This window comes from Akebia trifoliata, chromosome 3 (genome assembly GCF_017979445.1).
Source record: "Akebia trifoliata isolate Shusen 1 chromosome 3, ASM1797944v1, whole genome shotgun sequence".
In the NCBI taxonomy this organism is placed as follows: Eukaryota; Viridiplantae; Streptophyta; class Magnoliopsida; order Ranunculales; family Lardizabalaceae; genus Akebia; species Akebia trifoliata.
The window spans coordinates 4,777,671-4,921,235 of NC_141377.1; the positions used below are offsets into that span (position 1 = coordinate 4,777,671).

Below are 143,565 nucleotides of genomic sequence, written 5' to 3' on the forward strand. Positions count from 1 at the left end.
ATGCACTAACTAATTATCTTCTCCCCCACCATAACCACAACCCCCCTTCCCCATCATACACAATCCACATATATACATGTTCCATTGATCAAGTTAGTTCTCCTATGGTCATCGTGGCCCAACTAGGAGTGGATGGCAACTCCTTCGTCCCCTTCGTTTGACTGAACAAAGGGGCATAAGTGGGCTCATGTGGAGTGGCACTAAGAGGCGGTATAGAGAATGGTTTATGAAGTCTACTAAAAGAGAGACATGATCCGAAAATCTAGAACGCATGATGTTCCTTGATGATTCAAGTAGGATCGATAAACCAATAATAGAATCTCCAAGGGGTACCTTTTCTATATGCATATAGATATGTGTATATAACTATACACATACATCCATGTTCTAATTAATTAAATATATATGTAATTTATTTATATACTTGAGTTTGCCTGAGCCTACAGGCTTCCGCTTTAAGACTAATGGGGTAAAAGAGTAAAAATAATACAATTGGGGGCGAATTATTGGAAAAGTGGGGAGAAGAGGAAAGACACTTAATTTGGAGGATATTATTGAAAAAGAATGAAGGGGGAGAGGAAATATAGAATTGGAGGGGTGTTCTTGAAAAAGGGTAGTAGAGAAAAATGTAATTAATAAAGTTGGAAGGGTATTATTAGAAAGTAATAAAAGAGTAAAAATAAAGTAAAAGTTATCATCGATGTTAGTAGTGAAATTAAATCTCATTCCCTCTTCATGTCGGGGATAAAAGGAGGGGGGTGCATCGTTATGTTTTACTATATAGATATTTAAAAAATAAGAAATATATATATGGTAATATATGAGAATGTATTTCTTTTAGATTATTATAATGTGAGAATGTAGAACTCTTAGCTATAAGGATGGAATGCAATTTCAAGATCAAATATAAAACTTCTCCAAACATGATTCCACATACCAGTTAACTGCTTGAAATTCAAATTTCATCTTGTAACAATTACGTTGCATGAGCGACAACAAAATTGCACATACTACTCATCATTTATAAATAAACCGTCTCTTTCACCAAAAAGTGGTGAAGAGAAAGATAGATATTATTCTCAAAGCATTTTTCAATTGTATGGTATTAGAGCAACTTCCTAAACCCCAATCAATCTCATAATGTCATCCTCCTCTTCCCCCTCTAACACCATCACCATCTCCACTAATGTCTTTTTCATGACCCTTCCATCAAACTTCGACAATTTCCTCCCAACCAAACTCGCATCAACAAATTATTTGAAAATCATAGTTCATGACTCTATTGTGAACCTATAATCTTTTCAATTATGTTGAAGGTACAACCATGTGCCGTCCTTATAGGGGTGGAGCCAGGATTTTTTTTGTCAATGGGGGATAAATTTCAACTTGATGACTTATAATTGCATGGATCTTGTACGTAAAGATCTATTTTCAAAATGCAATGATTCATACTTCTTAGATGAGTTCGATTATTATTGGAGCTTCTTCTCATATTCAACAGACCTTTTGCTAAACTTGTAGGGCCAGAGTTGAAAATAACATTCATGATTGGGGCACTTCACATTTTGGATTTAACATATTTAATGCACATTTAAATGAGTTTGCAGACATTGTTGTATGAGATCCTAATGCTGAATTTGAATTCGACGAGGGCTATATGACAAACTATAAGCATTTTGTATACTTTTCCCTTTTTGTTGATCCTCTTTTAAGTTAGATTGCCTTTTGTATCTAAATGATTAAAAGACATCTAGTTGAGGGTGTGAATTTTATCACCAAGACAATGTAGAGGAATATCATTGGTCAAAGTACTTATCAATTCGCCGTCCTTGTAGTTCTCAAATTTGATGGGAATCGCCTTCCTAAAATTATGATATGCTAGTTTCGTTCTAAATGCTTTAGTTTTGTTCTAAATTTTAAATCAAGATTATCGACTTCTTAAATAAAGAGCAGCTTTTACTAATGTAAACGCGCCTTGAACACATTAAATTCATAACCTTTCATACATATGTAGGCATCGTACTATTTGCCTTTATAAAAATATATTTGATGCCTCCAATCGAATATGTGATTCCTCCTCAATCCTCTCTTCGGATTACTTTGGGATAGTTTGAGTTAATGAGCTTTCTCTACCAATCAAAACAATAAAAATTGACTTTGTTTGAATCATGTTTAAATTGATATTAGATTTCTTATCTTAATTCTTTCTACAACTTGAATTGGTGAGAGGCTTCAACTATCGTTAAGAAAAAATTTCACATGTATCTAAGATGGAGATATTTATAATATTAATTATTATTTTTATTTAAAAATGATGAATTGAATTTTTCACAATTTTTTCCTATTAATGTTGAAACATACTTCCTATTTCTCAAATCTATTTTAAGAATACACCATATATAAGGCTATACAATGTCTATTTTATTTACTTTTGTTGATTGTTTTAAATTGGTTGTAATTAGTTCACATCTCAACAATTTGTTGGATATTTGGTGGCCACTGACATTAAGCACTCATCAATGCATGTTATATATAACTAGAGTTTGCCTGTGCCTACGGCACATGCATCCTCTCTAAGGTTAAGGTTGTAAAAGAGGAAAAATGATAAAATTAGAGAGGTATTATTAAAAAAAAAAAAAAAATTGTAGATGACAAGGTAAAAGATGAAAGATAGTAGAGTTAGAAGGGCATTATTAAAAAAAGAAAGTGGATTGGGAAAGAAGAGAGTAAAGACAATAAAATTAAAGTGGTAAGAGAAAAGCAATAAAGTGGGTCAATACAGCTAGATGTGGTCTCCCACAAGTGGGTCCTACCATTGTGTTTTATTATATATATTGACTATTAAATTATAATAAAATACTAAAATTTATAGGATAAATTACACTTTCACCCCTTATCATATAAAGTTAGAGAGGTATTATTATAAATAAAAAATTGAGATTAAAGGGGTAAAAGATGAAAAATAATAAAATATATTAAATAGGTAAACAAGAAAATATAGTAAAATTAGGGGAGGTGAAGAATAAATGAAATAAAGTGCATCCTAAGAAAATATAGCTTGATGAAAGGGATGTTATTAAAAAAAAATTGAGATTAAAGGGGGTAATAGATGAAAAACGATAAAGTGGATTAAAGGAAGTAGATGAGAAAATATATTAACCCTCCTCTAACTTTACTATATTTTCTCTTTTACCCATTTAATCAATTTTATTATTTTTCATCTCTTTCCCCTTTAATTTCAATTTTTTAATTAAATACCCATTCCATCAAGTTATAGTTTCTTCGGGTCATGGTTTTAAAACTTATTTTGACATCTCATCCATGAACGAGATCAACTCGTCTCAGACGAGTTTTTCAATACAATTGAGATATTTCGATCAACAATGAGAAAAATGAACTTAGGTTTTAAAATCTTGCTTGATACATTGACTAGTCTATCCGTCTTGTTTGTGGACGATACCAAGACATATCAAACAAGTCGTCTCGATCTCGGACGAAATTTAAAATCATATTTGGGACTCACTTTATTTCATTTATTCTTCACCTCCCTTATTTCTTATTTTACCTTTTTAATCTACTTTATTTTTTTTTCATCTTTTACTCCTTTAATCTCAATTTCTTTATAATAATACCCCTCCAACTTTATTTTTTTCATTTTTACCCAGAGGAGGTGAAGAATAAAGGAAATAAATTAGGTCTCCGTGACACTATAGCTTAAATGTAGATCATGGGATGTTTGTCCGAGTTGGATTTGTTTCCCACAATACTATAGTTGATTGGACATTTGTGACTTTGTGCCACACACAATTGTTCACACTCAGTTGCGTTTTTAATATACAGATTGACTATTAAATTATAAGAAAGTACCCAAATTTATAGGGTAAATTACATTTTCACCCTTATGATTTGGCATAATTCTATGCCAACCCCCTAACATTTTGACAATTGCACGTACCTCCCTTTTAATCATCTAAGGGGTGTCAATGGATCGATTCATATTCTTTTCCTAAGAAAATTTGAATCATAACCACTATATTTTTTTTTTTAGTTTTGGTTCTTGTCGATTTCAATTCCAATTCTAAAATAAGTGGAATCGGAACCGCCAAGAATCACAGATACCTGTCGATTCCAGTTATAAAAAATCGAATGAAAAAAATTATTTTAAAATCATCATAAGAAAAAATTCCTTCTAAACAATAACATATTATCTAAAAAGTATCAACTTAATTATAATTTGTTCCATTAAAAATATGATAGAATGACTTTTTTTTTCAAAAAATAAAATTCATCTTCATGAGAAGTAATAAACTTTAAGAAGAGATAACCTATTTTAAGCTCCAATATTTAGTTTATAAGAAAAATTGAGAAATTTTAAATAATATATGTTAATTTTAGAATATAGGAAAATCATAAATTATGTATGTAGACACCCCAATTTGATCGGCCTTACTCGAAAAGGACCCTAAAAATCATTTTTTTTATTATTAAAAAAATCCATCAATGGGCCTAAGGGCTCACATCTTCAAAACTTGACATTTTTGTTCGAATAAAGGATCCTAAGACCTCTAAAGGTTTCATGACCCACAACAAGGTTTCTAAACCCCATCATCTTCTCTACCTTTAACCCTTCTAACCTCGAATTTTCTATCAAGTCTTGTGTCCATGCATTTTTAAGCCCACCAATACTCAATCACCCTAAGCCATGTTTAAGTCCAATCTTAAAACAAATCCAACCCTAAACCTAACCCCAACCTTAGGCTTAAGACAATTCTAAAAACACTCTACTTAAGCCTCCCCAAGTATTAAGTCCAACATGCAAAAGTCTATTCTAATCAAATCCTTACTCGGGCCCAAACCCAAATCTATGTCCCTATTCATATCCATACCCATGATATTAACCAATCAAGATCTACACAACCTATGATCATCAAAGCAAACACTTATCATCATCACAACCCACCAACCTCATCATCACACTTAAAAGCTATACAACCCACACCACGTGTCATCATTAAATTACCATTACAAGTCATCCCTACACCCATTTTCCTTAATAAACTTACCTAACCCACTCACCCCATACCATTGGACACATGCACCACCAAACTCCTTCTCCCAAAACCTAATCACATAATCCTTTACACAAGTCATTCTTTTAACCAAACACTCACACCTCTTAACCCCAACACCCAACTTAAGAATGGGTTGCCTAACCAATTAACCTAATTGCATTTTATCCATGGGTTTGGGTCAAAAGCGATCTATCCACCTTCTTTTATCAAATTACCCCTACCCAACTTCAAAATGACAAACACCCCATGCCTAAACCTCGTGTCATTCCCTCTTAGCTTTCTACTTTGACATTTCTAACCTCAAAAATTATCCTTAGAACCTATAAAAATCGGCTTTCTCCCTCTCAAAAGCTCATATTCTTACCATCAACCCTCATCTCTATCAATTTCTCATCTCAATCACACTCTACTCAACTCAAAAACTAAAACTCTACTCAAATCTCTCTCTCTCTCTCTCTCTCTCTCTCTCTCTCTCTCACTAACTTCATCTTCTTTAAAAAAGGGAATGAAACAAGGTCTCAATGTGAGTTAGAGTTAGAAATATTATACTCCCTTCTCTCCTCTCTCCATCTCCCTCTTTTATCTCTCCCTCCCTCACTTCTTTATTTTGGTTTTAGAAAACCCCTAAGATGTAATGTTCACCCTCCCCTACTTTTGAAAGATCAAATTTTAGTTTGATTGAAAGTGTAAGGATTATAGCCATTTTCAAAAGAAAATTATTTTAAACCTCCAACACTTTGTATATCCACTACAAAAAAAACTCATTTTGAAGCTAAGGTATTTGGGCCCTCTTTTCATAAGAATGTGCCCATAACTATGAAAACTTAAAGTCTTAAAAATTGTTTGACCTTAAGCTAAAGTTGCGGTTGAGATTCTCTCCCTCAATGGGGTGATTCTCGTGACTTAGACCGAAATTAATATCCCCATTCACTTAGGGGGTACAAATCATATTTTTCAATTTGTTTTTCCTTTTTTTCCCTAAAATTGTCATGTATTCTAAGGTTATCATTTTTTTATGGAAAGAGAGGGGTGTTTAACACATTCTTCTCTCTTTAATTGAACCCTTACCTAGATCTTAGATAGACCAACATGTCAAATTCGTACGAAAGTCGCTATAAAAAATACATTTCCAAAAAATATCTTCTGGTGCCCATTCACATCATTTTCTTTAAATAAATAATTAAAAAAATGATAATGACTCCAAATCCACGTGGCGGTGATCTTTGCACTCAAAAATCACATAGCTACAATATACAATGTAAAAAAAAAAAAAAAAAAAGACAATGATTGATTTTGGGTACCCACGGGTACCCATAAGATAGAACCTAATGGTTTTGGTTCCATATTAGACCTGGCTCTAATATGTTCTAATAAAAAATGAATTGAAATTGAGGTTTTGATTTCGATTCCGACTAAATGGTTACCCATCGACACCCTTACCCCTTGTAGCTTAAATAAACAGTTGGAATGGTCATGGGTTGACCCAAATCCAACTGCAAATCTCCATAATTTTTTACTTGTCCCCACATTTTGTCATAAGAATAAGAAAAATTACATAAAGGACCCTGATCGAGGGATTTCTTTCTAATTAGTCCCTAACTTTTTTGGGCGGTTGCTTGATAGCCCATTTAGTAAAACTTTCTTTTCTTAATGGTCCTCTACCACATCTCAGGTTATAATATTTTTGAAATACCTAAACTAAATTTTTTTTTTATCTTCTTCACATACTTAAGTTTTTCGACCGTAATTTCAATCATTTGTGATAATTTTTTACCATGAATGAAAAATGGAAATGATATACTTCTAATTTTGAATATTTAATTGCATTTTTTTAATTTTTTTTTGATGATTTAAAACAAAACAAAAAATTGAAGACAAAACTGGATTCAAATTTTTTTTTTTTTTTTTATAATATCGAACTCACCACTTTTTTTTTTGAAGGTAATTGTGAGGTTGGGTTCTAAGACAGTCGAACCTAAGATGTGAGAACATTTTTCACACGTCTTACCAACTTGCTAAGTTGGCATCTTCAACTCACCACTTTTTATTGTCAACCTTACCAGTTTTATTTATTGTTAGGTTTACCAATTTTTTTAAAATGTTGACCTTGACAATAAAAATGTTGAACCCAAAATTAAAAAGTGGTAAGTTTGACGGTGTTAAAACCTACCAATTTCCGTTTTTCAAGTTTTTTCAACTAAAATACATGGAAAGATCGATTAAAAACTTAAATAACAATTTGGGTAGATGATTTCAAACAAAAAGAACCATCATTGATTGATTTTCATCCAAAAAGTAAAAAAATTAAGAAAAAACCTAGCTCTTTACATACATCTTCAAAATGCTTAAAAATGCCTTCTTATTCATTTTCAAATATTTTCCATCTTAATGGAGTCTTTGAAACTCGACTAGGATGTTGGAAATCCAATTTTTTTAACGAAAATAGTGCGTTCAAATGGTAAAGGCAATTTTGACATTTCAATCGTAAGAAATGTGTGAAATAAGGTTCATAGACTGGTTAATATAGACATTAGATATTCATCATTGAACCTCAATACTATATTGTTTGGAGTCACCACCATTTTTTTTAAGAAATGAGTGTGAATAGGTACCTAAATTAATTTTTTTAAGAAAATCATTTTTTATAGCATTGTGATGACTTTCATTCATGAGAAAGGGTATGGTTTACCTAAGATCTAGGTATGGGGACTTGATTAAAAAATGGGGAAAGTGTTAGGTACCACATTATCTCCACTTAGTATGGTTACTTTGGGAATGTACCTCTTTAAAAGAGGATTTAATGTTGGTGTTAACATGTGAGAATACCCTATGAAAAATGATATCCCATGAAATCATCATCTTTTACATGAATTAGAATGTTGGTTTAAGATTTTAGAAAAATTCCATGGATGGAGTTCCCTTGGATCTATAACCTTAATGCATGAATGCTTGACTGGAAACTTAATATTTCAACCCTACTAAAAAAGTTACACATTTCTTTATCATGACTAAACATGTGTAATGTGTGCATAGTGTACATTATGATGTATGAAAGATAAGTAGGTTAAAAAAAGACTTCAATCTCCATCTTTTTTGCCAAATCGTCTCAAGCATTTTATGCCCAAGGTTGATGTATAACCTACTCGGGATGAAGGAGGATTCTCCATTACATTCTAAAGATTTTCTAAAAAATTAAAATAAAGAGGGATAAAAGAAGAAGATGCAAGTGCTTAAAAGAAAACTAAATCCTAAACCACATTGTCCTTTGATTGTCTTAAGTAAAAGAACTTGAAGTTGAGAGTTTTGGTTAAGAGTTGAAGGTAAGAGATGAGTGATGGTTTTATTTAGAAATTTGAAGATTGAGAGATGATTAAAGGAGTTGAATATGAATTTTGGTAGAGTTTAAGATTGAGAGAAAGAGGCTTCAGAATATGAATTGCCAATAAAAATGAGACTATTTATAGAGTTTTTTGAGAACTTTTGAGGATAAAATGGTCCAATCCTAAAAACAAAGAGAATGTACATGAAGTTATGATTGTTTATTTTGAAATTTTCTATCTTTATGAAGGTTAAGGTAGAATTTGTGAGATGAAATCTTAAAAGCATTTTTGATATTTGATAAATAGGGGAGGGACATGTGTAAATATGAAGTGGTAGGTGAAAAATAGATTTGAGTTCTTTTATAAATAACCCAAGTAGACTTGAGTTCTCTTGTAAATACCTCAAAACTATATATATATATATATATATAGGGTCGTGTTCCTAAGACTCATATTGCGACTCACATTGCGACACACCGTTTTGTCTTATATGGGCAAAAATGTTTGGAATGAGCTGATTTTTTTGTGAGGATGATCTCTGTGATGAGGGGATCATCCTGGCAAAAAATCATCACATTCCAAAACTTCTAACCCCATCAAAATTGATTTACAAAAATTGGACGGTCTATAATTTTTCAACAAAAATTGGACGGTCTAGAAGTTTCATAATGAGCTGATTTTGGCAAGGATGATATCCTCACCATAGAGATCATCCTCACAAAAAATCAGCCCATTCCAAATATTTTTGCCCATATAAGACAAAACGGTGTGTCGCAATGTGAGTCGCAATATGAGTCTTCGGAACGCTGTTCATATATATATATATATATATATATATATATATTTGAAATGCCATAATAGGAGACTTCTATGCATGTACTTGAAGATTCCTACATTTTAGGGGTAGGATTAGAAGTTCTCTCAACTTTTGAGATTTTTACCAAAGACCAAAACATATTTTTTATTTGACATCACTTTTTTAGGAGGGTATTCTTGGATTTTCTCAAGAGAGTTGACTCTCCAATTAGGTTAGAGTATTATGTATTGAGACTTATGAAAGACCACTATGCGTCCTCTTTTGGAGGGAGGTATAAGACCATGAACTTAAAATGGGCTTGACATTGGATTTTGATTTTGGACTTAGTGTAGACACCCAAATTTGACCGGGCCCTCGATACAAAATGCCCCAAAAATCGAAAAAAATTGGAATAGGCTCCGAAGCCCAAACCTACAAAAATCCAATTAATTATGTCATTATTTTTCAATAAACGGCCCAAGGCTACTCACGTGGCCCATGGATCCAAACATCTCATCACCCTCTTACATTCTTAAACTCAACCCAATGCAAACCCAAACCCATCCTTATTCTACCCATTACCCAAGCCCATTCAATTCAACCCATTCAACCTAAACTCATTCTTATTCTACCCATTACCCAAGCCCATTCAACTCAACCCAACACATTACCCAAGCCCAACATCACAACCAATTACCCAATATCATCAAGGTATGGCACATGTCATCACCTCATCCCACCTCCTTCATCCAACCACCAATTCCCATCACCTTTATCTAAAAAATTAACTATCCCATCACTTTTTCTTTAAATATCATCTACCCACACCTCCAACTACACCTCTCCCCTAACCTATCATATCCATTCTCTCAAATCAAACACTTACAACCTACACCTCCCCCTAACCTACTACCATCACCCTCCTCTAATCTACCATTATCATTCCTTATAAAATCTACATTTACAATCTAAACCTACACCCCTTCTCTCAAATCAAACACTCATCATTTCCCATCAACTCATCTCAATCCTTCATTTCCACCCACTTTGACACATGGCATTATCTCCCTCACCCTCCTAAAATATCATCAACCACCCCCTTAAATTCTCCATTCTCTTAAAACAAACACCACTTAATCACAACCACCATCTTAAACACTCATCATCTCACCTCACCAAACTCTCCTCCCAAATGGGTTGGGTAGGATCCAAACCATTTGAGTCAAAACTCACATATTTAACCTCCTTACATAAATACCCTTCAATCCCCATCAATTTACACATACTCCTCTCTTAAACCTCACACCATTCTACCACTTCTCATCATTTCACCCAACTTTACCCCTCAAAATAACTTTCAAAATTCTATAAATACCCACTCATTCTCAACTCTCAATTCCTAATGAAAATTTGATAAAAAATCATCTAAAAAAGATAACTCTCTTCTCACTACTCTCAACCCTCAACTCACCTTACTACTCTCAACCATCAATTCTCAACTCTCAACTTTTTCTCAAGCAAACCAAGAAAAGAAAAAGAAACGCAACTTTGAATATCAAAGAATATCAAAATTAGATCAAGGTGGGTTGAACAAAAGAATACCCCTAAACTTTCCTCTTCTACTCACCCCCTTCTCTACACATTTGCACACACCACAATGTTCTAAATTACCAAAAGGCCCATTTTTCAATAATGGTTCCCTCAATGGTTGAACTAACATTAAAGCCCTTCATACTTGAGGGCACACATTGGCTCTTTTCGATTTTACTTTTATTTTTTTTATTTTAAAAGATCGAATCCGAAGTTATCACCTATGATGGATGGAGGAGGGTGCCTAACACCTTCCCTAAATGGACCCCCTTACCTTGAATCAAGGTTGGACCATGTACCATATTCATACGAGAGTCATCAAAATGTCAAAATGACATATTTTTTCAAAGAATACAACTTCGGGTGACCATTCACACCCATTTCCGAAAAATGAATGGTGGTGACTCCAAAACACCCCAAAGTGGAGGGATGTTCCAAAAAGTTGAAAATCCCATGTCCACACTTAGGTTATAGACTCGTAGTGATTTGGATTTAGATATTTGAACTAAGCTTGCAAATGAACTTGGTATTGGGTTAGGGTATGGATTCTAAATTGATTAATAAAAAGTGGATTCGGAATTAGGAAGTGAGTATGGAATTGGATTACAAATGGGTTATGGAATTGGATGGGATTGGATTAGGAATAAGATTTAGGCATGCAAATTAATATAAAATAATACATGTGTTTACGTATACATGAAAAAATGTGTCAAGTGACAATTATTATGCAATGTAGGTCCATTGAAAGGCTTTGTACCTTTAATTGAAACCAACTTAAGATTTTGAAATTTTAGATTTTTTAATGAATTCGTGCAAATTGGAGTGTCTACAATTAGAAAAATAGAATTTTACAAAAGCAACTATTAAGAAAAGTCTTAAAACCTAGGATTAATTTAAAAAAAAAATCTCTCACCTATCTTTTAAGTAAATATCCACGTCAAAAGCCCATCCTAAACTTTGCGAGTTTGTAACGCAAAACTTTGCCGACTTACGTCTTTTTGCGGGCTAAATTGACAACTGAACAAGTGGCATTTAGACGTCCCAGTAAAATTTTCCAATGCGGATAACATTTCAAATGACCAAAAAGCACTTAAAGTCCCTTAAAGAACAAACTCAATAATTCCAATATTAGGAGGGTGTTATAGTAATTTCATTAAAAGTCAAAACATTCTAGGGTTTGTTTGCTTGGATCTCCTGGTCCGTATTTCGGTGTTTCTATTTCGCCCTCTTATCAGTGTATTTTACTTAAAAACGAATGGTTCGCAAAAATAAGAAAAATAAAAATGAGTTATTTTAATCGGATCTGAGAAGAATAAAGATCGAATTCTTCAGATTTCGAGAAAATATCTTTTTTTGTTAGTTTAATTTGCAGACTCCGCCATGATTCTTCAAACCTCTGTACACACAGTTGGCATTCCAACCACCTTCACAACTCCTTCAAAACGTTCATTTCGCCATGTGATTCGAGCCAAAGGTGAGAATCTAAGAACAGAGTTGTAATTTCTCTTTAATTCAATCTCGAATGCTAAAAAAAACCCCAATTTTGTGTCTTTTATTAGTGTTTCTAATTGATAGTGTTCGAAGTTTCTTTAATTAGTTCTTTATTTCATGTAATTGTTTAGTTGTTGGTATTTATTGCTTTGCTAAGTAAAGAAGCTCTCCATTACAAAGGTGGGTGGCACTGACACAGAACAAGTTATTGGGATAAATTTGGGTTGTTAATAGGTGTTTCAGATCAAGAACGATTTGTTTGAAGGTTGGATGAATGAGACCAAAGTAAAATAAAAGATAGTTTGTTTGATGTTCTGCAATGGGTCTGTTTTCTAGGTATGACATGGCTGCACAGTCAGTAAAAGGGAGTGCTAAGGCGTAATGTGTTATTGGATGTGCTGCAGGTATTTAGTTAGTAGACGTGTTAGTCGGTCAGTAGTAATGGGTTGAGGAGTTGTAGTTATGATGTTAGTTCAGTGGGAGTAGTGGGAATAATTGAGAAGTGGTTTATGTGGCATAGAGTCTTGTATACTTGATGTATATAACTCTTGGATGAATGAAGAGTGGACACGACAGCTTGTTTTCAGATATGATCAAAGGAAGTTGACCCCCACAAATTGGTTGTTTTTATTTATTAAGAAAAAGATCCATTTCATGTTCTTTCTTGGAAATAGTAGAAAAAGGTTATGAAATCAAGGAACAAAAGTGGAGGAATGAAGTTTCACTAAAGAAATGAATATAGTGAAGAAGAATGGATGTACAAAGGCATTCCAGAAAGAACAAAAATATACAATAAAAAATTGAAAGGAGGAGCATTTAAGGGATATTTCAAAGCATGGTTTTATAAATTGTCCCAAACAGAGATTACTTGTCCAAGTGATCTTTGTCATGATCCCGTTTGTGTACCTACCTATGAGAGGGAAGTTGTTGAAATCGAGGGGTCGAAGTAGAGCCGTTCTATACATTGAATGGAATGGTAGGGGGAGTTGTGAGTTTAGTCCCACATCGACATGGTAGACGTTCAAAGACTTGGCTAAAATGGCAAGCTTGACCCTATCATATAAGAAGCATTTTAAAGCCATGCAGGGTAAGCCCAAAACAGACAATATCCTACTCGTGTGGGCTAGGGGCGCTACAAGTGGTATCAAAGTCGAGGATGACTCATTCTATTGGGTGGAGAGAATGTCACGATCCCACCGATGCGCCTACCAGGGACAAGAAAAGGGTTGTTGAGACCGACGGGTTGAAGTGGAGCCGTCTTTTACCCTGAATGGAATGACAGGGGGAATTGTGAGTTTAGTCCCACATCAAAGGGGTAGGTGTTCGGAGCCTGACTATAAGGGCAAGCTTGACCCTATCATGTAGGACGCGTTTTAAAGCCGTGTGGGGTAAAACCCAAAGAGGACAATATCCTACACGTGTGGGTCAGGGGCGCCACAATCTTGGTACCATTTATGAACGAGTGGGATTTTCAATGTGAATTGTCCTTCAAATCGATTTGTCCAAAATATGATATTACTAGTCCGATGTTTTGAAAATATGGGCCTAGTTAGTAAAACTCGCCTACTCATCCTTATTTATATATTGTTGATATTTTTTAATAATTTAAATATTATCTTAAATTTTTAATAGAAATATGATTGTGTGACTAGGAATCTTCTAATCCATTTATTTTATAAAAAGAATATAATTATTTTTGTATAAATATATATTAATAAATAATTATAAACCAACTTAAAAGGTTTATTTTGTCTGAGATGAGATGACTAGGGTGAGTCAACTTGATATCAGTGGGGGACAAGATGAGATGGAATACCGTGTTTTAAAACATGTTTTGTTTCAGAGACGGTGGCAAACTATTGGTTTTAATCTCATTATTTGAAATTGGAGATGAAAGCATAGCCCCTATCTTTTCTCACAGAGCAGTATGGGACCGACTTTTTCATGATAAAGTAATGCTTTTGGATGGTAACATCTTAATAAGATCTTAACAATAGAGCATGTTATATGTACTTGGTAGAAAGAAAATCTTGTCAAACATGTATATAATGTTGAAGAAGATGAAGGTTCGGTAGCTTATCTTCTTATTCGATGTGAATGCAACTCAAGATAATGTTTTGCAATATTTGAAGTTCATTGCCAAAGGCATGGTTTATTTTCTATTTCACCATATTTTGAAGGGTCTTGTATCATAAAAGAAAATTTTTGTGGGCTTTGGTTCCTTCTGGTTGTAGAGTGGAGTATGTGGAAGGCAATAAACAATAGCAATTATTATTATTATTATTTTTCTAGGTGAAGTTTTGGAAAATATTATAATTTGAATTCATCATATGGCCTCTGTTCTCGAGTTATTTGGTGATCGTTTTATGGATATTTTGAACAAGTTGGATTACTTACTCATTCTTTTTTGTCCTAAATACTGTTATGTGCTTTTTCGTTCTTTTAATTAAGTACACTCCATTGGCGTTACATTTTATTTTCACGGGGTCCTTGTAATTCTTTATTGATGCATGACGGTGAGGGAAGAAGAGGAGAAAAAAGGGTGTTTAGGGAAATTTGATTTGGGATTTGGAATTGGGTTAAGGATTTTGGCGACGGTAGGAAAAGGGTTTCCAAAATCCCAATTGACTATTGAGATGGAAAATACAAAGTTTTGTAAATTAAGATATTTTGGTTGGGGTTGGATAAGGGTTAAAGTAAAGGGAAAGGATTAAAGGTTGAGGTTTGTAAGTTTCAAGAATAAATAATCATGAATCATGAATCATGAATCAAGAATTCAATAAAGTTAATTGAAAATAATGAAAAGAAAAATAAAGATTAGAAAAAAAAAAAAAAAAAAAAGGGATAGAAAGATAGAACCTTAGAATCACACCAAGGGTTTCTTAGAATCACACCAAGAATGGTGGAGAACTCACTCCATGAAAGAAATTCATTCTTTATTCATCAAATTTTTCATTAAAAAAAATCATAATACAAACTATGTATAAAGAAATAAATTTAAGAACCCAAATAAAACTAAAATAACAAATAAATAACCTAATTTTCGTAATTTATTTTTCTTAAATTTCCAACCCTAATAAACTTAAATATTACTTATAAAAAAAATAAACTTAAATTTATAAACACATTTCTCGTCCAAAAAAGGAAAGAAATAAATAGTGTTTTTCATGCAATTGTAGAATGAGATTTGAAGTTATTTAAATTCATTTCTTGCAAGTGCAACAAAAATAGGTTACTCTTTTATGAATAAGGGAATGATAGAGCATATAATTTTCAGAAATACGGATCAACGTTGGCAGGATGACAAGGTTTACTTAATCTTGTTGGTTCTGAATTGTTAGTGATGGGGAACACATCTAACCTTTGTTACCAATTTATACTTCTTTTTTCTAGCTTGTAGATAATATTATGTTCTATAAATGCAATTATTATAACATGTTGTTATGTGATTTTTCCAGTGGAGCCTACTGAGAAATCTGTAGAAATAATGAGGAAGTTTTCAGAGCAGTACGCTCGTCGCTCAGGAACATATTTCTGTGTTGATAAAGGAGTCACCTCTGTTGTCATCAAGGTAGACATTTGTTGCATTCATGTATTTAGGCCATGTATCTGCTTAATATGAGTTTCCTTATGCTCTCGTTTCTCTGGGTATGTTTAGTTTATGTATGAGGAATGCTCCCTCATGCAAAGAGAAAGAAGGTATCTCCTAGCCATTTTCTTTGGACATCCTTATAAGGGTATTACTAATGGCAATACAAGGTGTTGTAAATTGCCAAAATTCCAAAACACCCTTACAAGAGTGCATGCCAAACAAAGAGGATTTTTCCTCTCATGCAAGGAAGGATAGCATTACACTTTGGTTATGCAATATCTCAATGGATCAATATATGCCCCAGTTTCTCCAAATATAGTTATCATTGTTGTCTTCGGAAATATCTTTTCAGTGGCTTTTTCGTCTTTTTAGTGAGTGTTGTGCTCTAGCAAAGATCCAATTTCTATTCCTTAAAACTAGCCTGGTGGGCATAGTTATGCAGAGTAGTTCACGGTGTTATTTGTCGTTGTTAAATATTTACTCAACTGTTACAATGATATCTTAAAAGACTAAATCATTGTTAATAGGGTCGTTTGAGCTGAATATCTTCACATTTTAATAGCATCTCATTTACCCTCTTGTTTCCTTGATTCCAAAGCTCTACACATAAATTTTCACCCGAGTCTATTGGTTTTGTCACTGAGTTTTATTGGGATCACACCTTGTTTGTTTCATTCATTAATCTCATCGAAAGTTCCAACTTGGCTAAGTTGATACGGCGCATGAAGTGTTGATGCCATGACTGGGGTTCAAAAACCCATTGAACCCATCTTCACTGTTGTTGATTACTAAACCTTGCTTTCCTAGCAAAAAACCCCACCTTTTACGCAAATTTTCATTTTAAGGCTCTTGGTTTTGAAGAGGAATACTCGTTAGGGTAGCACATTGGAGGAGGCTGCCCTCCCTTCCTTTTGTGGTCCATGTGCCACACATGCTTTGGGTTTGGGACCACCATTTGCTAGGCCTCACATAGCTGATGTCTTATGCCCAAATTTGACCAATCTGGTGTTTATAACTGGCCGATTTAATGGATTCTTTTGGAGGATCAGAAATCTATATAATAAAACACAACCCCACTTTATTGTCTTTCCTCTTCTTCTCCCCTTCCCTACAAACCCTTCAACTTTATCCCCCCTTTTAATAATATATACCCCTTCAACTTTATTGTCTTTCCTCTCCTCCCCCCCTTTTTGAATAGTACCCCTCAAACTTTACTATCTTCCCTCTTTTACCCGTTTGGGGGACCCAATACAAATCTTCCTGCCTGAATGATGAGCTTTCCATCAATGGGATTGATAACTTTGTAGAGTGTTGATACCACCTGTGTTCAAAACCTGTTGAGCCCGCTTTCACCCTTACCACTAACCCTTGCTTTCCTAGCAAAGTTAGAAAGATACAATTGAGAGGTGTAATTTGGCATAATGATGACTTTTACTCATCTAAATGAATAAATAAGGGTGACTTCGGAGTTCTCAAGTGGAACTGAACTTGTTGAAAGAAGAAAAGAATGGGATTGGATTGGGTGGATCTTAAAATTCTAAAAGGTTATATTACTTCATAAGTATTTTTGTATTTTCCATGTGTCTTATCAAAATTTCCCATCGACAGGGATTAGCTGACCATAAAGATTCGTTGGGAGCACCACTTTGCCCTTGTAGGTAAATATTTTTTTCTTGCTCTATTATGAAGAATTGTGCTCTCTTGCAAATTTTATCTGTTACAGAATCAATAATTGATTTTATTTTGTTTATAATTTCTGAAGCTAAAACCCAATTTTTTTTCCAGGCATTACGATGACAAAGCTGCTGAAGTAGGGCAGGGATTTTGGAACTGTCCCTGTGTTCCCATGAGGGAAAGGTACACATTGGTTTTTCACTCTAATTTGTGAATATTCTATAGTAATAGGTGATAAGCCTCATGGAGGGTCTCTATATACTTAGTCACTAAAACAATATGATGGAATATCGAAATTATTTACTTTACAGGCTGCTAATATTATTATCTTCTGCATGACAGGTTTTATTAATTAATTCAGTATTAACTATACTCTTATCCATTTGTGTTGTTTATTTAGAAATTAGAACAAGGAATGCTAGAATTTGACCTTTGTACCGAAATTTAACAGTGAAAGAAAATAATCTTGCATCAGAATAAAATCCAAATGGTCGAATTTATCTAATGATGGGTGTGGGTATGTGTTTCCGGTGTTTCTTGTATTAAAATCCAATGGTTGGATTTAACCTTGGGATAAGTTTCCCCCGAGACTTGTATTATCAGAACATGCATAAATCCTGGCTGTTGGATTTCATGTTTATATTGTCAAGGACCATATGTTTTTGCATGAATCATTTTCCATGAGTCTTCGGAACCTGACCCTATATATACATATATTATCCTCAACTAAATCCCTAATGTGGTCGACATTAGTTGCTAGTCTTCAAGGCCCCTCACTTGCAAGAATCCTAGGAGATAATGTTGAAAAATTGCCTTTCTATCTTAAGAGTCACTGGGAAGAAACTAAGATCTTCAACCCTAAATGAGAGCGTATGCCTTTCGCTAAGGTTGTTATTCAGCTTTGTTGGCAAGTTGTTGTACAGGTTGAGATATTGAGTCTTAAGATAGACGGAACTTGGGTTTTGCCCATGTTGTTGTATATGTAGTCAAATCTTTTGATGCTAGTGAACATTTTTCATTTTTTCGTGGGCAAGTGCAAGTTAACTATAATAATGTAGTTGAGAAAAATTAATGATCTCTATAGAGAGATCAAAGCCTAATGGTCACCACCTTGGCATGCTTTGAAAGGAAATATTCCTTCTGCCATGCATACATGGTGGCTTTTGAATCCGATGAGTTCACGAGTTGGATCTAGTTTTCTCAACCTATTCTCAGTTTTTCTTTATAAAAAAATATGGTGCTAAACTTTTCATGAAGGGGTTGCTGCGAGAGTAACAGGTTGACTATGACGAACCTTATTATGTCATCACATCAGCACCATTTGCTAATATTTTTTTTGCTTATCGTGAGTATCCCAACCCTTCGGGTGATACTAATCCCACGGTCACACGCACCGCCCCCTTGGAAAGTCCTTCATGCAACTGGTTGAGTCGAGGGTCAACTGGACTGGAGGGTGGCCCCAAGGAATTCATAGCTTCATGGGGTTTTGAACACTTGACCTACCCTTCCTGAGGAGCTTATCAAGGTTCGGCTTGTCACTAGGCCAACCCCTTGGAATAGCACCATTTGCTAATATAATGTGCTTAAGAAACGTTTCTACTGCTATGATGAAAGTGTGTCCATTGTAGTGGCTTGGCATTGGAACTTCTTTCCACATTTTTAAAGAAAATTGGTATGGCATAAGGATCTGAAATGGAGTGTACACAGTTTTTTTAGAGAGCTGCTATCAACCCACCAACTTTTACTTATAACACACCAATCCATATGTAAACAACTACTCAATCTCAAAAGGATTGGTGTGTTGTAAGTAATAGTTGGTGTGGCAATATAATTTCTATTTTTTCAATTGACTCCCTTTTCCTTGTTTTTACATATTTCTCTATGCATTTGTCTGTTCTCCTAGCATTTTAACACAGAGATTTAAAGCTCAAATCTGAGATCAGAGGATGATACAAGGCATCTTATAAAATTGGAATAAATGCTATTGTTTCCGGGTAAAGAAAGAGAGATTTTATTGCCACACCAACTTTTTCTAATGCCACCCCAATTCATATGTAAATCACCAAAGAATTAGCACACATCTTGGAGTAGTGTTAGCAAAAGTTGGTGTGGCAATAGAAGCTCTCTAAAAAAATGGTGTCAGGCTTCAGAAAACAACGAATAGAGCTTGGATTCAGCTCAAAATTGTCAGAATTGTACATTTATAGGTGTCTTATGCAAGTATCTGAATCATATGGATGCAAATTGTGTTTTTTCTTTCCCTTGTCGCTCTACTCAGTTGATTTAGTGGGTGTGTCTAAATTCAACATTCTATTGACAGGAAGGAATGCCACTGCATGCTTTTCCTCACACCCGATAATGATTTTGCTGGCCAAGATCAGGTAATCCCATTCTCTCCTTGTTTACCATCATCATTAAACCCTGTCTCAAAAACTTAGGGTCGGCTCATTTCTCTCCTGTTTTTAAAAAAATTATGAAAAGATGCATCTTTTCTGACACATTGAGCCCTGCAAGCTCGATATGGTGATTCACATGTTACAAGTTAGTCATTTGTTGAGGGAGGCGTGTGCCCAAAATGAAGTCGAACACAGGAAATTCTTGGATTCTTTTTTTGTTGGTTTTGTCTTTAGGGATGTGATCTTTAGCTGTTGGAGTGGCATTGTTACATACTTTTACCTTTTAACTCAATCAGATCTACTGTTAATGTTCTTCTGCTAGTTTACTCCATTTTCTCCTACTTCAGGTTAGTGTTGGTCATAACTTCATTCTGAAAGTTAGGGCTTAGACCCTAGCTCAGTTGGTTTGACACATTGCAGAACAACTTTGAGGTCGTGTGTTCATGTCCAGCTTTCCCATAAAAAAGAAAAACAGACAAACTTCATTCTGAAAGGACCCAAACCATCCAAGACAGTCTGACATAGAAGTGGCTTCGACTTAGTGCTTGTTCATTTGGACAAAAAATCAATCTCCACCTCTCTTGGACTCTCAAACGTGTGCAAGGTTATTGATGGGTCTTCATTCTTTTATGCATTCTATTGAGTACTGAACTCCAAAATGTTTTTCTACACAATATTGTCCTGTTTACACATTTTTGTTTATTTTCTTTTATTTATGAATTAGTAAGCAAAGAAAAAGAGTTCTGCCTGTGTAATGTTTCTTTTACAATACATTGCTGGTCCCAAGCTCGGATAAATGACTGGTTGCGTCAAGTTGGAGTACAGTGTAAAAACTTGATCAATCTCCTAACTAGAATTCCTTCCTTTTATTCAGTTTTAGACAGAATTTGTTCAGCTGACCCAAATTTTTGGAAGAAGCCTTCGATAATGTCAGATCTCTATCCAACTGTTATGAACCTATGAAATGTAACAATAAAACTTTAAACAACACTACTAGCTAACAAAATTTAACCGTCAAAAACTTGGGGAGAGACTTGAAGTGGGTGTCTTGGCTTCTTGGATCGTCCAACTGGAGACAAAAAGTCATCTAAATCTTAGACCGCTTGCCAAAATGAAAGAAGTGTAAAAAAAAAAAATGAAAGAAAATCCATCATTAAGCTACCGAAAACATGCTAAACCTTGCTTATGCTTCTTTTATATATAAAGTTGTTATATTAAGCATAGTCACCAAGTAAGGATATGGGTTTAAAACGGCAAGGGAAAACTTTGGAAAAAAATGGGAAAGAAATGAGAACAAACAGGGAAACTATGATAAATATAAAAAATAAAATATATATTAAAAATTATAAAAAAATGTAATACATATAATACATTAGACATTTATTCTAAGTTTCCAATATATTTTTGGGCAAAAATAAAAAAGAAAATATAAAAAAACACTTCTGAATATCTATGCATGATAACATGTTTACACACATAATTAGGTATTCTGTGATGCTAGAAAAAAGTTTAACCATCAACGAATCTTTTGAGCAAAATAAGACACTATTGAAATTTTTTTAAAATCATAACATCAAGACATTATTATCAAATCTCATATTAATCAACAACCATAAGGGTATAGAAATAAATCATAGGCTTATAAAAAATGGGGTTTTATTATTTTAAAAACACATGTTTAAAATGCAAAAGACGTGTTTAAAACATTAAAAAAAAAAAAAAAGAACAGTAAGAACATGTTTTTTTGTGTTGAAACATACGAGTTTTTTTTTTATTGTTTTAATCGTTGAAGTTTCAGAACATGTTTTAAACGGGCCTTTGAAAAAAAACTGTTTTTTTTGTTACTATGATATTAAGGCAATGGGAGAGTGCTGCAAAACATGAAGCTCATCGTTATGTACTTGTTTGATCACTACTTAGTACTGTTGTTGCTATTGGTTCATGATCTCACTTTTTTTTTTTTTTGCCACGCAGGCCATCTCCTTGGATGAAATCAGGGAATCAACAACAAATATGTGACCACATGTTGTATTAAATGCACTTGAATGATTCCTACTTGTATGTATGTTTATATCCTAATCACAGTCCAGGTCTTGAATTTTATCCAAGTTTTCACTTTTTTTTGGGTACCAACTACGTAAGGTTATACAAGGAAGAGAATGGGGGAAACAATGGTGTCCAATATCAAAACACCAAATGTTGTTAAAAATACATGATTATCAAGCAAATGATTTGACCTTCCAAGTAGTTAATGTTGGCTGCTAATCACTAATAATGTGAGGACCCACTTGGGATCTGGAGATCTCAGCAGATGATGTTAAGGTCCCCGACTAGCCGATAAACGAGAATCAACTAGTTTAGTTTTGATCTGGGTAGGCGCGTAATAGTTGTCTCCTGGACCGATGTCCTCCCCTTACCCCCAACTCCCAATAGTCTGCCCGTCATCAGCCCTACCCTACCATCTCCAATATTTGCTCGTTATCACCCCCCCACCATCAATATAGTTTCCATCGAAGGGCTGTTTCATTTCATGGCTTATTCACAAACCAAGCCTTGATAAGTTCCGCAGGAAGGGTAGGTCAAGTGTTTGAAACCCACGAAGCTATGAATTCCTTGGGGCCACCCTCAACGGTCTGGTTGACTCTTGACTCAATCAGTTGCACTCAGGACTTTTTGAGGGAGCGGTGCATGTGACCATGGCATCAGTCCACACGAAATATGGGGATACCCACAATAAGAAAAAAATAAATAAATGTCGATCAAAAAGATTGATTATTTGGTGACGAACAATTGGTTTTTAAAGTAATATCACAGCATCAACGTTATCTAAGATGCTTCGTTTGGGGTAGGTTGGTCTTTTTACTCGAGTTAAAAAAACATCTTTGATTAAAAGTTCACAAAGAAAGACAATAAAGTTTAAAAATTCGGTCTAGAGTAAAAACCCCAACAACATGAGAAGAAAAGAGAGGAGGGTATCATGGTTTCAAAACTCTGTTTGATGTCTCGTCTCATCCATGGAAGATGGAGGACGAGATAGTCCATTAAACTCGGTTTATATTGATTGATTAACACATATTTAAATCAAAATAGTTATAATTTTTTAATAAAATAAGATAAATTAATAAATGTGTGGTAATAAAATCCTGTTTTATTGAGATAATAAATATTTAAAATTAAATAATTATTATTATTTTAATTAAAATCTACAAAATCCCATTGACTCAGTTGAAATTTTCAAAATATCATCTGAGACATCTCGTTTACCTCACGAGATGATGTGAATGTTGAAACACAATGTGAATCCGTATCATTGATGAATGAGACCGAGATTAAAATCATAGAGGATATAGAGAATCCAATACCATTGTCAACTTTCAAACACTAATTTCGATGGCAAAAGCAAAGCAAAGCAAATGTTAGGAGACACTTTTGAAGTTTTAGTGGATGCCTTCTTTAGGAGAGAATGACAAAAGGAGGTGAAAAACAAAACATACTTTGTTATTTGAAGCCTCCCATTCTTCATTGAAATAAAGATGAAAACATGGAGTTTGAAAATTAGAGCCCAAAAGTGGCCATATCTCTAAATTTATCAACCACAAAGTGTACGATGTTGTCCCACTTTAATGATAGTTGGTCAGATCTAGTATGGATCATACATGGACGATAGTTAGATCCAACGGTTCACTTAGACAGATGGAACTACATAGAGAATCATAATTTTAAAATGCATCGAGTTGAGTCCACTTTACTCGCTAATTTGATGGTTCTTTCAAAATATAAGTTATTTTGGCCTAAATGGCATGAGAGTGTAATTGTTAGGGTTTGTACTCATTTTATTTTTTCCACTTTTTACGAGAATTTGAGTTGTAGGAAATTATATTTTCTCCTTTTTTTAAAGATTCTTCTTCTCAGTTAAGGAAATCTCTACACTTTACAAACAACACTCAATAGGTCTTGAGTTCAAACATTGCCATCAACAAAATAGATGAATAAAATTATAAATTTTACAATATAATTTATTTTAAGTTAGGTATCTTTGAGAACACAAAATTTAGATCAAATTCCTTCATGTGGGGCCCTCTTACAACTATGCATTAAGATTAATGATTTTCTGATGCCCCCCTCTCACATACATCGCCCTACATCCCCATCACAGAACCGTAGATCCTTTGCCTCGGGATATGTAGAATCATAATTTTTCTTGTATATCCTGAGGTAAATGATCCATGGTTCTGTGGCCGGGGTGTATGTGAGAGAGGGACGTTATATTATCACAATTCATACGTTAAATAAAACAGAAAAGAAAGGCAATTATCAGTTTTTTTTAATTTAAAAATATCAAATTATTATAAAATCTGAAATTATTTTCATGGGTAAATGTATAATAAGACTTCTATTACAACAAAGTATATGCATTATTATTTATAATTTTTCTAATTTCATTTTCATATTATTAGTTCGGCTTCTGCAAGTGAAATTCTCTTGATCCTCCCCTATTCCTAGGTTTCCTCAATTGGGTTGCAAAGCAGAGTTTATAAGGTGACTACAACTATTTAATACATTGTACCTTCATGGAGGAAATTTAAGGTTTCCAAACCCCTCTCGATATGTACCATGAATTGTCAAGTTCACGTCTTTTGTAATCTCCTCAGTCTCTATGTCACTGGGGGGGCATTTTTCAATTACACTTCGACGATCAAATTTGTAAGACGAGAGGAAAATTAACAAGTTTTACTTGTCTAGTCACGATTCATTAATTTACAATCTAAGCATGCACCGAGCAAAGATTAGAGCTACTTCATCTCTTCGAACTCGGACATAGTTTTTAAAATTTGACTCATGGGTTGAGTTGAACGAGTCAAATAAAAATATATTAAATTTATAAATTCTCAAAAATAATTTTTTTATATTTTAAAATTTAAAATAAATTATAATATTTTTATTTTTCTTCTTCACAAAAATATTAAATATAGTAGCAAAACTCAATCAACTTTATTCAGTGCATTTCTTAAATTGACTTGGCAGAGTTGATGAGTTTATCATCAATTTCTTGAGTGGACTTGACAAGTTGAGTCCACCGAGTTTTGGAGGCAAGTCAACTCAAACAAATTGAGTCAACTCAATGAGTTCTAAAACTATGGGCTACACCACAAAAGAGGTAAAAAGCACACAATATGAGTTTATAAAAGGTGAATTCTCCTTTTTAAGGTGTAAAGCATAGGAATATAGGTGCTTGGTTTTAAATTATTATTACAACCATAAAGTCTAATAATACTACTATTAAATTATCTCTCATTTAGAGATTCTTATAGAAGATAATTTTGGTGGTGTGCGCTTTTATAGAAGATGATGGGGTTTTTTTTGAGTCAACACCTTGAATAATGAGGGATATTTGACATGCCTCCCTTGATTTAAAAAATAATTAAATTGCCTCCTTCAATTTTTGACCTTGTCAAATAATTTATATCTCTTAAGTTTGGTAGCTACTTCACTATGGGAAGCCAATTCTCTGTACCACTTTTTCCTTCCAACACTCTTTTCACATTAGAGAGAGGATCACCTTGAAAAAAAATTATAACCTCAGCTCGAATATTTCTCTTTTGTGTGGTTGGAGGGTTCATTATCTTTTTGACGGGTTGAGGATTTTGTAGAATTTAACGTCATTTGTTATTTGTTGAGGTTTATGAAAAGAGAGGAATATACGCACATTTGCAAGGAAGGAAAACACTTCGCAAGAGATAAGTATCCTCAATTTGTTGTTCTATTGATCCAAGCAATTCAAGGAATTTAGGATTTTTTTTTTTTTTCCTTATTTTAAGACTTTGTCTTAAGATGGGAAATTGTTACTAGAAAGTAGTGGTTTTGTCTTTTTGTTTTCCTTTTTTTTCTTTTCTATGAGGACTTCTTATCTTTCTTTTAATAAAATTTAACTTATATAATATAAAAAATTAAAAATTAAAAATTAAAAATGTCTAGAGTCAGATTTAAAAAAATAAAATAAAATAAACATGTTTTAACATCATCCAAGGTTTTGAAAATGGATGGTCACTAAATTTCTCAATTTTTAAAGAAGGGATTTTGATGTCACATTTACTAAGACATTCTTGGCTTAGATGGCATATGTGTGGTTTATGAGGGTATTACATGTATTCAAGGGTTTTTTGGCAAGATATGCTGTTATAAGAAATTAGTTACCTAGCTCTTGCTGGTCGGGTCTACAGGTCCACACCCCATAGTAATAATAATAATAATAATAATAAATAAAATTATGTAAAAGTGCTATAAGGAACTATAGGAAAAGGTGTTAAGTATTCGCTCATCTGCCATGTGTAAAAGCAAAATCCAATGATAGGATAAAAGATGTATTCCTGAGAATATCACGTATCTATGGATCAGTAAATGCAAAATCCAACGATTGGGATTTCATGCATGTCTCAATAATACATATCCCAATAATAATTATACCGAAGACAAGTCGTAACAATTTGACTTTGTACCTACATGGCAAGGATCATGTGTTACCTATCATTTGGTGATTTTCAGATTTGTTAAATGGTTAATTAAGAGGATCGTCAAAATTTGAGATTGATCTAATGATTTGTAAATGAATAGTTTCAGAACTTTCATTTTTTAATGAACGGATTTGTGTCTTTGTAATGTGACGCTCCTTCAATCGTCAATATCCACTACATGGGGTTATAGGGAAAAAGAACTACAGAGAGGATCCACTCCCTAGAAGAACTATACACCCTCACAAAACCAACCATAATTACAAATGTATCTCAAAACCCGAAAACCAAATCTTACGAGTTTTTCTTCTCACCATCGAGTTGATAACGATTCCGACTCAATACCCCCGAGTCCAACAAACTCTCCCAATCCACCACCACCACCTCCTCTTCCTCTTGTCCACCTCTCGCTCTCCCCCTCATCATCTCTAAAATCTTCTTCGCCTTCTCCCTCGTCCGCTCTCGCTCGCTCCCTCTCTCCGCAACCTCTCTCAACACCTCCACCGCTCCGGACTCCTTTGCCAACCCTTTAAACCTCAAAGTCCCACAACTTAGCTCATACAACGCTTCAACACAACTCGCCCGTGTTACCTCCGAGTCAGACTCACTCCCACTTAACAACTCAACAAAACACTTAACCGCACCTGCATCAAGCATCGCTGCACGCCCACCCTTACTACCAACAGCCACATTACACAAAATTTGCAAAACCCTCTCACCCACATCCCTTCTCTTCGTCATACCTAATAGACTCGGAATTGCTCCGAGTTTCACGAGTTTGGATCGGTTACTCTGAACGAGTGAGAGATGATACAGAGCGAGTACCGAGTCACTCCTAACTCGCTCACTCTCAGACCTGAGCGAGTTAAGGAGAGGAGGCAATGCGCCTAACACTCCAATCACTGTTTTGTTCTCATCTTCAAGAGCTAAGCTGAAGAGCACCGAGACTGCGTGCTCCTGCGCTTCAGGGTATCCTCTCTTTAACACTTCGATCAATGTTGGAACAAATCTGGACCGTACGATCTTCACCTTGTTAACGTTCTCCAATGAGAGATTAACCAAAGCTGCAACAGAGTTAATCTGGATAGAAGAGTATCGAGAGATTAACAGAGATCGAACGGCTGAGAGTAATCGAGGAGTACAGAGAGGAATCCTGATCTCTTGATTGGTTCTCGTGATGTTTCTTAATGTCGTCACGGCTTCTTCTTGATCCGATACTTGAGAACTCTTGAGCTTAACGAAGATCTCTTCTTCCTCTTGTAAAAGAGAATTAGAGTTTAGGGTTTCTTCTGCAACGATCTCGGATGAAGATGAAGAAATCGTCACCGATTCGTCCGAGCTCGAGTCACAATGAATCGGAGACTGACGATTCAACTCATTGACTGCGAACGAGTACTTTGTTACTGCTTTAAGTAGCTCTTTCTCCGAAACCACAATCTTTGCTTGTTGAGACTCCATTAATGTATGGACGATCTTCTCTATGACACCAAATTCAAGGGGTTTTGGACGATCGAGACTGTAACAATCGCACCAGTTGAGGATCATTGATTTGATGGCGATATTTGGGATTATAGTAGAGAAATCAGGTTTTGAACTATCAGAGAGGATCGGTGTAAACCCTAAATTTTTACAAACTTGAACACAGTTACGCTCTAGGGTTTGACCTGAAGCAACGATTACTGGATCCACCATTAACGATCCAGAAATTGGACAAAGGAATTCCTTTGGTGGATTCTTGATTTTGGGTTTTAAAGCAGATTGAGAACGGTAGAATGTGATTCTCCACCTGTTCTTTCCACCATTACCCATCTCTGCAACTCTCCCAATCTTCAAAATTTACTAGCTCTGATCAGAGCTTGAACAGTTATCCTTAAATTCTTCAGTAATTTAATGAAAATTCCCAAATTTTCCATTGTTGATGAAGAGCAGTTAAAGTTGCTGAAGCTGAGAGAGAGAGAGTTGGAGGCTTGAAGCGATGATGATGTCTTTTTTATGCTGGAATTTGATTCGCTAGAAACAGAAGAACTTACAAAAAGAATTGACCATGCTTTTGCCATTTATTTACGAAAACCAGCTTTTCTTCTCTCAGAACTACCCTTCTGTAAGTATGGCCAATATTAATCAATGTAACATCAACTTTGAGCCATGGAAGTAAGTCCCAATAATTTAGGGTTTCAATGGGTACCCATTTAACCCGAACCGAAAACCCTGATTCTAAATTTTTTTTTATTAGATTTGGATCTCTTATAATCAAATCGATAAAATTAATTGGAATCTAGAATCAAAATCGTTTAAGGAATTTTTTTTATGATTGTGATTCTGATTCCATATATTTGAAAGTTGAATCAATAAAATTTAATGATTTCAATTCTTTTTAGAATTGAATCAAAATTGACCCATTGACACCTCCCATGCATTGGGGGTGTCAATTGAACACGTTAATCTGATCTTTATTCCACCTAAACTCAATTCGAGTTCAACTCAAACCTGCTAGATTTGAGTTAGAACTTAGTCAACTTAAGTCTCATAGAGGTAATGGGCTGGTCTAAGGTAAAATCCGTCTCTTTAGGTTTAGGCTAGGACTTAAACAAGTCCAAGAAGTCACAATCTTAACAAGCACCAACAATTGTTATAAATTGTAGGAGTGATTTGAATTATAAATTGTAGGAGTAGGAGTGTCACCCATGATTTTAAAACTTGCTCATCTTGCCATGCTAGATACCAAGTCGTTTCGAACAAGTTTTCCAATATGTTTCAGATGTCTCGTAGAAAAATGAATGTGGGATTTTAAATTTTGTTCGAAAAACTAACTTATCTATCTCGTCCATGCCTGATATCGAGCAATTCAAGCGACACGTCTCAGTCTTGGACGAATTTTGAAACCATGGTATTAATGGGTCGGTTCCAAAGAAAATTATAATCATAACCATTATATTTTATCAGTATTGATTTTTGTTGATTCCAATTCCGATTCTAAAATAAGTGGAATGGGAATCACCAATAATCACGAGTACCCTTCAATTACGATTCTCAAAAATCGAATGAGAAAAAAAATATTTTGAAATCATTATAATAATAAAAAAAAAATTCCTTTTAAAAATAACAAATTATCTATGAAGTATCAACTTAATTATATTTGTTCCACTAAAAGTATGATTTAATGATTTTTTTTTCAAAAATTAAAATTCATCTTTTTTACAAGTAATAAATTCTAAGAAAAGATGAGCCATTTTAAACTTCAGTATTTAGTTTATATGAAAAATTGAAGAATTTTATATAATACAAGTTAATTTTAAAATATAGAAAAATTTTAAATCATGTAAAATATAAAAAATAAATCAGTTTTGGGTACCCGTGAATAGTCATCAGATAGAGTCTAATGATTTTGATTTTTATCGATTTAACTCCATATTAGACCTAATTCAATCAATTCCAATAAAAAAGGAATCAGATAAGAGGTTTTTATTTTGATTTTAGTTCCGTTCGGATACCCATTGACACCCAAAAATTCAATTAATTATTAAAAAAAAATGTAAAATGATGTGTGGACACCTTCAGGTGGCATTTTGGAAATTTGTGGGTGAAAACTTGGGCGTTTGTTATGAGATGTGATGCATAATGCACGATACCAAGTCCCGACGAAGCACAAGGGCATGAGCTTCATAAAAGTGACGAATCAAATCTCACTTTATTTCCACGAATTTCAATTATTTGAACCCCACATTAAAAAAAAAATATTTTAAAAAAATATCCAAATTTCCATATACTATCAATCATAATTGACAGAGTTGTTGTTAACCACTTACAACTTTCAAAACCCTCTTTAGAAATCTACTTTACAGATTGATGATGGGTTGTGGGCCGTCGATCTGAGGATCAACAAATCATGTGAAGGCCTGACCAAAATCATGGAAGATCACATAATAATGATTTTTTTATTTAGTTGGTAAGTTTGTTTTATTAAGAATGTATTTTCTTAGTGTTTCAGGCTGGATCAGTTTTCTTTTCCAATTTTAAGATGTTCAAAGTGGGCCCCTCCTCTTCATTATACAGATATATATCGTATGGAACTTCTTTTGATTAGCTCCCTTGTTAATATTGCATATTATGCATGTCTCCATGAATTTATTTATTTATTTGTTAAAAGGATCGTGATAATCTGACTAGCCACATAGCGACATGTGCTAGAACCATAGATTTGTACTCCTCGCGATACACAACTACACTTTTATGGGAATGTGCAACTGTGTATCCCGAGGGGTATAGATCTACTATTTTCGCACATGTCACTTTAGGGGAGTCGATTGAGTATGCGACGTGAGGTAATTAGATTATCACGACTAAAAAAAGGGTGATTTAGACATACCCCCTATGTTTTGTTGAATATTATATTTTGGGATTGATGCATGCATCCCTTGATCTCAATCTCCTGAATAGACTAAAGGGGAAAGACTCAAATGCCCTAAACTTTAATCTATAGCCAAAAATCCAGATTGTTCTTCAAATCTAATCATCTTCGACTTTCAAGATAATTTTAACATATTCAACCTTATTTTCATTCGTCATTTTTTATCTCCTTTTGTAAAACATCATAGACTTTTCTATCCAAAATTTCATCATTTTATACTTTCTCAAAAATTGTATCTTTCCTTGAGATTTGAATGTTGAAGGCTTAAAGTAAATACAATCTTAAGATATATAATGAAGGTTAAATTTTTTTAAACATAAAGATTGAAGATGGTTGATTTTTAAATAAAAAATTATGAATTTTTGACTAGATATTAAATATGAGGGCATTTGAGTCTTTTCCCCTTAGTCTGTTTAAAAGACTGAGGTCAAGGGATGCATGTCATCATTTTCAAAACATATCTCTAATTTTCAGCAAAACATAGGGGGGTATGTCTAAATCACCCAAAAAAATAGAATTATTTTTTTACAATAAAAATATAGATATTTACGAAAATGTGACCAACTTTTGATGAATTTACGATTCTGGCTCACTATTCATTTTAATTACCAAAACATGAACGATAACGATATCAGAAGTCCTAAAGTGACAATTTTATAGGTTTAAAGTGACAACCTCCCAGGTTTCAAGTGACTATCTCACAAGTTTCACTACTTTTAACCAGATTGTCATTATACAAACCAACAAGAAAAAAACAAGCGTGTTTGTCATGTTAAACCTGTGATTTCTTATGTTTCACATTTTGGTAATTAAAATGAACAATTAACCAGAATTGTAAATTCGTCAAATTTAGCTCATTAAATGGTAATTTACACATATAAATAAGAAAATATTACCCACAACCAATGGTTGAGGTTCTCCAGGGGCGGAACAAGATTTTCTTGTAGTAGGGGCAAACTACAATTAGTTGTATAGTTGAAAAACTTGAAGATGAATAGTTGAAAGAAATTCAGAGATTTTTGGTTAGAAATTGAAGAAAATGATATTTAGGTCATTTCAAATTAATATATGAGAAGGCCTGATCAAGAGGCAATGTCATCAACAAAAAATTGAAAAATGGGGAGGGGGCGAAAGAAATGGGACATGTAATTAGTTGAAAATATAGGGGTGGGGGCAATTGCCCTCACTAGGGGCCTTACTAGTTCCACCCTGAGTTTCCCCATCTATCAAATTGTAGAAGATGTTAGGGATTCCTAAAATGATGTATCCCTAGGATCATAGTACTGATCTCTAGGAGACCAAGTCGACTAGTCCAAATTAACTTGTCTCATATGAGTCACCTTAAGTTAATATTTAAATTACAAAAAAAAAAAAAAAAAAATTCTTTAAATTATATTAAATAATAAAAAGATGAAATAAAATTCGATTATCTATTCAAATTTTTTAAAATGATTATTAAAAATTAAATCATGCATAAATCTTTTTAAAAAAAAATTGTAATAATGCCCATTTGCACATGCCACCTACTAGTTTAAAATAATTTGATTTGCCTCCTTGAACTTTTAACGAATCAATGAAAGCGTTCTGATCTTATACATATTGGAGTTAAATGGCAATTATACTCATCATCCTTTGACATGCCACATGGAACTCTATTCTGGGCCCACTTAACCCTTGAATGTTCATTTACCTCTAGATAGACCTATATACAAAATATCAAACTAATGACCTCCATATGTTAGACTTAGAGTAGGGCTATCAACGGATCGATTTGGTACCAGATCAGTACCACTCATATATCTAATTAATGAATATGTGAACCGAATCTAATTTGTTTCATTTCATCCTTAAATCAAAATCGAACACATGCCTTATTTTTAAATTATCAATGTTCAAAAAATATAAAATCATAAAAATTTTTAAAAAAAATCTACTTTCTAAATACAAATATAGAGAAAAATAAAAAAGACTAAAATGTATTATCAATATGTATTTATATAAAATTAAGAATAATAAAAAATGTATTAAAATATATTAATGTCGAATTTTTTTCAAAGCGGATTGATCCGAAAATCCAATTTTTCATATTTTTCAGATCAAACCGATTCGAACATCAGGTATATTTCGGATTATTGTCATCCTAACTAAGAGCATATTATTTTGTTGCATTAATTCCACAAACAATCCAAAGTCCAAACCAATTATCAGATACAGCCCAATGATCAAAAAGAAGTATAAAAATATTTCAATAAAGTTACGATTACTTTCATAAATAGATAAACATACACATAAATATTAAACAAACAAACACTCATCAAGAACAAATAATCTACTATCGAAATTGTTCATCATCTTGACCATCTCATTTGTGTTTTAAGAGCTAAGACCATTGAAAGAATCACATCTGTGCCTAACCTCTCCTTTATGTCCTTTCTTTACCCCAAGAACACTAAATTTCTCCATTGCATGAGAAAATGCCTGAAAGAAAGCAGCCTGATTCGCGGCGTACAAGTCTACGTAAGCCTTAGTCCTTGGATCACTATTCAAGAATTGATCGGTTGCCAACAAACCCATCCCTCTTTGGAGATTCTGATAATACATGTTGTCGAATTTGCTTGGAGTCATCACATCATTGAATGCCGCCATACCCGAATCCGAATTGTAGTTCGCGCATGCCTTTCTCAATCCCGCAGCGAACTCAGGATTTAACGATGGATCGATCTTTGAAGAAGATGCTGTGTAATTGTAGATCCTATTCGCGAACTCCGAACAATGAGAGAATCCAATGGTGTGTCCACCCAGTAAAGCCACCATCTCTTGTATAGTAAACCCTTTTGATTCGAAGATCGATATGACCTCGCTTAGCTGCATTGTAGTTTTAGGGAGGTTTCCCTCCACACGAGAAGCTTGAGAGATGAATCCATCCTTACGGCCTAATCGGACTTTGTAAAATGGACCTCCAACCTATAGAAATATTCTAGTATTAAACTATGATGCAATATAATACGGTTGTGGGGTTAGATGTCTTAAAATTAAAGTTTCACCGGGTATTATTATCAAATACCTAGCTTGGGCACAACAGGAGAAAAAAAAATCCATATACGACAGCCCAAGGCCGTTGAATTCATAAAATTCAATGGACCAAAGCGTCGAATTTTTCATTGTCAATCTTTTTTTTCAATGGCTAAGACATCGAATATGGGGAACATCAAAATTTCAACAGTCCTAAACCATCAAATTTGATTTCTAAAATTTGTGGGCCTTGATTACCTTGATTGGACGAAGCAGAGTTTGCCTAGGAAATATGAAGTAGAAACCCAGACGTAACAAAACTCTAATAGGGGTATTTGATGTAAGGCCAAAGATATGGCATTTTGGATTTCAGGAGAGTTGAGTATAATATGACATTTTAAATTTTGGATTGGAAAACCTATGGTTATATAAGGTAGGGTTGTAATTATTGTTAATAACAGTAAAACTTTCTCATCTATGATCCATGGACATAAGGCTTAGCCCAGTTACTTAAATCTTGTATTCCCCCTAATCTAATAATACTTCTTGATTGATTTTCATCCCATATATCTCTAGAGCTAGGGATCCGAGCTCACAAACGTGCATGTATTGTGATACACGAAATTCATTATCTTATATTGCGATTATATTAAATATTTAGGATAATTATAATTTATTGTATTTCTGTATTTAATCTAATCTCATAGGTGAACACAATCTCTCTCTTGGTAACTCATTTCAATATATATATTCTACAAGACTTAGCAAATATATATATATAAATTCTATCAAGAAGAATCTAATTGTTTTGAAATTCTATTATACCTATAGAGTTTATAGACCAAAAAAAAAAAATCTACCAATATAGAAAGTGGGTCACCTCATCAATCTAATCTAGGTAATATACCAAAAAAAAAAAAATTGCTTTACTTGATGCTCATCTAAATCTTGAAGGTATGTGATGAGATATGCTATATGAATGACATAAGGCAATGCATGTTAGGTAATATATATATATATGTATGGGGACGGTTGAGCAGCCCTAAAGTTTGTCAAGTTTGGTGTCAAACATTTTTCAGAATATGGGTTAGAAGCTTTGGAATGAGCTGATTTTTTGTGAGGATGATCTCTATGATGAGGAGATCATCCTAATCAAAAATCAGCCTATTCCAAAACTTCTAACCCCATCAAAAGTGAATTACAAAAATTGGACGATCCACGATTCTTCAACTTGTAAACTAGGGTTAGAAGTTTCAAAATGAGCTGATTTTTTGTGAGGATGATCTCTTCACCGTAGAGATCATCCTCATAAAAAATCAGCCTATTTCAAAACTTCTAACCCCATCAAAAGTGATTTACAAGAATTGGACGATCCACGATTCTTCAACTTGTAAACTAGGGTTAGAAGTTTCAAAATGAGCTGATTTTTTTTTAGGATGATCTCTTCACCGTAGAGATCATCCTCATAAAAAATCATCCTATTTCAAAACTTCTAACCCCATCAAAAGTGATTTATAAAAAAATGTTTGACACCAAATTTGGCAAACTTTAGGGCTACCGAACCACTCCCTATATATATACATATAGGGAAATGTTCAGCAACAAACATTTTGGCAAAACATTTTTCAAAACATGGGTTAGAGGTTTTGGAATGGGCTGATTTTTGGTGAGGATGATCTCTACAAAAAATGGACGGTCCACGATTTTTCAACTTGTAAACTGGGACTAAAAGTCTTGGAATGGGCTGATTTTTGGTGAGGATGATCTCTTCACCGTAGTGATCATCATCACCAAAAATCAACCCATTACAAGACCTCTAACCCATGTTTTGAAAAATGTTTTGCCAAAATGTTTCTTGCTGAACGGGACCCATATATATATATATATATATAATATATATATATATATATATATATATAGTCGGTTCCGTAGACAAACTTATAGATCAAGTATTTTGTCCTATATAGGTTAAAAGTGAGAATGGCTTATTTTTTGAGTATGATCTTTATGATAAGAAAATCATCTAGCAAAAAAAAAATCTGCCTAGTCTAAAAATTTTAACCCTAATTTATAAGTTAAAGAATTGTGGATTGGCAATTTTTACCCTTAGTTTGTAATAACTTTTCATGGGTTTAGAAGTTTTGGAATGGGTTGTTTTTTATAAGGATGATCTCATTGATATATATATTTTTAATATTCTATATTAGTACCATAATGACGAGATCACGAGTGGCAAGAGCAAGGATGTCAGCGCATGAGACGATGCCTGGGCATGTAAGCTCGAGAGCGGTCTTGGCACGGACTACGAGATCAAAGGCGTCTCCACCAAGGGATAGGTTGAGGTCGGCATCACGCTCGGCTTTGTTGAAGCTGTTGGAGCTTATAAGGATGGAGCCATCACAGCCCTCGACCATGCAATCATGGACAAAGAGACGGAGGGTAGCAGCCGCAGTGGTGGGGTTGTTGATTTGTTTGTTGGTTACGGCGTCTCGTACGATTTGTTCCATCGTTGGACATGATTTGGAGTAGTAGGTTGTGGTGAGTTTTGATTGTGAAGGAGTGAAGGTAACACAGGAGGTGAAGAGAAGAATGAGAAGTACTGGTAATTCCATGGTGGAGAGAGAGAGAGAGACCTGCTTCCTCAGAAGGGTAGGAGGAGAGAGGAAGCAGGATCTCTTTCTTTGAGGAAAATTTGTGAGAAGAAGACACAAGGGTGGGAGATGGTTGGGGAATGTTTGTGAAGGGGAGGGGTTTGAGGGGGGAGATGGGTTATTTTTGGAGGTAAAAAGTCAGTGTGATTGGTCACCTGGACACGTGGCGCACATGCAACTAGTGAACTCTTAATTTAGTATCACCAAAAGTCAAACAGTTTGACAATTATATGTTATAAAAGTGAATTTCATTAGAGTCGTGGTAATATGATGTCCCAATCACAAAATCCTAGAGCAATTGCCTCGCAATAAAAAGAAAAGAAAAAAAAAAAAAAAGATTTATGATTATACATATTAGGGGTGCAACTTGATTCCATTTAGAGCAAAATCAAAATCGAACCGACCAAAATCGACTCTATTATATGAGAACCAGAATCGAACCGACTGGGTCTAGAATCGAACCAACCAGAACCGACCTTAATTCGAATTGATTCGATGGGATTGTCAAAAGAGAGAGAGAGAGATCATTCGAATTCTACACGAAATTGATCCCCAATTCTTCGAGTCAAAACCCTATAATCACTAAAGATCAGCACAACTAAAGAATGCATAAAAAATAAAAAATAAATAAAAACCAAACTAAAACCTGTCGTAGGTTGTATATCACAGGCCGCATGTTGCGAATCGCAGGTCCCAATCGAAGAGAGAGAGAGAGAGAGAGAGATGTGCCGATTGTTGTCGGTGGCAGCCGCAGGTTGCAGGTCACACCATCATAGCCACAAAAACAACGAGAGAGAGAGAGAAAGAGAGAGAGGGGGGGGAGGGAGATGTGCTGGTTTCTGTCAGTGGCAGCTGTAGGTTGTAAGTCACATCATCGCAACCGCAAAAACAACAAGAGAGAGAGAGACAATTGCAACCGGTGGTAGTTGGTGGCAGCGCAAGTTGCAATCGCAGCCGCAAAGATAAGAGACGAAGAGGAGGGTTTGGATTTTTTTTAAAAAAATTACCTTTTATTTATATATATATATATAATATCGATTTTTGATTTGGTTCGGTAATTTACCAACCCTGAATCGAAAATCGAACCAAACCCATCGGTTCTTATTTTCTTTAACCTGAAATCGAACCGCATGTAATTAAAATCAAACCAACCCAATCTAAAATTCACAGATTGGTTCGGTTCTCAGTTTGGACCGAATTAAGTTGCACCCCTAATACATATCCTGAGGCAACTAATCTACGATTTTGTGATGGGGGCATGTGTCAGAGGGGGGTGTCAGAAAATCATTACACATTTGATTATGGTCCAATTCTCATGTGTCAAACTTGTTTTACAATTTGATTATCTTAGATTTATAATATAGAATAAATTATTAAGAGTCGTGCAGAAGTGACCTCAAGATTGTACCTCATATCGCACATCTTGACATGAAAGTATATAGGAATCCTAGATATTTTTTACTCATATCTTGATGAAAACATTTATGGTTCTTACACACTTTCTTATAAGGATGTCTTATATGTAGTACAATTTGGAGGTCACTTGAGTATTATTCAATTATTAATAATACCTTTACTATTATAATGAGAGAAGGTGGAGTAGAAAGTAGCTCACATCAAAATTTGGATTTCAAAAATGCTCTCATCTTAATACTCAAACCTAATATAATTGGGGTCATTTTGGTGAAAAATCTATAAATTTGAAATCGCACAATCATGGATCATGTTGGTTAGTTTCCATAATCACCCTTTAATTAATTTTTAAATTGCAAGCCCTTTAAATAAATAGTATGTATAAAGAAAAAGGATTAGAGTTAGGATCTAGAACAGGAACGATATGCCATTCTTATAATATAGATATGGTGTCTATGTGGCACATTTTTGTTGGAATTTAAAAACACCTAGGACTCTTAATCCAGTCATGCACATGGCCCAGTGTGTTTGAACTCTAATAAAAATGTGTCACATAAACACCATATCTTGTTATAAGAATGGGACACTATTATGGATCATTACTCAAAGGATCATATAGGAAAACATATAGAATGTAAATTGAGGTTCTCATTTGAGCCATGTGAACATATTTATGATTTAGATTAAATTTTAAAAACAGTATTTTTTTTTTAAAATCCATTTTTAGTATTTTCAAATCTTAATAAGGGTTGTAAGGTATTGTGGCATCAAAAAACATAATGTGATGTCACAAGGATATAGAGGACAAAATATTTACGACTTCGAGAAAAAAAGTTATTTTTCATAGTTTAATTTTAATTTTAAATTTGGGAGTTTGGTAAACATTTATTTTCATGTTTTTCCATGAAATCGAGAAGCTATGGTGTTGGGCTGCCAATGTGGTAATTCATGTGACCCCATGACCCTTAGTTAGATTTCAAATCTTACTAATTTCTATGGCGTTGGTTTGCCAATGTGGTAATTCATGTGACCCAACAACCCTTAGTAAGATTTGAAATCTTACTAAGCTAGTAAGGAAAGTGTTTTTTCTTTTTTATTATTCATGGATGGTGACCTCAAATGTTTATTTAAAATATGTTGAAAAATAATAAAAAATATATTTTTTTAAGTTATTAAATTTTGTGTACTAAGAGTGTTTGACAAGAAAATATGACTTTGAAGTCGTATCGCTTTCCCATTCCCTTCTCCCATGGTGTCCATGGTCTCCACTTGGACACGACAAGGACGGGATAAGGGATAAGGGATACAACTTAGAAACTACATTTTTGTTGCCTTGTGCCGAAGGTAAAGGAATTTATTAAAAGGAAATGTATTGAACGACCTCTCTTACAGCCTCGCTCGTCTTATTTTCTAGAAAACTTCAAGATCTAAATTCAGAATGTCCCTTTGCCACCCTTTTTTTTTAATAGTTGTGAGACAAAATATTTATAAAAAAAATTAAAATTCAAAATTCAAAATATTAAGAGATGAGGCTCACCCCATTTTTAATTTTTAAGTATGGGAGAATTCTAGAATTGGATTATAGGCAAGAATCAGATTCTAAGAGAATGACAAAGAAAGTCAAAAAGATCACACAAAACTTGAGGTGTGGAATCTAAAAAAAATTGGACCCACATTTCTTTCTTTTCCTATAGTTACCAAATGAAATTAGGGGTATTTACCAAAAAGTGATCAACTTTTGACAAATTTACAAGAACGATAACGAATTTGGAGATTTATAAAGTGACTACCGTCAAATTCATTTTGCTCTGAATTTTTTTTTTTTTTTGACGAAAACGTGATCATTCACATTTTGGTAATTAAAAGGAACAGTTAGCCGGAATCATAAATAACTCATTTTCAGCTCATGAAATGCTAATTTACCCACGAAATTATATTTGAGTGTTTAATTTGACCATAGCAATCAACTTGTTAATTTTGACCAATTATTTTTAGATTGATAGGTCACCATTAATGGTGAAGAGTAAGTTCATACAAAATTCACTCCAACAATATCCTACCCTTAAGCATATTCTCTATAACTATGAGTCTTCATGAATTCAACAAGTGCACAACTATACCCAGGTTCAAGAATTAACTCATAATCTCTCCACCATTGCATGAAGCTACTCTTCTTCAAGAATGTCTCGGGCGATAACGCGAAATTATTTATCAAACCCATAACATAACTTTCAAACTTCATCAAATCCTCCCTTAATGAATCTTCTCTTCCCCCACTTGTTCCTTCTCCATTTTTCAACGTTCGGGTTAAGATTTTCGCTTCCTCCACATGAGCCCAAAAGCAAGAATCCTTCGTTTGATCAAGTGCCGTGGTTCGGGTCCTAGCCTTCCCTTCTTCTTTCTTCTCCACCTCTTCTTGCCATCTCTCCAACATTATATAGTGATGTTGTCTTCCTAGAGTTTTATAATCCTTCTTACCATGCACCTTATAGTAGTCAGCAATATCAAGTGGTTCAACCATTCTTCTATAATTTGTTCCCCCAAAGAGCCAACGGATCCGAAAGCCTACCCCTTGTTTCTTAGGCTTACTCTCAGTTTCTCTTACAATGTCTTTCCAATAGTTTGTTAGGATGTTTTTGTATTTGATGACATCCATGTCTCGTTGCATCCGTCGGTTCTTGTAACAATCATAATAGCCCATATCAACACCCTTACATACCTTCTTGTACCACTCTAGAAGAGCCATATTTAGTTTGATATCAGTCAGTTTCTTTACTGAATCGGAACGGCTCCTCATGTTGTTGAGACAATTCGATCGTTCACGATTCTCCATCGCTACCACCAGAGCATCATTTTCAATGTTCTGTTGCTGCAATGGGTTTTGAGAATTCAAGTAGAGTGAATTTGTGGAAGAAAAAAAAAATCAAATTGAAGCCCATTCTTACTTTGAGTCCAATTGCTTTAAGTTGTAGAACGAGCCCTCCCCGAAGCGAAGATGGCAAACGTGGAATCTCTAGATCTCCTTTGTATACAATTCTGCCCTTTAGGTGTTCCAAGATCTCTCCATAATCGACGAATTCAACGTCTTGCACTCCACGGGTTCTTTCAATTTCTTCCCCAATTGTTGCCATTAATTCCAAAATTGATTCCGGGTCCTCAAAACAAGCATAACCCACTCGAGAACACAATAGAAATGTGCCAAAAGGCTTATAACCACTTGTTCGGATAGACGAATTGTGAACAAGAGATGGATTGTTGGGGGAGATGAACAACCGAGGAACGATGTCGAAGTAGGAGACAAAGTGGAGAAATTGATGATTCCATGTTTGTCGATCGGATATGGCTTGTAAGAGACCATAATCACCAATAAGAGGTGATCCAAATGTGATGCAAAGAGGGAGATAGGGGGAAGATGGTGTGATGTTCTCTAATAACCATAGTGTGTATAGAGTTGCAATTGATCCTCCTAATGAGTGACCAGTGATTATCATTGGACTTGATTTTCCCAACTTCACAAATAACAAAATTAACAAATTAACATTCAAATTTTACTTTTTTTTTATTTAAAAAAAAAAAAAAAAAAAGAGAGAAAGATAGAGAGTACTTGATTGTAGAGGTGAGAGAGCTCATCAAAGAGAGAGCTAAAAAGGGTGATGGCCTCTTTGTTAATAGAGAACGAAGGGTTGTCTTTGCTGCATAGGAATTCAAAGAGATTGTGATTTTGTTCAAGTGTAGGTGATGGGATCAAGACTTCTTGTTGATGATCTCTGCTACAAGACCCAAAAGCTATAATTGTGTAATTGGGTTGTTCATAAGCTTTGTATCTAACTAAGAAACGAGATGATCGATCCGTAGAAATGTCAATGTCATCGTCGTAGACATTCGAAATCGCAGCCCATGAACGATGAACAAGATCAGACCCAATCACCAAATCTGCCAATTCAAGTCCATAGCTAAACCTACAAGAAACAACAAAGAAGAACAACTTAATGTTTTAAGAAATAATTTGGTTTCTAATTGAGAAAAAACAAAGGTTTCACTGACAAAGATTGATGAGGTGAAGAGTGTGGACTACTTGATGAACCATTAATTCTCTGTAACAAGTTATTAGAAAAATGTTAGAGAAAATAAGAAAAAATCAAAATCAAATTTTGAAATTTGGAACAATTTCTACATTTGAAAACAAGATTACCCTCATTTTAATGAAGTTGACACTGATTTGGATACAAGACTATTAAAATATATCAAAAGTTCATATATATATATAAAGTACTTTGAAAACTTTGTAAATCTAACATTATTTCTCCTTATTATATATAGATTTACTAATAGACATGGTGGAAGAGTAGGAAAGTAGAACTCAACTTGCTAAGATTCTTGAGAAAAGTTTCTAGGTCAAAGCCTTCTCAATTAAGGGTCGTGGTCTAGACTTCTAGTCCAGTGGTCATTGATGCACCACGTGGCATTTTTTGGTTGGGGGGTTAATGTCGACATATCCCTTGAAGAAAACTTTTGAGGTCCAATAATGTATGAATCTCGTACCTAGGAAACATGTGTTTCTCTTCCCCTCTCATCTCAGCCTTTCAATGTGGTGGGACCACATCATCAAAATCAGGCTGATAGGTAGGGCTATCAACGGACCAGATTTTGGCCTGTCCACCATGGATGTGGATTGGGTCCATTTAGTAACCAGAGTGGGCCGGGTATGCCCGATTCTTGTTCAGGCCGGGTTCGGGGCTTGGAAGAATCGGTCAGTCTAACGGCTCGGTCCGATTTGGCTCAGTAACTTGTGTTATAATTTTATTTATTGAAAATACTTGGACAAGTATTTTTTATTTGGCCCGACTCAACCGTGATCCTTAAACGGGTCAGATTTGGGATAAAATTTTGAACCCGATTAGAATCAGGTCATTAGTGGCCGAGCCATGTTGATTGCTAAGGCTTACCGATTGCATTTCTCATCATGGTTTTAAGCAATATTATATGTCTCACATTGATACCGAATTAACTTGTTTAAGTCATCTCGTCTTCGATGATTCAAATCGTCGTGAGGCACCCTTTTACCATGGAAAGCAATAATTGATTTATTCTAATTTTACCAATTTTATTACATTCTTCTTTATATCTAATCTTACAAATATATTTATATTTAAAAGAGACAAATACCTCTCATTTATAAGTACATTTAAACCCCCTATTAGTGCATCCCCTGCCCTGCCCACGACGCAATATGTATATTGTAATTTGAGCTTGTAAGCTTCTTTACGCCGAATTGTGTAAATCTGTTTCCACACAACGAACAAGAAATTGAACATTAACTCGACTCTTCTCAATATTATATTGGAGAAACTGATTTGTCTATCCATCTCTGCTACTAAACATTCTCGAAAAATAAATTAAATAACAAATTAAACATCTAAAACCACCTCCCACACTTTCTCCCCTACATAGAACTTAGTCCAAAAGTTTCTACTATAACTAACACTCATTAAGAACAGAGAGAGTGGGGACTTGAAACCACTCACAGTCTCCACAACTGAATTCTACATTGTAGGAACTAACACCTTAATTAAGTGAAACTAATTAACTCCATAACCTCATACATTAAAGAAACAACCTACCATACAAAGTTTATTATCAATAAGAGGCAAGTACCATAGGTAAGGTAGAGATGAAGAGAGTTTGGAATACTAGATAAAAATTGCTCCAAAAGTTTCTCCCATAACTAACACTAATCAAGAACATAAATAATGGAGAGGTGACACCACTAGCACTCGCCACGACCGATTTCTACATAGTAGGAAGTAACACCTAAATACTCATACTTAGCTGATTTGACCATCAGAGTATAATTAATAGGTACCCTACTAAGCAACTAGAAAGACGACATAGGTGAGAAAGATTTTGTCGCACAAATCTCGAGATATATGGAAACCAAAAAATTCCCCCAACATTTATTTTTTTATGTACTTATCAAATGCATGACGCAATGAATTCCTTGGAGTCACCCTCCAGGGTCCAATTGACCCTCGACTCAATCAATTGCACGTAAGACTTTACGAGGGGGCAGTGCATGTGACCATGGGATTAGTCTCACCCAAAGGGTGAGGATACCCATGATAAGCTAATATATATACTAATCAAATGAATTATATTTTGAGTGTTTCGTTTGAACATAGAAATCAACCGGAAATTTTTTTATTTATTTTTTTTTTTTTGGGGGGGGGCAGGGTAAGTTAAAATCTTATTAGATAATTTTTACCTATCAAATTCATATTGATAAGTCACCATGAATGATGAAGAGTAAGCTTAAACAAAATTTGTACAAAATTGACTTTGGTGAGACGGGGTAAGTTAAAATCTTATTAGAGAAAAAATGAGGTCGAGATGACCTCTAAAGTACATCAACTAGATAATTTTTACCTATCAAATTCATATTGATAGGTCACCATGAATGATGAAGAGTAAGCTCAAACAAAATTTGTACAAAATTGACTTCAACATCCTTTCTTAAGTATTTTGTTTATAACTATTAGTCTTCATGAATTCAGTAAGTAAAGAACTATACCCAGGTTCAAGAATCAACTCATACTCTCTCCACCATTGCATGAAACTGCTCTTCTCCAAGAATGTCTCCGGAGATAATGCGAAATTCTTTATCAAACCCATGACATAACTTTCAAACTTCATCAAATTCTTCCTTGATTCTTCTCTTCCCTCACACCCTTCTTCTCCGTTTTTCAACATTTTGTTTAAGATTATTGCTTCCTCCACATGTGCCCAAAAGCAAGAATCCTCCGTTAGACGAAGTTCCATGGTTCGGGTCCTGACCTTCTGATCCCCTTCTGTTTTCACCACCTCTTCTTGCCATCTCTCCAACATTATATAATGATGTTGTCTTCCTAGAGTGTTGTAATCCTTCTTACCATGCACCTTATAGTAGTCAGCAATGTCGAGAGGTTCAACCATTTTTCTATAATTCGTCCCAGCAAAGAGCCAACGAGTCCGAAAAAAGACCGCTTGCTTTTGAGGCCTTCTCTCAGCTTCACTAACCATGTCTTTCCAGTAGTTTGTAAGGATGTTCTTATACTTGATAACGTCCATATCTCGTTGAGTTCGTCGGCTTTTGTAGCAGTCATAATAGCCCATGCCCACACCCTTACACACCTTTTTGTACCACTCTAGAAGGGCCATGTTTACTTTAATTCCATTAAGTTTCTTTGTTGGATCAGAGAGACGCCTCTCGAGGTCGAAACAATTCACTCGTTCGTGATTCTCCATGGCTACAACTAGAGCATCGTCTTCGATGTTTTGTTGCTGCAATGGGTTTTGAGAAGTCAAGTAAATTGTGATGAATTAGTGATAAAAGATTTCATAATTGAAGCCTATTCTTACTCTTGGATCACTAGAAAGCTACCTTCATTTTTTCAAGTCCAATTGCTTTTAGTTGTAGAACGATCCCTCCTCGAAGCGAAGATGACAACCGCCGAAGCTCTGAATCTCCTCTGTATAGGATTCTGCCCTTTAAGTGTTCCAAGACCTCTCCATAATCCACAAATTCAACGACTCGTGTTTCTTCCCCAATTGTTTCCATTAATTTCAAAATTGATTCGGAGTCCTCTAAACAAGCACAACCCGAACTAGAACACACGAGGAATGCACCAAAAGGCTTATAACCACTTGTTGGGAGAGACGAATCGAGAACAAGAGATGTATTGTTAGGTGAGATGAATATACGAGGAACGATGTCGAAGTAGGAGACTAAGTGGAGAAACCGATGGTTCCATGTTTGTCGATCGGATATGGCTTGTAAGAGACCGAAATCACCAATAAGAGGTGATCCAAATGTGATGCAAAGAGGGAGATTGGTGGAAGATGGTGTGATGTTCTCTAATAACCATAGAGTGTACAGAGTTGCGACCGATCCTCCTAAGGAGTGACCAGTGATAACCAGTGGACTTGATTTGCTCAACTTCACAAATAATACAAATGACACAAATAACACAAATCAATATTAAAATTTTACTTGTTAAATAAAAGAAGAGAAAAATTGTGAAAAAAAAAAAGAGATAGTGAAGTACTTGATTGTGGAGGTAAGAGAGTTCATCAAGGAGAGAGCTAAAAAGGGTGATGGCCTCTTTGTTAATTGAGAACAAAGAGTTGTCTTTGCTGCATAGAAATTCAAATAGAGAGTGATTTTGTTCAAGTATAGGTGATGGGATCAAGACTTCTTGATTATGATCTCTGCTACAAGACCCAAAAGCTATAATTGTGTAATTGGGTTGATTATAAACTCTGTATCTAATCGAGAAGCGCGGCGATTGGTCCACGGGTTTCACCATTAATAGTTCATCGTTGTAGACCATCGAAATCGCTGCCCATGAATGATGAAGAAGATCAGATCCAATCACAAAATCTGCCAATTCAAGTCCATAGCTAAACCTACAAGAAACAACAAAGAAGAATTGAGTGTTTTAAGAAATCATTTGGTTTCTAATTGAGAAAAATAAAGGGTTTTTAATTCACTTACATAGGTTGATGTGGTGAAGAGTGTGAACCACTTGATGGATCATTTCTCTGTAACAAGTTAGAATTATTTTGAGAAACTAAGAAAATAACCCAAATTTTAAGATTGAAAAGATTGTTATTTTCTCAAAGGATCGATTACCTTCATTTTAATGGAGTTCATAGCATGGAAAGATGGAAACTTGTTCTTGTTCTGGCAATCTTAGTTCCTTCAAATAAATAAATAAAATCATATAAAATAAATAAATAAATAATCAACAATACCCTCATTCAGAATTCTTGGTAAACTCAGAAATCAGAAAGCCTTGAACTTGGGATGAAGATCACTTAAAATCATTCTAATAGTGCTGCAGAGAATTTCCAATCTCCCTTTAGTTTGATCTAATTTTTTTTTTCAAATGGACACAAAAAGGAGGAAAGAGAGAAGATTCACCATTGTTGCAGGTAAGAAATCTTCAAAAAAATTGGGTTTTTTTTTCTAAGTGGCTTTACATATTAAAATAATGGGTCAGATTCCAAAAATGCCCCTGATAAATCTCAATATTCTATGAGAAGGAAGCCCTAAAAAACCATTTATATTCTTCTCTATCAATAGATCTAACCTTCGTAGAACTAAACCATTGTGTTGAGATCGTGCAGAGCTGCCATTGATCTTGATCATTGTTCTTCGTAGATTTTCGATCTTCAAGTTGAATCTTGTATCTTTCATCTTCTCCAAGCTTCAATAATCCCAAGTAAGATCTCTTTGTTGCCATCAAGTGTTTAATCTTTTTTAATTTTTTATAAGTTTTTAATATCTCTTTGATTTTCTATATATTCTTCAACCATCAATACTTCCAAGTGTGCGTTTTTATTCCTTCAAGTGTTTTTCATAATTTTTTGAATAATGATTTTCGAACTAGAAAAAGTCTTGGGCAATACTTGGCTGACATACTACGGATGCAAAACCACAGATATGTTTTATCGGGATACACAAATGCAAATCTCATAAAATATGCATTTGTGTATCTCAGAAAATAGATCTATGAGTATTGACCATGATGGCTTTCTAGTTAGAATATCAACACTCTAATTTTTTTTTATTTTTGACGATTAAGATCTCTTTGGTGCCAAGTGGTATTTTCTTTTTTCTTTTTTTTGTTTTTATTAGGAGTGTTGATATTCTAACTAGAAAGTCTTTATTCAGTCAATACTTGACTAACAAAACCATAGATCTGTTTTCTCAAGATATGCAAATGCCCATCTTTTATGAGGATTTACATTTGTGTATCCCGAGAAAATGAATCTATAGTTCTATGTCCATAACATGTCAATCAAGTATTGATCGAGTGAAGATTTTCTAATTAGAAAATCATTACTCTTCTTTTTTTTTTCTTTTTTTTTTAGTACTGATTTTCTAACTAGAAAATCTTTGACTTTCTAGTTAGAAAATCATTATTCTTTTTTTTTTTTTTTTTTTTTTTTGAGGACTGATTTTCTAATTAGAAAATCTTTACTCAGTCAATACTGGGCTAACATGGCACAAACAAGGAACCATAGATTCTTTTTCTCGGGATACACAATTGCAATCTTTTATGTGGATTTATGTTTATGTATCTCGAGGAAATTGATCTATGGTTCCATGTTGATAACACATCAACTGAGTATTGGCTGAGTGAAGACTTTCTGTTAGAAAATCATTTTAGTGTTCAGCCAATGAATATAATGTGCTTGGGTTGAGTCACCGTGAAAACTATGAAGTAAACAATAGGTCCCGTTCGGGAACCAACGTCTTTGTTCTATATGGGTTAAAAATTCGGATTGGGCTGATTTTTTGTGGGGATGATCTCTATAGTGAGAAGATTATCCTCACAAAAAATCAGGCTAATATAAAACTTCTAATCCTGTCAAAAGTAATTAAGAATTATGGATCATCAATTTTTTATCGTTAATTTGTAAATCATTTTTTTATGGGGTTAGAAGTTTCAGATTAGGCTGATTTTTTCGTTAAAGATCATCCTCACAAAAAATAAGTCAAATCCAAAACTTTTAAATCATGTAGGACAAATTTTAATTGTCAAACGCTACCCGTAAATAACAATAAGTATTTGTATGTTTGAATTTAGATATACATTATATTAATATTTATAGTCAAAATTTCTTAAAACAGTATAGTTTGAGGACATAATATGAAATTAGAAGACCAAAAATAGTAATGCACGTCCAACACAGAAGTACTTCTAACTAATTTAAAACAAGAGAATTGCTATTGTCACTCCAACTTTCACTTAATTTCTTAAATTATTTATCACACCTGATTAAAGTTTAATACGCACAACTCATGCATTACAAAAGTTTAGTCCAAGTTATTACCTTAACATTACAAAGCATAGTAACATATTCAAAAAAAACTTCAACAAATAGAAATCGAGAGAGAGAGAGAGAGAGAATTTCTATTGGCACCCCAATTTTTACGTATTCTCCGTCATTTACTCTCTTTTTTTAGTTTAATTGAACTGTAATAAAGTAAAAGTTGGTGTGCCAATAGAAGATCTCCAAAACTAAAGGAGTATTCTGGAGTGATTTGCTCTTAAACTTCTAATTGAGCCTATTCCACTGTCCAACCTCTCTCTAATGGGATACTGTACAAACACATCTTCCTATGTTTGTGTTAGGAAAAAAAAAGAGTTGCTATTGCCACATCAATTTTTATTAATGCCACACCAATTCATAGGTAAACGACCAAAGAATTGCACCAGTTGGTGCGGCATTAGTAAAAGTTGGTGTGGCAATAGTAACTCTAATACACACACACCAAAAAAAATAATAATAATAAATAATCATTTTCAATGTGTTTTATGGCCTAGTTAATACATTATTGGCCGAAAGAGTCTTTGATCAAGTTACTTTTGGCTCATAGAGCCTCTGACTCTATATTAATCAAGGTCAGTATTTACGTCGAGCTTCTGAATCTATCATAATCATGCTTATTAAGATTCATATAAGGAAAATCAGTTTCTTTTTCGGATTAAAATCCGTCAGGTTTTGAACTTAGCTTTAATCGATTATGGCCCAATCGAGGCCCTTTTGACTTGACCTACTTGTTTATCTTCTTCTATACCGTACGAATGGGCATATGATTTGTCATTTCTTTCCACAATCAATCAATGTGCAACTATTATCTCATTGATGACACATTCGACAATAATCTCTTAGATTTTCATCGGCAAAACAGATTCTCCTTATTTGTTAAGTGCAAATCCTTACTCGATTTTATGTATCTAGATTGAGATACCCCTTTGATTGTTAGTCTTTTGTGAGAGACCAATGAAAATAATTAAAATGGCCGAAATACCCTCCTCCCTAATCTCTTGCGAAAAGAAAAACAAATATTGATCCCCCTCCCCAACCCACTAAAAAAAACATTGTCAATCTTTAAAAGCCAACATTTTGGCCTACATAGCCAATTTTCGAATAAAACACCCCAGGGGAACTAAGTTCAAATTCCGCCGATTAAATAATTTAATTTACATACCAAGAATAAAAAATGAAAAATAAAAATCCAATCTTGGCACCCTAAAGCATTAAACATGGGAAATAAAAGACCTAATTACATTTTCATTTGTTAAAAAATTAAAAACCCTCTACGAGATGACCATCAAACTCTCAAACAAAAAGATAAGGAAAATTACTGAAAGTTCCCGATGGAGGGTTTTCTTTCTTAATAGTCCTGGAATTCTGGGTTGTAGCTTGATGGTAAACCTTTTTTTTTCTTCTTGATGGTCCTCATCATTGTTGACCTCGACAATTTTTAAAATTGTCGAACTCGACGTTGTAAGACCCACTTTTTTTCAACTAAAATACATGAAAGGATCGATTAAAAACTTGATATAACTTGTCTAAATGACTTCAAACCAAAAGAATCATTTTTGATTGATTTTCATCCAGAAACGATGTAAAAAAATTGAAAAAACCCTTATTTTCTACATACGTCTTCAAAATGCTTGAAAATTGTTTCTTCCTTCTCAAATCTTCAACATCAGAATGAAGTCTCCTTAACTTGATTGGGATCCTTAAAATCTAATTTTTTGAATTAAAATGGTGACTTCGAACAGTTAAGGTATATTCGACATTTCAATCGTGAGAAATGTGAGGAGTGAGGTTCAGCGACTGATTAGGAAGAAAAGTTTTACTAAACGGACAATTAAGAGAAGCCCTAAAAGTTAGGGACTATTTAGAAAAAATTTCCTTCACCAGGGACCTTGAAGTAATTGTCCCAAAAAAATAGTCATTAAAGCAAACCAACTACATTTGACATGTACTCATATTATAAAAAATAAAAATTGTCAACCCAATATCCTATCTTGCAAAAGATGACACCTAAGCCATAATCGTGAGTATCTTAAAATAATCAAACTATCAACAACTAATTTTAATTTTCCTTAGTATTTTCTTTAAGACATGGTTGGAGTTTACTTGAAATACTACATGGTAACATTGAATCTCAACCTCTCTCTTTCATTGTTCTTCCATTTGAGATAGAATTTTGGAGGGAAAACAAGGATTTTTGCATGATTTAAAAGAAAAAGAAAACAAGAGTTGTGATAACATGACGCCCCCTTCTAACACACGCCTCCTATACCCCCATCACAGAATCGTAGATCATTTGCATTGGGATATACAAGAAAAAGATATATCATTATGCGTATCCCAAGGCAAATGATCTACAGTTATGTGATGAGGGCGTTTGAAAATCATTACACAAAAAACAATTGTTAGCACATTGAAAAAGAAGAATAATGAATGCACATGATAAATCATACGCAATCTATACGCGGCTAATGTGGTAAGAGCACAGAATCGCAGATCTTTTCCTTGTATATCCCGAAGAAAAAGATCTATGATTTTGTGCCCTTGTCATATCAACCGCATATAGACCACGTATGATTTTTCACATGCTTTCATCATGACTTGAAAAAGAATCAAGGTCAAAGGCATATGTCATCAATTTCACTTTCTTGGGTATCTCTAGTTTATACAAATGTCCTCAAAAATCATTTCTTTTGGGGTATCAGCATCATGCATTCATGCCTTATTTTCAAGTTTAAGGGCCCATTTTCTATCTTGAATCCAAGATGGGACGTCAAACCTTGAGTGTCCTACCCCTCTTTGTCTATTGGAAGACTTTTTGGATTAGTGACAGAGTTTAGAGTGAGTGTATCCACCCATCCATGCTTGTGAGTTGTAACTACTCATTTTAGAAAAGGGCCTTGTTAACGTTAAGAGCACAGTTCAATAAATACACTTTGGAAATGGTACTATGTATCGAAAATGCCCTTTATTATTTTATTTTTTATTTATTAAAATACTCTCATATGCTTATTCCCAATGTGTATTATTGCACTTTAACAAAACCCTTTTAGAAAATATAAAAATGTAAAATAAAGATTGTACTTGTCATTGCCCAAACATATCATTTACATATCGGTTTGGTTCAGTCGACTCAAGAAATGACACAAAATCTTGATTAGGTAAACACAAAATCTAACTATTGAAATCATCCTTGAAATAAGTGTCATCAGAATATGTTTTATTGAGATATGCATAAAATCTTAACGGTTAGATTTTGCGTTTACACTGTTAAGATCTTGTATCATTTCTTGGGTTAGCGGAACCGACCCTTGTATATTTTCTCCTAACTACTGCTAGTTGTTTTCTTGTGGAATAGATATGACTCTCTCTACACCCAACGTTATCAACATTGTTATACATGTGAGGTGTATATTCAGACCTCGAGAACAAATTGACGAGAGACACAATTCCCAATTAAGCATGTATGATAGGCCGTGTTATCTTACTGACACGTGGTCAACATATGAAAAAGGTTGCGCATGATTCTTAAGAGTTGGTATGTGTCAAAATTTCTATGAGTTAAAATGAGTAAACCAGCATACGTTATGACCAATAGAAATGGAATCCTATAAATATGCAGTAAACGAAGGTAAACTAATGTAATTTCAAATAAAATTACCTCTACAATCTACAAAAATTGATACTCACTTGATCTTTGGAGTACATTCACATGGTTTCCAGAGTTAAAAGAAGAAGCAAATACCATCAACAAATTTACTGTTGATTTATACATTTATATATACTAACAAAGGCTTGTTGTTGCTATTGATAGAGATGGCTACTGTTCCTGAGGTGTGTCTCAGTTCAGGATGTCGAATGCCTCTTGTCGGCATGGGCGTGGCAGTCTACCCTTGGATAGGATCGGAGAAAATAAAGGAGGCATTGATTGGTGCTATCAAGGTTGGGTATAGGCACTTCGACACATCTTCTGTGTATATGACTGAGCAGTCTCTTGGTGAAGCTATAGCGGAAGCACTTCAACTTGGCCTCATTAAATCTCGGGATGAACTCTTTATCACCTCCAAGCTTTGGTGCAATGATGGACATCATGATTGTGTCATCCCCGCCCTTCAAAAGACTCTTCGGTAACATTCACACCCCCCCCCCCCCCTCTCTTCGATAAAATAACCTTCTCACACGCACATGCAAATATATATATATATATATGGGAAATGTTCAGCACCCTAAGTTTTACCACACACTTTAACAAACGTTTTTTGTCCTACATGGATTATAAGTTTTGGAATGGGCTGATTTTTGGTGAGGATGATCTCTATGATTAGAAGATCATCCTCCCCAAAAATCAGCCCATTCCGAAATGTTTAGCCCCATGTTTACAAGTTGAAAAATTATGGACCGTCCATTTTTTGTAAATCATTTTTTATGGGGTTAGAAGTTTTGGAATGAGCTGATTTTTGGTGAGGATGATCTCCTCACCATAGAGATCATCCTCACAAAAAATCAGCTCATTCCGAAACTTCTAACTCATGTAAGACAAAACGCGTTTGTTAAAGTGTGTGGTAAAACTAAGGGTGGCGAACGGGACCCTATATATATATATATATATATATATATATATATATATATATAGGGAAATGTTCAGCAACAAACATTTTGACAAACATTTTGGCAAAACATTTTTCAAAATATGGGTTAGAGGTTTTGGAATGGGCTGATTTTTGGTGAGGATGATCTCTACGGTGAGGAGATCATCATCACCAAAAATCAGCCCATTCCAAAACCTCTTACCCATCAAAAATGGCTTACAAAAAATGGACGGTCCACGATTTCCCAACTTGTAAACATGGGGTTAGAAGTTTTGGAATGGGCTGATTTTTGATGAGGATGATCTCCTCACCATAGAGATCATGCTCATCAAAAATCAGCCCATTCCAAAACCTCTAACCCATGTTTTGAAAAATGTTTTGCCAAAATGTTTGCCAAAATGTTTGTTGCTGAAAGGGACCCATATATATATAGGGTCCCGTTCGCCACCCTTAGTTTTACCACACACTTTAACAAACGCGTTTTGTCTTACATGAGTTAGAAGTTTCGGAATGAGCTGATTTTTTGTGAGGATGATCTCTATGGTGAGGAGATCATCCTCACCAAAAATCAGCTCATTCCAAAACTTCTAACCCCATCAAAATTGATTTACAAAAAATGGACGGTCCACGATTTTTCAACGTGTAAACATGGGGCTAAACATTTCGGAATGGACTGATTTTTGGGGAGGATGATCTTCTAATCATAGAGATCATTCTCACCAAAAATCAGCTCATTCCAAAACTTCTAACCCATGTAGGACAAAAAACGTTTGTTAAAGTGTGTGGTAAAACTTAGGGTGCTGAACATTTCCCATATATATATATATATATATATATGGGTCCCGTTCGGCACCCTTAGTTTTACCACACACTTTAACAAACGTGTTTTGTCTTACATGAGTTAGAAGTTTTGGAATGGGCTGATTTTTGGTGAGGATGATCTCTATGGTGAGGAGATCATCCTCACCAAAAATCAGCTCATTCCAAAACTTCTAACCCCATCAAAAATGGTTTACAAAAAATGGACGGTCCACGATTTTTCAACGTGTAAACATGGGGCTAAACATTTCGGAATGGGCTGATTTTTGGGGAGGATGATCTTCTAATCATAGAGATCATCCTCACCAAAAATCAGCCCATTCCAAAACTTCTAACCCATGTAGGACAAAAAACGTTTGTTAAAGTGTGTGGTAAAACTTAGGGTGCTGAACATTTCCCTATATATATATATATATATATATATATATATATATATATATATATATATATATATATATAGAGTTGCGTTATTACGACCCCCTTTGCGACCCCCTTTGCGACACACCTTTTTGTCTTATATGGGCAAAAATGTTTGGAATGGGCTGATTTTTTGTGAGGATGATCTCTATGGTGAGGGGATCATCCTGGCAAAAAATCAGCCCATTCCAAAACTTCTAGACCGTCCGATTTTTGTTGAAAAATTATAGACCGTCCAATTTTTGTAAATCAATTTTGATGGGGTTAGAAGTTTTGGAATGGGATGATTTTTTGCCAGGATGATCCCCTCACCATAGAGATCATCCTCACAAAAAATCAGCTCATTCCAAACATTTTTGCCCATATAAGACAAAAAGGTGTGTCGCAAAGGGGGTCGCAAAGGGGGTCGTAATAACGTGACCCATATATATATATATATATGTAGATGCAAGAATTCGCTCTACACTTTTCCTCTCTCCTAGTTCGGGCGGACCTACAAATTAGCCCACTCCGACGATCAAGTTAGACAAGTTGATCAATGCTTATTTAGTTTCAAAGAGAAGAAAAATTCGAACCTCCTTTACCCATAGCCCTCTTCCTTTTATAAATATTGAACTTGATCGTTTTCTGTGCCATCCTTTGAAATGACCCAGGGTAGTTAGTTTACTAAGGGCAATTAGCTCACTCCCTGACATGTCAGCTACAGGAGTTGTTGCAACTGCCCTGCCATTTCTAAGATAATCAGAGCTGATCTGACATGATGTGAGTTGTTAGAGCTATCAATCAATGGCACATCTGTCAGATCTGTCTTGCCGAACTACTTAATTATTCGGTGGCTCAGGTCCGAGATGGGTATCCATGCATCCGAAGAGTTTAATAAGCTGGGCCTACATAACAATCCATCTGAGCTACGAGTCCATATTTTTGAGCTTTGTTCGAGCCACGTGTCCATGTTTGAGAATTTCCCCCACAATATATATATATATATAGGGTAGCGTTCAATGGCAAACTTTTTGGCAAAACATTTTTCAAAACATGAGTTAGAAGTTTTGGAATGGGCTGATTTTTGGTGAGGATGGTCTCTACGGTGAGGAGATTATCATCACCAAAAATCAGCCCATTCCAAAACTTCTATCCCCATCAAAAATAATTTTCAAAAAATAGACGATCCACGATTTTTCAACTTGTAAACATGGGTTAGAAGTTTTGGAATGGGCTGATTTTTGGTGAGGATGATCTCCTCACCGTAGAGATCATCCTCACCTAATCAAGGGACATATGTAAAAACAATGTAACATTAATAAAATTTCAAAATATGGGTTAGAAGTTTCGGATTTAGCTGAACCATATATATATATATATATGGGGAACGCTAACGTCCAAGATCTCATGGGACGTTTGCATTCTTCACCACATTTTTTCCAATAATATTCCTACTAATTTTGTCTTTTAGTGAAAAATATAATGATATATTAGTCATTTTACATAATAAATGTGTCTTTTACATAATTAATGTTGAGGACATTTATTTTTTAAATTTAATATTTTGTTTGTAATAAATATTTTGGCTATTAATGCAAATAAGCATTTATTATATAAAAGACCAACACACCCCTATCTTTTTCACTAAAAGACAAAATGGGTAGGGATATTATTGAAAAATAATGTAATAGACAATGTTAACGTCCCAATAAAGTCTTGGATATATATATATATTGATCAAGATCAATACAAAATATTGAATATTTTGAAAATATTTTGGTTGAGACAGTATCAATTTTTTTTCTTGATATTTCCTGGAGATGAGATTTTAAACCTACCTAGATCAATATGTAACAATGATAGGATACCATAATCTAAAATGTAAAATTTAGTTCAATGAAATCATCTTATTTACCAGGACAACTAGGATTGCCAATGGGCCAGGTTTTGGCCCAACCTCGCTTGTAATGAACCAGGTTCGGTAATTTCCCCTATATTTTTATTACGAATAGTGATTAATGCACGCGGTTGGGTACGTGGCTGACATGTCAAGGGTGCAGAACCATATATCTTTTCTGTGTATATCCCGAAGAAAAGAGCTATGGTTCACGTCAACCGTGTGTATTCGTTATGACTCTTTTTTTTATAGTACTCTTCATAACATAATAAGGAACCCATTTAAATAAAAAGATAACCATTAAAAACATATAAATAATAGCCTTGAAAAGTATTTAGATAATTAAAATTTCCCCTCTAATTTTGTGTAGAGCTCTTCAATTGGAGTACCTTGATCTCTATCTTATACACTGGCCAGTGAGCTCAAAACGAGGAAAGTTTACGATACCAATTCCCAAGGAGGACCTCATTCAAATGAATGTCGAGTCTGTATGGGCCACCATGGAAGAGTGCCAAAGACTTGGCCTTACAAAATCAATCGGCGTTTCCAACTTTTCTTGCAAAAAGATCGAAATTTTACTCACCACAGCGAAGATCCCCCCTGCAGTAGTTCAAGTAAGCTTGTTTCCAACTAAGTATCTAAATTTATTTTTTTGGACTTTTTTTTACCAAAACGGTAGATAAAGATGGTTAAATTTTGTTGGGTTTTACAACCCAAAAACCACGGATCTAGAGTTTTCAGCATTCAATATATGGAAAATCGAAATGAATAGGTTATGAACTAAATATAAATTAATGATTCCAATAAGCTTCGATTTATCTTGATCAATCTTCAATGCTGCAAAACAATAGTTAATAGAAAAATATGGTGCACTACTCCAATCTCAACGTATGAAAGAGAGGGAACAGCCTCCACTATATAATAGTTCTCCTAAGTCTTGGCTCATCGTAGAAATTGTAGGAAAATATGAAGAAAATATCACTCTAGAGTCCAAAAGTTGGTCATGCAAGAGAGGGGACAGCCTCCACAATGGACCGAGATTTGTTAACGAAAAACAGTGCTAAATTGATGGACCAATGATGTGGCATCGTATGTATTAAAATTGAAGCAAAATCCAAGCATGAAAATCATTGAGAAATTTTCTTTAATATACGAAAACATGTAAATGACCTTATTTTAGTCCAAAAATGGAAGAGATGATCAAAGATACTTTTGGGAGTGATTAACAATTGAAATATTTGTTGAGTGTTGAGTGTTGTGTGATCCACCTCCACTCCCAAGTGTCATGTGCTCACGTATCGTGCCCCAATTCGACCGGTGACCACCTTATATTCATAGTTGCTCATTCCCCATCAAATCGGTTTTTTGAGGTTAATGGTTTGTCAACATGATATCTGAGCACTAGGTTCGTATAGGTCACGGGTTCTCCTCAAAGGAATTTTCCTCTCTTATGGGTGAAGGAGAGTGTTGACTGTTGTATTATCTGCAAACAATATGGATCAAGAGAAATTTGACCACTAGGACTCTCAAAAGAGTGAAAATTAGCTCAAAAACATTCTACTATGGTGTCAAGAGAGTAAAGATAAATAAAAAATGAGGAGAAAATCCTAGGATTTTGTGATCGGGAGTGTACGCATTTTGATAATTATAATCAAAATCTTGGTCATTTTTTGTTGTCCTATAACATGGGTATAAAAGAAAATTAAATATTAGTTAATATACAAATTGTATCTTTTTGGGAAAAAAAAATACCAAAAAGCCATTTTGGAAAAAAAAAAAATACTGATTGACATATGGTAATTTACCCATCTTTTTCTACCAATTTGGTAAATTTGTTTTTAATTTTTTTTATATTGTGATTTGGGTTAGTAATGATGGTTCATTATTTGAAAGGTGGAGATGAACCCACTTTGGCAACAAAATAAGCTAAGTGAGTTTTGTAAGAATAAAGGTATCATAATTGTTGCTTACTCCCCTTTGGGAGGCAAAGGAACTGCTTGGGGCAGCAACAGAGTTATGGAATGTGAGGTGCTTCAAGAGATTGGCAAGGCTAAAGGAAAGACTCATGCTCAGGTTCTAATATTTATTCTCCAACTACTTTTGTAATCCAACTTTTTTTAAAAAAGAAAAAGTTTGGTAAAAAAATTTAATTCCAAAAACAGTAAATGCACTGTTTTGGGAATTAAAATCAATAGTGTGCTGAATCGGAAATTTCATAATTTTTCATGCATGTTTGGTAAATCAGCCATCTTTTATCTATACTCATACAAGCATCATCGCTAGTGTTCCTTGCTATTTGAACAATATCAAATGCTCGTCAATTGGAACTTATGCAGATTTGTCTACGATGGTTATACGAGCAAGGGGTGTGTATGTTGGTGAAGAGCTTCAACGAGGAACGGATGAAAGAAAATCTAGAGATATTCAATTGTGAATTAAGCGAAGAAGATTTGAAAAAGATTAGTGAGATCCCGCAATCTAGAGGAAGTACTGGTGACTCTTTCGTCTCAGATAACGGACCCTTCAAATCTGAAGAGGAACTTTGGGATGGAGAGATTTGATTATAGATAGTAACTAAGACAATCATTTTCACTTGTGCAACTCGAAATAAATTTGTGTGGTATCTTAATAGTCCATTTAGTAAACTTTTCTTTTCTTAATAGTCCATGAACCCCATGTCATGTTGTAATATTTTTGAATTACCTAAAAACTACCCTTTTCTCATCTTACGTAGTTACGTTTTCCAATGGCGATTGCGATTATTTCTGACAATTTTTTACCATGAATGATATACTCTTAATTTTGAATATTTAAATGTAATTTTTTTTATTTATTTTAATGATTTATTAAAAAAATTGAAGGACGAAGTTGAGATTCTAAATTTTTTTTATGATTACATCGTAACTTTTAATTCACAATTATGATGTATGCATTTTGGGTATTTCGAGGAGATTTACTTAATATCAAAGTCAAAAAATTAAAAAAATGAAAAAATCCGGATCACATTTGCAATGTCGATTCTACTACTTATTATTGTCTAGTTCAATATATTTATTATTGCACTCACCACGTAATGTCGAGTTCACCACTTATTATTGTCTAATTCAACATTTTAATTGTCAAGTTCACCATTTTTTATTGTCAAGTTTGATAGTAATTAAACATGACTTAAGTCATCTTAAAAGCATCTAGTTCATCAATAACTATCGTTGAACTCAAAATATTAATATTACCAAACTCGATGATATAGATTATATTATTGATGAACTCGACACTTTTTAGTCATGTTTAATTATTGTCGAGTTCGACAATATTTTCACACAAAAATTGTTGATCTCGACAATAAAAATATTGAACTAGACAATAAAAAGTGGTAAACTCGACACTGTAAATATGATTAAGATTTTTTTCTTTTTTTCCGACTTTGATATTGAGTGAATCTCCTCGAAATACCTAAAATGTATATATCATAGTTGTGAAATAGACACTTGAATCAAAACTTACAACAAAATCATCAAAAAAAATAATAAAATTAGAATCCCAATTCCGTTATTCATTTTTTTTAACAAATTGTTGGAATAAATTAAAAAAGACATTAAAATGTTCAAAATTAAGAATTTATCATTTTTCTTTCATCATTCATGTGGAGGGCTAAAATCGTCTTCTATCCGGATCGTCCATTCGCACCATCAATGCGCATCTCGGGGTAGACACGTGGCATCATATAAAGAGAATTCTATCTTATTAGGGAATATTCCAAGTTTAAAAGGATTATTTTCCTTGTTATGTAATTGTTAATTTGGATAAGGGGCAATGTGGTAAATTATAATTAATTAGGGTTAAGACTCTAATTAGGATTTCTCTATTTAAAAACCTGGAGTTTATTGTAAAGAAGGAAAAGGACAGATGGAGAGGGGGAGAAGAGGCTATGTGTAAATCTGAGATCTATAGTGAAACGGCTTCCCGAACCCGTGGAGTAGGCACGTTTGCCGAACCACGTAAAAAATCTTTTGTGGTCTTTCTCTTTTTTGTTATTTTTTCTATTATTTCTATGATCTATTGATAAATGATCTTGCCAAAAATTAAATCTGGAGGTCAAGCACAAAAATGACCTCCACAATTTACAATAAAAAATCATGGGAAATGATCATTATCGTAAAATCTAATTATGTGGTTTAGGTATTTCAAAAATAGTACAACGAGAGATGAGGTTTAGGGACTATTAAGAAAAAGAAAATTTTACTAAATGGACTATTAAGATACTATCCAAAACTTAGGGATTATTTAGAAAGAAGTTCCTCCACCAAGGTCATTTAAGTAATTTTCTCTCTAATAAATGACTCCAACAACAAAATTATTTGCTTGTGGTCTCATATTGACCTCCACATCTGCCATGTACATTGCCTGCAAGATGTAAAAGGACATAAAGGATGGGAAAACCTGGTGATACAACCAAGCATTTCATGTGAACCACCCAAACATACTTTTCAAGTACATATATATATAGGGGGCGTTCAATGGCCAACTTTTTGGCAAAACATTTTTCAAAACATGAGTTAGAGGTTTTGGAATGGGCTGATTTTTGGTGAGGATGATCTCTACGGAGAGGAGATCACCCTCACCAAAAATCAGCCCATTCCAAAACTTCTAACCCATGTTTACAAGCTGAAAAATCGTGGACCGTCTATTTTTTGTAAACTGTTTTTGATGGAGTTAGAAGTTTTGGAATGGGCTGATTTTTTGTGAGGATGATCTCCTCACCGTAGAGATCATCCTCACCAAAAATCATCACATTCCAAAACCTCTAACCTATGTTTTGAAAAATGTTTTGCCAAAAAGTTTGCTAAAAAGTTTGCCCTTGATCGCTACCCATATATATATATATATATATATGGGTAGCGTTCAATGGCCAACAGTTTGGCAAACACATTTTTCAAAACATGGGTTAGAGGTCTTGGAATGGGCTGATTTTTGGTGATGATGATCTCTACGGTGAGGAGATCATCATCACCAAAAATCAGCCCATTTCAAAACTTCTAACCCCATCAAAAATGATTTACAAAAAAGAGACGGTTCACAATTTTTCAACTTGTAAACTGGGGTTAGAAGTTTTGGAATGAGCTGATTTTTGGTGAGGATGATCTCCTCACCGTAGAGATCATCCTCACCAAAAATCAGCGCATTCCAAGACCTCTAACCCATGTTTTGAAAAAGTGTTTGCCAAAATGTTTGCCAAACTGTTGGCCATTGAAAGGGGGGGATATATATATACATATAGGGAAATGTTCAGCACCCTAAGTTTTACCCTACACTTTTACAAACGTTTTTTGTCCTACATGGGTTAGAAGTTTTGGAATGAGCTGATTTTTTATGAAGATGATCTCTATGATTAGAAGATCATCCTCACCAAAAATCAGCCCATTCCGAAATGTTTAGCCCCATGTTTACAAGTTGAAAAATCATGGATCGTCCATTTTTTGTAAATCATTTTTGATGGGGTTAGAAGTTTTGGAATGAGCTGATTTTTGGTGAGGATGATCTCCTCACCATAGAGATCATCCTCACCAAAAATCAGCTCATTCCAAAACTTCTAACCCATGTAGGACAAAAAACGTTTGTTAAAGTGTAGGGTAAAACTTAGGGTGCTGAACGGGACCCATACATATATATATATATGGTCCCATTCAATGGCCAACAGTTTGGCAAACACATTTTTCAAAACATGGGTTAGAGGTCTTGGAATGGGCTGATTTTTGGTGAGGATGATCTCTACGGTGAGGAGATCATCATCACCAAAAATCAGCTCATTCCAAAACTTCTAACCCCATCAAAAATGATTTACAAAAAAGGGACGGTTCACAATTTTTCAACTTGTAAATTGGGGCTAGAAGTTTTGGAATGAGCTGATTTTTGGTGAGGATGATCTCCTCACCGTAGAGATCATCCTCACCAAAAATCAGCCCATTCCAAGACCTCTAACCCATGTTTTGAAAAAGTGTTTGCCAAAATGTTTGCCAGACTGTTGGCCATTGAACGGGACCCATATATATATATATATATATATATATATATATATATATGGGCGTGGCAGTCTACCCTTGGGTAGGATAGGAGAAAGTGAAGGAGGCATTGATTGGTGCTATCAAGGTTGGGTATAGGCACGTCGACACATCTTCTATGTATATGACCGAGCAGTCTCTTGGTGAAGCTATAGCAGAAGCGCTTCAACTTGGCCTCATTAAATCTCGGGACGAACTCTTTATCACCTCCAAGCTTTGGTGCAATGGTGGACATCATGATTGTGTCATTCCCACCCTTCAAAAGACTCTTCGGTAACATTCACACCCTCCCTTTTGGTCAAGATCGATACAAATCATTGACCCAAAACATTGAATATTTTGAAAATGTTTTGGTCGAGACAGTATAAATTTTTGGTAGTGTAAAAGGCACCCCAATTATTACCAAGGGCACCCCCACACCATAGCTAAATTGTTTTGTCTTATATGGTTAAAAGTTTTCGAATGAGCTGATTTTTGGTAATCATGATCTATATGGTGAGAAGATCATCCTTAAAAAAAATCAGCCAATTCCGAAACTTCTAACCCCATCAAACAAGTTGAAGAACCATAAACCATCTATTTTTTTCGTAAATCATTTTTAATGGGATTAGAAGTTTCAGAATGGGCTGATTTTTTGTGAGTATGATCTCCTCATTATATAAATCGCCCTTACCAAAAATCAGCCCATTCCGAAACTTCTAACCCACATAAGACAAAAAAAAATAAAAAATCGACTATGTGTGGGGTATGTAATAATTGAGGATCTTTTAACACTACCCATCAATTTTTTTCTCTTGATATTTTCCTGAGATGAGATTTTAAACCAATCTAGATCAATGTAACAATGATAAGATACCAAAATCTAAAGAGTTGTGTTGGAGTGACCTCAAGGTCATACCTCATATTGCACACCATGAGATGAAAGTGGATAGGAACCATAGATGTTTTTTCATTCTATCTCAATGAAAAGCATCTATGGTCCCATACACTTTCGCGGCAGGATGTGCGATGGGAGGTACAATCTTGAGGTCACTTCAGCATTATTGTAATCTAAAATGTAAAATTTAGTTCAATGAAGTTATCTTATTTACCAAGAACTAGGATGGCCAATGGGCCAGGTTTCGGACCAACCCGTTTGCCATGAACCAGGTTTGCGTGTTGTAAATGGTCTCGTTTTGTTATTGAGTTAGGTTGGGCTGGGTTCAAGCTATAAACTAAGGTTTCTTTCTAAATTTTTCCCTACATTTTTTTATAGTACTTATAGATGCAAAAACTTTCTCACTACCTTAAGATCTGTGACGATGCCTCGCGATCTCCTCTTCTCGTTCCCCTAGTTGTGCCTGTAACACTACCATTCCGACGCACAAGTTAAAAGTATAGTACAAAAATAGTGTCAAATTTAAGGGGGGGGGGAAACTCATACCTTTTTGTACCTCTACCCATCTATTTATAGAGGTGAAACCCTATAATCCCTTTAGATTTTGTTACCGATTTGACCATTATCCAATTTAAAAGGTAGATCTTCATTGTTGATTTAAGAATGAATATCTAGTCCTCATACATTCCTCTTTTTTTGAGATTTTTTCTTCACTAGAATTTTAACCCCTTTTGATCTAATCCCTTTTTCTCCAATTGAGACTCAAACCCATGGCTGGTTTGTGACCGAGCCGCCAAGCTTGCCCTCGTATCTCCGTATTGAACTCTAATCCCTAGGTGCCATGTATCACCTCTTGATACCTAGCGAGAAATATCCTCCTCATAACGTAATAAGAACTCATTTAAATAAGGCAAAGTTACTTAAAGGACCCTCATGGAAGGGTTTCTTTCTAAATAGTCCCTAAGATTTTAGATGTTGCTTGTTAAATGGTCCTTGGACCTCATCTCTCACATTTCTCACGATTGAATGCCCTAACCATTCAGACTCATCGTTTTCATCAAAAAATCGGATTTTTGACATCTCAATCGAGTTTCAAAGACTCCACTCCGTTAGAAAGGATTTAAGAAAGAAGAATAAACTATTTTCAAGGGGCTTTTCAAACATTTTAAAGATGTATGTAAAAAACTACGAGTTTTTTCACTTTTTTCTTAGTTTTTAGATGAAAATCAATCAAGAATAGTTCTTTTGGGTTGAAATCATCTAAACAAATCGTTATCTCGAGTTTTTAGTCTATCTTTCCATGTATTTTAGTCGGAAAACTCGAAAAATTGAAAATTGGTAGGTTTTACAAGTGTCGAGTTCACCACTTTTTATTTTAAAAGTGGTGAATTCAACAGTAATTAAAAAACATCAAGTTCGATAGTACCTAGTGGGTGAGTTCGACAGTGAAATTTTTGAACTCGATACTAAATAAAAAAGTGTTGATTTCGACAGTAAAATTTGTGAACTCTACAGTACGAGAGACCATTTAGAAAGAAAGTTTACTAAATGTCATGTTAAGCTACCACGCAAAATTTAGGGACTACCCTTCGACAAGGGTCCTTTAAAGTAATTTTCCCTTTAAATAATGGGGGCAGTTCATGGGACATATGTAAAAATAATGATTTTTCAAAATATGGGTTAGAGTTTTTGGATTGAGCTGATTTTTTGCGAGGATGGTCACTATGATGAGAAGATCATCCTCACAAAAAATCAGCTCAATCTGAAACTTCTAAATCCATCAAAAGTGATTTACAAATCATTGGCACAAAGTCGACGGTCCACATTCTAAATCACTTTTAATGGGGTTAGAAGTTTCAGATTGGACTGATTTTTTTTTTATTTTATGATCTTCCCATCAAGAGATCATCCTCACAAAAAATCAGCTCAATCCGAAACTTCTAACCTATATTTTGAAAATTTATTAATGTTACATTGTTTTTACATATATTTTTTCATATGTCCCTTGATCCATTCCCTCAAATAATAACCATTAAATACATATAATAGCCTTGGAAAGTATTTAGATAACTAAAATTTTCCCTCTAATTTTGTGTAGAGCTCTTCAATTGGAGTACCTTGATCTCTATCTTATACATTGGCCGGTAAGCTCAATTTGAGGAAAGTTTACGATACCAATACCCAAGAAGGACCTCATTCAAATGAATTTCGAGTCTGTATAGGCATCCATGGAAGAGTGTCAAAGACTTGGCCTGACAAAATCCATCGGTGTTTCCAACTTTTCTTGCAAAAAGAATGTAACTTTACTCACAACAACGAAGATCCCTCCTTCAGTAGTTCAAGTAAGTTTTTATCCAAAAAGTGTTTCAAATTTTATTTTGGGTTTTTACCAAAACGGTAGAGAAAGATGGGTAAATTTTGTCGTACTAATCTAGAGTTTTCAACATTCAATCAATCAACAATTATATATAGGTTGAGTTTCACATTCGTGTAAAATATATAGAAAATTGAAATAAATAGATTATGAACTAGATATAGATTAATGATTCCAATAAACTTCGATTTATCTTGATCTAATCTTCAATTCTACGAAAGAGAGGGAACAACCTTCACTATACAATAGTTCTCCTAAGTCTCAGCTCATCGTAGAAATTGTAGAAAAATAGGAAGTAAATATCACTCTAAAGTCAAAAAGTCACTTGAACAATAGAGGGGACAGCCTCCCCAATGAACCGAGATTTGTTGTAACGAAAAATGGTGCTAAATTGATGAACCAATGACATGGCACCATATGTATTAAAATTGACGTACTATTTGTTAAACTGAAAAAAATAAGTGTTGAATAGCATTAAGCGTTGAAACTTTTAAGTGCTGAATTTAAATGCTGAAAAAGTTGTTTGTTTAGATACTGAATCATATTTATTACACATTGCTAAAGCTGGTAAATTGTCTTTGTTACCCTTACAATCATATTATACATTGTTTGCATGTTTCATATGCCTATTTTTTATCAAACACAAAAAAATATATTATTTCTTATAAAATTAAAATACAATTCATTTTTAAATAATAAATAATACTCAAATCTTCAATTTATAAATAATAATTTCTATTTATAAAAGCCCACAAATTTCAAATTAAAAATAATAATGTCATACAAGTCACCAAAATTTGAAATCAACATTAAAATAAATTAATTTTGAATGAATAATTTTCGATGGAAATGAAGGATGTGTAATTATAAAAGCACCCTAAGAATTAATAAGGGCAACCCACACCATAGCCAATTTTTTTTGTTTTATATGGGTTAGTGTTATTAGAATGAACAAATTTTTAGTGAGGATGGTCTATATGGTCTAGAGATTATCCTCACCAAAAATTAATCCATTTTGAAACTTCTAACTCGTCAAAAATAGTTTTCAAAAAAAAAAAAAGGACTATTTACGGTTCTTGAACTTGTTTTGATAGGGTTAGAAGTTTCAGGAAGTTCTGATTTTTGGTGAGGATGATCTCCTCATTGTAGAGATCATCCTCATCAAAAATCAACTTATTCCAAAACTTTTAACTCATACAAGACAAAATAATTTAGCCATGGTGTGGGTTTATTAATTTGTGGGGTGCTTATATGCTAATGAGGAGATCATCATCACTAAAAATCAACTCATTCCAAAACTTTTAACCCATATAAGACAAAATAATTTAACCATGGTGTGGGTTTATTAATTTGTGGAGTGCTTATATACTTATTCATGAGATATAAGAGATAATATCCTTTTAAGAATAAGAGCATACTTGTCCATGCTAAAAAAATGAAGGGCATACTTGTCCGTGTCGAAAAAAGCGAAGTGCTTACCGCTTCAGCACTTTTTTTCAGCATCAAAATAGTGCTGAATTTTTTTCACTTATTTTCAGCAATAAGCACTGAAAATATAGAGTAAACAAATGCGCTATTTTCACAAAAAGTGCTGAATTTAATTTTTTTTTTAGCAATAAGCGCTGAAAAATAACGCAAATAAACACTGCCGTAGAGTAAAAGTATGAAAATCGCTGAGAAGTTTTCTTTAATATAAGGAAAGACATAAATGACCTTATTTTAATCGAAAAATGGAAGAAATCACGAGAGATACTTCGGGGAGTGAAGTGTCTACAAAGGTGTCAAATAATATAAGATCAAGAGAAATGTGTCCACTAGGAGGAGAAAAACCTACAAGTTGTGATTGGGAGTGTAAGCATTTTGATAATTATAATCAAAATCTTAGTCATTTTTTGTTCTCCTATGACAGGGTTATTAAAGAAAATTAAATAGAATCGTGATAATCGGACTTACCCACATGGCATACTCAATCGACACCCCTAACATGACATGTCCAGGAACCATAGATCTATGACTCCTGGACATGTCACGTCAGGGGTGTCGATTGAGTATGCCACGTGGTTAAGTCAGATTATCATGACTCAATTAAATATTAGTTAACATGTAAATTGTATCTTTTTGGACACATAAATTTGTTTACCAAAAAACCATTTTGGGAAATATTTGCAAAAATAAAAATAAAAAATGATTGACATGGTAATTTACCCATCTTTCTCTACCACTTTGGTAAATTTGTTTTTAATTTTTTATATTTTTTATTGTGAGATGGGTTAGTGATGATTGTAAGATGGTTTATTACTTGAAAGGTGACTACTTTGGCAACAAAATAAACTTAGAGAGTTTTGTAAGAATAAAGGTATCATTGCTTACTCCCCTTTGGGAGGCCAAGGAGTTGGTAGGGACAGCAGAATTATGGAGTGTGAGGTGCTCAAAGAGATTGCCAAGGCTAAAGGAAAAACTCTTGCTCAGGTTCTAATATTTATTTTCCAAGTACTTATTTCAAAGAGCGTGTAATCGATTTTTCAGGTGAAATTACCAAACAAGTAGAGAAAAATTGTGAAATTTCTTTTTCAGCACTCTATGAATTTTAATTTCGAAAATGGTAAAAATTTTACCAAACAGACAAGCAGAGAAAAATAAATTAAATTACTAAAATACCCCTTGATGTTTATTATTAAAGGGTAAATTATCATTTCGTACGCTGAATATGATGAAATTCCCATTTTGGCTTACTGTTCATTTTAATTCCCAAAACATGAACTGCGAAATGGTGTAGCAAGATCGTCACTTTTACAATAAGTAGCAGCAATCATCACTTTTATAAGCCACGAGATCGTCACTTTAAAAAAAATATATCAGTCATCTCACTACCTTTTATCAGTGAGATCGTCACTTTAAAATCCTTATGATCCTGCAGTTCATGTTTTGGGAATTAAAATGAATACTGAGGTGGAACGAGAATTTCGTCAAAAGTTGAGTACATTTTTGGAATTTCTCATTTTTAAACATTATGTTTTGATAAGGGAATTTTTGTTATTCAACTTGAAAAAAAAATTGTTTAGTAAGAAAATTTAATTACGAAAGTGGTAAATGTACTGTTTTGGGAAGTAAAATCAATAGTCTACTAAATCGGGAATTTCACAATTTTTGGTGCATGTTTTGGTAAATTAGCCATTCTTTTATCTACTCATACAAGCATCATTGCTCGTGTTCCTTGCTATTTGAACAACATCAAATGATCATCAATTGGAACTTACGCAGATCTGTCTACGATGGTTATACGAGCAAGGGGTGTGTATGTTGGTAAAGAGCTTCAACGAGGAACGGATGAAAGAAAATCTAGAGATACCCAATTGCGAATTAAGCGAAGAAGAGTTGAAAAAGATTAGTGAGATCTCGCAATCTAGAGGAAGTACTGGTGAATCTTTCGTCTCAGAAAACGAACCTTTCAAATCTGAAGAGGAGCTTTGGGATGGAGAGATTTTATTATAGATAGTAATTAAAATGAGCATTTCATCTCAATGAAGCACCACTTCTTGTATCAATTTCCACTTATGGGACTTGAAATAAGTTTGTGCTAGAACCTAGAAATGTAATGTGGAATTGAATTTCAAACAACAACACTTGAAAAGGTACAAAATTACTCGTGTAGGATATGATGGATTTAGAGAAGTTGACATCCTCTGCTTTCAGATGCCACAAGAATGTATATCACCAAATTTTAATAATTTTGAAAATAAATATTTTTCACTACTGGATTTTAATTTTAAATCTGGGAGTTCGGTGGCTATCCATTTTCAACACCTTGGATCAAACCTAAAAAAGTTTTTTTTTTTCTTTTTTTTTTTTTGTTTGAATTTTTCCACGAAATCTAGAGATTGAATTTGCTAATGTGATAATCCATCCCAACAACCCTTAGTAAGATTTGAAATCTTACTTAATCAAGCCAGTTTTATCCACACCATTTTGACAAGAGTAGTGATTTTCTGATGCCCCCTCTGACACACACCCCACCTAACGTGGCATGTGCCAAAATCATAGATTATTTTCCTTGAAATACACAACTGCACATATTTATGGGGGCGTCAGAAAATCATTATTCTTTTGACAACCATTTATCTTATATAGGTTAGAAGTTTTGGAATGAGAGAAAGACCTTAGTCAAATCCAAATTAACTAATGGCCTCACGACCTATGATCATGCCCTAGCCAGACTCAATGTGGTGTGCGCAAATGTGCACACATTGGGGCCTCGAACACGTCTCATCTGTAGGTTTACTTGGCTATGTAACAATGTAAAAAAAAGAAACATACTAATCATTCAACAACTTTTCTATACCTTGTGAAACTAAAAATTCCTAGATAAAATAGAACATGAAAAACATGTAAATGGGCTACTTAGAATTGAAATTTTCGTTCATAAATAAACTATAAGATTTACTTTCATGTATTAATCTCAATTTTTCAGTCTCAACTAGCGCAACCAATAGACAATGGGGGCTCCACAACCCACAGAAAACATTGTCCCAAGATGCCGTGAGGGCTACCAAATCAGACCATTATCAATGAATATTCAGTCAGTCATTTCGTCGAACACATAGCAGATGTAGAGAAACTAGAGAGAGAATGAACCTTCTCATGTGCCAATCTCTGCAACTTTTGGGACTTCAAACTAATTAGTGACATACCCCCCTTGACATCAGTCTACTAATGAAAACTAACATAAATGCCTTTGTTTTGAATTTCATACCGCATTTTTTTAGCCATGATTAAATGACTCTCTCACGTGGCATACTCAATAGACTCTCCTAACGTGACATGTGCTAGAACTGTAGATCTGTACACCTCAAGAAATACAAATGAACATCCATATAAATATGTGCCGTTGTATATCCCGAGGAATTCAGATTTACAGTTTTAGCATATGCCACATGAGGGAGTCATTTGATCACGATTTGTTTTTTTTTTATAAAAGAGTAAGGATATAAAAGTAAAACATTTTATGGTATTTTTTTTTATAAGGTTTATTCCTAAATAATTACAAAAGTTTTTAGTATTTTAGAAATTTTGCTAGTGTTGACATAATTATCACGTAATGTTAATTAAATATTATCAACGATTACTTTATCAATATTAGTAACATTTTGAAAATATCGAAAACTTTTGTAATTATTTGAAAATTTATCATTTTTTATATTTATAAAAAATGTATCCAAAATCTTTCAAAATTATTTTTTTTTACCTGTTTGACCTCTATCCTCCTCCATGTGTCATGTCCAAGTATTACAACAAAAAAGACGGCCCATTAATACAAACCAAAAAAATCTTTTAGAATGGCCCCGCAATTCGTGGGAACCAATGAACGAATTATTAAATGAGAAAAGTACAAAACCAAACTGTTTATAACTAGCAAATTTTTAGATTTGTAGTTGCAATTGATAGAGTTAGTAGAGATTGGAGACTAGAGAGAGATGGGAAGCGTTCCCGAGGTGACTCTCAGCTCGGCCTGCCAAATGCCTCTCATAGGCATGGGCGTGGCTGCCTACCCTTTTGTAGAATCCGAGAAAGTTAAGGTAGCAATGCTCAAGGCGATTGAGGTTGGTTATCGGCATTTCGACACATCTCCCGTGTATATGACCGAGCAAGCCCTAGGTGAAGCTATAGTCGAAGCACTTCGCCTCGGCCTCATTAAATCTCGGGATGAACTCTTTATTACATCCAAACTTTGGTGTTGTGATGGTCATCATGATCGTGTCATTCCTGCCCTTCAGAAGACTCTTCAGTAATATCGACACTCTCTCTCTCTCTCTCTCACACACACACACAAACACATCATAAAACCATGTAACACTATGAACAGATCTAGAACTATATTCAAGATTGATTGAAGGATGTTTTACCAAGTGGGAAATTATCAAAAAAATAAATAAAGAAAATTTGTGAAATTCCCATTCCAATGCATTATTCATCTTAATTTTGAAAAAGGCAAATTATCATTTTTGGAATTATAATTTTTAGGGAAAAAACTATTTTTAAATACCCTTTAGTGTTTGTTTAAACAACACATTTTTGTAAGGGTATTGTTGTAATTTAGCTTAAATTTTCTTGTTTAGTAAAAAAATTTAATTCCAAAAAGAGTACTTTATCGAATTAAACTTAGTAATACACTGAAATGGAAATTGTCACGACGCATTTTGGTAAATCAACCTAAACAATAACCTTACATGAAAGTTCATCTTATTATTGCGTAGAGCTCTTCAGTTGGAGTACCTTGATCTCTTTCTTATACATTGGCCAATAAGTACTACAACACCAGAGAAGTATACGTTTCCAATACCGAAGGACACGCTCATTCAACTGGATTTCGAATCTGTATGGGCATCGATGGAAGAGTGCCAGAGGCTCGGCCTTACAAAATCAATTGGTGTTTCCAACTTTTCTTGCAAAAAGCTCGAAACTTTACTCACCAAAGCAAAGATCCCTCCTGCAGTGGTTCAAGTAAGCCACTTTCCACTTGAGTATCTCAAATTTTATTTTGGATGTTTTACCAAAATGGTAGAGCAAGATTGATAAAATTACTATGCAAGTCAGGTTTTCAAAATATTTATCAAAATGGTAAGATTTCTCAAGTTGTTTCTTTATTTATTTTATACGCTCTTATAAGTAGAGAGATTTTGTTGGCACACAAACTTTTACTTCACCAATCCTTCTGATATTAGATAGTTGTTTCATGAGTGAATCTCCATTTCATGTGCTAAATATGACCAAATTTCGATTTTGGCATACTGTTCGTTTTAATTCCCAAAACATGTTTTTACAGTGAATTCGTTGCTTTTATAATTTACAAATTTGTTGATAAAATACCATCGATTTTGCCTTATCAACGATCGTGCTGGTAATTTATCTACGAATTTGTTGATTATAAAAGTGACGAATTCACTGGAAAAGCATGTTTTGGAAATAAAATAAACATTGTATTGAAATCAAAATTTAGACATAAATCGCGCACATTTGAGGAAAAATCCCTTGTTTCATTAGATTATTGTATTATAAATAAATATTCGCGTGTTAATAGAAAATACATGTAAATCACTTTATTTTTTGTGGAAAAAACATGGAAGAGATCCTAGAATAGGACAGTACCAATCAGGAGAGTGAGCGGAATTCTTTTGATCTTTATGATAGGGTTGATTTCACATATTGTAGATATTTTAGAAATTACAAACAAAACCTTAGTCATTTTTTTTGCTCTCTTATAACAAAGCTATAAATGGAAATTAACCATAATTTTGTTTAAATTAGTTTTTAACCAAATTGACTAAAAACCCATTTTGGTAAATATTTTGAAGACCCAATTGGCAAGGTAATTTACATATCTATACCATTTTGGTAAATTTCTCTTATTTTCTACTATGACATGGTTGGTGATGATTGTAAGATAATTTATTTTTGAAGGTGGAGATGAGCCCACTTTGGCAACAAAATAAATTGAGGGACTTTTGTAAGGACAAAGGTATCACTGTTGTTGCTTACTCACCTTTGGGAGCCAAAGGATCCCTTTGGGGCACCAATCGAATTATGGAATGTGTAGTGCTCAAAGAGATTGCCATAGCTAAAGGAAAGACTCATGCTCAGGTTCTAATATTTATTCTCTAAATCCTCTATTTTATTTGAATTTTTTCTTTCAAAGATGATAACTAATAGAGAGAATTACCAAAATGGCACTATTAAATTGAAAAATGACCCCAAAAAAGCACATTATTCATTTTTATTCCAAAAACAGTAAATTACAATTTTTGGAATTAATTTTTGGGATAGGAAAATCCTTGGCAGAATTATGTTGATTTGATAACTAGGGCTTAAAACGGGTCGGATATGAGTATGTCCATATTTCTATCTGAATTTTTTTTAATGAAAAAGTGATCTTACTTTATAAAACAGTGGTTTTTCTTTTTCACTTTAACGAAAATATTTTAATTTCAAAAATGGCAAATTATGAATTTTGGAACTAAAATGAACATTGTGCCATTTTGAATTTTGAATTTTGAATTTTGAATTTTTTTTTTCATTTTTCAACGCCTGTTATGGTAAATCACCCTATAAAACGTGCATATATATATATATATATATATATATATATACATGAGGAATGCTAGTTGTGCTCGTGCCAGTAGACATGTATGCGACAACTGACAAAGATGGTGTGTCAATTATTTCAACTATTCATACGAGTATCGCTAGCGTTCCTTGATATTTGAATCGAACGTCGTACAAGACTTATGAGTTGGAATTGATATAGATTTGTCTACGATGGGTATATGAGCAACGGGTGGGTATGTTGGTGAAGAGCTTCAACGAGGAACGGATGAAGGAAAATCTAGAGATATTCGATTGGGAATTAAGCGAAGAGGAGTCTAAAAAGATTAGTGAGATCCCGCAGTCTAGAGGACTTACTGCTGATTTTTTCATCTCGGCTGATGGACCCTTCAAGTCTAAAGAGGAGCTCTGGGATGGAGAGATTTGATCTTAAATGGTAGCTAAGAGCCTTAAACATGCATTTCTTCTCAATGATTCACTATTTGTTTTAGCATCTTTTCTATCATATCCTCTTATCCAACTCTAAAAATGTCTGTGCTAGAGATGTAATGTGGACTTGAATTTCAATGCACATTTAAATAAAATAAGGTGAAAATATATAAAAGGTATAAACTTTATAGCAATTTTATGTAATCGGATACGATTTTAAAACATTTGTAAATGACTAAAATTCATCTGCAAAAAAAAAAAAAAAAGGTAAAAAATTTATTAAGAGACTATAATTGTATATAAATATCCATTTTCAGATTATGAAAGATTGACCTTTTTTGCATGAGGGTATAAAGGTAATTTTACTTTTGAAGCTGTACATAGATTCTAAAGATTCACAAAAATAATTGGACAAAATCGGATAAGTTTAAGTTATTACATAAATAAATGGATTTCACATTTACATAGTTGAGATTTTGAGTTAACATACAAGTTCACTTTCATAAGTCTAAGGATTCCAAACCCAGAAGGGGTGGATCAATGACAATTTCGGATCCAATAAGTGGTAAGAGTCCTTAAGTTGTGAGTTTGATACCCAATATGAGCAATATTTCCTTTGGGCCACCCACGAGGGTGCACCCTTACTTACCCAGCCAATGCATGTGGTGTGTGGGCATTGCCCGTGCATGGGGGAGGGATCGAGATGCCTTGGCTCCGGCCTGGCTCTTTGTCCTTAGATGCCTTTGGTCTTCAATTTATAACAAAATAAAAAACCCCACCCCTTAATATTGTAAAATCAATTATTTACGGTGAATTGCTTTTAATGCCTTTTTTGAAAATCAATGATTTTCTATCCGATCTTCTACTTCAAAAACCAGATATTGTTCTCATTCTCAAGGTTTGAAGATTGAAATAGATTGAATCTTAAGATTGAACAGGATGGTAATTAATATTTTTGACATTTGAAGTTGATTAATCTCTAGGTTAATCACTTTTAACCAATAGGTTGAAAATGGCTTGTCGTGGGAAGAAAAATCAAGATTTTCTACAATTTGAAAGTGAGGGCATTTAGATAATTTTTCATCAGTCTATTAGAGAAGATCGAGGTCAAAGGAAACATATCATCATTTTGAAACAAATATTAGGTTACTCAAATATTCACTAAAATGTGGAAGAGAGATGATTCAAACAATTTTAGATGTTTCTAACAATTTAAGTATTTATTATCTGAATAGAAATATGATCACCTTATTTGCTTTATTAATAAATAATTATAAACCTAGTTAAACGATTTTGCTCACGGGAGACGAGATGATTCAAACAAGTTAACTCTATATCAATGCAGATGAGATGAGACAAAATACAGGATTTTAAAACCATAACACGAGCATAATCTCTAAAAAAAAGTTGACTAATGATGTTTAGATACGCTCTAGAGCATAGTTAGTAATTCTTCAAATAATTTGTGAATTATATACAAAAGAAAAATAACGATTAAAGCTTCAATCCAATTTAACTCCTTCTGAAAAATTCTCAAAATTTTGAATTTTTTCGAATTATTCATGATTTATTCTTTTCTTGAATTAAACAAATCAAAAATACTTTATATGAAGAGAGTTAAAAAAAAATACTATTCTCAATATCGCATGATTATATTTTTATTATTCTCAATTAACACTTAAAGGTTTCATCATTAGATAATCACTTACCACTGTTTGTTACTAAATTTAACGATTATCGATTAACAATTAGTTTTTTTTTTCATATACTTCTCTTTCCTATCAATATATTTTTCGAACATGAATCCCGATAACTCCATTAAGTAAGACAGTATGTGTTTTGCCTTAAGAAGATTTGTGTTAATAGTATCATCAACTTCTCTTAAAAAAAATGATCATTATGTTCTTAGTTTTTAAATTTGTTTCATATATGCTATTTAGAATAAAAATTAGAATGCCAATGAATATGTATAAAAACATCTAGTGCTACTGATTGTAATAAGGCTTATTTGAAAGTTTTTTGGAATGTTGAACTTGGATTATACTTGAACCATTCTGGTATCACATTTTTGCTATTTTTTGGGAAATTTTAATGAATTGTTAATGTATATTACAAATCGTGCTCAAATTAATCTTGTAACGATTTTTTGCCATACACCGAATGGCTAACTATGCTCCAGAGAGTACTTCTAGCTCTAACAAAAAAATTTAGAAGTAATTAAATGTGCATTTTGGATTAGTTGACAAGTTGCGTATTTTAGTTTTGAATTTAAAAGAATCGTGCTGGAGTGACTTTAAATTCACATTGATTCAGACTTTTTTGATGTGGAGTTGCGTATAGAACCATAAATGCTTTCACTCGTATCTCGCTGAAAATCATCTATGGTTCCTTTCACACTTCCGTATCAACAAAGTGTGAATCAATGTGAATTTTAAAGTCACTCCAATATTATTCAATTTAAAATCTTTCCCTCATTGTTTTTATGATTAGTTGAGGGAAAATGTTGAAGTGACATTAAACTTCACATTGTTTCACACATTGCTGGTGTGGATGAGTGTACAAAATCGTAGATGTTTTTCATTGAGATACAAGTGAAAACATTTATGGTTATGTGTGCACCTCCACATTAGCAATGCGTGAAACGATGTCAATTTTAAGGTCACTCCAACACGACTCTTACTTAAGATACACCTCTTCTTGCTTTCAAATTAATAATGACATGTCACCCTTGACCTTTGGTCTTCTCTTATATACTAATGGAAAATTGATATCAATATTCACATCATCATCATCATCAAGATTAGTTTTGGGAAAAAAGTCAAAGATTTTTTGATTAAGTTGCTATTGGCACCTCAACTTTTTTACTTATTTCACTCAAATTAAATGTAAAGAAAATAAGTGAATAGTCGAGAATAAGTAAGAGTTGCGATACCAATAGAAGCCCAGACCCCCCCCCCCCCCCTCTGTTTTTTTGTTTTTTGTTTTTTTAGATTACTAGATTTTGGGTTTAGGGTTTATATGAACCTAATCACAATTTTAAACAACTACATAAACTATTTAAACGAGTGTTATAATATTTTGTAGTGTTGAGATTATGATTTGAGTCATACCTTTGTAATATTTGAAGAGTAGGTATGATAAATAACTTAAGAGATTGGGAGTAATAAATAAAATTTGAGGTGTCAATAGTAGCTCTAAAAATAGGAAACCGTGCTTCTCAAATTTGCTATATTGATGGAGTAGGAAAGTAGGAATCTAAAGGGGTTGTTTAATACTGCTTTTAAATGCGGTTTTTACTGTATTTAAGTTGAAAATTTAAGTTCGCATCTGCAATCACTATTTGATAGAAAAAAGTTGCGTAAAATACCTGTTATTTTTTTAATGCAAATATGAGAAGCTCGACAGACCATGATTTTTAAACTCGTCCGAAACTGAGACGTATCGTCCGAGTTAACTCGGTATCAGCACTAAATGAGATCAACTCATAAAGTATTTTGAGACGATCGCATATCGTGAGATAAGCGAGTCGTATTGGACGATATTTTCTAATATTTCAGGCGATGCAAGCAAGACAACGCAGAAAATAATTAACTCACGACTTAAATGGGATGTATCGGACGAGATATTCAAAATCTCATCCGAGTTAATCGAGATAAATGAGTTAAAGTCTCAACTCTCCATTCTTTCACCCTCAAATCATTTTTTTTTTAATTTTATATTTTTTCTGGTTCATTTTTAATAGGGATCATTTGTAAAATTTTCAAAATTTTTAAATGATTAAAAATCATTGTCTCAATGTCACAAAACGAGACGAGACAGATCGTCTGAGTCAACTCGGTATCGGATCTGAACGAGACGAGACGCGATACCGAGTTTAAAAAACATGCGACAGACCCTTTTTTTTTTTTTTGGGAGAAGCAAACACCGAATAACGGTTGAGGCGAAAAGACGTAAATACCCCCCATCTTCTCTCTCGACGAAACCCTGACTCTCTCGCACAGCTCTCTCACACAGCACACTCTCTCTCTCTCTCGCTCTCTCTTCTGCTCTTCTTCTCTTCTTCTCTTCGCTGTCGACAAAAGCTCGAACACGCACAGCTCTCTCTCTCTCTCTCTCTCTCTCTCTTCTTCTCGACACAGGTCCCTCTCCTCTTCTCGACAGCACCTCACATAGCACGCAGCTGTTCTCGGCAGAGGCTCACACAGCACGCCCAACGGTAGCCGATCTCGACACCAGCTTCTCCTCTCTCGACAGAGCCTCACACAGCACACCTGCGGCGATCGTTCAGGTATCCTCTCTCTCTCTCTCTCTCTTTCCCCTCAACCTTAGCCAAAGAAACCCTTGATTTTCATCTTCAAAATCAAAGGTTTTGATTGAGGTTTGTTATAAATTTCAATATTTTTTTCATCGTCAAAATCAAGGGTTTTGGTTGACTGATAATCGAATGTTATGGGTATTCAATAGTGTAATTTATAAATTTATAATTGTTTTTTTTTTTTTAATTGAATCCAACGTTATCATGTATTCGATGATCTAATTTATAAATTTATATAAATTTTTTTATTATAAATTGAATCGAATGTTATCTTGTATTCGATAATCTAATTTATACTTTTATAAAATTAAAAAAAAAAATTATAAATTGAATCGAATGTTATCGGGTATTCAACAATCTATTTTATAAATTTATAATTTTTTTTTTATAAATCGAATATTATCGGGTATCCGATAATCTAATTTATAAATTTATAATTTTTATTTTACAAATCGAATCGAATATTATCGGGTATTCAATAATCTAATCGAATACCCGATATTTTAATGTAGTTTATAATATCTGTTGGATTTCAAATTCGAATTAGAAAAAACAAAATCAAAATCCTAATGTAGCTTGAATCAAATCGAATATTATCGGGTATTCGATAATCTAATCGAATACTCGATATTTTGATGTAGTTTGTAATATCTGTTGGATTTCAAATTCTAATTGGAAAAAATAAAATCGAAAACCTAATGTAGCTTGAATCAAATCAAATCAAATATTATCGGGTATTCGATAATCTATTCGAATATCCGATATTTTGATGTAGTTTGTAATATCTGTTGGATTTCAAATTTTAATGATAATGTTACTCAAGGTAAAGTGACGGAAGCAAGTAAGAAGAATGAAAACTATATCTTGTATGCATTTGTTGGATGTATATTTTTCATATTTTTATTTATTTCAGTTTTACTTATTATATTAGTTATGGTTATTATGTTTAAATAATGTCGGAATATAAATGAGATATTATGTGAATGTGTTATCTATATATGATGTAATGTGGATGTTGGATTGCGTATTATGCAGGTATTTTGTTTATCAGGAAAATTTCATATGTTAATTTTTAAAAGGAGATGTTACCGAAATTTCTATAGAATTATAAAAAATTTATAATTTTTTATAGAATTATAAACTTTTTAAAATTAAAATAATAATTTTTATAATTTTTTAATATATATTTAGTGTAATTATATATTAATAATGGTATTTTGGTCATTTTTTTGCATTCTGGGTGCATTATCAACATTAATTATGCATGTATTTTGTTTATTAGAAAATTTTCTTATGTCCATTTTTAAGAGGAAATGTTGCCAAAATTTCTACAGAATTACTGTCTGATTTTGTAGATTTTCTTTACTTTCTGACTAATGTGCACTAGTTGTTTGTAAAAATTCCTAAGAGGATCACATCCATCCACAACTGTTGATTCCAATTACAACTTGTGCAAGTTCATTTAATCTAACCTCGTAATCTTACTTCTTTTCCAAGAATATATGGCACCTATGGTTTTATTTTAGTTTATAATCATTTTTTAGTGATTTTGGATGAAATAAAATCAGTCGAGGTTTTTCTGTTGGAACCCAATAAACAATCTAAGGTGGTCCCTACCTATTTGCATCAATTCAACTCCATCATTGAATCTTGTAGTTATACCTTGGATTGAGTGCTAGAAACCTACTTGTGGGTTTTAGGATCAATTGATAAGGATTGGATTAACCACCAATAAGAGTATTAGATAGGACCCTTGTTGGATAGGGTTTTTGTTGGATTTCAATATTAGGATTTGAATCTGATCCAATAACAATTGGATTGGGTTCTAATGGGATTAGGACATGGTGATCTAGAATTGATCTAATAGGTTATCAAAATAGATCTGAAGTTAAGGATTCATGATTTGTGACATTGGGTTGTTGAGTTTGTTCTTAAATTTAACTGATACAAAAAAAGAAAAAAGAATTTGTTCTTGGATTGAAATTTGGGGTTCAAGTTTTTTTTTTTTTTTTTGCTCTTTTTTTTTTTTTTTTTCTTTTTCTGTTAAGGATAAACATGTTAGGAATGTGTGATGAGGATGGTTCATCTTAAGCAATTGGAATAAGAATAAATAAGGCAAAGGTTTCTAGGGTCACACATGGGATCATCCCCACGAGAGTAAACACTTCTTTCATTATCTTCCTTTATTTTCATTAAAAAGGATAACTTCAATTCTTCAACCTAGTAAGTTTGAAATTAAATCAGTATGAAGTCTGTTTGGAAGCAAAGAGTAAGGGGTGAGAGTTTGATTTGTGTTGTTTGGGACTGTGAGTATAAAAAGAAAGTTGCCTACAAGTGATATTTACATAACTTCAATTTCCAGGGGAGGTTTTGCCAAAATTTTGAGAAAATTTTACAATAGCCTGTGTTTAAATGGATATTATAATAATTTTTATGGTTCACAACTCACAAAACGTGTTCAGGATGTTATTTAACATTAGGGGGGCAGAAAATAGTAACTGGTTGACTATAAGGTATTTTGGTATTTTTATTTTTTACTATAAGTCGGAGTAGTTCTCAAGTACCAATCTAACCTAAGAGTAATTCTGACAGTACTTCTCGGAGCTGGTTCCAAAGTGCATATCGTATCCCAAAGTACTTATCTAGCTTCTTCAAAAGTACTTCAACTCTCGCTCTTTCTCAGAGTACTTCTAGCTCCGCTATCCACATAGGCTAAGTCACTTTTGTTTTGTACTTCATACATCATTCAGAATAGTAAGTTCGAAACACAAAGGCCTGTCGATGTTTTCTATTAATCACCACTGAAATAACTCTCTCTCTCTCGCCACTTCATCACCACCAGGCACCAACATCAATTGCCTCTCTATCTCTCTCTATCTCTCCCTCCAGACTCTGTAAGTTATCCTAAAACATCTTTATATCTTCTTTTGGATGAAAATGGAGACAACATCCATGTTAAATGGAAGATTTAGTTCTTCAATTCGGTCTCACTCACACATGATTGCTAGTGCTTCTATGCGTATTAGTAAACAATTATGAGCTTAAAGACCGTTTCAATCATTCGCAAGAGCTCTATTCCAAGGTTTTTGTTGTTATTTTTTTTTTCATCTTGGAGACCTTTGCTTAGATCTAGAGTTTGGGACCTTTTTAGTGAATTAATCATATTTTTATGCTGAATTTTTATTCTAATCTCAGTGTGTTTGTAACCTTTTTTTTTTTTTAAATATATTTAGAAACTATGGTACGTTCAAAGCCACCTTCAAAGAAGCAGCAAAAGCGCGGTGTAGACTTCAAAGTAACCAAATACTCGCCCCTCTCCCCCTTCCCAACATTTAAAGTTATTATAGTTTTGTTCTATTAATCAGGAACTTTTCCTCCTCATATCCATTCATGCAGAAAATTAAGCGGAAGATCGGTCGTAAGTTGCCACCCCCAAAGAATGCTACTAACACTGAAATCAAATCCAAAGGTAAGTGTTGCCAACCAATGCTGTTGTTGTAGGAATTCTTCTCTAAGCAATCATTAGTTTGTTTGCACTGTTTTTTACAATATTTGTTTAGCACTACATTATTAAGTCTTGTGCTAGTCATTAACAATGAAAATATTGTTACATGTGATAAGGGCATAGTCACAAAAGAGAATTTTCAAAATACTCCGAATAAGGGACTAGCTAATTAAATTGGTGAATTGATGATTTATCTATTAATTGTGGAATATGATAACGTTTTTGCCCTTCACCCTCAAAAGTTTATTTTCTTCAACATTCAAATCTCAAGAACAAGATAGGATTTATAGGGAGGTTGAAGATGATGAGTTTTGGTAAGAAATCCAAAAAACATCATTTGTATATTTCCCACATCTTCCTGATTTTTATATATAACTTTCATGAATTTATTCAAATTAACCAAATTGAAGCCCATCAAATAATTAATGAATATTAATTTTGTTAATATGGATACGAGCAGCAATTGTTCTTCCTGAACAGAGTGTGGCATCAGAGAGAGTAGGCTTAGCTGTGAGCAAAAAGGGGTTGACATTGAAAGAGCTCCTTCAGCAAACATCTCATCACAATTCCAAAGTTCGCAAAGGTAGTATAACTTGTAAATGTTAATCTCTATCTATAGATTTTACTTCCATGATTGGCTTCTAACTTTTGTACTAGAGTAACTGGACTAAGATGCTTATATGAAATTTTCTTTCTTTGATGAAGATGCATTGATTGGTATTAAGGATTTAGCCCTTAAATATCCATCAGAATTGAGGTTACACAAGCTTGCCATAATAGAGAAGCTGCGTGAACGCATCAGTGATGATGATAAAGTTGTTCGTGAGACACTTTATCAACTTCTGAAGACAGTAATTTTCCCTGGCTCTAAAGAGGTAATTTATCAATTCTTTATTCTTTTACATAGGTACGTACCTGTTCCATAGATGGGCATGTTCTTCTGCTTTGCTTCTCTGTAACACGTTCTTATGATTCCACAATTGAGTTCGTTAATCAGTTACCACAAGATGTGCCTTCATATGCTTCTTCCTTTCATTTTCATTTGGATGGGTGCAGTTGAAGGGCTTGAATAGATGGAAAGGGGTAGAAGAGAAAAGACACGAGCATCCCCTTTTTGGGTTTAGCGGGTAAAAGAGGAAAGAAAATAAATTTGGAGGGGTATTATTGGAATATATAAACTTGTAGGGGTGTTTTTGGAAAGGGGTAGAATAGAAAAGATAATAAATTTGGGGATATTCTTGAAAGGGGAAGAAGAGAGAAGACAAAGGAGGGACAATCGTCATCGAGATATGTTGTTTACGGGAAGTATAAAGATAGAGACAAAGGAGTGGGGTCCACCGTTGTGTTTTATTATATAGATTTTTATAAAGGGGGACGATATCTACTGTACACCTAGGGAATGTTTCTATGTCAAAAGTTTAACAAAATTGGATTGTATATCATCCCAAACATCATTTTTCTTAATCTTCAAAAATGAATACATTATGTGCTTCTCTTTTGTCTTAGCTAGTAATTAACTGGGTTATAGCATGTATATTTTACTTAGAATAGTTGGTTATCTCTTTTCTTTTTCAGGAAATCCCAGGGCCTTTCACTTCCTTGATAATGGCCTATATTTTTAATGCTATGACACATTTAGCTGTTGATATTCGGTTGATGGCTTTCAAATTTTTTGACCTTGTTGTCCAGCACTACCCATCTTCGTTTCTATTGTATGCTGAAAAGGTATGTTATTCATTCTCTTAATATAATGTCATTATTTATAGTGGTGGACACTCTATATATGCGATACAACTATCTACATTCTTTTCTCTGTCACCAGAGTACTTCTGTCTGTTCTCAACTTTTCATTGATTCCACCGCTCAAATAGTATTAGTTATTGCAAGTCTTTTTGGTACTCATTATGTAACATTTTCCTTTGAAATTGGGCTAGTTTTGTATATAAACCTTCTGTCAGTTGATCTCTGCGGGTGTGATTTGGGACTGAGTGTTGTTTTATTTGAAGGCATTTTGTATATTTTCTCCCATAATTCATCAATCTGTATATATATTTTTCACAATTGAATAGCATATAATTGACTGTATAGCATGTTACTTTGATCAGCTGATCCAAATGCATACTCAGTTCTTAACTAATCTCCTGTAACCTTTGTCCAATTGCCAAGATTTGCAACTAGTTTCCTTCAAAAGTACGCTTCTTCACTTGGTTAGCGACTCTTGACAAGTTACCCACTCTAAATCATTTAATTCAGCGTGGTTTTGTTACTCCAAACTTTCGCTATCTTTGTAACGCGAATGGTGAGTTCGTGGACCATATCATGTTGCATTGTTAGTTATCCTATTCCATTCGGTCTCATTTCCTCGGGCTCTTCAAAATCTTTCAGGCATCCCCTAATTCATTGTTATCTTCATTCCAAAGTTGGGATTCATCCATGTTCACGGGAAGAAAGAAAATCCTTTGTAGGTTCCTTCCTTTCGCTACTACCTGAGGACTGTGGTTGGAAAGGAATAGGAGAATTTTCAAAGGGGTTGCTTCTTTGGATGAAGATGTTGTTTTGAGTATTTTGGGGCTGTTGTTCTTTTGGTGCAAGTTATGCACAAAATTCAAGGGTGAATTCTTTGAAGATTTTGTTTTTCACTAGGATTCTCTTTGTTGTAACTAGTTTTTTTTTGCTTTCTTTCGGTTGGTCATCTTTGCTTTTTGTTTGAACAAAAAATTTATTTATAAAAAAAGAAGAAAGATTTGCAACTACTGTCCTACATCGGAAATGACTAAATTTTAGTGAGAAGGATTACAGGAACGGAGATCTGCTATTTCAGATTTTGGTGGGAACATGGTCCATGAATATAGAATGCGACACTAACTTGCATTCTGGCTGACTTTTCCTTGCTTTAGATGACGTCAAGTATGAGGATCTGGATGCCTTTGTGCTGTGATCTATTATTTTAAAAATCAACAGTTTCTTGTATTGGTTAAGTTCTACATAAAAGAGTTTAAAATGAAGCTTGATCGCCGATCCGGACAGCTTTATGACATGATATACTGTTAGTTTTGAAATTGGTTACTTGGGAGTAGAGGTGCAACTTGAGCTTGGTTGGGGTCAACCCAACTTCATCTTCAGTCGTTTGGACAACTCAACCCAAGCCCAACAAACCCGAGCTTGGGTTCAATGTGCCCCTAACCTAACTTTGTATCAGATTTTGAGATCACACTAGAAGACCAAGTGGAGGCAGGAAAATACAACCAAGCCTGGTCTCAGGTCTGATTGGCATTGTGCAGTTGGAACTCTTATCAGGACTAGTTGTTTTTCTAACTTATATCTCAGGGATATTTTTTGATAGTTACCAATGCCTTAACAGGTTTAGTAATTTATGTCAGCAAACTTGTAGATGTTAGAGTTTCGCACTACTAGTCTAACTATATACACTTGCAACAAATAGGACATGACTGGTATGGTTATATTCAAGCAAGGAATCATATATTTGCAAGAGTAATCTCTCCGTAGTTTGGCCTTCTGTCTCTTGAACTTTATCTGGCTTCATATATTTTCTTCAGTTTATTAAGTTGACTTTTTTAAAAATAATATTATGAAGACTAGGTCCCACTGTTCATATTGTATTTGCTATTGAGTATGGTACTCTGAATTGTTCTCAATTTTGGGGTTCCGTATTTGTGTGTCATTCGTCATCATCATAGCCTTATCCCAAAGATTTGGGATCGGCTAAAAGAATCATGTTCCTCCACTAAATTTTGTCTAGAGCCATGTCTTCTCTTATTGAAAGTGTGTTCATATCTGCTTGCTATATCTCAATCCACTTTCTTTAGGGTCTTCCTATCGCTCTTTTAGAACCTTCAACAGTTCAACTTTTATACTCCTTTTCTTTATCAGTGTAAACTTCTATATTCTATCTAGCCATGTTGTAATAGGCCTTAGGTGAGCGTGCCCAAGCCATGTCAATGATTTTCTCTTAGTTTATTGTTTATTGAGCTGCTCCTACATTTTCTTGTATTCGGACATTTCTAATTTTGTCTTTCTTAGCTTTCCACTCATCCATCTCAACATCTTCATTCTACTACACTCAATTTATTAAAATGATGCGGCCTGACTACCCAACATTCAGTTCGATAAAGTGTCGCTGGTCTTACTGCTGTCTTATAAAAGCTTCCTTTTAATTGTATTTGTTTGTGAGTATAGTCATATTGTATGATTTCATATTCTCATTGTAATTGAATATGTTCACTTTTCTTGGTTTTGGCATGCGTGATTTTGCTAAGTTTCGGCAACCTTTTGCATCTAACAGGTTCTCCAAAATTATGAGGATATTTTGCGAAAGAACCACATCTACTTACAGGACAAGACTAAACTAAAGATTTCTCTTGTCGGGTTGGTTCGCTGCTTGTCTTTGTTACCGCATGTTGAGAGAGAAGTTGATCTATCACATGAAAAAGTAATGCTAAGTTTGCAAATTTTTGTAGTTATCTGTGAAATGTTGATATGCTTGTAATCTTTGGTGTTAGTTTACCATGTCCACACTATGGTTAGGTGATCAATTTGGCTGTGTATTATGACTTGGACCATAGAACACATTCTTTTCTAGAGTTCTGTTTATGAGGCCTCAGTTTCATCTTATATTGTATTTGACTTGAAGAAGGTTATTTGTCAAAATAGAAATTTGGCTGAAAGAAAAAAATTTGGTTATCATGATTTAAAATATTAGCACGTTAATGCATCTGAATGAAAAGGTCTGAATCACTTCTTCAGAGTTATTATCACTCACAATGTTAAAGAAGGGTCTGGATCCCTTCTTGAGAGTTAAACATTCCCAATGTCACATAATTGAATTAGGTTACAAATCTTAAGGGGCCAATTGGGATCTCATGTTGAAGTGTATAAAAATAAAACTTTGATTTTTTAATTTTCCATTTATTTGATCTTTTCAAACTAATTTCCAACAAACTTATTATTACCCTAAAAAAAGTTCGCAATAAAGCCAAGCAACTAAAATAAAATATGATTTCAGCTAACACATCAGTGATGTTGCTGTCATATTTGCTATGCATAACCTGCTAATTGACATTCATTTATTTGCGCCATGTTTTGTATTCGATGCTTTGACATAGCAATTGCTCTTATCATGTTAGAATATTCACATTTAATTTATATTTACACAGCTATGGATCAGGTAGTCAGTTAAGTAGATGCCTCCTTAGAGACTTGAATGCATCCCAAAACTTTCAAATTTGCTATTATTCACTCATAGGCTTTCAAAGGTTGAAAAAGGATGCCTTCTGCATCCTTATTTCTTCTTCTTGAAAATTCAGGCCAATGATTTCTCCTAGTAACTTTTGGTGAATTCAAATACTGAGATGTCGAAGTGAAATGGTGAACATATACAAGGCATGATTAAAGGATTAAAGAAAACTATATACGATTAATCAATGAGGAAATACTATCAAAAAGTTAATCAGAGATGTTATATTTCTATTATTCAATTACATCATATATGAATACATAGATTCATACTTCACAATAAAGAACACAAAAACTATATAATTCCATGATTCGTGTTTAGTGATTAGAGACTCTCTCTAACAAGTTCATGGTTTTTTCATCTCAGAACTAGTAGTCCTAAGCGCTCTCCAGTCGGGACAGTGGAAACAGTTCTAGAATGGGAGTGTCATCTTATATAAGAATTTCCTGCAACTAAGATCCTAACCTTCAAACCAATCATTTTCTTTTTGAATTTCCAGAAATGCAATGGGTAAAAATCTAGAGAAAAAATTATATATTGGATTGTTAAAACAAATCCTCAGATCAAGCCTAAGGTCCACTAATAAGATGGTCAGATTAACAAAATCATGCACCATTAACGAGACATAAAGTAAATTGATATGGTGGTATCAGGACCTTTATTTTTATTGTATGTGCTTTATTATTCCTATTTTGTGCCATTTATTTCTTTATCTCATTCTTGTGAACTTCTTAGAAAGCCTATTGAAATGGATTTGCTAATGAATGCATGAAATTTTTGGTTGCCTATTTGGTTCTTATGCTCTTCCTTTTACATTATTAGAATACTGATGCACGAGGGTCACTACATGCTTTTGAGAGCGAGATGCCTAAAGAACACTCTGGTATGTAAAATTATTTATTATCCCTTATCCTTGATTATGGTATTTTTGTTATTTTGCTCAAAGAGAGTTGAATACGCCCATTCAAAAGTTACTCAGTATTTTTCTGATTTTGATTTGGCAAAGTTTTCTGATTACTCAGTTTTTGCCATTGTTTATATATAAAAAAAGGCAGATCAAGGAAAAGTAGCAGAGAAAGATATTTGATTTTCACTCAGATTGCAAAGTTTTCTTTATTCATTTATTCATTGTCGTCATCATAAGCCTTATCCCAATTATATGGGATCGGTGCATTAGTTATATTCCTCCATCAATCCTATCTTCTAAATTCATGCAATGAATACCGATTACTGTACCAGTGAGAAAGAATTGCAACCATTTCAATTGACTCTTCTTTATTTTATCACCTATTTGGACTTCACCTATATTTTCATGAATTTATTTGTTTGAGTTCAATTTTTCCTAGTTTCCCCCTTCATCCATCTCAACTTCTTTGTCTCGGTAAGCATCCATAAAAAATTCTACCTTTTCATTCACCCCTTATCGTGCTTAATAGCTAATCACTATGTCAGCTGTAACATTACGCCAAGGGCCCCCCTCATTGAAATTTATGCCTTGGCTCCACTTAAAGTTACAGTTTGCAGCAATGTCTAAAAATCTCTATAGTTGAGAATGAGGGAATACATAAGCATCTTAAAGAAATGTACATTGTATCCCAATCGCAACATCTTAGGTTCACCTACGAATTTCTCAGTTGGATGTAATGTGTATCATAATGTGTTCAAAGTTATAAATATCTCCCAGTTTTCCTATGTAATTTGTTGCCCATGATCTTCCCTTTGGACTTGAATCCAAAATTTACTTGGTGCTCAGACTCATTCTTTATCTGACCTAGCTTGACTTTTAATTAGATTATAATATTTTTACATCTGAAGATTTTTATTTTATGAATTTCAAACTCTTAAATGATTTCTTCCCCATACCCTTTAGTCTCATTCTGGCTTTTAAGGCCCTATTTGGTGTAACTCTGCTTTCAATCAAATGGATCCGCATCTATTCGTTACAACACCAACTTTTGGCGACAGTGTTCAGGAAAGTGCTTTTTGGGCTCTAGAATCATTTCCAGAAGCTGTGGGGCATTTGGTGGAATCAACTAAAAAATAGCTTCTAGATGTGTGAAGAGTGAAGACAAGATGAATGAGATAACCTAGAAGTAGTTTGAGGCAGTTTAGTCATTGACTAAGTAAAGGGGACATTTTTGTCCCAGAATACTAATTTTCATCAAGCCCGGTTCGTTGCAAAAGAAAGAATTTAAGCGGTCCTGGCACCTTCAACTTCTGGCTTCTTGCTTTTGTGAGAATCCAGAAGCCACCATGAAAAATGATTGACTCCGGAAAGAGCTTTTGATGGGGGGATGCTTAAAAGCTGCCCCAAAACCAACCTAATTAATTTACATCATGGCTACTGACTTGCTGGAATCTTGTACTTAGGTGCTACCCTTGCTTTGGAATTTCTCGAGTCTTAGCCACTTTTGGCCCTAAAATAGTTCATATTATCCTTTGCTAGCTTATGGATTATACTTATCACTTGTACCTCTGAAGTGTTGCAACATGGCATGTTATGTTTAAAATATCCATATAAACTTGTTAAAGCTAAGTCTTAACATTTTTTTAGAAGGGTCATTTGCATTTATTTTCCTTATGTTGTTTGTTAGTCAAGTCATATTCAGTTTTGGGGAGGATTTACTGAATGATTCATTCACTAATGTATTTTTAATCATTCTGTATATTATTGGTTTACTTTAATATAATAAATTAATAACTTGTTGTGTAGGTGTTTCTTCCATAGACAAGAAACTAGAAGACCTTATGCAAGTTCTGGTCAACTGTTTCCAAGAGCTTGCTCCATTGGCTCGTGTGATGCCACTAGCTGATGCTCAGACATTTGATTGCATGTCATGTGTACTCCAAAGCATAGATCTTGCAGTCAAAATTTTTTTCTATGGGGTTGAGAAGCACCAAACAGGTTTTGGAGTTTCTGTTACTTATATGCATGAAGGACCTGATTCAACAGAGCAGAGAGAGACTACCATTCTCATATTAATGAAGAAATTGTTTGAATTGTTTCCTCTTAGCTCAGTGCATCACCCTACAGAAAAGGTGGGCCCTTTGTTCATGTGATATTCACGTTTGTTCACAAGTGGTTTTGTGTTCACTACGATCTTTTATAGTTTTACCACTGTCATCTTCATTCGTAATCTCCAAATATCGACACGCATTACTGTACCATCTATATTGTAAAGCACAACTGTGGACCCCACTCCCTTTATCCTCTAAATAAAGAGGGCTGGGATTTAATCTCCCTATGGGTCTCGAGAAAAATCTTTTACTTTATTCTCTTTCCTCATCTATTACTTTTCAAGATTACCCTTCCAACTTTACCTTCTCTCTTTTATCCCTTTCTAAGGACACCCCTCCAACTTCATTATATTTCTTTCTTTTCCCCCCTTGTTCAATCATACCCCTAAATTTATTGCCTTTCTTCTTTCCCCCCCTTTTTCAATAATACCCTTCCAAACTTTATTGTTTTTCAGCACGGGCAAACTCTAGTGCCCTTTTAAGTTTAATCGATTTGTGTTATAGCTTATGTTTGAGCAACGTTAAATTTTGGATGGTTGGAAATCACCCTTGTGGATAACCTCAATTTCATTTTCAGTTGGTTGTGAATTTTTTGTTTCAATTTTTTCAGTTGAGCATGGCACATTATGTTTTTTCCTATTTAGTATTTTATGTTCCTAATTTATCACCCACCTAGTTAGTGAAGCCTCTCATTCCTCTTGGCTATAAAATATTCAAAAGAGAAACAATTGGGATCTAATACTATTTTTAGCAGTTCTGTCTTTAATATAAACATTCTTTTATGTGTCATCTTGCTTTTATGGATGCAGACTTTTGTATGATTTGAAATCATATTGGCCGGTTTCTAAATTATATGCAACTTATCTGTCATATTATACATTTATGATAAATTATTTTTTTTTTTCGCAAAACTGTTACAGCTCATCCTGTCCTTCCACGTGGGAAATTGTTTTTTTTTTTTTTATTTGCAGAATTATTTGCTTTTTAATCATTCTTTTATAGTTCACTTACTGGAGTTCTTGTAGCTTGATTTGGACTAATTATGTGCCTCGTGTCAGGATGATGACAGATATTACATCTTGAATGTTGGAATTACTGAAATCTTTCTGCACATTAGTGCATGGATCGACACTCCTGCTATTTTGATGGAAAAGTTCCTTAAGTTTATAGAAAATGCACTGTCAGGGCAGGTTGGCTTCATTCCTTCATATCACGAGTTCACTATATGAATATGTGGTGATTCCATGATTTTCTCCTGAATTGTTGATGTAATTATCATTCTCAGATTCCTATATTGTATATCTACTGTAAGATGAGCATGGTTTCTTGGGCTTAGACCCATAGCTCAGTTGGTTTGACACATTGGAAAACAACTTTGAGGTCGTGGGTTCAAGTCCAGCTTACCCATAAAAAAAACATTGTTTCTTGGACAGCATTACTTTGTCTACTTCTTACTTTAGGATCTCTTTGGCTGCACTCCTCGTATTGAACTAACATGGTAAGTCTAAACAGGAGAATTGTACCATCCACACAATTTGTGACTTCAATTGGAATCCTTGTATTATGAACTCTAGAGAGTGACTAGATACATTTGTCTGGCATTTTCATTGTTTGGCCCTCAATGTGTATTTGGACTCATTTTACAGTATCCATATTTTGAAATATACTTATTTCATGTTCTTTTTCTTCTTTTCTTTCAATTATATCCTCTTTAGTAGTTAGCAGTGAGATGATTAGTGCTACATTTACATGGACCACAGGTTAAGTCCTATTATGGTCAATGAGGCTTGTCCTAGCATGTTTGGATTATGATAGAGAGTGTAGCACATACTGCCCTTAAATGTTAGTTAATGCCCTCTTTATGCTTACAACTGAGTTTAGTTCTGCTGAACTCCACACTTCAACTCCAGGAAGCTTGGTTGTGGTTCTTTGCATGACAAGACACATAAGATCTAGTCTGAAATCTTTTTCCTATGAGTGTCAAACAAATTTTACTCAAATATGATCAAATTTAAGTTTATTTCTGTAGAGGTTGACTTTACTTTGGTTTGGCATGAGAAGTTGGCTTGCCTATTACCATAGTTAGTCTCAAATCCAATAATTTGACAATACCAGTAGTATTTTTTATGTTTTTTAAAATTAATTTATTGTATTGATATTATAATGCTAGGTTCCCCTTCTTAGGTGTTTGTAAATTAATGTTTCTTGCTTATGGCTGTATTGATTGGTGTAAAATAACATGTATTTTATCATCATCAAGTCATCTTCATAATAACCATTTTAATTATCATCTTTTGCAGATTTTTGGTAATACGCGATCTAGTAAAGCACTCCGTGAAAAGCATTTAGTGTCGTTGCTTCCATTTATTCCCAAACTTGTATCACAAGCGACTAGCAATTGGAAGTTCCGCCTTCTACAGGTTCGATTTGTTTGCTTTCAAATCACACATGTTCCCTTTTTAGAGGTCAAGCTTATTAGTGACGTTTAAAATGGCATGCTCTTGGTCTATTTTGCATTCTTGAATTATAAATGCAAAGTGATTTTCTGCTTATTTTGTTGCAAATTGCATAGATACTGTGTAGTGATTTTCCGTTACCACTAACACCTTGAAATCTGCAATGCTTTGTGTCTGTACTTGACCATTTTCTTCGCCATCAGACACTAGTGTGGTACCTGCCAAACAATCTCCAATGCTTAAGTTCAATGCTCAATAAAGTTTTAGGAATTTTACCCTAAACTTAGCATATCCACTTCATATTTATAGGTCTTACCTCTCTAAACCCTTATTTGACACTTTCTTGCCGCTACACATCTACGATCAATCCCTTGATCTTAGGTACCAATGATTATCCATTTTTTGCAATTCACGCTGTCAGCCCGAATCCACCCCTCATATCTTCTCCCGAACGAGGTACCACTTTTCCTGTTAATAATAATTCGCTAGTGCAGGAGGGATAAGTTCCTCGTCCCAGCTTAACACTAATCTCAAGGTGACATCTGTCTGGCCCTGATCTGTTGTATACTTTTTCTTGTAAAGCTATGAATTCCAGTAATCAATGCATCTCTTCAATTATGTTAGTCTTAAAATATTCCAGTTCGTCATTCTCAAAAATCTAAAATTTCCTTTCCAAAATAATGCTATATAATATTTTCACAGAGAATAAATTTTATAAACTTGATTGCAGGCATTTACTAAAGCATTTAAAGAATGCAAACCGGAGTCCTCCCTGAAATTGGCTTGCCTATCTGCAATAGAGAAAATGCTACTCCCTGTAAGCTTCTTGCTCCTTAACCTTTCTTCTTTTCTTTTTCAGTAATGCTTTCTGTCAGCTTGCTTACCACTCGTAAAAGGGATCATATTTTGGGATAAAACACCATTCTGTTTACTCACATGAGTGTTTAGGACTTTAGCACATGCATTTCAGAAGTTCTGTAGTGCATGGTGACAAAGTCGGGATTCAGAAAAATACTGCAGAAAGAAAATTCGAAAAAAAAGGGGGCAAAATTCAGAAAAAAATCGAGGAGAAATTGGTAATAAAATAAAAATATATTGTTACTTAATACAATATTAAACAAAATTTCTTATAAAATGTAATAGAAAAATATACTTTTCAGAGCTTTGTGAATAAGTCAGGATTAAATCTCGATTTGAAAGAAGCGTGAATTAATCATGACTTTTTCAAAAAATTGGAGAATTTTGTCACTATCTTTTAGTGCACACAATTCAGAAGTGTTGACCCGTTTTCTTTCTGTTGCAAGTCACACATGGAAGGTACGTTGTTATTAGATACTAGTGATCTGGGGATATTAGGCCATCAGATTACTTGGATACAAGAGCTTTCTGAGTTGCTGATCCAATTGGGCAGTAAACACCCTTCTTCTTCTAAGGTATGCTTTTATTTCATTCTATCATTTGATTCTACTAACAGATTGGTGCTCCACTCACATCCAAGTCTCCTTTGACAATTATGAACAAGTATGAATCAGGCGCTTTATTCAGTGCTGATCGTTGTGTTGGCTTTGCTTCATGTTTAAACATCTGCTAATTTTTATTTTGAAATGTAATGTTCCTTGTAGGTTGTTTTGCATCTTCAACTTCGCCTAGGTCAACGTGTTCCCATGAATTCTTCTCTTGCTTGGGAGTATGATAACATGCAGCATTTGTTGCGAGGGTTTTACTGTACATTTCTTGATGAGAGCAAGGATCAAGGTAACAGAAGTGTTTGTTAATTAAATTTAGAGATTCTATTGCCACACCAAGTTTTGCTAACTCCACCCCAATTCGTATGTAAATCACCAAAGAATTAGCACACATCTTGGTGTGGCATTAGTAAAAGTATGTAAATCTATCCATACTTGGCCATATTGCTTAGCTTCTTTCTTGGTCATCACCTCTTTTTTTGAAGGCGGTATAGAATATGGGCCTTTCATAAAGCTCCCTAGAGATTGCCAAGAACTTGCCGTTTGTTCCTTGTATTACTTCTCCACTTTGGATTCACTTCTGCTCAAGTCTTTAGCTTCCTGTTGCCTATGTGAGTACTACAGTTAAATAGATTCCTCTTTATGAATTTTTATTTTTATTTCTTATCCGATGACAGAACTTTATGTAATGGGTGAGTGACTTCTTCTGTTTTCTTTGCTTTCTTGAGGTAGGTCTCCTTGACCTCCTCTTCATTTCCTTTTGCAATAAAATTTTACTTATCAAAGAAAAGACAAAAGAAGAAGGAGCACTTACTGATTTGGTGATTAAGAGTTGAATTGACTGCCTTTTCTCAGTGAAAATCTGAATTACATAATTTTGCTTGCGAGCAGGAAACTTAAGACACTAATGTTTTATGGCTCATACTATGTTCAACTAAAAACTTTGTAGACATTTACATGCAGAAAATAAAAATAAAAATAAAAAATGTCTTCTTCGTTGTAAAATACTTTCTTTTCACATTTTGTATTTTTTCCTCGTTTCTTTGGAAAGCTTTATGTTAGTGTTAAATATTGTGATACCTAGTTGTTCATGCTATGCTACATTTATTGAAGAGATATTTACGAAAACGTGACCAACTTTTGACGAATTTATGATTCAGGCTCAATGTTCATTTTAATTACCAAAACGTGAACGGTAACGATATCAGAGGTTTTAAAGAGACAATTTTGCAGGTTTAAAGTGACAATCTCACAGATTTCGCTACTTTTAGTGAGATCACCACTAAACAAACCAGGGAGTTTGTCACTTTAAACCTGCAATCTCGTCAGTTGAAAAACCTGTGGTTTCGCACGTTCACATTTTGGTAATTAAAATGAACAGTTAGCCCGAATTGTAGATTCGGCTCACGAAATGGTAATTTACCCTTTATTGTAACCTAGTTTATTGTTATGTCAACATACATGACCAAATTGGGTTGGTGCAATATAGAATTGGCTTCACGTGCAAGAGTAATCACTCTTGGGCAGGCCAATATATTAAAATTTTCTCAATAGATTTATATTATTCCACCCTTGGAAAGAAAGTCAAGATGAAACGTGAGTCACAGAAAAAGTTGGAACTTCATCCACGTAAAAAAGAGAAATGAAAGAAAGGGAAAAGTTGAATTTCTCTTTAATGACACTGAGTAGGACACCTAGTCTATGGTCAATATCATATACTTGATTGGTTTAACTTTATTAGGTGATGGCTCTACGTCTGCCATAACTTATATGATGTGATATTTTGAAAATGAAATTTGTTTTTCTCATTCCCTTGCCACTTGAACAACAGGTGAAAGTTTGGACCCATTCATATTACTTCGAATCATAGAGGTTCTGCAGTCATCCTATAAAGCTGGACACATCCAGATTGGAGACCATATCAGTTTTCTCATCACACTACTTGCGCGTTTCAAAGTTTTTCCGGGTAAATTTCCATCAGTTATTTTGCCAAAAAATTCCCCTTAACAACTTTTACCATAATAGGAAATAAGGATCTATTATAATGACGTATAAGAGAACATACAAAATTAGGGGAAGTATTCCTAAGTTACAAAATATATTATTATGCACATCAGTTAGCTACTGGAAAGCATGCTTTTTATTATAACTGATGAAATGAGCCATAATCTGCTCTGTCAATGTTGTATAGCTCATCACCATTTTGATGATTCAGCCATGGTTTTTAGTTAGGAATGCTACTGTGAGATGGTTCTAAGTTCTAACACTAAAAACCAGTCACATTCATTGAGTGCAAGGTGTCTCCTCCAAGCAATATGGAATCCATTTTCTGAGCCAATAAAGGAAGTTATCTTCTTTTTTCCATACCGATAGATGTTTGTCAATCTATGTCCTTCTGTTGGTTTTCTTGCTGATATTATAAAACAAATTTTGTTGCCTTTGAAGCTACTGGCTGATGGACACTGATACTCAGGACAAATACAGAACAACAAAACAATGACCATAGGTGCATAGCTGTTTGAGAAATGTCCTGTACATGTTAATTACTTGAGAGCTATCTAACAAGGACATGGACATGGTGCACTGGTGTCCAACATGGATACAAGGTGTCTGACATGGCACCTTTGAGAAAACTGAGAGTCAACTCGTCCATAAACATATATTCAGAAGTTTTTTTTAAAAGTAAAATTAGAAGAAGAAAACACTTCTATACACCATGACCTAGTAAACGTAGATTTCTAATATCAAATCATGGTTGTGTAAAGCAACTTAATAAACTAGTTTATTGGAGGCTGATTACAACAACCCTCTTTTAGAAGTCATTTTTTATAGTAAACCACTAAAGTGTGGTACTATGGTACACTTAAGTGCATGGGGTGTGTCCGTATGTCTATACGTGTCTGACATGGCTAAAAATCCTATCAGTTTCATGTTCGTGTTACATAGATTGACAATGTTTTTTTGATAAGTTTAAATTTTATTAAAAGGGGGACAAGATGGCCCCGAAGAGCAATCTTTCTTTGCTATCATATTAACCCAGAAAGCACGATCCTTGTAATGGCAGTTCTCTTGGAATTGAACACTCAAACATCTACTGTGGGAGTGAGAACATTAAACATTCTGGTGGCATGTGCAAACGCACATGTATGTATCAGAAAGACTTATCAGTAATTTAAAACATTGACTAAAGGGTTTTGAATATTACATAGTAAAAAGGATATTTTTGTAAATTTGAAAACTAATCAATGTTATTTGTAGGAACTTGGGTTGCAATTTTCTTGATCATTGACCAAAATGACCTTGATTATATTAAGTTTAAATGTAAAGGTGGGGGCGTTTATGGGATCCAAAATTTAGTGTCAAACCACTTCTACTTTGCCTTCTCTCATTATAATAGTACAGATGTTGTCAAGATCTTACCTAAGCAGTACCATCTACTCTGTATTTCATGATACATATGGGGTATAAAATTTATGTGGCTAATGGGAATTGTAAATCAGATATTTAGTGAGGGTTCATAGTGGTTCAGTGCTAAGAGTGAGGATTGCACGTTGCTCAGGAGATTTTAACTAATAATTTTTTGGTGAAATTGGGCCTAGACACAGCTACGTTGGTTAACATGTTATAATGCAACTTTGAGATCATGGTTCAAGTCCAGCTGACCTATCAAAAAAACAAAAAAAAAATCTTCTCATAAAACAATATCTAGTCTGCAGCCCCTATATCTGTACTCCACATCCTTGAATCTGTATTTTACATTAGATTGACCTTTTCTCTGTCATTCTCTTGTTTTTAATAATTCTCTAACTTCTGACAAAGCATGCATGTATCTAAAATGGTTGGAAACACTGAATATTTTTGGAAAAGATGATAAGCAATAAATAGTGTCGGGGAATAATTCTTTACTGCGATTTTATTGAGTGTTCCTCTGAGAGAGATTCTCATTTACTTCTCAGATCCAGAACTTTCTTGTCAGTTTAGTTCCAATATGACTGATGGTTGCTATATTTGCAGAAAAGCAATACAATGTTATGGAGACTGGTGAAAAAAACTCAAATCGTAGAACTTTTAAGGCCATTACCCGTGTGATCTGTTCTTACCTGTCTCAGATGGGTGATGATGCTCTTGTTCTTCAGATGTTACAGAAAATTATGCTCTATGAGATGGTAGATTGACTAAACTATCTCCTTTTTATTATGTCTCTTTTCAGTTTTCATTATTCTTGATCATCTGAATGTAAAATTTGTGTGGATTGCTTGAATATGTTATCATCTTTACATTTAATTATTTCCCCAAAATACTTTTTGTTGCCGCCTGATTTATTTTTGGTGGATTTATCCTGCAAACTTGAAGTGTATGCCTCTTACAGTATTGTCTTTTTGGAATTTCAGTCCCTCAGGCCACCTTTGGACAACATGTGTTCCATGCTCAAAGTGCTTGCTTTGCTGGACTCCAGGCCAACAAAATTGTCTGAGGAGAGTGTTCCAAATTTAGGCAACTCCCTTATGGGTTATTTGATCGATGCTGCTTATGTAAGTCTTCAACTTCTCCAAAATTTGCAACTAATATTTTCACAAGCTCGATCTTTTTTTCTTATTGTTGATAAGTATAAATTTTGTTGAAACGAAGAAAAAAAAGAGCTAAAAGGAGGTTGAGAAGCCTACCTAGACGAGAATAAAACAATACAATTTGACAACCTGACAACTATCTATAACTACCCAAGCTGTTGCAAGATACAAGCTCCTACCTAAGTAAAAGAATCCTTAGGAAAAAAAAAATTACAGTAGCCCCTTAAACTCAGGAAACTGCTTACATCAAAAGTAAATAAGACCTAAGATGCATGTAAAAAAACATCTAAGAGAGGGTTCGCCTTCCATTGGAAGACTGTCATGCCTCTCCTTCCACAGGTTGAAATGGGTCAAGCTATTGGAAGATTAATCATGGTGGCATACAGTATGAAAACCCCCATTTTCTTCATCCTTTTGTTTTGGTAGGACTGTTTTCTTTGCTAGTGCAGAGCATGAATCACAACCTTTGAGAGAAAGGTCCAATCACCATTCTCTTGCATAGGTCAATAATTCTTGAGGAGGCCTTGAAGCTTTCTAACGAATGGGTGATCCCTTTTATCTGTGGTTCATACAAATGTTCAGTGCTTTTAGGATTGCTTTTCATGGGTTGAAAGAGATCGACCAGGAGACATTTGTCTTAATTTGTCCTTCATTAGATATAAGGTGAGAAAAAAGAGGGGGGCAGCGTTCTTAGAAGAACTCCATCACAGATGAGGGAGAGTCTCCTTCATGGAAATGGTGGATATCACTGGAGAATCGATACAACTTAGTCTGATACTGAGTTTGTGTTGTGGCCTTTGAATGTAAGAACAAAGTTTGAATAAAATATGGGGGTTAGTAAAGGTCCCGCTCACTCTCGTATGTACCCTGCAGCGCCATCTGGTAGCAAAGTGACTAGGGGAGGCATGGTCCTGGGTTTTGACAAGTTAAGCAAGTTGATTAGGTCGGCACTTCCCAATGCTAATCTATGTTTGTGGGACGGTCCCATACTAGCACTCGTTCGGTTGTATGTTCTACAAAGTTGGATTGATTGATAGGTGTTGATACTTGTTTGTGATGATATATCAAGTTACTTGTAAGGTTATCCTTTTGTCCTCGTGTATATTCCTTGTCTCGCTTCCTCTAGAACATGGTTTTCTTCAATTCAGGTTAATTTCTCGAGTATGTTGAGAACTTCAATCGTATTATTCTCATTTTTATTTTTATTTTGTTTTCAAATATTGGTGGAACAAGATAATTATCAACCTTTTTTTTTTGAATTGGTGTAGTACATTCCAGAAAACAGTGATGAGTCTACAGACAGTGACCGGATACGCATATGCAAATACTATCTCCTACCTTGTTTCATCCTATTCAATCGAAGTGAAAGACTTTTAAGTGTGGTGTTGAACTTAATGGGATCATCAATAGCCGTAAATAATTCATCTGTTACTTCTCATCGTGGCACCCAACATGCACTTGACCAGCCAAGTAGGATCAGTGCAATTGCTTCTATCATCCTATTCATGCATAAGGATGTGAAAATCCAGCAATGTCTTTCTTCATGTAAGGCAGAAATCAGGCAGATTTTGCAGAACATACCATCTGTTCAGGTACGCCATTGGATCTCAAAGTCTTTTATAACTACTGAGTTTTCTTTAACTTTGGCTATCTAAATATTTATTTTGTACACTTGAAAGCAGATGCAATTTTTGTTTGCTGCATAGAACTAGATTACTTGCTTAAGTGGGAGCATGATAACTAGTGACACTGATATTTTAAAATTATCTATTGGTTCATATCTAAGGTGCAAGGAAAATTAATTGCCATATAATCACCCAAAGGTGTTCTTAAATAAAATTTGAAACCTTCACAAATAAGTGTGGTAAATATGTACCACAAGGTATAATACTGACCGGTCATTTTGCACTTTTAGACTATCCTGGTGGACTATGTCATGTTTTAACTGTCTCTGCTTGTCTGTATGGAGATGGTCTATCATATATCTTCGCTGAGAACAATTTTTATTTATTTATCAGTGAAACGATTTTATTAAAGGAGGACAAGATGGCTCCATGAAGAAGAACTACAAACAAGACTAATTCCTACCTTTACAAACCAAATCCCATCTAAACATAAAGTCCTCAAAGAAAAACCTTTGAACTCTCTAAACTGTTTACACCTCTTAGTAGGATTTGGACTCAGATGAAGCTCTGACCATGAAAACCTATAATACATATAACAACTTCCTGGGTTGAGTTTTCCTTCCCTTCAAAGATTCTTCAGTTCCTTTCCTTCCATAAGTCCCAGCAAACTGCAAAGGGAACAAGTTTCCACAAAATTCTCTCTGCCAGATGGAGTCGAGGACTTCCAACTTTGAAATAATTGGGTAAGCAAGGATGACACCCAGAGATTTGGAACAAGGATAGAAAGTAAGACCAAACTTTGCTGGCAAAACTACAATGAATGAGAACATGATCAACTGATTCCCCGTTCGAGTTATACCTGAAAAAGAAGTCAGCAGAGACGACTTTTATTGTTAATCATGTTTTTCAAATAGAAGTCGAGAGAGAGAATTTTTTTGCCCACCCCCCCGCCGGCGAAGTTTTTGAACTTAAAAATTTTCAGTTCTTTATTTCCACATTTCGAATTCTTTATCCTTAAATCATTTGCACCTAATTTACTGGTTCTCCTCTTTGTCTTTCATGCAGTCATCAAATGAAAGCAACTTGAGTCTTGAAGAGAGACACAAAATACAGCTTGCATTTGATCAACTGAAGACGACAACAGGTTGATTACATTGCTCAAATGGCTGATGGTCTCAAAAGAATTTCAGGAATAGAATGACTGGCACATGTAAGTCTTTGAACTGTTATCTTGAACATATTGTTACTCTTGTTTTTGGGTGGCTTGCATATTCAAATCATAGTTTCATGAAGAAGTAGCATTCAGTTATCTTAAATTCATTTTATCACGTGCATGTCACCAAGGAAACCCACCTATAAAAAAAATATAATGCAACTAACCCATGTTGGAAAACTAAGTGCAATAAAAACTTAACGTGACTCCAAAGATCAAAGTAAAATACCATTACCTTTTAGACCTTCCCCATTATGCCCACACTTGGCATGATAACTTACTAAAATAACTTATTTGCTAAGGTGTGATACATCCACATTTTGTTGTACGCATGACCTTCAGGTCGGAATAAACTATTCCCAAGTTATAGTGATCATCAGAGGTGCTCGAACAAATCGGATATGTTGAAGATGTGGATAGTCTCAATAATGCATGAGCCAATCTTCTTGAGTTTTAACTTGTGATAGGTATGAATCAGGAATCTTATTTTTTATAGATACACCATTACTTCATCAGCCTCTCTGAAGTTTTTACATCTTTGATGGGTATCAGTATTAGCCTTGTACATAGCATTACTTGCTTCCAAACACTTACGTACTTGATCATGGATCTCATGAATGTTCTAGGCCATTTCTTAGGCATCTTAATTTTTTCATGATTTGGTAGACTGGTACCAAATCAAGTTCATGAGATGCCTTTCATCCATAAACAACTTCTAAAGGTTTACATCCCAATGAGTGGTTTCTTCAAGAATTACAGACGAACTCAGCTTGATAAGAACACAGCACTTCTCTAGGCTCACGTAGAGTCTCTTGTTGTAAAATTCCAAACAATCCACACTTATGTTGTTCATGCATCTCCTTGTCCGAAGTATTAACCAAAATATCATCCAAGTAAACAAAAACAAAAATTCCTATTAAAGGCCTCAATTTTTAAAATGACCCTCATGAAGGTACTTGGTGCATTGGATAGCCATCTTCCATTTATCTCAGGATCTCATACGGATTTGATGATATCTACTTCTAAATCAATTTTAGAAAATATTTGGAACCAATTGGCATAATGAGCTAGGGACCTCAATAGAACTGAGAGAAATATGATTCAAGTTTTTCAGCACTTCAATGCTGAACAACAAAAGTCTATACCTTTAATTGTTTTGATTTGATGAGGTCATGGCTTGATCGAGGTCGAGTGTTTTCAATGGTATATAGTGTTGTGGTACGAACAATATTTTATTTTTCTTGGTTGTGTTTTATAGATCACAAACGTCATGTTTGTGAAAAAACTCCAACGAACCATTTTAGTAGTTTATTGAATAGCTTCTACCGGAAACTGCTACTATACTAATATCTCACCTCAGTTTTCCTTGACCCAGTGATTCGAGAACAACTTTGCGGATAACAAAGCAGTGTTGCAATAGAGATTAACGAATGTTATGTTTTCATCAACGGTGGGGATCTGCAGGGAAGATTGTCAACAAGCATTCTTGATTCTTGAGCAGTGGCTTAAGTTGGCTAATCCGTTTCACATTGTTATACATTTACAGCTCCAAATGTTAGTTTCCAGCAGAAACAGTAGGGACTATTTTCCAACTTCTCATCAAGTCTGCAATTTTGAATTGACACTAGCAGACTTGAGGGGCTAATGATTTCAATGTATATAGCCATTGAAGTCTAGGAAACCTTGTAAAGAAAGTTAGAGATGTATTTGCCCATTAAGTTAAATGTATGATTGAGCAAGACCTATAACTTGCGGATTACATTTATTTTATTTTATTTTATTTATAAATTTCAGAACCAGGCCAGTGGTTACTCTTAAATTGGAATCCATTCGTGTTATTCCATAATAATCTTGCGCTTTTGTTTTATTCTGTTGAGGGCATCTTGTCTCCCCATCAATAATATTTTATACTTATCAAAATAAAAAATAAAAATCTATTAGTCTGAACTATGGTGAAGGATGAAGTATGAGTTGAAAAAAAAAAAAAGTTAGCTTTAAAAAAGGGACTAGTTGCACACTACTAGTTGTTGGTTCCACTTTAAAATTAAAAAAAAATTATTAAAATTGATTTTAACTACTAACTGCATTTCATTATATGATAATCTTATAATTTAGGGGCTTAATTCATCTTCAATTCCAACCAGTTTCTTAAGCATGATAAATCGTCAAAACCAATCCTTCCTTGGTTTATCACTTTAGATACATGGTGATTACAAGGGATTTGTAATATTTGATAATAGATTAGACTTATACAGAATGGATTGAACTAAAAATAATTTATGTGGGTATTGTTGGGGAAGAAGAAAAGGAGGGCAATATTTTTATTTTTTTGGTGTCAAATCATCCAAATGAAGTGCAGGGGGAATTTTTTAAGTTGTGGAGTGCAATTGGTAATGGGTTGTGTGCAACTAACTGCTTCTGTTAAAAAACCTGCAAGGCACAGGAGAGAGCGAATCAATTTCAAATGAGAAACTCTTTTGGCACACCAACTTTTTGCTACTGCAACCCCAAGATGTGTGATTTACACATGAATTGGGGTGGCAAAAGTTAGTGTGCCAATAGAATCTCTCATTTCAAGACAATTCTAACCTATTCTTGATAGCCTCTTAGCTGATGATGTAAAGCTGAGACTGCATTTGTGCTAACCCATATTCAACACTATAACTTCACCACCACAATGATCACAGACCCTTAGTCACCAAACACTTCCTGAATCAATCCTTCCCTGTGTTTAATGGTCAATAACCGAGAAGCAATCAACTTGCACATCTCAGGCACTTTGTGGTAGAAACAAATATTACTGCCCCAAGACTCAAAGAAGCTTCTGTTGTAAACCAAATCCAGTACCTTGGGCTACATAACTGGGGTTATTTCTTAATTTCCTACGTTATATTACCATTTATCACATGATACAATTACAGGTGTTGGGATCAATTCAAGATTATATTTCATAAAACTGACCAAGTAATGCCAACCCTAACCTACAATTTGTAGACATTCTCAATCAATGTCAACTAAAATAAAATCATACAAGGCAAAATATAAGGGTTAAAAAAATAATAATAATAAAGAACACAGTAGATAGCACATGTAAACAACTCTTTGACCATTAAATAGTTAAATTAAGGGCATAAGTTAAGACATTAAATGTTATGGCTGAAGATATGGATGGCTATTGCAGTGGTGTATAGAGAACATACAAAACAACACAAAGCCATCTCATCTTTGACCATGAAATTGAAGAAACCAAAACTCAACAAAAATTATGACTTTTCTTTGTAATGTGTACTTGGTTAGAGAGAGGGAGAGTCATTGTGGTTGATTACCAGCTACTTCAACGTACCAAGACTTCCAAGCCTCCATATAATGAGCAAAGAGATCGCTTAATGCTGCCACAACCATCAGAAGAAAAAATAATTAAAAACAAAATCTCCATTTTGTTTCATGGCTACTCATTCATTTCCAAGTGTTTATGAAAGATATTGAAGTATTTTAGAATTTTGTCTTAAAAATCATAGTTTTATTACCATTACAAATAACAAAAAAGAGCTAAAATTGTTGTTTTTAATTTTTTTTTTTTTTTAATTTATTTTGCTAAATACCATTACATTTAGCAGAATGGATTCAGATTCAAATATTTCAGTATGTTAAGGATTTGATCCAATAAGTTGTCAAATCAGATATGGTTTCAATTCCAGATGTAAAATATCTTTAACTTATACTTATAGTATAACAAATTATAATTAAGTTGATAATTTTGCATATAGTATATGAATGAATCTAAAGTAGTGTAGTCACATCATATAGATGTCCAATGAGTATTAATATGAAAAATGTGCTATAACGATAGATACTTGAAAGAGTTATTTCGTAACCATTAATATGTATGGTCATTGGTTACATTATTTATCATTAAAATATTAATTTTATAAATATTTCAAGAATATTTTTAAAAAATTCTGAATACTTTGGAATGTTTTATTTTTGTATCGTTGTATGTTTTGGTTTTTTCCTTGACCATGACATTCCTTTCATTTGAAACCACATTCTAAATCTTTTAGCTTACTTGATCTGCTAGATCAGCATTGATAAACTTGAAGACAAGGAAGAAGAAGAAGAAGAAGAAGAAGAATAGTTCAAAAGTTTTGATTGGATATGATATTCAATTCCAGATGTCACATTCAACAAGGATTCAAATCAACCAAACCCAATAAGTACTTCTTTCATCAAGTTGGATCAAAACCTACTCTACCCAATCATTTCCAAAATAAGAGTAGAATGAATCTGATTTTGATCAGATCATGTTTGAACCTCTCAAACCAAAGATAGTCAACAAATTTCACTACCTTTGATTGGAGAGTCACCAATCAATCATCACCAGATAACATCGTATATCAATAGAGTAGTGTTCTTTTGCAATGAAATAAACAGTAGACCACACAAATGGTGCTAAGGCTATTGCAGCACAGTCCAATCTACTATCAAACATGGTTTTAAAAACTCGTTTTGACGTCTTGTGTCATCCATGAACGAGACTGAGTCGTCTTGGAAAAAATATCCGATTTATTTGAGTCTATCCCAAACGAGATTTAAAAAAATGCTTTAGAATTAGAACAAACCAAGTCTTTGAGACAACTTGTCAACTCATCTCGTTGGTGGACGATACCAAGACAACTTGGACGAGATTTAAAACCATGCTGTCAAAGGCACAATCCCAGGTGGATCGCACAGTGCTGCAAAGCCATAGCACCAAAATATAGCAATATTTGAACACTTAAGTAATCTGCAAGTTTAAGCCTATAGAAATACCTTCGTTTTGATATTGTGGACGATATGAAGATGCAAAGCTATCCCAGTCCTTAACCTTATCGTTCTTCAGAGTGTCACTAACTTTAGGCAAACCTACAGGACTGAAAGGGCCAAAAACAAATTTGGAGTTCTGTTTCGACTGCTGTTGGTCAATACCATTTGTTAAATCCTCACATTTCATCTTCTGGTTCGATTTTCCGTCAGTTCAAAGAAACCGGCTTATTCCTCTTAAACTCAGTGTTTGTAATTTCAGTTCCAAATACCCTTTTCTTCAAATCCAAAGACCTCGAAGATTTATTCTCGGGTCTTCCATCAAATGCCAACCATCGGAACGCAGGCTTTCTGTTCTCTGGGTGATGGGTCTGTAAATGAGAAAATTCAAAATTGAGGATCATTAAAATACTTTTTAGAGAAATTTCCCAAAAAGTGATCAACTTTAGACAATATTCCGATTCCAGCTTATTGTTCATTTTAACTCCCAAGACATGAGGAGCGAGATCACAGGTATTTCAAAGTGACGATCTTGCTAAGATAAGTTAGCGAGATCACTGATATTTATTTGAAAAGTGACGATCTCGCAAGTTCGTAACTTTTTAGCAAGATCCCGCTTTATAAACCAGCGAGATTGTCACTTTTCAAATGAATATCAGCAATCTCGCTACTTCATACCATCACTTCGAAATACCTATGATCTCGCTTCTTCATGTTTTGGGAATTAAAATGAACAATGAGCCGGAATCAAAATTTCGTCATACAGCTCACGAAATGGTAATTTACCAATACTTTTATATGGGTTTCTGTTCATGCTTCTTTATCTGATAGGTTGGAATTTTCTTACCTTCTCAATGAGATTAATGGAAGACAGCACATTTGCAATGTCATATAATCGTCTCACTTTTGCTGCAGAGTTATCTTATGAAGAGAGTATCAGTAATGGAGTTAAAAGTGTTGCTTTTATTTATTTGTATGAATAACTAAGGATAAGTATGAAAAATGGGAACTTTGATTACTTTGCATCTGTGACGAATTGTGAGTGTCGCCAAGCAAGATCTTTGATGCTTCATCTAGGGAGATCAGATAAGACTGAACAAAAGTAGAAGAATTAATTGGAGATATTAAACTGAAAAGAATAAATTAAATGAAGCCATAAGAAATAACAAAATGCATGAACATAAATAAACATAAACATGGCTTTAGACCATTGGTTTCAAAACTCAGTTTGACATCTCGTCTCGCTCATAGACGAGACAAGCCATTTAACTCAGTTTACTATTATTTATTTATAAATATTTATATGAAAATAATTATAAATTCAGTGTAGAAAATAAGGTAGATTAGAAGATGTTGAGTAATAAAATCATATTCTATATGGATAATAATAAATATTTAAATGTTAAAAAAATAATTGTTTTATTTAAAATATAGAAAATCCCAGTTGACCTGAACTAGTTTTACTGACTTGGACGAGATTTTCAAAATATTGTTCGAGTCATCTTGTTTGTCTTGCGAGATTTTGCATTTGTGAGATGCCATGTATGTCTGTCTCGTTCATGGACTTACCAAGATGACCTGGGCGAATCATCTCGGTCTCAGACGGGATTTAAAACCATGCCTTTAGACACAATTGAACGAAGGACAGGATTCATATATGATGGTGCATGTGGTGGTGGTGATGATGATAAACAGTCATATAATCTCAACAGCTTACGTTACTGCAGAGGAAGAGCTTGATGAAATTCTGTGTAAGAAGCCCAAGGGATTTCTCCCTTCTATTGTCTGCACAACAAGCATCAAAACCAAATTAATAAAAACTAGTCTAAATTCAACATAGTACACTCAGTCTATCCGCTTGGTTCTCCTTTTTCTCAACAAAAAAATTCTGAATTAAGTTTAAGTTTGGTGGGAGTGTAGCATAGTTTTAAATATCAGACAAGACCAAGATGACTCAGGCTCAGAGGAATCCGAGCAAGATTCCCACTGTGACCTACTCATCACAGTGGCTCATCTGAGATCCAAGTCATCTTGGCCATGATTTTGAAAATCCCGTCGAAATCTTTAGTCTTGTCCGAGATTTAAAACCATCCTTCAATTTCTCCATTAAAATTGCAGACCATCCTTCAACTTCTCCACTGAAATTGCAGAGAGAAAGGGCGGTGGATTAGGCTAAGATTTTGGATTTTGGGTTGTTAGGCTAGGGTTTAGCCATAGTTGGTAAAGTCTATGGGTGATGATACGGTAAACCTGGCTTCATTTCCAGCCATCACCAAGTTATAGATCTCATTAAAATAAGACTTACCAATCCCAAAAAACTAAAAAATTGTGCATGCATTCTGGTATGGAAAATCAAAGGAAAGAAAAGGGAAATTACCTACTTTGGATGAAGATGAAGATTTAGGGAGAACAGAGCTAGGGTTTGGTTTGTCTTGCTTAGTAGCAATGTTTGGATCAAATGATCTTACATCTTTATTTTCATCCAAAACCTGAATTTAATGGGAGATAAACTCTTAAAAATTATTAGATAACAAATGGAGAATTATAAAGAAAGCAGCTTAACAAACCCTAATTAACCCACTTTGGAATAGTTGCCAGCATCGAAGATATTGAAGCTGTTTTCTTTCAAAGCTTCTTCCTACACGAGCAGATTAAAAATTAGGGCAAACTTTTTAAATCATTTACTCTCAAATCTCTTAAAATCAGAGAAAAATCCCAAATATTTGATCACCTTAAGCTCATTTAAAGCCTTGGGAATTCCACCAAAACCTATCCAAGAGTACCGATTCTTTGCTTTTCTTGCAAGAACCTGAAAGAAGCAAATCAAAGACCTAAAAAGCTAAGATTTTCTGCTTCAAAAACAAAAGTAGATCAAAGAGGGAATGAGAAAAAAAAAATCAGAGATCTTACGCCAACGCTTTCCAATACATTAACAATGTCATAGATCCGCCGCCTCTCGACTCCTGCACCTCAAGATTGTTACAAAAATCACAATTGACGAATCAAACTTTTGACAGAAAAAACTTGGAAAGCAAATATGGATTAAAGACAAGGTATCAAGACCTAAACGGCTTGCAGCGTCATCCAATCCAATTGATTCGATGCCATCTCGATTGTACAAGCTCAGGAAACTGAACCAATCAAAGTAGATAAATTTTTTAGAGAAATAGATAAATATTTATTCAAATAAAGCGAAGACATAAAGGAAAATCGATTACTTGGTGCACAAAAGCCCTAATGATTTCTCTTTCCTGCTATAGGAATGATGTTTGGTTCCAGATTCTTGAATCGAAACCAAATACGGAGATATCTTCTCGATCGATCCATCCATCTGGTTCAAATCCTTCTTGAACTGTAGATCAAACCAAAACAACGTAAAAATATAATTTATTCGTTTCTTCTGTGATCTACAACAGTTCACAAATGTTCTTCAATTGCGTAGATCGAACAAAGAGAGAGAGAGAGTTTGGGAGGGAAAAGATGATAGAGAGAGAGAGAAGACGATTTACGGAGTGAAAGAGTTGACAACTTGGCGGGTTCGGAATTTAAAATCGGTTCGGGTCGAATCTTTATGGCTGCGGGACTCTCTCTATTGAAGAGAAGGGTTTTCAACTGACCGCGAGAATTCAAAATGAGATTTAGCGCGCCTATATTTAAAATAACCAACGTGTCCTCACTGGAATTTGTTTGAATTTTAAAAGCTAGATGCTATTGCCACACCAACTTTTGCTAATATCATAACAATTCCAATATAATTCACCTAAGTATTGCACACGGTTGGTGTGGCGTTAGCAAAAGTTGGGTGGTAATAGAAGTGATTTTAGTAGGGCTGCAAATTGATCGGGTTGGAGGGTAATCCCGACTCAACCCAAGTTATAGAACCCTCAACCTGGCCATCGGGCTTGAGTTCATTAACCCCGAGCTCAATCTGTGATTGAGTCTCTAAAATCGGGTTGAGCTTAGGATAACCCAAGTTAAGTAACTTTCAACGGATTGGGATTTGCATCTTGAAAAATATGTATTATTGTACAACAAAAAATAAATAAATATATATTTTTTCAAAATTTTACAAATATATTTAAAAAGAGATAACTAAAAATAAATAAAATATTTATACGTTAATATATAACACCAGGTTTGAGTTGAGTTGGGTTGCACAAACCCTCAATCCGAATTGAGTTTGGGTTGAGATATTCTAGCCCAAACTCAATTGATCTTCTGCATAACTCGCCCCAAACTCGTCCATCCATCAATTTGAGTTCGGGTTAACTTGCCCAAGTTGCAACCCCTAGGCTTTAGTATGTAAGAATTGCAATTTTTAAGAGAACTTTCCATTGACATAATGTGCACCTTAACAAAGAATAAAGACACACCTTATCATTTTCTAGTCATCTTCTTCATTATTTTTATTTTTTTGTCCTATAATCTTACCAACTCAAGTGAAGGAAGTGGTGATCTAACGGGAGACCCTAGCAACCCGAAGAGATTCACTAATCTTAGAAATTTTGGAAAACATTAATTGTTATTGCCAAGATTCACAAGCATCCTCTTTAGGATTAAGGAAGTAAAAATGAAAATAATAAAGTTAGAAGGATATTATTAAAAAAAGAGGGGAGGAGAAAAAATATATAATATTAATGTTTGAGGGTTCTTTTGAAAAGGAGTAGAAGAGAAAATGTAATAAAATTTAAAAAGGGATATTAGTGAAAAAATTTAAAAGAAGAAAGCGAAGTAAGTAAAAGTTGTCATCGAGATTCATAGAATACTTAAATCTCAACCACTTTTTATGTGAGGGATAAAGAGATTGGGGTCAACCATTATGTTTTATTATATAATATATATGTATATATCATCTTTTTTTTTTCGATCTAACCATTCCTTTCGAAAATAAAGAAGATTGAATTCGTAAATTAGATCTCAAAATAGACCTTTAACACTTGACATAAAACAGTGGAAGGTGCCACCTTGCTAATTTCCCTCGTCGACTAATACTAACCACTAATTCACTTGTTGTTCAAAAATAAAAAAAATTGAAAAAAAATAATGAAAAAGGTTACGAGTATGACATCCCCACAATGTTTTAATGATAAAAAAAGTCAACTTAATTTTCAATTTTTTTTTCTTCTTCTTATTGATTAGAGGAATCCATGAACTATCAATCAAGAATGTTAATGTTAAGAGTCAAATATGTTTTTTACATCCCACGACGAGTACATTTTTCATCAAATTAACAATCAACAATCTATTTTTTTAAAAGAAGATGACACATGGTTTATATTATGATGAGTTCCCCACTCTATCACCAAGTTTTAATTTATCAATTTAGCATGATTTCACCTTAATGCATTATAAGCTTTTATTATTATTATTATTATTATGGTAAGCTGCTAAAAACTATAATAGCGTTTGAAAACACGTATGTGGATCACTTTCTATGCTTCTAACCTCTACAACTGCTTTAAGATTTTAAATTTGAGTCGTGATAATATGATGCTCCCTTTGACGCACGCCCCCATTGCAAAACCGTAGATCAGTTGCCTCAGGATACACAAGAAAAAGATTTAGGGTTATGCATATCTCGAAGCACTAATCTATGATTTTGTGATGGGAGCATCAGAAAACCATTATACTTTTAATTTTGGTTTGATAACAATTCGGTTTCTTCCTTGCTATTAACGTAAGAGCTGGGAATATGTCAAAAATAAGAGTTGCTCGGACTAACATCTCGCTTTAATGCTTTTTAATGTTTTTTTTTTTTTTTTTTTTTTTGGGGGGGGGGGGGGAGGATATGGAATTACTATTGCATTTTTTTGTTAATTTCTAAAATACCCATAATTACCAAGAGGGCGATTTAGACATGCCCCTCCATGTTTTTGGTAGGGATGCAACTTGGTTCGGTTTGAGGCCAAATCAGAGGTGAACTAACCCAGGTTGGTTCTATCAAATGAGAACCAGAACCAAACCAAATTGCCATAAAACCAAACCAATTTGAACCGAGCTAAAGTTGATTCGGTTCTATGGGTTGCCAATATCTTAAAAAGCTAATTGAATCAACATATTTTTAATAAATATGACACATGAAATCTCATATAATGATTCATTAATCTATCCATCAATAATATATTAAAAAAAAACATTAATGTATCCATTAAAAAAAAAAATCAATTGTTTTTCCATCATTTAAAGTAAGTCATTAATCCATCCATCCAAAAGCTATCATTAATCTATCCATAAAAAAAGCATATAGTTTATTAAATAGATTAATACTATTTATTTATAATTTTTATTAATACAAGGATTCGGTTCTTAATTTGGCTTGTTTCTATAGAAAACATGAACCAAGAACCGAACTAAATTGGCCAGTTATCTACTTTGTTAACTCAGAACCGAATCAAAGTTCATTATAAACCAAACCAAACCAATTCAAAGCTCCTGCTTTGATTCGGTCCACAGTTTGAATCGGACCAAGTTGCACCCCCTAGTTTTTGGCAATATTTGAGATAGAATGTTGCTGCGCTGACCTCAATTCACATTTTGTTGGCGTGGATGTGTGTATGAAACCATAAAATCTTTTCATCGAGATACGAGTGAAAAAACCTATGGTCCTGTGAGTACCTCCACATCAACAAAGTGTGAATTGAGGTCAATCTTCACCGTGAATTGAGGTAAAAAACAAAATACGTGATCTTCATCCTCTCATCGAAAACCCATGTTTTTCTTTAAAAAACCCAAGATATTTGACTTCTTCAACTTCAAGGGTAAATTATTTTTAAATTTCATAATTAATCAATGGTCTTCTATCATTCTACAAAAACCCTTGGTTTGGGGGAGAAAAGCCATGGGTATTTAGTTAGATATGAAGATGAGGGCATTTTAGGTTATTTTTATTAGTCCCTCGAAAAGACAAAGGTTAAGGGGGGCATGCCATCAGTTTGAATGAAGGGTGTCATGGGTTGATTCCGATTTGGTTCCTATAGTAATCAGAATAAGAACCACTAAATTTTATCGATTTTGACTCTTATTCTTTTCGATTCTAAAATTATTGGAACTATAATCGAATCATAAAAAATAAAAATAAAAGATCTTTTTAAGCAATTCTCGTTCTTGATTCCTATTGGTTTTTATCGATTCCAATTCTCCTTTGGTTCACTTCCTAGAAAATCCAATTATATTGGGTCCCAATAGAATCAGACCCAGAATCAGGGTTTTTCAGTTCGAGTGAAATCGGTAGTTCTCATTCGGTTTAGAAATCCAATTCTATTCGATTCCAATAGAATCAGATCCAGAATTGAGGTGTTCAGTTCAGGTAAAATGGGTAATTCTCATTCGGTTCACCTCCTTGAAATCCAATCCTATTCGGTTCCAATAGAATCAGATCCAGAATCGGGGTTTTCAGTTTGGTTGAAATGGGTGGTTCTCATTCGGTTCGTTACCTAGAAATCCATTTCTATTTGGTTCCCATGAAATCGGATCCAAAATCGGGTGAAATGGGTACCCAATTAGTTTGAAGTCACCACAGCGCATGTTAGTCACCCGGTCACCCCAACACCCAGACTTTTTTGATTTTGGGGTTTATGAGAGCGAAAGCGCGAGTTTCACGAGAGAGAGAGAGAGAGAAGAGAAGAGAGAGGAGAGGGAGAGAGTAATGTAATGGGTTCGAAAGAGAGTTGCAGAAACGAACTCCGAACTGCGATTCGCCAACTTAGCGATCGATGCCTCTACTCTGCTTCAAAATGGTACACTAAAAACCCTAACTTTTTCTTCAATCTCTGTTCTTCCTAATCGCAACGGTTTTAATGTTCGATTTCGATTATTTGTTTACAGGGCAGCAGAACAACTAGTTGGAATCGAACAAGATCCATCGAAATTCACACCTTCGCACACTAGATTTCAACGAGGGAGCTCAAGCATTCGTCGAAGATTCCGTACCAATGAGATTCCTTCCACCCCAATCGGGGGAGTTTCTTATGTGACCACACCAGTTCACGAAGAAGACGATAATGTTGATAATGATTTTTACTTGCTCGCCAAATCTTACTTCGATTGCAAAGAGTACCGAAGGGCTGCTCATGCTCTTCGAGACCTTTCGGGGAAGAAAGCTGTGTTCTTGCGGTGTTACGCTCTTTATTTGGTTTGGTTTTGATCTCAATATCCTTCAGTGTTTATGGGTCTTGGTTTTTATTTTAAATGCGTTTGGTTTATGCTTTTGACATGAGTTTTTAAATTTGATAACTTTTTGGGTAGAGATTTAGAGTTGATTTTGGTTCTTAAATTTGCTATTTTGAAGGAAAGTTGGTAGCATTGATTCATAGATTTTTTTTAGAGAGATTACACTACTGTGCTACTAGCATTGAATTTTTTGGGGGTAAAACATGTAATTGGCCTCATGAGATCTTCTTGATGATTATACTCCAAGCAAGTTTAATACATTTTCTATAATGTAGAACTTAGCATCAGAATGTGAGCTTGACAAATCTGCTGTTTGGATGCAAAAAAGAAAATCATATCTTGATTTTATGTAGGGTTTGTTAATTGCTATGGTTATAGTAAACAAGTTCGGAATCTGCAATAATTCGGCAGGGGGGTGGCCAGTTAGTTTGGATAAATTCGGGAAAGTTTGAAAAAAAAAATCCGGAAAATTTTGGGGTACCCTCCCAAAACCCAATCTTGTTATTGAGATTTGAAGGTTGAATAAGATAGAATTTTGAGGTTGAAAGGGGGAGGGGGATTAATCGGCAAATCGCCGATTAATTCATTGAGTTGCTGATTTAACTCGGTGGTCTCTTATTCAGAGAATTTTGTAACAATGGGTACGGTTTATGCTGGATTGCTGAGTGTTATGAGTGAAACATTTTTTTATAAGATATCTTCTTTGCAGTTCTGACCTGTTTGTGATTTCTCCCAATTCACTTAACAATGCCTCACCCATCACTTGATCTTGAAAACACCTGAAACCAGTTTACATAATTATGATCAGGACTTTGTTCAAGGGCAGAGAAAGAAGAGACATAAAATCAGAAATGCTTTAGCTACCTTCAAGCCATACTCTTTTAACCAAGCCATAACACAAATGACCTTGCCCTCAGTAATGTGTTTGTGCACTCATACATAGGTCTCCCATACAATATATATTGGGATATTATGAAAGGTAATCAGTCCTAATTCTGCTTTGAAATGGGCATTTTGTGTGAGGCTTCCACTTGACTGAATCAACTTTGTGGTTTCCATATAATAAAGATACCAAATTAGCTGAATTGATGTCAAGGGAGGCCATAGTCCTGGTGCTTTAATGTAACTGAATCAATTTGTGGTTTCAAGTTCATGAAGAAACTAAATAGGCTTAATTGATGTCCAATTTGGCTAGTTTTTTTATATGATAATCATCGGAGTTGAGATTTATAGCTTGGCTGAGGCGTCAAATTGATTAACCAGTTTTGGAATTGCGAATTTCACTTGAAAATATGTGGTGTTTGTAAAGGCCTTTTACTTGTTTTTAAGTTATTAATGCATGTATAAGTGATTAAAATGATGGTAATTTGACCTCTCTCCTTCTCTCACTGTAGGCTGGTGAAAAGCGGAAAGAGGAAGAGATGATAGAACTTGAGGGACCCTTAGGTAGAAGTGACGCTGTGAACTGTGAATTGGTTTCTCTCGAGAGGGAGTTATCAACACAACGCAAGAATGGCTCAATTGATCCATTCGGTCTGTATCTGTATGGGATTGTACTCAAAGATAAAGGCCGAGATGATCTCGCTCGAATAGTTCTTGTGGAGTCGGTGAACAGTTACCCTTGGAACTGGAGCGCATGGTCAGAGCTTCAATGCCTCTGCACCACCGTTGATGTCTTAAACGAACTTAATCTCAAGAACCATTGGATGAAAGACTTCTTTCTTGGCAATGCATACCAAGAACTCAGGATGCATAGCGAATCCTTATCAAAATACGAATATTTGCAAGGAACTTTCCGTTTTAGCAACTACATCCAAGCTCAGATTGCAAAAACTCAATATAGTTTAAGAGAATTTGAGGAAGTCGAAGTGATCTTCGAAGAACTTCTAAGAAACGATCCATATCGAGTCGATGACGTGGATATGTACTCGAATGTGCTTTACGCAAAGGAGTGCTTCTCTGCACTAAGTTACCTTGCACATAGGGTGTTCTTGACCGATAAATACCGACCGGAATCTTGTTGCATTATCGGAAATTATTACAGTTTGAAAGGGCAACATGAAAAGTCTGTTATGTACTTCAGGAGGGCACTCAAGTTGAACAAAAATTATCTCTCTGCTTGGACATTAATGGGTCACGAGTATGTTGAGATGAAGAATACTCCAGCCGCCGTTGATGCCTATAGGAGGGCTGTTGATATAAATCCGTGTGATTATCGTGCTTGGTATGGTCTAGGGCAAGCATATGAGATGATGACTATGCCCTTCTATGCACTTTATTACTTCCGGAAGTCGGTATATTTGCAACCGAATGATTCTAGGTTGTGGATTGCCATGGCTCAATGTTACGAGACTGAACAGCTTCATATGCTTGAGGAGGCAATCAAGTGTTACAAAAGAGCGGCAAATTGCAACGATAGAGAGGCAATTGCGCTGCACCAGTTGGCGAAACTGCATAGTGAACTTGGGCGTTCTGAAGAAGCGGCGTTTTATTACAAGAAGGATCTGGAGAGGATGGAAGCTGAAGAGAGGGATGGACCTAATATGGTAGAAGCTTTACTTTTTCTTGCCACACATTGCAAAGCTGAGAAGAGATTTGAAGAAGCTGAGGTTTATTGCACTAGGCTTCTTGATTATACGGGTCCCGTAAGTTATCTTACTTTTCATTTTTTCCATGCATAGTGACAAAGTTGAGGTTCGGGAATAGTCGGCAAGAGAAAGCGTTGGAAAAAGTCAGCAAAAAATCAGATAAATAAAAAAAATATTTGTAAAGTATAAAAAATATGTATTTCATATATCAAATGATAAAATAACAGTATAATACTTAAAAAAAACGTTAAAAATAATCTGTGCTTTTTTTTTTTTTTTTAAATAAATAAAAATCATCGATTATATCACGATTAATTATGCTTTTTTTTTTTTTGTGGTTGAAAAATCAAAGATTTTTTCGAAACTTCACGTGTTTTTGAAATAATCATGATGTAATTGAAATCTATTAAAATGATGATATTGTCGTTTCTCAAAAAATCGCAGATTTTTGTCACTATGTTTCCATGTACCATATACGAAGGAATTAGTTATCCCATTTGATAAGTTTCAGCAAATATATAAAAATATTTGGTTTTACTTATCTTCCTTTCCATGTGTATGAACATAGGAGAAAGAAACCGCAAAGACTCTTCTAAGGGGAATGAGAATAGCACAGTCTGGTTTCCCACTGATGGATGTTGAGCAGTTCCCTCCATGAACTTTCCGTCCAACATACGAATGAATGTGAAATGTCGAAAGCAGGTTTGCCCCCTCTGAAAGTCTTGTTTAATGAAATTAGGCACCGATGATTGGAGGTTGTCACACATCAGAGCGTAGTGTAGTGAGCTGATTCTGAAATCTTCACATTATAGAAGGCTATTAATTATTGTAAAATCCTTGTTTGGGGTGCTTCCAGATGAGCTTTATGAGTTTCAATTTGAGCGTGATCTGATAAAATTTTGTACCTTATTTGTTTGAAATGTGAAAAATCAAATCTTCCCCTCATATTTATGATTCGCTGTAATAATACATTATGAAAGAGGAAAGCCGTGGGAAGTCATTAATGCCTTGTGACTTGATGTTTGAATTGCTTGCCATTATTCATAGTTGATTGTTGATGGTAGCTTTTCAGAATATGTTTGTTGCCTTATCTTTATTGTTGTACTTTTTTTCATGGAACCAATACAACACATGTGATCCGCTACGCAACATGTGCATCATCGCCACTCTTTCTTCTCATTGATCTCCCATGTAATAAATAAATATATCCATGGATATAGATAGAGGAAAAAAACATGTGCTTTAGACTCTCCCACCTGTGGATTGCTACTAATGTGTTCACTTTATGTCAGCTAATCCTGCGCCGTGAGAAACTCACCGCTTTGATCGGTACACGAAAGATTGAATTGGAGGGAGGTGGGTGTTTACACGAGGAAAACAAATATACTGTTTTCACACAAGCAAGGTTGTTAAGGCAAACGAAACCATGAAGAGTGCAAAATGAGCACTTAATCATGTTGATATTTTTGTGATCCCCTTGGCAGCCCAGGTATACCATGACCTCTCCATTGCTGTAGTATAAGTAGTAATGCCCTTAATAAGGTTTCACATTAAGAAGGGACAGCCTTTCTATAAGACTAAGGACAAGAGTTTCCCAGTTCACTCTTTCTACAAATTCCTTCTCCTTCATTTGAAAACTCTTTCTCGGAATCACTCACCTGGTCTTCTCTTATTCCTTTCAAGATATTTATCCTTGTGTGATTAACTGCCTCTTTGGGGAGGATTTTTACTTTGGACAATTTAATTTGTTGTGACTGGATTACTCCAAATTTTTGTCCTTTGTGTTTGAGGGATGAGGAATCGGTTAATCACACTTTAATCCATTGTTCCTTCTCCTCGGGTATTTAGGCGTTCTTTCTTTCCCTGTTTCAAGTAGATTGGATTTTACTTTGTACCTTTTTTTCACTTTTGGAAGTGTGGACATTTAATATCTTCCCTATGAGAAATGGATAATGCTGAAGTAACATTAAAATATACATTGATGCTTTTCATAGAAATACAAGTGAAAAGCATCTATGGTTACGTGTGCACCACCACATCAGAATGTCAGAATCGATGTACATCTCAATGTTACTCTAGCATGACTCATAAGAAAAAGATACATTTGGACCATTCTACCTTTAGTGCTAGCTTGGGATCTTTGGAGAGAGAAACCTCAAGGTTTTCCAAGGCAAGGAAAGAACTCCTCATGCTGTATACATGGAGATTTTGGGACTGTTATACCGATGGTCGAAGTTAAGCAAGGATTTTTTTGGGGGTTTCTTTTGAGGATTTGTGTCCAGATGGGATTTTATTTGTGATGCTTAGTTTTGTTCGGTTCTTGTTTCTTTTTGTGTTTTTGCCTTTCCCTTTTCTCGTCTTCTCCTTGTTTTGGGGCTATCTCAGCCGCCTTCTTTTGTATTTCTTCTCTTTTTATTAAATTGTTTTACACTAACCAACAAAAAAGAAAGAAAGAAAAGAGAGCCTTAATAAGGTACTTTGGGTAACTGTTTCCTTTCTGTAGGAGTGTCAATGGCATCAGGTTGGCTACCAGTGTGGAACCAGTCCCGACAAGACCCATGCGATGAAAAGAGAACATGTATCGGGGGAACCCAAACCAGTTCTGAACCTTGCTTTGATTGGTCGAGCCCAGGTTACCACGATACCCCTTATCTTTCCAACTAAATTAAAATTGCCACTACAACTTTTCTTGCTCATAGATTATTATTGAAGACAATTCAATCCAAAGAAGCAAATAAAACATTTGGAGGATAATATGCAGCAATTTTAAAGATCAGTTGGATTGACGCTGGGACGTCAATTGCACATGTAGCATTATGGACACTAGGGGAAAGAAAAATGAAGAAGATAGAGGTTGATCAAGACCAAGTATAGGAGCTCTTGAACTAAGCTACGATCCTTGCACAGTTCTTTCCCGCGTAACACTGCATAAAGCACTGATCTTAGAAACCTTCTTGACCAAATTTAAAATATCCAGATTGGCAAGATTTGTGCCCTTTTACTATGATTTTTGATGATGATAACTTCACGTATCTCAAAACCTATTAACCTTAATGAAGGACACTACTAGTATGAGGACCTTCACCTTCCTAAATTTTACGAAGCAAGCAAATCCACCTTTCATGGAGTAATTTCTCCTTGGGTCAGCTGAACGAATTCTCTTCAGCCATTCAATAACCTCTAATGCCACGACTCTACATTGGAAGTGTGTTCATATCCGTTATCATACTTCAATTGATGCTCTTTTCGATATTCTTCTCCTCCTTTTAGAATCTCCAACTGCCATCATCTTAAGTGGGGCTATAATCCACCAAATGTGCCCCATCCTTGTTAGCAATCTATTGTTTTATTCGTGCACATTTCACGATATTATTTCTTCTTCAATTAATTTATTATTCATCTAAATAATTAAATGATTTGAATAAAATTCACATTTTTTAATGATAAAGCTAATCTTACGAGGGAAGGGAAAAAAATGACATTAACCTGAGTTACCAACGAAGCTTCAACCTCCTCCATCGATTGGACTTCTAAATCTCTCTACTCTCCAGCAGCCCATTAGGGTAAGTCTCTCTCTCTCTCTCTCTCTCTCTCTCTCTGGATGTTCATATATTTTTGTTGGATTTTTTTCTTAATTTACTGCGTCTTGGATTTTTTCAATAGTTGCTTGAGATTTAAGTTGTAATTTTTTAAAATTTAGTTTAGATGTTTCTCATTCTTCAAATATTTTCAAAGAATTATATGACTAAGAATTTTACTGTGTTTTGTAATTTTTAATTTTTATTTATTTATGAATTTTAAAATTTATAACTACATCCTCATAATTTGCTGACTTGTGTGGAAGGGAAAATAATTACTTTTTGGATTCTAAAATTAGTTATGTATAATACATATTCTAGCTAATAATTGGATTATGTGAATATTTGACCAAAATTTTTAATGGATTTTTCAACCCAAAATCGAATAAAACTCTAAGTTTGGCCATATTTTGAATTGTTAACAAGGGTACCAATCATCTAAGGCTGGTGTTAAAGGCGCCCATGATTTTAGTTGGGGCGCCCATTTTCATACGGGCGCACCCTTTTTATTGCTGAATTATTGACATTAGTTGGAGCACTCATTTTAGCACAACCAAAATTTGAATTTTTCTCACCTTCTTTAGTCATCATCACCACCGTGATAAACCATCTTGTGAGATCACTACCGTGCACTACCACCACTGCTCTTCATCTTCTTCACCTTCTTGACTGCATTTAATCACCACAACCACCACCATTCATTGCACCAACTTCTTCACCTTTGAGTTTTAAACCATTACTCTACTTCTTCGCCTTCTCATCTCCATTTGAGTTATAACAAAATAAAATAAAAAATCTTCTTTATTTTTCAAAAAATACTCAATGTCGACATGAGATCAAAAAGTATTTTGTACGATGTGGACAAGATCTTGTCACATTTATCAAAAAAAAAAATAGATAAATTAAAAACTCATTTAAAATTGTGAGAAAATAGAGATTAACAATTAAAAAGTTCAAAAGTGATTGATTCTCCTTAGTCGACGATGATTTAAGTGAACATCTATGCATCTCTTCACTTGTATCCATTGTTTCCATGAGTTTTCAAATAAAAAATAATAAAAAGAGAGAGAGAGAGAGAGAAAATGGTGAGAAGAAATACCAACAAAGGAAATTTCCAGTGAAAATTATTGAAAAAATAATGTCATTGGTGAGGAGAGCACTAGAATCCCTTAGTTCCCTCGTGGGTGGAGTAAGAGAGAAGAGATGCAGTGTGGGTGCCCATATCTGATCCATACTTCTTCTCTAATACAAGAGTTTTTTATAAAAAAAACATGTGCGCCCTAACACTGTCCACTTCTAAGCATGGTTTTAAAACTCGTTTTAACATCTCGTCCATGAACGAGACCGAATGTTTGAGTCGTCTCGTTCAATAATGAGACAAATGAATCATGATTTTTAATCTCATCCGATACATTCATGGTTTTAAAACTTGGTTTTGCATCTCGTCTCGTCTAGGCCCCATACTGAGTGGTTTTGAATGAGTTGTCCGATACGTTTGAGATGTCTTGTTCAAAAAATTAAACGTGAAGTATTAAATCTCGATAAAAAAAGTGACTTGTGCGTTTGTATCGTTCAACCCTGATACCGAGTTAACTCAGACGATACGTCTTGGTCTTGGACGAGTTTTGAAACCATGGATACATTTGACTTGTCTAACCGTCTCTTGGTGGACGATACCAATATATATTGGACGATTTGTCTTGATCTCGGACAAGATTTAAAACCATGCTTCTAAATCATCTCTTTTAAATCAAAATCAGCTGGCTTGAATTCACAGGTACATTTTTTTTTTCCTGCAAACCTAATGCAGCTTTACAACAAATGCTAATCTGTCACAGTATCCAAGCTATAAAAATTAAAAACAATTGAAAATCGATAAAGAACTCAAAGAAAAGACCTTAAAACCATGGGGGGGAAAAAGAGGGCAAAAAGACAATCCCTCTGCCCCCATGAACTATTAATTATTACTTCAAAATTCATTCACACAAAATATTCAACTATCATCTCTAACATCAGCTCAATTCAATTCAACTTCTCTGTAGTTTTTAAATTCAGGATATAAAATCCTTCCACAAGGAACAAATTTCAATAAAAATGACAAAACCAGGAGAAAGTTCAAGAACTTCAATGAAGATTGAAGAATCCCTCTTATTAAAAAAGAAAAAAAAAACCCTAAGCCCCCTAAATTCATTTAGGGTCAGAGAAGAAACTGTTGAGAGATGGCATGATCTCTGGGTTTCTGTTTCGAACATACTTCCTAAGCATGTGCTCTGAGTATTTCTCCCCTTCTGTGAAATTATCCAGCACTCCTGCTGTCCTATTTTCCTTCGTCACCCTATTTTTTCCCAAAAAAGAAAAATCAAACAAGTAGACAATCTCATCAAAATCATCCAATAATCCGAGCCATTAATATAAGATCAAAAGAGATAGAGAGACAACATGAACAATAAGAACAAATACGTTAAAAAAAAAGGGGGGAAATTGAGATGACCTAACTTCAGGGTTGATGCAGATGTTGCGCACCAACTGAAATCCACAGATCCCTACAGCAACTCCAACGGCCACAAATAATGGATAAACCTACACAATTTCACATACACAAACCGTTAGATCTCAAACCCTAATAAATCCCTAAAGAAAGGAAAAAAGTACGATCTGATGGAGATGGAGATGAGGTTTAGGGTTTTAGAGATATAATACCTCAGGCCTAAGCCATCGATTGACAGTGGAGGACGCCATTGTTGGAGGAGATCTGTGTAGGTGAGGAAGAAAGAGAGATCGTCGAAGGCTGAAGGTATGTTATTTTTATACTCTCTCTCTCTGTCAACTCTTCGAGGACAGGCTGTAAAGGGCTTTTGAAGTACCTAGTTTTGCTGTGTAACAGGGGGTATAGATAAAATGACTGTTCTACCCCTTCATTTTTCAAACTTTTTTAGAAGCCACATCCTAATATTTTTATTTCATTGGATAAATAAGTCAATATCTATACCTTATGTATAAAAAGAAACCAAAACAATAAAATGGTATTTCTTCCTATCGACCTATAGTTTTAAATCTCGACCGATACCTCTCAATATGATCCACCAACTAGACGGATAAATAAGTCAAATGTATCGGATGAGATTTAAAATCATGATTCATTTGTCACATTATTTAATGAGACGACTCGATTTCGTTCATGGACAAGACGTCAAAACGAGTTTTAAAACCATGCATCGACCTGCTTTCCATTTTGGCTAATGGTTAATGATATTCTGACGAGTATTTTAACTTGGTCTGACGTGATGTATCCTGAAGCATCCCTTGACGAGTCAACGGTTTTGTACCCTTGACTCATCAAACCGAGTGAAAGTACTCGAGTCAGAAAATCACAGTTCTTCCCTTTTTATTAGTTTTTTTTTATTATTAACAAAATGGTTGAGATACGTTGCAATCCTACGACTGAAAAATGTTGGTAATAAAATATAGAAAAGGAAAATGTGTCAATAACTAACTTAGAGAAACGTGACAACTTTCTCTACATCTCAACCACCTCACGGCTAACCCACAAATTTGGTTCAACGAACCAAATATTTTTTAATTGATTTTTTTTTCATTATTCATATTTAAAGTTTAGATTATTTTACTAATTTATTTCTATTTAACTTAAATTTTTTAATATTATAATTATAAATATAACTTGTATACTTGAATTATATACATGCACAAGTGAACCAAGCTAGCAAACTGAACTAGAAAACCAAAAGTGAACCCAAAAACGAATATTCTCTACCTATCCCTACGAATTGAGTTCATTTTAGATTGGCGAACGACAAACTTGGGACCTGAATTCAAATCGACGAACCAGGTAACATAGGTCCATCCCTCCCCACTTAAAGATGAACAACCCATTGAAAAAACGGAGGATTCTCCAAAGCAAGAAAAAGTCAAGCTAACCTTTCTTTGAACAAATTCAATCCATCAATAAGAATGAGAAAATGATCTAACTTTTGTACTTTAGAGTGGAAGAACCGATTGAGGTATTCTAGAATCACAGTCTCTTTTCTCAATTTTACAATGTTATCTCTCTCTGTTCTTTGTGTTCTTGTTTTTTTTAGAGAATCGGTATGAAATATGAATTCTTGTTTTACAAATCTAAGATTTAATTATTTAAATTCAGATCTAATCCGATCTCAAATGGATTTGGTGTAGAACTGGCATTGAATCGATATGGTATCCCATGATCTAGATCCAATTGAATCGATTCAATGAGGGTGTTTATCCAAATCCGATCCGATTTTAGGAGAGATTGAGGATGGGTTTGGGGGTGTAAATGTACAAAGAGAAATCAAAGGGATTGGCTTTTAGGTTGAAGATGAGGGTAATGAGGTAATTTTGTATTAATTAATTAAAGAAGACCGAGGTCAAGGGTAATGTGATGGGTTTAAAAACAAAGTATTTCAAATATTAATCAATAGGTCTACTGCCCCTTGGCCTCGGTCTTTTTTAATAAATTAATACAAAATTACCTCATTACCCTCATCTTCAACCTGAAAATCAAATCCCTTTGATTTATCTTCCAAAAATCAATAATCTTCAACCTCTTGGATAGAATTTCTTACCTTAATTTGCAATCTTAAGATTAATTTATTTTCACCATCAAAGCTAAAGAACAAGATAGGAGTTTTGAAGTAAAAAAGAAGATGAGGTTTTCTAGCACAAATTTTAAATTTTTTTATACGATATTTAATGTGAGCTTCAAAAGATGGATTGGAGATGAATTGAGGAGGTAAAATAGATTAAAATTAATTTATTATAAAGATTGTAGAGTTTAAATATGACTGATTTTAAGAAGAAAAATTAAGTGCTTTTGGTTAAATTCAAAATATGGACATAAAAATAAAAGATAAAGAGGAAAAGGGGCATATTATCCGTTTGAAAAAATAGGGGTATCTCAAATATTCACCAAAATGAAGAAGGGTTTCTAAATTACCCAAAAATGTTGAAGGGGCAACCAGGGCAGAGGATGCATGAAACATAGCTGCACAGAGGGTATCTCACTGATTCACCAAAATTTGTAGGGGGGTATCCAAATCATAAAAATAAAATTGAGGGGGGTGGGGGAGAAAGAAGGTCAAACAAGCATGTCTTCACTTTGAAAATAGGGGTATCTCAAAAATTAACAAAAACCTAGGAGTGTTTAAATCACTTGAAAGTTTAGGGGGAGCAAAAATAAAGAGTGGAAGGTGGGGGTGTTGAAAAATTAGGGGTGGTTTGGAGGGGGCAACACTATCAAACATGTGCAATAGCTCGAAAACATAAAAAGAATGTATCAAATAATTACAAAACCTTAAATGAATCAAAAAGTCATTGCACCCCCTCTTGCATTATCAATTTGTGAAGTAATCCGATCCAAACTACAAATACAGGAATAATTGATAAATTTACAACCATAACTCTCAAATCTCTTTAATTTATAAGACTAACTCTGATGTTCTATCTACATATAGAATACCTGAGTATCACTCAATAAGTGGTCAAGGGGCTTGGTATCATGGTTTTAAAACTCATCCGAGACCAAGACGTATCATCCGAGTTAACTCGGTATCGGAGCTAAACGAGATCAACTCACAAGTCACTTTTTTGACCGAGATTTAATACCTCACGTTAAATTTTTTGATTTTTTGAACGAGATGTCTCAAATGTATTAGAAAAGTCGTCCGAGACAACTCGGTATCGAGCCTAGACAAGACGACACGTGAAACCAAGTTTTAAAACCATGTATGAATCGCACGTGCAACACCCACTAGTACAAACAATAGCAGTTATAAAGCTCAGTGAGAGGAATCATATTAGGTGTGGCCAAGGGCAGCTCTGGTTTGGTATGAAGTGATTCTTTGAATTACTTCTATGAGATTTGTTCTATGAAACTCTCTTCTTACTAACATAATAAGACTTTGAATCCTACTAAGAGTCATTTTGCTCAAATGGATTACCACATCAAAAATTCAATACCACAGCCCTCTAAGTTTCTTCAAAAAACTTAGATTAAAATAAAAAAAATCAAAAAATCAAAAAATTAAAAAATAATTTCTTTTGAAATAGATCCAAAATTTTGAAAATGGACAACTACTGAACTTCCACATGACTCCCAAGCTTAAAAATGAAATTTAAGATGCCAAGAGGTGACTCCAAGGACCCTTAGTAAGACTAAGGGGAATCAATTGTAATTGCATTAAGAAAGTGTAGAATTTGTGTGAATCACATCTATGGGATTTGTAATTGCACCACTTGTAAAAGTTGTTAGTATAATCTGTCTTTATTGTTCCCTCACCTTGATACTTTTTATTCTTTTTCTCAAAGAAAACTCTCAACAACTAGTGGTAAAACAGTGATCTTTTAAGAGTTGTGCTGGAGTGACTTCAAGCTGGAACCTCATACGGCACTTCTTGACATGAAAGTGGATAGGAACCATAGATGCTTTTCACTTGTATCTCGATGAAACGCATCCATGGTTCCCATATAATTTTACACTTTCATGTCCAGAAGTACGATATGAGATTCCAACCTAAGGTCACTTCATCATTATTCATCTTTTAATATTAGAAAGAAGTGTTACATAACAATTACCAACTCCATAGATTGTGAGTTCGATACCCAATGTGAGAAGTCTTTCCTCAAGGTCACCCTCACTTACCCGGCACGTATGAAGTGTGGGTGTTGCATGTGCCCGGGGGAGGGACCCATATGCCTTGGCTCTTTAAACCCCTTTACTCAGACGTAAATTTGGACACCCCCATCATAAAAATTATATATAAAAAAAAAAACCAATTAAGTAATGAAATATATTCCATGAAAATAATTGATCCCTCCCCATATCATGGAAACTACTATTAAAAGTATTTTATAATTTAAAGTACTAAAAGAAATCTTTATATAACCCACTCATTTAACAAATAATTTTCTATACTTATTATGTACTATAAGAAATTACATTTTATTTCTTAAACAACCAATCCAATGCATCTGAGATTCTGATAACCTCACTAACCTAAAATTCATATAAAAACACTTTCTTTGCACAAAATTTCTAAAACCATAAATCAACACAAACCAAACCAAATCCTAATTCATCTTAGAATAATTATGGGACCCCAATCAACAATCAATACAAGAAAAGCCAAACAATCAAGTATTTTGGGAAAAAATAATTACAGAAAACCCCCACAAATCGAAAATTTTCTACACTTAAAAAAGGATTCAGTTTATAATCAATCCAAACGGAAAGCGACCCAAAGACTCTTGGGTAAGGCCAATGAAAAGCATCCCACGTCCTACTACGCAAACTAGTCCAGTTGGGAGTTCAATATCCTAGATTCACATATCAATAATTCAGAACCTAAAATTTGGGTTAAGATTTTCACCGTATAGTTTGGTATCCAGTGACTTAGAACAATGATTCATGAGAAAACACATGATCCCAACCATTTAGATACAAAATCCAAGAGTTAAGATTTATATGTATCTTGATAACACATATATCAGACACTTATCCTGAGGATAAATCTCAACCATTGGATTTTGTGTTTAAACGATTGAGATCATTCATTTTTTCCACGAGTAGAGGGATCTTGACCCATTAAAAAATTACTACACATTACTCCAACCCATTTCAAGACTAATTGAGCAGAACCCATAAATCAGAAACACCAGAACCAACTGAATAGAAAATTACACATGAATGACGTTCAAGATCCAACAAAATTATTGTACAATATTAAGACAAAATGAGAAGAGAAGCCAAGAAGAAGAAGAAGAAGAAACATGACCCTGAAAGAAGAAAATCTAACTAAACGAGAAGCTATACACATGCCGAGAAAAAAATTCCAAGACAAAAAATAAAATAATGAAGATTAAAACATTAAAACACTCTTCAAACATAACCAAGATTTAGCTCAAATTATAATGTCAACATTACAAAACATTCTAATACTCAATTCAGACAAGTTTAGTTGTTTACAATTAGAATAGGGGCATAAAATCCTAAACCCAAAAGATAGAAAAATCTAGATTGAGAGGGCTTTTTAGGCACCCCAATATTTAATTATTCTCAACCATTTACTTATTTTCTTTATTTTTAATTGGGATGTAATAAATAAAAGTTGGGGTACCAAAAGCAGCGCTCTTATAGAATAGTGATAGGAGAATACATCAGCACAAAGAGTCGTTTAGACGACGTAGAAGGAAAATCAAGCTCTACTAGGAAATACTGGATTATATTCCCTTCTTTTGCAATCATGCCTTGTTCTTATTTCAATTTTGGAAACAATCGCGATTCTCAATCCATGTAAAGAGTTGTGTTCACAATAAATTGCTTGGATATAGCCCCGCCCGATTGCAAATTCAGACTCTTTCTTAACTTGTTATTTGCAAAATTGTTTATCCTTCAGATTGCTCAAAATCAGATCAAACAGGCAGTATTCTCAATCAAGTGTGTCGCATGTTGATGGAAGAATCTTTGGTTCACCTCAACTTTGACACTACATCATGCCATAGCCTTGGTCTCAAGTTCGAATCCCACCAACTATATTCCTGTGGTGGCCACGCACTGGCTTGGACCAAGCAGGCACCAGCCATAGCCTGGGTGTGGGTTGTAGGGACTAGTCAGGATGCGCGCAAGCTGGCCTGGATACCCTTTGTTATCAAAAAAATAAAAAAAAACTTATGCATCAAATGTGCTACCATCATGCCATACTACCTCAGCTTTTGGATCCATCCTAAAGTTTACGGGCACGATCCCTCCAAGAGCCTTGTTGCTTTGCAAGCACCTACAATCAAATAAGAGTAATTTACCAAAACATGCATCAAAAATTGAAAATTTACCAAAATAGTGCACATTCAATTTATTTACTAAAGCTTGAACTTAACAATATTTTTTATAGTTTTCGTACCAAAAATACCCTTTTAACTTGATTTTATAAAACAATATACATTTCTCCTGTTTTGGTTATTCTCATTAAATAAAGTATGTGTTCAAACCTGAGTTCCCTCCTTGTCAATTTTACCCACTGATCCATTTATGATACGTCAATGGGAGAACAATCCTGATCAAACCCCTTACCTAAGGTCGAATGTTACCAACCGCAATGTGTCAAATCCAATTCAAATAACAATGGATACCATTATTCCAACAGTTAGCCCTTTCCTTGATCTAAATTTTCTATTCCTAATTGAATCCACGGAATTGTTAGAATTTGGATGTAAAAGGTTTATAGACGGAGTTAACCATTTTGATAATATATTCAAATCCATTCCTCCTTGATCAAAAGGAATTCCTATGGATCCAACGAACGAAGTTAATAAGAACAATACAAGCAAGGGGAATAGCATAGCATTGTCTGATTCGTGGTAGACAAGAGATATGATTTTTAAAGGGCCTACTGAAAGCTGTTACCTTTTCACTTATGAGGTTTTTTCCAAGGGCATCTTCGTTCGTCTCTTTCTTATCATCTTTTTCCTTACTATCATCCTCTACCTTCAAATCCTTATTTGAAAGGATGGATGGTTGAGTTGTTGGTGCTCCAAACATAGCTTCATCATGAGCAGCTTTGATTTGGTTCTCCCTTCTTGCCTACAGAACATAATAAACTAGTTTATACAAAGAAATTATTCGACTTTTCTCATTCCTTTTTGGTCTAAAATCGAAGGATTATGTTAAAATTGTCGTAAACTAATGATATAGAATACCTCTACAGTTGAAAAACGGAAGCTTTGACCCATATTCTTGACCACCACTGCATCGTCTTCAGCGGCTGCATATACAATCAAGAATTATATTATCAGTAGAAGTTCAATTACGCATGCTAAAGAGAATAGGATAGCATATGATTTGATCTATTGTCTAATGGTCTCAGTTACCATGATTTATTCATATATATGAGAGAAATTTACCAAAATTTCACATGAAAATTGAACAATTATCAAAATAGTGCACTATTTGTTTTAATTCCAAAAATGGAAATTACCTTTTTCAAAAATAAGTTATTTTACCAAAGCATTAAATTTTCAAATGAACAGTGATTAATGCCAAAAATGCCCTTTTACCATTTTTATACACATCCCATGTTTAAGTAAACAGATAGAAATATAATTGTTTTAGTACAATGATGTTTCCCTTCAAAATTTAATTTATTTCATCACTCTATACTAAAACAGTAATATTTCTATTTGTTGATTTAAATAGGGGGTGTGTGTATTGTTTTATAAAAACATGGGGATGCGTATTTTTGGTATCAAAACACTGTTCATTTCAAATTTTACTGTTTTAGTAAAATAATTTATTTCTAAAAGTGGTAATTTACCATTTTTGAAATTAAAATGAATAGTGCACCGTTTTGGTAATTTTCAATTTTCGATGCACGTTTTGGTAAATTACCCTTTATATAAAAGTAATAATAATTTTTTTTAATATAAAATAAGTTAGATTAGGAGATATTTAGTCATAAAATCATGTTTTATTTATATACTATATATTTAAATTAAAATTAATAATTATTCTAATGAAATTATACAAAATCTTGGTCGACTTGGCCAAGTTTCACTGAATCAAACTAGATTTTCAAAAGATCATCCAAGTCATCTCGTTTATCTCGTGGGATTCCGCACAGTTGAGATGCCATGTCTATCCATCTCGGTCTCGTTCGAGATTTAAAACCATGCTGAGAATTGATCAACTATGATCACTACCAACGTAAACTTTGGCTCAATTGGCTGGGCAAATGCAACACATTCAGTTTCTGACCCAAAATAATAGGAAAAAACATCCTCAAAGATTGACCCATGAATTTGCAGAACAAGAGATCTACTTAAACATATTGGGAATGAAGAAGGCAAAGTGTCCAGAATAAACCTTCAATTTCCTCGTCATCAAGTGGGGCATCCTTATTGAACTCAAAGCGTTCCCATCCTTCACCCATGCCATTCACAGTGTCCTTCTCAACTGCAAAACAAGATATTTTCAGGATAGAATAAGAGATTTCCAATATCTGCATATCACAATATCACAGGGTACTACCAAAATGTCAAGTCAAAAGTATTTCAGGCTCATATTGTACATTGTTGGATTAAATACTTGTTTTAAAGAATAAATAAATAAAACAGATATTACTTCTACTTTTCAAAACCAAGGACCAAAAGTAGTGGCACTTGAATGAATACGAGCCGTCTTTTTTCATTGTAAACTTGATTACCACATTTGATAGGAATGGAATTTCAAAAGGGGCCGATTATTTTTGTCACAAAAATTAGCCCTTGATTCAACTTCAGATGCCTAAGTTTTTTTTTTCCCCCTTTTTAATTAAGGAAGGGCTGGGAAGATAGAGAGAGGGATATAAGGTTTGTTATGAAAGAAATGCTGAAAATGGAAATTACTAGAATAAAAAATGATATTTGAAAAGAGAACTGCTATTGGCACCCCAACTTTTACTTATTACACCTTAATTTCTTAAATTATTTATCACCCCCCAATTAAAGATTAAAACACTCTTCAAACATTACAAAGGTCCGACTCAAATTATAATCTCAACATTACAAAACAGTATAACACTCATTTCGAACAATTTCAGTAGTTGTTTACAATTATGACTGGGCTCATAAAATCCTAAACCCCAAAAATAGAAATCTAGCAAAAAAAAATAAGAGCTCTTCTATTGGCACTCTCAGCTTTTATCAACCATTCATTTATTTTCTTTATTTTTAATTGAGGCGTAATAAGTAAAAGTTGGGGTGCCAATAGCAGCTCTAAAAAATATCAGGTTATCCCTGCATATTTAACTAAAGAAGAGAAATTGAACTAATGACGAAACTCAAAAGAGAATCCAACAAGATACCAGTTTGTGAAAGCTGGAGCTTCATCTTTGCTTTAACTCTTTCAGCTGGAGTCTGTTAAGAATAAAATCATTTCAAAGTTTTCATTATGTTTGACAACCCAATTAACATATATAAGAAAAAAGAAAATCAAAACAAAATACACAATCCACATCAAGATGTCCTATAACTAAAACAGCCAATAGTCCTACTTAAATCTATCATTGTATCAGCCTCTACCATATTTAGAAAAATATAAGAGAGCAGATCAAATCTCAGGAACAATATATGGTCTTTCCAATTTTTCAACACATTTCTCCCAATCCCATCAATCTAAAACCTTTTGTAATGGTTGCCCAAAGAAGTTGTATTATTTAGAATAAATCTTTGGACAAAAAATTTGGATCAACACAAGGCTTGAACAATTTTTTGGATCTAAATCCAATGTTTTAAGTTCCAGTTTCAATCAAAACAGAAAATAGAAAAAGATTGTGGCAACTATATCAGCCACAACCTATCTTCTTGTAATAGAAGCAACATTGCTCCAATGGTTAGAACACAACATTTTTTTAGGCAACATGAGATTTTAACAATGTTCACTAGAAGCCAGTGAAGCAAGAGTGTAGATTGGGCAAATCTTCTCTTAGTACATCCACCAATGTCTAGCAATTATCAACCATGTGAATTAAACCAGGTAATTATAGTGCGTGCACGTAATCTGGTGATATAGAAACAATTTAGAACACAATACCTTAAAATGAAAATTTTACTTACAAGTTACAACCCAATTTAGCTTATACTATAAATCAAAACTTTTTGCAGAAAAACAAATTAATTATTTAATATATATATATACAACCACTGTAATTGAGATACTAACCATCTCTGCATTGACTTGTTCTAAATCCAATTATGTTATGTTAAGACCCAAACCAATGCTCCAAAAATACCAAAGCGTTGATAGAGTGGAAAATTTAAGTCTTAACCTAAGGATCCTAACATACCCCACGCTTCAAGGCCGACACTCTCGTTGAACCACTTAATGGTGAGCCCCAGTAGCCCCTTGACCTTCTTTCCAAGTAGCAGGTGTATTGGGTCAAAATACATCAAATGATACAATTGTGGATAAGGTCTTTTTTCTCTCAAAATGTGTGTCCCTAACAGTATTCTTTCAAGGTATTTATAGGCTTCCAAATTTCCCTTTCAATGTACGGATAGCTCTTGACTCGTCCACGTGTCTCGAGAGGGCTATCCCGAACGAGCACCACATCTGCCCTAGCTTTCGGGTATCCCATTGGGGTGTGAAAGGGGACCACTCACACCTGGAATCCCACTTTTCCACTTGAATGACACCTTGGAAGTGCACACACCATCATGGACGTCGTCCATCTGCATCGTCCATTTTATCATGGTCATATGACCTAATCATTCTAGATGGAGGCCTTGGTATGGTTTGTAGTGGTATCTTCTTCCACGGCATTATTGCCACGTTGTACTACCAATTTACGTCATTCCCACCAGGTACCCCTTTTTCATTTTCCATAAGTAGACCCTTCTCAAACTAATTACGGTGGCCCTTCCATATCCCATACTATGGTGAAGCCCTCTTTATTTTTTTCCAAGACCCCCTTCCATATCCCATACTATAGATGAGCCCCATTTTTTTTTTCCATAATCACTTCCCCATGACTCGTATCCCATACTATGGCGAAGCCCCCTTTATTTTTTTTTCCAAGACCCCTTCCATATCCCATACTATGGATGAGCCCCATTTTTTTTCCATAATCACTTCCCCGTGACTCAAACCTTGGACGCGAGGTTGGCTGTGATACCAAATGTTAAGACCCAAACCAATGCTCAATAAATACCTTAGTGTTAATGGAGTGGATAGTTGAAGTCTTAACCTAAGGACCTAAACAACTTGCAACCCAATTAAGTTTATATTATAAACCATAACATTTGCAGAAAAACAAATCAATTCGATTAAAAAACACAAATACATTGGAATTGAGATACTAACCATCTCTGCATACCCCTTGATGAGTCTAGAATAGTCGACTCCACCATTTCTCTCCTTAGTACCCCTATCTCTACTCTTGTCCCCATCACTTCTACTCTTTTCAGCCCTTCGGTGCCGAGGAGATAAGCTCCTACTTCTCCTTCTTTCTCTACTATATCTCTCTCGAGAACTTCCTCGATGTCTTCGTTCTTCTTCCAAAGAACTCCTTGACTTGCTTCCACTCCTCCTCTCACTCTTATCTTTCTCTCTATCTCTACTCCTACTTCTCCTCCTCTTCGAAGACCCATCTCTCTCCCTACTAGAACGATTTTCTGAAACCCTAGAAATATTCTCTGACTTCTGTTTCTTCTTGAATTTGTTTCGAATGTTTTCGAGTTGTAATTGTTTATCGATCTCAGAAGATTTTCCAGGGCTCGAAGCCTTAACGAAATTGCTAAGGGGAGATGAAGAAAATGGGAGAGCAGAACTTCTTGTAGGATGGTTAGTGGTGGTGGATTCGGAAGATTGTGAGGAGAAACCTAATCCTTGTTTGAATCTCGCGGCACCTTCTCCTTTGCGTGTGAGCTCGTCGTAGTACGCAGCGGCTTTTTCTTCCTCCATTAATGGACGTTGGGGAACTGATACAGAGATACGTAAAGTGTGAACACTGGAATTTCAATTTCGGCCGAGGGTTTCCAAAATTAATAGAGGTTCTATTAACACGCCAACTTTTACTTCTAACAAACCAAAGGTGCGGCCATTTGTAGTTTACCCACCGAAATCAAATTACCATTTCACCCTTTCATTTAGGCTTATTGCACCCACAATCACCTACGAAACAAAAACTCAAAACTCACTTTCTTCTTTTTCTTCCTTCATTCTTCCTCCTTCTCTTCTTCTTCTTTTTTATATTTATCTTCTTTTTAGTTTTGTGAAAGATTGAATCAATGGAGATTAGGTTTTAGGATTTTTTTTTTCTAAGTCATAAGATTTCTTTAAAGTTTATTTTACTTTTTTTGCATTTCATTGTCAATGATAATTGAAAAATCACTATTAAAATCTCAAAGCGATGATTTTGAATTGAAGTCATCGAATTTTTTTTGACAATTTTGTTTGATAGGTTCAAACCAAACTTGTTTTAGTACATTTGGTAGATGCCTACCGAATTTTACTAAACATATTCAATATGTATCTACCAAACAAAATTTTCTATCAAATATTATAAAATAGATTCAATTGGTACTTACCGAATAAAACTTTCTCATGTGAATGGCTTCAACTCCATTGAAAGTGTTTAGGATAAGAAAAATAAGTAAGATCAAAATTTAAAACCGTCATTAAAACATTTCTAGATGCGAAGAATTTGAAGAAATAGTACAAGAGAGAGAAAGGAAGAAGAAAATAAGAGCAAGAAAAATAGTTCGGTACCTTTAGGTGGGTGAAATAAGCAATTTAGGTTAAAGTATATTTAATAGGTGTGTGTAAATATTTATTTTAAAGTTACAATGAGTATTGCAAGAAAGTGGGTGAAATGAATCATTTCGGTATGTGCAAATAACTGCCCCCAAACCAAACTATAGACAAACATGTGTATTTTCAAGGGTGAATCTCCATTATGTGCGTTAAATATGATGAAATTCCGAGTTTGATACACTGTTCATTTTGATTCCTAAAACATGCATTCGTCATTTTTATAACCTACGAACTCGTGAGTTCCTCACTATTTATATCTACGAACTTCTGGATATACTGTGAATTCATCGATTATAAAAGTGTTGATTTCACTTGAAATGCATGTTTTGGAAATAAAAATAAATAGTGTATCAAAACCGGAATTTGGACATAAGTTGCGCATGTTTGGGGGGAAAAGGCCTTTTTTCCTAAAAGAGATATGCATTTGGCACCCCAACTTTTACTTATAACACCCCACTTAAATTATAAAATAAAAAAAGATCAACTGGTTACACACCACTCACTACTACTTGCACTCCATCACTTAAAAATTTTCCTTTGCACTTTGTTTGGATGATTACACTAAGTAAAAAAAAAATATTGCACACTTTTGCTTGTTGATTTTGTTTATTGCTCTTTTTCAATCATGCTCAAATAAACTATTGTTGGTTCAATAAAATTTGTAAAAAATTATTGATCATACAATAAGCATGTTTACAATATTACACAAGAAGAGACGACGAAGTCACGAGAATGTGAATAATCCTAAATCTTAACATTATTGATAATGCAATTCAATTAGTAGATTAAAATGGACGTTATAAAAAATGTTATTTTTCAAGGTTTGTGTGCAACTAGTTGGTCCCTTTAAAAAAATAAGTGAATAGTGGAGATTAAGTATATAGCTTAAAAGTTTTGGATTGGGCTGATTTTTTATGTGAGGGTGATCTCTATGGTGAAGAGATCACCCTCATAGAAAATCAGTCAAATTTGAAACTTCTAACCTCACCAAAATTAGTTTACAAATTAACGGTAAAAAATCGACGGTCTATAATTCTAAATCACTTTTGATGGGGTTAGAAGTTTCAAATTGGGTTGATTTTTTGTGAGGATGGTCTCCCCGGCAAGGAGATCATCCTCACAAAAAACCAGCTCATTCCAAGAAACTTCTAACTCATATAGGACAAAGGCATTGGCTCCATGTATATAAAAGTTATTATTGTGTTTCATTGATTTGATTTATTCCTTTTTTCACACCTAATCCAATCCCACATTTTAGTAACTTTCTCTCCATCTCTCTTCAAAATTTTGGACAATGGAGGTTCCTTTTAAGACTTCATGGAGGTAGATGAAGGTGTTAAAAGTCCACCTTGCCACCACTAAAGTATTTGAAAACCAATTGGATGGTGTAGAAGACATTGATTTCATCAAGGCATTTATGCATGCGTAGGAGCTTCAACCTACTTTCATTCTCAACACAGGAGTCTTCCGTTCTTGTCCCAAGCCCGAAAATGGAACATTGGCTATCAACACAGATGGAGCCCTAAGTCAAAGCAGGGGAGGTTATGGTGCAATAATGAGATATCATGGTGGCATGATGTTGGTAGCTATAGTTGGGTGTGATGTTCCAAAAATTTGTTTATCTTCCATGAGCTGTAGAGCATAGAAAAAAGGGCTCATGCCTTCAAAGAGTGGATGCAAAAAGGTTTTCTTTATCTTTTGAGTTTTTTGGTCGAAACGGTCGCTTAAGATCTTTGGTCTCTACCTGGACCCAATGAAAAAAATTGGATCACTTCTTATGGATTCGTTGAGAATGATTCTGATCTAGTTCGTGGCCTATTAGAAGTAGAAGGCATTCTAGTGGTGTCTGTGAGCAATCTGACTCGAATTTAGTTGTCAACATCCTTAACGAATTCATCATTTGGTCCTTAATGTAAATTTTTTTTCACGTGTCAACACCTCATTTACCCTCACTAAATCCAATCAACCTATCCCCATCATCACCCTAAAAGACTACTCCCCCACCATACCACATATCATAATCCAACTACATCACTTTCTTTAAAAATCTCACCACAAAGCATCATCTAGGTCTCAAATGAGATTTAAAACCATGGGTTGAAGAGCTTGAACATAACTGGTTTTGAGAATGAAAAATAAAAGGTTTTTAAGCTTTGACTAGAGTTTAAAGATGAGGGCAGTTGGGTCTTCTTCTCGTTAGTCTATTAAAAAGGACTTAGTCAATGGAGAATGTCATACTCATCAATTCAAAACGAAGGAGGTATCTCTAATATTCACGAAATTATGAGGGCATATCTAAAGTTTCAAGATACAAACGAAAAAGGAATAAAATAGGTGGGTTGGGCGAAGTCTCGTTGAGTCTGAGAAGGTGAGGAGAGAGAGAGAGAGAGAGGGCTCATGGCGACAGCAGCTAGGGCTGTGCTGCTCTCCTGCTTCATCGATCTCTCTTTCAATTTCAAACCTCACCAATCTCCAACCCTCTTTTCCCGCCACCACTTAATTCGACCGTTACTTCTTCCAACCAAGAAATCTTTATCTTCATCTTCTCCTCACCACCAACGTCTCTCCTACTCTCCCACCATTCTCAACTGTTTAGTCTCTGATGTAGATGGTGGTGGTGTAGCCGACGACTTCGTATCCACTCGTAAATCCGATTTCGATCGAGAATTCTCCGTAATTGCGAACATGCTTAAGCGAATCGAACCCCTTGACACCTCCGTAATCTCCAAGGGCGTATCATCCGCTGCAAGGGATTCTATGAAACAAACCATATCTACTATGCTTGGTCTTCTTCCTTCGGATCAGTTTTCGGTCACAATTAGGGTTTCTAAACACCCCCTTGATCGGCTCCTTACATCTTCAATCATTACTGGGTAATTTGCAATACTATCCACTAATAAATTCCCTTTATTTATTTTTGTTATTAAAATTGGATAATTGGGTTGTTACTTGTTAGTGAATTTGGTTGCTTGATTGGTAATTTATAGTGGAATGTTGCTATCTTTAAGGAGGTATTTCCAATACTACCACCAATAAATATGCCAGTAATACATACCCTTATTTATTTATTTTTATTCTTAAAATTTAATGAGTGGCTTGTACTTGTTAGCATAGTTACAAAAAAATTTTCAGAAAAAATCATAAAACTCTCCGAATTAGAGATTAGCTGATTAAATCAAGGATTTCTCAATTAATTATGGAACATGGTAACTTTTTTTCCTTTCACCTTCAATTATTATTATTATTATTATTATTATTTTTCAACATTCAAACATCAAGAAGAAGACCAAGGATGTGTTTGAAAAGCACGTATTGAAGGTATGAGAGTCCAATTCGTGTGGGTTGTTGTTTTACCTGTGTTAGGAAGGTGCAAGTAACATGAGTCGCCAATTCACCAACTCTCCAATTACTTAAAAATTGGACTTTTCAACTTTCATCACATTTGATGAAAGTTGGCAACACGCACGGGTCGACCTCAAAATCAGGTAAAATTTACATCTCTCTCTCGTTTTTCAGACCAAAGAGCTCCAAACCCTCATTGATGGTGGTCTCTCTCTCTCTCTCTCATTTTTCAACCAAGGAGCTCCAAATCCTCATTAATGGTGGTCTCTATCTCTCTGTGTAAATCTTCATTCCACACATGATTGGTATTTTTTTCCTCTCCATCTCTCCATTAATGCCCTTATCTCCAACTTCCACCCAAAGACTCATCATGTTCAAACTCTTCAATCCCTAGTGTCCTTTTTTTTAAACTCTTCAATCTTTGGGTTAAACCCATTCAATCTTTATCTTAAAAGCATGTAAAACCATCGGAAAGTTCAAGCAAATTTATGTGCAGGATATGTTTGAATAGAACCTTTTTGATGAAATGCCAAATAGGATTATGGTTTCTTCAACATCATTGATGGATTTCAATTTTGTTTTACCAACTGTGGGTTTTAGAAAGTTGGATGGGGGGAATATGGGTTTTGCATAATTTCCAGACTCTTTACTTTAGTAGAGTATAGGAATTTTTACCTCTTTCATTTGTAATTAATCAATCACAAGAATTTTTACAACTCTCTTGGACAATCAAACATTAAAACTATAATTAACTTTCACCATAGATTTTCGAAAGTTGAACTTATGAGAGTTCAACTTCTGAAAGTCCAACTTTCGACATGAACTCTCAGTTTTCAAACACACCCTAAGGTTTTTAGAGAGGTTGAAGATGATAGGTTTGGCAAGAAACCAAAAAACATATTTTGTATAATCTCCGAAATTTTGCTAACTTTTTAACGATACTTCCCGTATTTATTCAAATTGAAAACCCACCGAATAATTACCGAATCCAAACTTTGTTACTATGCTTGCTAGTGAATTGGTTGTTTGATTGGTAATTTGTTAGGTATTATTTACTGTGGAATGAGGGTTTCTTTGACGTGGTAATTTGTTTGGTATTATTCTTCGTTTTTTAATAAAATTTATACTTATAAAAAAAATGCTACCACTAATAAATACCCTTTTTTTTTTCATTATCTTTATTCTTAAAATTGAGTGAGTGGGTTGTACTTGTTAGCATAGTCACAAAATTCTACGAATTTTTCATAAAATTCATAAAATGATCCGAATTTGGGGTTAACCAATTAAATCAGTGAATTACTAATTAATCAACTATTCCTCAATAAATTATGGAACATGGTAACATTTTTACCCTTCACCTTCAAAAATTTATTATTTTTTTCAATATTCAAACATCATCAAAAAAGGAAGAAGAGTACGATTTTTAGAGAGGTTAAAGATGATAGGTTTGGTAAGAAGCCCAAAAACATATTTTGAATAATCTCTGAAATTTTGCTGAATCTATCCGAATTGAACACCTACCGAATAAGTACTGAATCCGAACTTTGTTAGTATGCTTGTTAGTGAATTGGTTGTTTGATTGGTAGTTTTTTTAGGTATTATTCACTGAGGAATGCAGAATATTGGGCTTCTTGGATGAGGAATTTCCAATAGTACCACTAATAAATATACTTCTTTTGTTTATTTTGTTCTTGAAATTGGATGAGTGGGTTGTTACTTTTTAGTGAATTGGTTGTTTGATTGGCAATTTGTTAGGTATACACTGTGGAATGCGGAGTATCGGGTATCTTTGACGAGGAATTTTGGTATTTCTCTTGAGAGTTCGGAAACATCGATTTCTTCTTGTGCGTCTGAAGTTTTAGAAAATGGGTTTGGGGAGAGGAAGAGTAGGGAGGGAGAATTTGAGTGTGGTGAAGATTTGGGGGAGAAAGGAATTCCTTGCAATATCGGGGATTTGTCACCTGAGGTTCTAAATTATGTACAAGAGCTTAAATTGGAACTTGCTACTATGGAAAAGGTGAGGATTTTTCTCATTGTATCATTTCTTTATTGGGGTGAATTTTGTGCCTATATATATCAACATTATTTAAAAGAAAGTTAGAACAAAAGAGGAAATAAATAAATAATATGTGCCAAAATACAGAAAACTGAATTATATAAAACTAATATGGACTTCATTAATGCCAGATGCAACCCTAATTTCTCCATTGTATTCTTCAGAAATTTATGCAATTGAAATTTGAGATCACTCATTGGGTACCAACACTTGCTAGATTTGCTTTTAACTCTCTACAACTCTTCTCCATAAGTTAATTAAACCACATTTAGCAAAACACTAATGATCTATCGAGAGCACAATCAGAATAGATTAATTATTGAAAGAGACCTAGAAGTCCGCCATCAGATGCTGGAGCAATCTATCTTGCCTCTGATTGGGAAGCTTGTAAGTCCACCGTCGGGAGTTTCCATTTTTTGCATTTTCTAAGGGAAGCTATATCTGATTTATTGGACCTAACTATATCTCAATACAGATTTTTCTGGTTGGGGGTATTGAGTACCCTTATTCTCAGCAATCCATGATATGGCTTTTAGACACATTTAACAGTGTCAAAAATGAAATTGGACCACATGGGCTTCTTCTGTTCTTTCAGGGACGTTCTTTCTACTCCTTTTCATATGATGACGAAATCAAGTTTGCCAGCCATGTTGACAATTGACTTGATCATTTCTTCTTTCTGTTATAACTGTCTTTTTTTCTTTTAAAAACTTCATGAGGCACCTGTTTTTCACATGGCCACCTTAGATGCACAAGTCTTATTTCCAGAAAATATTAATGTAAGAGAATATGATGCATGAGATACATTGTATAATTATCAATGTATTTCATCACAAAAGGAAGGTAGTGATGGAGAATGATATATGTAGCAATATCAATTAAGATATTTTACATTAGGAAGTGTTAATAAATAAGAATATTTATATTAGGATATTTTCGTATCTTGGTTGATGTAATCTCTATAAATACTCTATTAGGGTTCATGTATCATTTATCAAAGAATTCTCAATAAAATCAATTTTTCTACATGGTATCAGAGCTCGAGCTCCTCTGAGCACATCGATCTTAGTGCGCCAATAAAACCACACCTCCTTTATCTCTACAAATCTCCTACGTCTATATATTTATCTCTTACGATCTCATTTTTTTTTCTTATTTAAGCTCTCTCCAATGAGAGTTCTTTCATTTAAATCGCATAATCCTAATTGGTATGCTCTTGGGAGAGATCATGACAAACCTTGTCCCGTAAGCCACCGGCTTCGACAGACTCAAAAAAGAGCAGGATGCGACAATGGTAGACTTTATAGACAAGTAGTGACCACTAGGAAGCACAATTGGATCTTGGGCAATCTAATAGCATGGAGCTTAGTGAGCTCAAGATAAATTATTCAGAGAAGCTAATTGCAAACCCTTTCTTCAAAAGACCATGCAATTGCAGGAGAGTGCAAGAGAATATGATGCATGAGATACATTGTATCATTATCAATGTATCTCATCACAAAAGGAAGATAGTGATGGAGAATGATATATGTAGTAATAACAATTAGGATATTCTACATTAGGAAGTATTAATAAATTAGAATATTTATATTAGGATATATCCATATTGTGGTTGATGTAATCTCTATAAAAACCCTATTAGGGTTCATGTATGAATCATCCAAGAATTCCTAATGATTTCAGTTTTCTACAATTAATACAATCGGAGTCTTCGTGACAATGGATTGAGTTAGTGATGGGTAACCAAAAAAGTGTGTGGAAGTCATTCACCTCAATTCATTGAAGCACTCATATGTCCACTCCAAGATGACTCTCTTGTGGGCATATCATGATTGAAAGACTAGACCGGCCCACTAATTTTTTGATAAGTTAAAATTTTATTAAAAAAGGGGACGAGATGGCCCCGAAGAACAAACTTAACTAAAATTTGAGGGTCACTTAGGAATTCTCTAAATTA

The 143,565-nt window shown here is 34.3% G+C and overlaps 12 protein-coding genes and 2 pseudogenes across 22 annotated transcripts in view; 7 read left to right on the forward strand and 7 right to left on the reverse strand.

The window, feature by feature from the left end:
* Positions 1-12,012: 12,012 nt before the first annotated feature.
* Positions 12,013-22,034, forward strand: LOC147405664 (ferredoxin thioredoxin reductase catalytic beta chain family protein). The gene is made up of 6 exons (XM_086433451.1): positions 12,013-12,252; positions 15,728-15,840; positions 17,470-17,519; positions 17,647-17,718; positions 19,856-19,916; positions 21,906-22,034. The coding sequence occupies exons 1-6, from the start codon at positions 12,159-12,161 to the stop codon at positions 21,948-21,950; spliced, it is 435 nt and encodes a 144-aa protein (XP_086289577.1). The 5' UTR covers positions 12,013-12,158; the 3' UTR covers positions 21,951-22,034.
* A 4,477-nt stretch (positions 22,035-26,511) lies between these two features.
* On the reverse strand, positions 26,512-28,415 carry LOC147405665 (U-box domain-containing protein 40 pseudogene; annotated as a pseudogene).
* A 4,666-nt stretch (positions 28,416-33,081) lies between these two features.
* On the reverse strand, positions 33,082-36,572 carry LOC147405666 (peroxidase 31-like). Its single transcript, XM_086433452.1, has 2 exons — positions 36,071-36,572; positions 33,082-33,812 (listed from the first exon to the last, which is right to left on the reverse strand). The coding sequence occupies exons 1-2, from the start codon at positions 36,470-36,472 to the stop codon at positions 33,222-33,224; spliced, it is 993 nt and encodes a 330-aa protein (XP_086289578.1). The 5' UTR covers positions 36,473-36,572; the 3' UTR covers positions 33,082-33,221.
* Positions 36,573-39,892: 3,320 nt separating this feature from the next.
* LOC147405667 (senescence-associated carboxylesterase 101-like) lies at positions 39,893-42,251 on the reverse strand. The gene is made up of 5 exons (XM_086433453.1): positions 42,117-42,251; positions 41,969-42,018; positions 41,529-41,883; positions 40,870-41,433; positions 39,893-40,793 (listed from the first exon to the last, which is right to left on the reverse strand). Exons 1-5 carry the CDS (start codon positions 42,120-42,122, stop codon positions 39,987-39,989), a joined length of 1,782 nt encoding a protein of 593 aa, XP_086289579.1. The 5' UTR covers positions 42,123-42,251; the 3' UTR covers positions 39,893-39,986.
* Positions 42,252-44,259: 2,008 nt separating this feature from the next.
* On the reverse strand, positions 44,260-47,238 carry LOC147405668 (senescence-associated carboxylesterase 101-like). 4 transcript variants are annotated; one of them, XM_086433456.1, is made up of 6 exons: positions 47,053-47,192; positions 46,593-46,659; positions 46,455-46,501; positions 46,006-46,366; positions 45,342-45,896; positions 44,260-45,241 (listed from the first exon to the last, which is right to left on the reverse strand). In XM_086433456.1, exons 2-6 carry the CDS (start codon positions 46,611-46,613, stop codon positions 44,435-44,437), a joined length of 1,791 nt encoding a protein of 596 aa, XP_086289582.1. In that variant the 5' UTR covers positions 46,614-46,659; positions 47,053-47,192; the 3' UTR covers positions 44,260-44,434. The 4 variants fall into 4 exon arrangements, with proteins under 4 accessions (XP_086289582.1, XP_086289580.1, XP_086289583.1 ...); XM_086433454.1 differs by lacking the exon at positions 46,593-46,659 and having other exon boundaries at positions 47,053-47,238; XM_086433457.1 differs by lacking the exons at positions 46,593-46,659; positions 47,053-47,192 and adding an exon at positions 46,715-46,999.
* On the forward strand, positions 47,048-59,270 carry LOC147405669 (non-functional NADPH-dependent codeinone reductase 2-like). The gene is made up of 5 exons (XM_086433459.1): positions 47,048-47,184; positions 52,614-52,926; positions 56,874-57,117; positions 58,397-58,576; positions 58,840-59,270. Exons 2-5 carry the CDS (start codon positions 52,616-52,618, stop codon positions 59,062-59,064), a joined length of 960 nt encoding a protein of 319 aa, XP_086289585.1. The 5' UTR covers positions 47,048-47,184; positions 52,614-52,615; the 3' UTR covers positions 59,065-59,270.
* A 3,311-nt stretch (positions 59,271-62,581) lies between these two features.
* LOC147405670 (non-functional NADPH-dependent codeinone reductase 2-like) lies at positions 62,582-69,480 on the forward strand (annotated as a pseudogene). The gene is made up of 4 exons (XR_015176505.1): positions 62,582-62,835; positions 65,538-65,781; positions 68,154-68,282; positions 69,075-69,480. The product of XR_015176505.1 is annotated as a non-functional NADPH-dependent codeinone reductase 2-like (transcript).
* A 1,770-nt stretch (positions 69,481-71,250) lies between these two features.
* LOC147405671 (non-functional NADPH-dependent codeinone reductase 2-like) lies at positions 71,251-74,533 on the forward strand. The gene is made up of 4 exons (XM_086433460.1): positions 71,251-71,595; positions 72,065-72,311; positions 73,269-73,448; positions 74,113-74,533. The coding sequence occupies exons 1-4, from the start codon at positions 71,285-71,287 to the stop codon at positions 74,335-74,337; spliced, it is 963 nt and encodes a 320-aa protein (XP_086289586.1). The 5' UTR covers positions 71,251-71,284; the 3' UTR covers positions 74,338-74,533.
* Positions 74,534-78,257: 3,724 nt separating this feature from the next.
* Positions 78,258-103,608, forward strand: LOC147405672 (ARM repeat superfamily protein). Of its 7 annotated transcripts, XM_086433465.1 has the most exons (23): positions 78,258-78,627; positions 81,117-81,167; positions 81,247-81,548; positions 81,888-81,949; positions 82,051-82,123; positions 82,620-82,742; positions 82,865-83,034; positions 83,735-83,884; positions 86,463-86,609; positions 88,236-88,296; positions 90,127-90,452; positions 91,490-91,621; positions 92,732-92,851; positions 93,618-93,704; positions 94,192-94,320; positions 94,510-94,642; positions 94,839-94,964; positions 96,185-96,319; positions 98,368-98,519; positions 98,745-98,885; positions 100,190-100,513; positions 101,612-101,756; positions 103,135-103,608. In XM_086433465.1, the coding sequence occupies exons 4-22, from the start codon at positions 81,893-81,895 to the stop codon at positions 101,693-101,695; spliced, it is 2,670 nt and encodes an 889-aa protein (XP_086289591.1). In that variant the 5' UTR covers positions 78,258-78,627; positions 81,117-81,167; positions 81,247-81,548; positions 81,888-81,892; the 3' UTR covers positions 101,696-101,756; positions 103,135-103,608. The 7 variants fall into 7 exon arrangements, with proteins under 7 accessions (XP_086289591.1, XP_086289592.1, XP_086289589.1 ...); XM_086433466.1 differs by lacking the exon at positions 81,117-81,167; XM_086433463.1 differs by lacking the exons at positions 81,117-81,167; positions 81,247-81,548 and adding an exon at positions 102,102-102,226 and having other exon boundaries at positions 103,120-103,608.
* A 1,235-nt stretch (positions 103,609-104,843) lies between these two features.
* On the reverse strand, positions 104,844-110,062 carry DEL1 (DP-E2F-like 1). Its single transcript, XM_086433468.1, is given in 12 exon segments — positions 104,844-105,148; positions 106,569-106,771; positions 106,773-106,930; positions 107,407-107,468; positions 107,579-107,651; positions 108,277-108,344; positions 108,937-109,048; positions 109,141-109,197; positions 109,291-109,368; positions 109,470-109,522; positions 109,623-109,690; positions 109,778-110,062. Coding segments are annotated over 12 exon segments (1,125 nt in total). The 5' UTR covers positions 109,891-110,062; the 3' UTR covers positions 104,844-105,068.
* Positions 110,063-114,112: 4,050 nt separating this feature from the next.
* APC8 (anaphase-promoting complex subunit 8) lies at positions 114,113-118,390 on the forward strand. Its single transcript, XM_086433469.1, has 4 exons — positions 114,113-114,295; positions 114,384-114,690; positions 116,123-117,373; positions 117,885-118,390. The coding sequence occupies exons 1-4, from the start codon at positions 114,210-114,212 to the stop codon at positions 117,972-117,974; spliced, it is 1,734 nt and encodes a 577-aa protein (XP_086289595.1). The 5' UTR covers positions 114,113-114,209; the 3' UTR covers positions 117,975-118,390.
* Positions 118,391-122,886: 4,496 nt separating this feature from the next.
* On the reverse strand, positions 122,887-123,749 carry LOC147405675 (uncharacterized). Its single transcript, XM_086433470.1, has 3 exons — positions 123,595-123,749; positions 123,386-123,474; positions 122,887-123,229 (listed from the first exon to the last, which is right to left on the reverse strand). Exons 1-3 carry the CDS (start codon positions 123,631-123,633, stop codon positions 123,082-123,084), a joined length of 276 nt encoding a protein of 91 aa, XP_086289596.1. The 5' UTR covers positions 123,634-123,749; the 3' UTR covers positions 122,887-123,081.
* Positions 123,750-128,805: 5,056 nt separating this feature from the next.
* On the reverse strand, positions 128,806-135,420 carry LOC147405676 (serine/arginine-rich splicing factor). Its single transcript, XM_086433471.1, has 7 exons — positions 134,759-135,420; positions 132,762-132,813; positions 131,783-131,872; positions 130,621-130,685; positions 130,328-130,504; positions 129,632-129,701; positions 128,806-129,558 (listed from the first exon to the last, which is right to left on the reverse strand). Exons 1-6 carry the CDS (start codon positions 135,356-135,358, stop codon positions 129,651-129,653), a joined length of 1,035 nt encoding a protein of 344 aa, XP_086289597.1. The 5' UTR covers positions 135,359-135,420; the 3' UTR covers positions 128,806-129,558; positions 129,632-129,650.
* Positions 135,421-138,551: 3,131 nt separating this feature from the next.
* The window catches only part of LOC147405677 (uncharacterized), a 12,751-nt gene continuing 7,737 nt past the window's right edge, over positions 138,552-143,565 (forward strand). Inside the window, exons 1-2 of the mRNA XM_086433473.1 lie at positions 138,552-139,083; positions 141,308-141,569. Of these exons, the coding sequence (XP_086289599.1) occupies positions 138,608-139,083; positions 141,308-141,569 (738 nt within the window). The 5' untranslated portion in view covers positions 138,552-138,607. The remainder of the gene's footprint in view (positions 139,084-141,307; positions 141,570-143,565) is intronic.

What these genes read in the sequence shown, in the direction of transcription:
- LOC147405671 (XM_086433460.1), top strand. Translation starts at nt 71,285, where the DNA reads ATGGGAAGCGTTCCCGAGGTGACTCTCAGCTCGGCCTGCCAAATGCCT. An exon ending in GCCCTTCAGAAGACTCTTCA is followed by an intron (nt 71,596 to 72,064) that starts GTAATATCGACA and finishes ATTATTGCGTAG; the next exon opens with AGCTCTTCAGTTGGAGTACC. An exon ending in AAGGAAAGACTCATGCTCAG is followed by an intron (nt 73,449 to 74,112) that starts GTTCTAATATTT and finishes GAATTGATATAG; the next exon opens with ATTTGTCTACGATGGGTATA.
- APC8 (XM_086433469.1), top strand. Translation starts at nt 114,210, where the DNA reads ATGGGTTCGAAAGAGAGTTGCAGAAACGAACTCCGAACTGCGATTCGC. An exon ending in GGTGTTACGCTCTTTATTTG is followed by an intron (nt 114,691 to 116,122) that starts GTTTGGTTTTGA and finishes CTCTCACTGTAG; the next exon opens with GCTGGTGAAAAGCGGAAAGA. An exon ending in TTCTTGATTATACGGGTCCC is followed by an intron (nt 117,374 to 117,884) that starts GTAAGTTATCTT and finishes GTATGAACATAG; the next exon opens with GAGAAAGAAACCGCAAAGAC.
- LOC147405666 (XM_086433452.1), bottom strand. Translation starts at nt 36,472, where the DNA reads ATGGAATTACCAGTACTTCTCATTCTTCTCTTCACCTCCTGTGTTACC. An exon ending in CTCGTGATCTCGTCATTATG is followed by an intron (nt 33,813 to 36,070) that starts GTACTAATATAG and finishes ATATTTCTATAG; the next exon opens with GTTGGAGGTCCATTTTACAA.
- LOC147405668 (XM_086433454.1), bottom strand. Translation starts at nt 47,205, where the DNA reads ATGGCAACAAAGAGATCTTACTTGGGATTATTGAAGCTTGGAGAAGAT. An exon ending in TCTTCACCACATCAACCTAT is followed by an intron (nt 46,367 to 46,454) that starts GTAAGTGAATTA and finishes TGTTTCTTGTAG; the next exon opens with GTTTAGCTATGGACTTGAAT. An exon ending in TTGGACTTGAAAAAATGAAG is followed by an intron (nt 45,242 to 45,341) that starts GTAGCTTTCTAG and finishes AACCCATTGCAG; the next exon opens with CAACAAAACATCGAAGACGA.
- LOC147405667 (XM_086433453.1), bottom strand. An exon ending in TCTTCACCTCATCAATCTTT is followed by an intron (nt 41,884 to 41,968) that starts GTCAGTGAAACC and finishes TGTTTCTTGTAG; the next exon opens with GTTTAGCTATGGACTTGAAT. An exon ending in TCTCTCACCTCTACAATCAA is followed by an intron (nt 41,434 to 41,528) that starts GTACTCTCTATC and finishes TTATTTGTGAAG; the next exon opens with TTGGGAAAATCAAGTCCAAT.
- LOC147405676 (XM_086433471.1), bottom strand. Translation starts at nt 135,358, where the DNA reads ATGGAGGAAGAAAAAGCCGCTGCGTACTACGACGAGCTCACACGCAAA. An exon ending in TCCGTTTTTCAACTGTAGAG is followed by an intron (nt 130,505 to 130,620) that starts GTATTCTATATC and finishes TATGTTCTGTAG; the next exon opens with GCAAGAAGGGAGAACCAAAT. An exon ending in AAAACCTCATAAGTGAAAAG is followed by an intron (nt 129,702 to 130,327) that starts GTAACAGCTTTC and finishes ATTTGATTGTAG; the next exon opens with GTGCTTGCAAAGCAACAAGG.
- LOC147405664 (XM_086433451.1), top strand. Translation starts at nt 12,159, where the DNA reads ATGATTCTTCAAACCTCTGTACACACAGTTGGCATTCCAACCACCTTC. An exon ending in TGTGTTCCCATGAGGGAAAG is followed by an intron (nt 17,719 to 19,855) that starts GTACACATTGGT and finishes TTCTATTGACAG; the next exon opens with GAAGGAATGCCACTGCATGC. An exon ending in ATTTTGCTGGCCAAGATCAG is followed by an intron (nt 19,917 to 21,905) that starts GTAATCCCATTC and finishes TTTGCCACGCAG; the next exon opens with GCCATCTCCTTGGATGAAAT.
- LOC147405675 (XM_086433470.1), bottom strand. Translation starts at nt 123,633, where the DNA reads ATGGCGTCCTCCACTGTCAATCGATGGCTTAGGCCTGAG. An exon ending in ATCGATGGCTTAGGCCTGAG is followed by an intron (nt 123,475 to 123,594) that starts GTATTATATCTC and finishes GAAATTGTGTAG; the next exon opens with GTTTATCCATTATTTGTGGC. An exon ending in TGCATCAACCCTGAAGTTAG is followed by an intron (nt 123,230 to 123,385) that starts GTCATCTCAATT and finishes GGGAAAAAATAG; the next exon opens with GGTGACGAAGGAAAATAGGA.
- LOC147405669 (XM_086433459.1), top strand. Translation starts at nt 52,616, where the DNA reads ATGGCTACTGTTCCTGAGGTGTGTCTCAGTTCAGGATGTCGAATGCCT. An exon ending in GCCCTTCAAAAGACTCTTCG is followed by an intron (nt 52,927 to 56,873) that starts GTAACATTCACA and finishes AATTTTGTGTAG; the next exon opens with AGCTCTTCAATTGGAGTACC. An exon ending in TCCCCCCTGCAGTAGTTCAA is followed by an intron (nt 57,118 to 58,396) that starts GTAAGCTTGTTT and finishes ATTATTTGAAAG; the next exon opens with GTGGAGATGAACCCACTTTG.
- LOC147405672 (XM_086433465.1), top strand. Translation starts at nt 81,893, where the DNA reads ATGGTACGTTCAAAGCCACCTTCAAAGAAGCAGCAAAAGCGCGGTGTA. An exon ending in TTGATCTATCACATGAAAAA is followed by an intron (nt 86,610 to 88,235) that starts GTAATGCTAAGT and finishes TTACATTATTAG; the next exon opens with AATACTGATGCACGAGGGTC. An exon ending in TTTAGCTTCCTGTTGCCTAT is followed by an intron (nt 94,965 to 96,184) that starts GTGAGTACTACA and finishes CTTGAACAACAG; the next exon opens with GTGAAAGTTTGGACCCATTC.